The 137,761-nt window shown below is 45.4% G+C and overlaps 2 protein-coding genes across 10 annotated transcripts; one reads left to right on the top strand and one right to left on the bottom strand.

The window, feature by feature from the left end:
* Window positions 1-25,294: 25,294 nt before the first annotated feature.
* Window positions 25,295-99,322, bottom strand: WDR7 (WD repeat domain 7). Of its 5 annotated transcripts, none has more exons than XM_068424412.1 (28): window positions 99,135-99,322; window positions 93,181-93,352; window positions 91,937-92,043; window positions 89,887-89,965; window positions 89,157-89,331; window positions 88,487-88,563; window positions 87,172-87,291; window positions 86,833-86,978; window positions 85,694-85,796; window positions 84,488-84,629; window positions 83,940-84,188; window positions 82,640-82,860; window positions 81,915-82,110; window positions 81,433-81,647; window positions 78,196-78,965; window positions 77,574-77,662; window positions 75,409-75,498; window positions 74,211-74,329; window positions 72,869-72,992; window positions 68,120-68,233; window positions 55,222-55,443; window positions 48,666-48,852; window positions 42,974-43,091; window positions 42,115-42,264; window positions 41,664-41,746; window positions 40,199-40,298; window positions 28,141-28,245; window positions 25,295-26,465 (listed from the first exon to the last, which is right to left on the bottom strand). In XM_068424412.1, exons 2-28 carry the CDS (start codon window positions 93,337-93,339, stop codon window positions 26,262-26,264), a joined length of 4,464 nt encoding a protein of 1,487 aa, XP_068280513.1. In that variant the 5' UTR covers window positions 93,340-93,352; window positions 99,135-99,322; the 3' UTR covers window positions 25,295-26,261. The 5 variants fall into 5 exon arrangements, with proteins under 5 accessions (XP_068280513.1, XP_068280515.1, XP_068280514.1 ...); XM_068424414.1 differs by having other exon boundaries at window positions 84,500-84,629; XM_068424413.1 differs by lacking the exon at window positions 99,135-99,322 and adding an exon at window positions 97,935-98,007.
* Window positions 99,323-101,526: 2,204 nt separating this feature from the next.
* Window positions 101,527-115,431, top strand: TXNL1 (thioredoxin like 1). 5 transcript variants are annotated; one of them, XM_068424467.1, is made up of 10 exons: window positions 102,392-102,411; window positions 102,525-102,548; window positions 102,674-102,770; window positions 103,859-104,032; window positions 106,285-106,407; window positions 106,782-106,851; window positions 107,476-107,648; window positions 109,612-109,716; window positions 113,455-113,495; window positions 115,175-115,431. In XM_068424467.1, exons 1-10 carry the CDS (start codon window positions 102,407-102,409, stop codon window positions 115,176-115,178), a joined length of 816 nt encoding a protein of 271 aa, XP_068280568.1. In that variant the 5' UTR covers window positions 102,392-102,406; the 3' UTR covers window positions 115,179-115,431. The 5 variants fall into 5 exon arrangements, 4 of the variants coding, with proteins under 4 accessions (XP_068280569.1, XP_068280565.1, XP_068280566.1 ...); XR_011050235.1 differs by lacking the exons at window positions 102,392-102,411; window positions 102,525-102,548; window positions 113,455-113,495 and adding exons at window positions 101,565-101,765; window positions 111,416-111,469; XM_068424464.1 differs by lacking the exons at window positions 102,392-102,411; window positions 102,525-102,548 and adding an exon at window positions 101,565-101,765.
* Window positions 115,432-137,761: the final 22,330 nt, after the last annotated feature.

Here is a 137,761-nt window from a genome sequence, read left to right as displayed (position 1 = left end):
TGGGGTGGTTCTTTGGCCTTCGGTGGGAGTTCAGCCTCTGTACGGTCCATGTCCCTTTCCTGTGGGATACTTGTGGCTTTGGTGGAGAGGGAAAAGGATGGAAATGTAGGAAATAACACTGCTCTGATACAGGAGATGAGAGGTTTTTTACATGACTCTTTCCATGGTTTCTGTTGCCGTCCACCCAGAACATGGTGTCCCCAGCTTCAGCATGTCCACCCAGGCGTCCCAGGACATACCTTTAAACCCCAGAGTAAGAGCGTACAGCCCTCGTGTACCCCTCTCCACTTGCCTGGCACTCCTCAGGCAGAGCTTTGGTGCTGGGAGAGGGGTGTGTTGGCAACAGCAGCCCAGCGGGACGAGCAGCAGTGTCACCGCTGCTGGGGACAGCTCAGCCAGAAGAGCGCGGAGCTGGAGGAAGGAGCTCGATGGCACACCAGCCCCGGCTTGGACACGGTCTGCCCTCTGATCCTGCCCAATCTCTCTGTGCAAATGAGCTCCGAGAGGTGCTCTGGTGAGAAATGTTTGAAGCCCTGCCGTGTGCCGCCACCGCTCTCCTGCTGACCCTGCTGCGAGCCCCGGCCCCGCGGCGCCGTCCCCGGAGCCTGCGCACGCCAACAAGTTGCAGTGGAAACAAAGGCAGTTCTTGCTTCAGATGCTTCAGAGATAGCAATATGTCAGGAGCCCCTGGAGAGGCCGAAAATAAATGAATCAGTGCTAGAAAGTGAAGGATATCATCCGCGCTGAATGGTGAGAAGGAGTCCTGAGCAGCATCTCCATCGATTTTCCTGTAATTGACACAGGAGCTGGGCTCGCCGGAGGCTGCGGGCGAGAGGGGCGGGAGCCCAGGTGCAGCGCTCCCTGCCCCGCAGCCCAGGCACGTTCCTCCTCCGCTCCGCGGCCTGTCTGCGGCGTGAAGCTGTGAAAGAGGCGGTGGGGTGGTGAGCCAGCATCTCCGCTGTTCACGGGGGGTTTTGTAAGCTGTGCTGGAGCCAAGGGGCAGGGAAGGACGTGTCCCGGCATCTTCCCACTACCCCTGCAGCAGCCATGAGAGCCACGGCGGGCCAGTTATGCCGAGTCCTTGGTGGGGGATAAATACCTGTCCGTTTGCTAGGAACCACACCAATGTCACACAGCAGGGGACCTGTAGGAATTGCTGTTCAGGTTTGAGGGTCTCCGAGGAGGAAGGTGCCTTCTGTATGAAACCTCTCTGCCCCCAGCACAGGCGGTGGGACAGACCCTGCTCCTGGGTGCTCGATGGACACCCTGGGAGGGCATTTCTGAAAGATGTCACCACCGGCCCGGAGCGACTCGCAGAAAGGGGCGAGCACTCTTTCCAGAGGCTCTGACATGAGGAGGCGCTGGGTTTCCCCGCAGATGATGCACGCCCGGGTGCAGCATTCCTCCAGACCTCTTACAAGTAATGAAAAAATCAAATCTGCTGCAGGAGAACACAATTCTCCCATGACTTCCCTCCCGGCTCCTGCGGGAGGAGAGCAGCCCGCAGGGCTGGCACTGCCGGCACAGCACTGTGGCTCCTGGTGGCAATGAGGGATGGAGCCACAACCAGTGCCGTGCTGCGGGCAGCAGGGCTTTAGGGACACAACCTCCAGCAGATGCCCCTGATGGGACTTTTACCCGTGCTAGGGAACAAATGTGTCTGAAACAGGGACAAGTGTTCAACCAGCCGGCGCAGAGGAGATGCAGCTACACCGCATAAAAATCACTGGGCGCATCGATTCGCTTTCAAGCCCGACCGAGGAAGCACCCGTTGAGTCGTCTCTGTGCTTAGGAGAGGTTCCCACTTGCTGACTTATTCATGGATATGGGACGTGGTCTTTTTAATTCTACAGTAAAGTTGTGCTTTGAAGATTTGCCCCCACTGAAATCAGCCTTTTCTGGGCTATCCTTGTGGTTTCCCTCCCTCTTTGAAGCTGGTGTTTAGGGTCTCCAAGCACAAGGAGGGTCTTGGTCTGACAGACTGCACCCAAAATAGTTTTAAAGTCTCTTTAAAACCAGGTGCTTGTCAGCCTGCTGGTGTGTGAAGATCTATGAATTTATTACCAGAAGCATTACCCTCCTCAGCCGCGTTTCGCAGCCACGGCTGCTGGTTTGCAGCTTCTCTGCTCGTACCGAGAGCACGTTCCCTGGGGAAGGCGGCGAGGAGCGAGGCACCTGCGGCTCCATCACCCTGCCGAGCTAACAACCCTCTCCCCACATCTGATAGACGTTGCAGCAGCCAACAGAGGCAGGAGCCAGCTGCAAACAGGGCAGCACGGGATGGCACCGCGGTGGGACCCCAGCCGTACCCAGGTGGGACCCAGGTGGGACACAGCAGGACCCCAGTGGGACCCCAGCAGGACCCTGGCCGCCTCAGCACGCAGCCCCCGCGCTTTCCCTGAGTCACTCTCCCGAGCGAAGGCCCCGAGGTTCCTGCTGATGCAGCGCCGGGGCAGCTAAATGCTTTGTTGAACGCCTGCCCGAGTGTGCCTAAGTGCTTTCAGCCTGGGTGCCTGCTGAATTGGGTTTCCTGGGGCAATTATTTTGAACATAAGTACCCAAAGGCTGCTCGAGTCCTTGTCTAAGTGCTTAAGTTATTTTGTTTTAAAAATCTGGCACTGCAGCCTTATACCTGTGGTCAGACCAGTCCCAGATATGTATTTATTTTAATTATATTTGCAAAAACGCTTGCTGGACATAAAGGGCACGTATCTCTCTCTGACTTTACAACGTACAGGATTTTCTTTCAGTGTTTGAGCCCTCGCTGCCCATCCCCACCCCAACCCACGTGTTGCTCGTGTCCCACTGGGACCGTGCAGGAATTCAGCCCCGTGTCTCAACAGGAAACAACATCAAAACCCAGGAATAATCCTGGTGTGCCAGCGGGGAGGGAGCGGTGAGCGTGCAGCTACCTCCGCTCGCTGCTGCTGTAGGGGCAAGCCAAGGGTTGGTTAAGCGGGGCTTTGCGAGGCTGGCACGTGAGAGTTGGGCAGCAGGGACAGCCCTGTGATGGGGCACCTCGTTAAACCACCAGGAATTTACTAACGGCTTCAGGATTTAAGCTAGTCATCTCTCCTAATAGCTTACTATGTTTTAAAAAGGTCCCTCAAGCTGCTTTGTGGCGCCGCATTAGATGTTTCCCATGCTAATTATGGCAGCTCCCTCCCAAAGCGAACTGGGAAGATCCCAGAGGGAAGAGTGCGACTGGTCCCACACCAGAAGCTCCTCTCTGGAGTGGAGGAAGATGCAGCGAGCCCAGCCGTGCCCCTGGCCCTGCTCTGCTGCTCGCTGCAGGGATGCACGGGGCTGCGGGGATGCACGGGGATGCACAGCACTGCCTCTCACCCAAGCTGCTCCTCTGCCTCCTGGGGCAAACCCCCATGGGCTGGCACATGGCCGTGGCCCTCGGGGACGTGTCTGACCGTCCGTGCCAGCCTGACCTCACCGAGGACAAACACGCTGCCCTGGGAAATGCCAAGGGAAGGGCTAAAGCTGGGAAGAGGAAGGGAGCGGTTGGTGGTGTGCATGCAGCTGGGCTTCCTGCAGATTACTTGTATTTAGACCTAATCCTCTGCGTTGAAAAAAAAATCCCAAATCTCTTCATGTTTTTTTATGGAGTGATTATCACAGACTCTGGAATGATTGTGTCAAAATTAATCCTGGGGGATGAGGTCGGGTTTGGAGCTGCAGCGTGGTGCTGGCCAGGCATTTGAGTGGCTGGTAAACAGCCCTTGCCCAGTGCGAGGGAATTAAGGTCCAGCCGGGCTCCCCGGCTTATCTGATGCTTCAGCCAGGTGCCACAGAGAAATGGCTTCGCAGGGCGGGTCGGGGATGCCCTGTAGCCCCCCAGGCTTCTGAAGGGCTTTCCAGGGTCTCTGTGGAGGTTTCGATGGGGGCTACAGAGTGGGCAGGGGGCTTTGGCAGGGGAGAGCTCCGGTTCAAACTCCTCGGGGCTCCGGTTCAAAACGGTGCTTAAGCCCAGCGTGAGGAGCGCTCGCCGCCCCGCTGCCAAGCGTGATGGATCGGTGCCTGTTCCGAAGTGGGCCATGAATATTGCATGTGGATCCACTTACTGGAGCCTGCGCAGGCAGCACACGGGGCTGGGGGGGCTGCCAGCTGGCAGAGCCTTGGGCAGGGGGCTGGGGACCACCAGTGCGGTCCTGCCTGGAGCCGCGGCACAGCACAGGGATGGGGGGTGTTGGCGTGGGTGGGTGCCCAGCTCCAGGGGCCGGGGGTCCGACAGCTCCCACGGGCAGGCAGGGAGTGGGATAGGGGAGGGAGAAGTGACGGTGACCTCAAAGTCTCAAACTTCTCCAATCATTTTTAATCCCCCAAAGCAAAGGCACGAGGTCCAGCACCCGCCGGTGCGATGGCAGAGCCGCTGCCGGCTGCCCCAGAGGCAGGGTTTGGTCTGGGCATCCCGGCTCAGCTCGGTCCCCCTCCCCGGTGGTCCAGGGCAGCCGGAGGGGAACGAGGAAGATCTGAACCACACACCCTGAGCAGGGATTGGCAGTAATTTACTCAGTGGTATTTAGTCAGAAGTTGGAGATTAAGCCTCGGTTTAATTTTACACATTAATCAACAAGAGAGGGAACATTTTATTTTTATGTAGCCAGCCACCGCTCCTCTCCCATTTACACCGTGAGGCTCCACTGATTTCATTAGGATCCGCCAGGAAGAAACGAGAGCGGAACTTGGCCCCCTTAATTAAGACAACTGTTGCTAAAGGCGGAACGATGGAAAATAATTAACCCTGGACAAAAACACACGATGCCGAGAAGGAGAAATACATAATTTAGGAATCAGGAGGCCGTTATGCAATGGTAATTGCAGACAGCATGTCTGAACAGCACGACATACCATCACAAAGCCGCTGAAGAAGGGCAACGTTGCTCTTGATGTTGAACCAAGAGCCCCAAAGACGCATCTTGAGAGGAAATGGTCCAGCTGCCTTTGGGCAGGGAGCTCGTGTCTCCCCTCCTACATCTCTGCTGAGCAGGGACAAATGCGCTGCCTCCGCTGGCAGAGGCTCAGCCAATTTCATTAATTAAAGTTCTAATTGTGCTAAGGGAGCTTTGACCTCCTAGGAGGACCCTTGCCCTTCCTCGCAAAGAAAATTGGATTATTCCTCCTAGTGCTGATTGTCAGTGCCTTCTTTGCTGCTCAGATACTCTCTCTGCTTCCTAACCAAATGACTTAAAAAGGCCAAACGTGGAACCTCCAACAGCAATAACGAATACGCCTGTTCATTTAAATGAGCACAGTAACTTGATAGGCAAGTTCTGGAGAAGGCTATAAATGAATGCACACAGAAGGTCCACTTGTCTCTGATCACAGAATCAATCAGGTTGGAGGAGCCCTCTGGGCTCATCGAGTCCAACCATTGCCCTGACACCACCATGGCAACTAGACCATGGCACTGGATTTAAAAGCTCCTTCAGCGCTTCCTTTGTAACACAAAAGGAACCAGAGGAATGCCTTTGAGACTGGGATTGTTCCCAGGGATGGGGACAACAGCAAGGAGTAACTGGATGGTGTCAGGAGGAGGACATTACCATGGCTGCATGGCAGACAGGGCCAGGAGTGGCAACCGGCGCCAGCTCTGGGATTGGCGAGTGGCATCCCGCTGGGCAGGGATGAGGTGACCGTGGGGCTGAGCTGGGCGAGCTGGTGGCTCCGTTCTCCCTTCTGTGGGCTGTGTCAGGGCTGCACGAGGCTGGACGAGGCACGGCTGTGCCCAGCACCCAGCCCCTGCACCGAGCCCCCTCCCTGCACAGAGCTCCGCGGTCCCCGTCGGACCTTCCTCCCTCCTGCAGCATCCTTTTCTTAAACACTAAATCAAGGGATTATTCCTTAAATGACTGTAATTTTATTTTCTAGCCCCAGCTAATGAGCTCTTTGTGTAATGAATCATAAATTACTTAGAGCAAGATCTTTCTTTTACTTAGAATGGGTAAAAAATAGGCAGCGTCTCCAGCCCGCGCCCACACCGCGCTGGATCGTTCCAGCTGAAGCTCAGATATGTGCGAGCTCTAATTTTGCAGATAAACAGCTTCTATTTCATTAAATGAGCTCTGCACAGAATGTTTGTCTTAGTTATTTCCAGAAAATTAATTCATAGAGCTTAATCTGTTTAGCATCTGATTAATGGGCTTTTTAATCACCCATAATAATGATAATAAAAGGCTTAAAGTAATAACGGAGGAAAAGGTGTGTATTTGTCTTTGTGTCCTGACAGCCATCAGTGCCGCACGATAACTCAAGATATTTGGCATTGTTTCTTCTAGATCTATTGATCAGATGAATAAAGCAGACCTTGTTTGCATCTGATTCATTTAGCCACTTTTGTAAAAGTCCCTGTGACCAGGAGAGGGGGTTTTGAAGGGTTTCATTCTCCTCGAGCCGAGATACACCCGTACCGGTCCCTCCTGTGACACGAATACCATTGAGCCCACGTCTCCACTAATTAAACACCTGCTGCATGACACCAAAAGTCATATTTGTTGTCAGATATGGCACAGGGCACAGTAGCGTTGGTGGTGGTCTGTGCTGTGTCACAGAATCACAGAATCACTGAGATTGGAAGAGCCCTCAGGGATCATCGAGCCCAACCATTGCCCTGACACCACCATGGCAACTAGACCAGGGCACTAAGTGCCATGTCCAGGCTTTTCTTAAACCCCTCCAGAGATGGGGACTCCACCACCTCCCTGGGCAGCCCCTTCCAATGTCTGATGTGTCACCAGTGTTGGTGGTGATCCCCAGCAGCGGTGGTCCCAGCTGCTCCCACGGATGGCTGCCTGGGCAGGCCATCGCCTCTTTGACTCTGCAGACCCAGAGCTCCTTTGTGGGGGCCTGCTGGGGCACGGGGAGCCCCGGTGGGACCGTGCCCCTGGGTCCCCGCGGCTCCTGCTGAGCAGAGGGACGAGCTCTCCCTCGCAGGGCCGTTATAAATCCCCAGCTTAGCAGGTCCCGAGCTGATTGCCTTTCCTCACGGCGCCTCTCTGCAAATGAGGCTTTTCACAGATGATGGATAGAGCTGCTCCTCCACAGCATAAATCCTCCCCAGCCCGAAGGACGGCCACAACCCTGCCACCAGCACCGTGCCACAGCTGCCAGCACTGTGCCACGGCCGCCAGCACCGTGCCACAGCCACCAGCACCGTGCCACGGCCACCATCACCATGCCACAGCCACCAGCACCGTGCCACAGCTGCCAGCACTGTGCCACGGCCGCCAGCACTGTGCCACAGCTGCCAGCACCGTGCCACGGCTGCCAGCACCGTGCCACGGCCACCAGCACAGTGCCACAGCCACCAGAACCATGCCACAGCCACCAGCACTGTGCCACAGCCACCAGAACCATGGCAGAGCCACCAGCACCATGCTACAGCCACCAGCACAGTGCCACAGCCACCAGCACAGTGCCACAGCTGCCAGCACCGTGCCACAGCTGCCAGCACCATGCCACAGCCACCAGAACCATGGCAGAGCCACCAGCACCATGGCAGAGCCACCAGCACCATGCCACAGCCACCAGCACCATGCCACAGCCACCAGCACCGTGCCACAGCCACCAGCACCGTGCCACAACCGCCAGCACCGTGCCACGGCTGCTAGCACCGTGCCACGGCCACCAGCACCGTGCCACGGTCACCAGCACAGTGCCACAGCCACCAGAACCATGCCACCGCCACCAGCACTGTGCCACAGCCACCAGCACCGTGCCAGAATCCCCTCCCTCGCCCTGCTGGCCACGCTGCTGGGGATGCAGCCCAGGACACGGGTGGCTTTCTGTGCTGCCAGCGCACGTTGCCGGCTCATGGTGAGCTTCTCGCCACCCATCACCCCAAATCCTTCTCCTCAGGGCTGCTCTCGATCCCCTCTCTGCCCAGCCTGGGTTTGTGCTCGGGATCACCCGTTGTTTGCAAAGGCAGACAAACACCTATGAAATAATCTCCATGTCTGAAGGTGAGCTGGTCCTGAGCCCGCATTCCTGCCGAGGCCGGAGCCACAGCCCGGCGCTCGTTGCTCCGCTCCCAGATGAACAGTAAGTCTCTGCAACAGTACTTACAGCCTGTAATAATATTACTGCTCGGGCTGCTACATGGTCCCTCAGTCATTTTTTCAATTAAAAAAGAACCAATGCTCTATTAACCTTTTGCCTGCTACTCCATCCTTCACACCGCCGCCGGCCCAAGATTGCCAGCCGTGTATTAAAAAAGGCATATATTACTGTAAACCATCTCCGAGCCTGCTGTCATTAGAAAGATGAAGCATCATTTTTTCATTTAAAAATATGAGACAGTTTATCAAATTCCCAACCTCTGAACTCGCCGTGAAACCTCTTTGTTAGCCAAGAGGCGGGAGGGGGCCGGTGCAAAGCCTGCCCTGCCTGCCCCTTCCCAACAGCCCTTCCCTGCTCCTCCGTGCCTCGGTGGCTTTAATTCGCTGACCATTTGATGAGGGTTTTATGGGGCAGTTTGGCACGCAGACCCTGGCGAGGGTGCCGCTGTCCCCTGGGGAGGGGGTGATCTCTCTCCGCTCTCCGAGATCACTCTGCTCTACAGAAGAGAGACCCTGTTGCCATCAATAGACTCCCCACGCTCTCCCACTGTCCACTGGCCATTATTTTAGTGGTTTTATTTTGCGTATGATCCCAGCTGCATCAGTATAAACACTCCAGGTGTTTCTGGGTTTAGTCGTGGTAGCAGTGATTGGGGTGGTTTGGGGTTTTTTTAAAGCTCTAACCCTCTCCCTGGCAAGGTACAGGTCCTCCATCTAGGGAGAAGGAGGTAACAGAAGACAGAGAGGGAGGGATGCGCTCCCCGAGCTTCATCCTGACTCACCGTGGTTCCTCGTTTCTGGAAGCACCAGCCAGCCCCGGCTCCATCTTCTGCAGTCAGGGCATCTTTCACTCTCTCCTTGACCAGCTCTACATGTCAGGCTCTTTTAGCTGTTTTTTGCACGGGGTATTTTTGGCTTGCAAGTGATATTTACGGGTATTTTCTGTTCCCTCCCCAATTTCTCAACATCCTTTTGAGATGTAAGGACCACAACAGGCTGTAGCACTGCACTATCTGTCTACGAGCGCCTCACGCTGAGACAGGAGCAGCTCACCTCCTTCTCCCCCACTGTGTTCACATTTAGCCAGGGCTTCCATTAGCCCATTTTCCCACAGCAGCTTTCTGGTATCACGTTCCATTTGAGGATAAACACCCAAAAGCCAGACGTTTTTCAGAGCCGTTGCTCCCCGGAGTGGTCTCCTCTGTGGCACTCTCCTGTTCCCGTCCTTTGCAGGAGGCGATGTGGGTCCGGGTGACCCTGCCGACAGCCCACTGTGGCTTCATCCTGCCAGTCCTGCCCGTCCTGCCTGCGATGGGCAGGAGCGACCGGGACCACAGAGCCCCGGGGCCGTGCCAGGCACCCCGCACGCCTGCTGCTGGGGCACTTCGTACGTGTTTAATGGCTTATTTCCATCTTCACGTCTTATTGTTTCCCTCCCAGCTCCCCAGCTCTCCCCCTGCTCTTCCTCTTGCCGGTGGAGCAGGCTGGGAGCCGCTGGGTGGGCAGAGCCCTGCCCCTGTCCCCACGGTCACCGTCTCACCTGCTCACCTCTTTTCATTTCTCACCTCCTCCGTAACCATCACACGGCTCGTGGTGAAGATCGATGTGCCTGAAGGAAATTTTATTTACTTTTTCTCCTGCGCGGGGAGGCACTGTAGCCAATATCCCCGGCAGTAAATTTAATTCAGGCGCTTGTGAGGACTAACAGTGCTCCTGAGAGGAGTGGCTCACACTGCGAGTGCTTAAAGGGCTTCTTTTGACTCTCTCCATTTGGCAGCAGCTCGCGTCGTGGCATTTTACATCCCAGCGTGACACGGAGCGACAGCACACAGAACCCTTAATAAAAGAAAGAACACGTGCAGGAGCTGGCAGCAGTTCAGCCCTCTCTGTCACCTGCCAGTCCCCTTTGCCTCTCCTCAAAGCCAGGCCCTCTCCCAGCTCTGGCAATCCCTTCTTCCCTGTGCCCCGCTGCCCCGGCCTCGTGGAGGGGTTTGGCTGGGGAGTGCAGCCCACGTCGGTGGCCGTGGTACCCAGGGATGCCCAGCTCTCCCCAGGTCGGTGGCCGTGGTACCCAGGGATGCCCAGCTCTCCCCAGGTCGGTGGCCGTGGTACCCAGGGATGCTCAGCTCTCCCCAGGTCGGTGGCCATGGCACCCAGGGATGCCCAGCTCTCCCCAGGTCGGTGGCCGTGGTACCCAGGGATGCCCAGCTCTCCCCAGGTCGGTGGCCGTGGTACCCAGGGATGCCCAGCTCTCCCCAGGTCGGTGGCCGTGGTACCCAGGGATGCTCAGCTCTCCCCAGGTCGGTGGCCATGGCACCCAGGGATGCCCAGCTCTCCCCAGGTCGGTGGCCGTGGTACCCAGGGATGCCCAGCTCTCCCCAGGTCGGTGGCCGTGGTACCCAGGGATGCTCAGCTCTCCGCAGCCCACAGCCCGGGCACAGGCTCCGTTCCCTAGTTTCGGTCCTGTGCCCCATCTCCCTTGTCATCTCCTCCCTCCGAGAATTTACGTGGATTAGCAGGACCCTTCGTATTAGCTATAAACCACCGTGCCGCAGCTCGCCCTCCTCCCAGCCGCCTCTTCCAGCCCTGCTGCTGTCCCTCCTTGCACTTCTTCCCCCCTAGATTTATTATTCCACAGCGATTGTGTTGAATTGCATTTGAAATCAATTAGCACAGGTACTCAAAGATGAATGTTCGCGCTCTGAAAAAAGGTGATGAAAACATACCATTTAAATAGAAATCAATTTCCCTTTCATGTATTTCTTCCTCGCTGCTGCCCGAAATTAATAGTTTTTAGATATTTGTGCGCCAAGAGGAGACTCTCCCCTCGTCAAGCACCTCCCTCTCCTCCCCCTGCCTCCTCGGGTCGGTTTGCCGGGGCAGGAGCGGCTGTGGCTGCCTCCTCCCTCCTCATCCCTGGGTGACATCAGCCATTCCTCCCTGGGAAACTCTTTAACTCGAGCAATAATAAACGCAGCAACTGCAGCGCCTGAGCCCCAGGCAGCTGCGGGGCTTGCCGCTGCCCGGTGGGCTCCGTCTTTATCACAAATCTCAATGTACCAATTAGACTAATGAACAGAGAGCCGAGAAGGAGGAGAGGGATGAAGCTGTCGTCCCTCCGGCTCTCAGGGCAGCACTGACCTTCCCAGGCTGCAGCACCGAGCCCGCGGGAGCCTCCCCAGAGCCCACCGCTGTCTGGGCACCCCTGGAAGCGGGCTGCAGAGCTCCGGGGCTGGGCTCCCACCCCGGGGCTGGCTCTGATGGGAAGAGGGGCCACTCAGGGCATTTCTGTGCCCAAAGCTTTTGGCAAAAGCCAGGGAAAAACAAACCCCCCATGGAGGGGCTGTGCCGGCTCCAGCACCATCTCCCGCTCCTGCCTGGGCTCGGGGTCTCCGTGTGTCCCCCCCTTTCAATTGCTCCAGTAAGGGTCTTTCTAAACTGCTTGTCCACGGGAGGACCAACATTTTAATGCTGTAATAATCTCATTTATTATCCTCTTTAGCCTACAAAATCTAATCCCCAAATTTAAGCAAGCATCTGTCCTCTTCATTTACCACAGAGGCATCAAATCACTGTTCAGCCCCTCTGTTACGTCCTGATCCCTCCGGTCTCCTTCTCTATCAGTTACTATTAATCTCCTCCGACCCTTTTTGCTTCCCATCTGTGTTACAGCAGGAGTCCCGTGCTCAGGCTGGTGCAGGAGAAGCCCACAAACCCAGGGACTCCCCGGCTCTAATCCTGGCTGTGCCAACAAGGCACTTGGTGACGCTGAACGAGGCGGTCCCTTGACCTCGGTGTCACCCAGATGGAGCCAGCGTGGAAGCAGGACAGCAGGAGAGCTGAGATGCTGCTAGTGAAGCGCAGGGGGGATTTGGGGTAATTTTCTGGGGAATGTGAACACGATGGTCACAGAATCACAGAATCAATGAGGTTGGAAGAGCCCTCTGGGCTCATCGAGTCCAACCATTGCCCTGACACCACCATGGCAACTAGACCAGGGCGCTAAGTGCCATCTCCAGGCTTTTCTTAAACCCTCCAGAGACGGTGACTCCACCACCTCCCTGGGCAGCCCCTTCCAATGTCTGATGACCCTTGCTGAGAAGAAATGCTTCCTAATGTCCAACCTGAACTTCCCCTGGCCAAGCTTGAGGCTGTGTCCTCTTGGCCTCCATCCCTGTGCTGAGGCAGGGCTTGATGCATTTGTTTTCCCGTGACTGTAATCTCCTTTTTGATTTCCTAATTTTTCCTTCTCTCCTCTGTGTTATTTGTTATCATCTTCAGCTGAGCGCAGCCTGGCAGACTCAGAAATCAATTCAGCGCTGGAGTTTCAGCCTCGGAAGAGCTGTATGGGAAAGGCCTGCCACCTTCCCGGGATAGCTGGTGACAGAAGATAAATCACGGCAGATTTTTTGCCAACGTGCCATATTTCAAACTCACCATCAGTCCACTATCACCCTTCGGTTTCCCTCAGCACTGGGCGATCTCCTTCCAGCTCCGTGTGATTTATGTCCCCAGGTACCGACACCAATTGTACATTTCTAATCCTCTCTCGTATAATTTCTCTTCGCTGCATTTCCTTAATTACCCTCTTTCTGACCTTTCTTTTCCTTCCTTACTCCTCCTTCCAGCTTGCCCTTGGGCTTCCTTGCCCTCCATTGACTCCTTCTCAATGGAGAAGGTGGGTGGGCTGGAGGAGCCGGGCCCTGGGCTGGGAGCGGGGCTGGCCGGCTCTGCCGGAGCGGCATGAGAGCTGGCGGGTTTGCTGCTGATGCTGTGAGGGGCCGGGCAAGGTCAAGGGCAGGGTCAAGGGCAAGGGCAGGGCAAGTCCCTGTGCTGTGAGTCCATCATCACGGAGATGGCCAGAGTTGCCTGAGACAATACAGAATCACAGAGTCAATGAGGTTGGAAGAGCCCTCTGGGCTCATCGAGTCCAACCATTGCCCTGACACCACCATGGCAACTAGACCAGGGCACTAAGTGCCATGGCCAGGCTTTTCTTAAACCCCTCCACAGATGGTGACTCCACCACCTCCCTGGGCAGCCCCTTCCAATGTCTAAAATACGCCTCTGTCCCCTTGCAGCTCTGCAGCCACCCCGGCTGGGCTGGGAGGGCTGAGGCAGGGGGAAAACACAACAGTTAACTTTAAGAAACCACTGGAACATCTTCTTCATAATTAATAAATGAAAAATGTTGCTGCAGCTAATCAATAAAGTTGTTAGAGGGAATTGATCGGAGGGGAACTCTTTTTGTGGGTACAATTTTTCACCTACCCAGAACAAAAGGCTCCCCGGGGTGCCATCCAAGAGACCGGCGCTTGGGAGCCTGACCCAAACAGCGGAAAAAATAGAAAGACAATTAATTAAAACCTGAGGGAGTGACATCCCCTGAGAGCCGTGGGAGGGGACGGACCCAGGTGGGGTGGCCTGTGCACCCTCCCGTGCCACCACCGAGCGCAGCAATGTCCCCAGAAGCCCAATGTCCCCAGAAGCTCCACGGTGGGATGGTTTCCTGACGAGAGCGCGCACGTTGCACGGTCTGTCCGTCCCAGCTTGTCCCCAGCCAACCTGGCTGCTGGGCAGGAAAAAACCCCTCGTGCACAGAGTTTATAGGGTGATAATGGGCATGGAGAAGCCTTGGGACTGACACTTGACATTCAAGTATTTGCCTTGGGACGTGTAATTTAAAGATCTAGTTAAGCTGTTGTGGCTTTAAAGTGGTTTGATTGGTTTTTTCCTCTTGGAAAAATTGTGTTTGGGTCATGACAAAACACAAACCTTTTTTGGGTCAGCATTTCAGTCCTCGTTTTTGTTCCTGCTGGAGGCAGCTGCTCCCACGCTGCAGAAGGCACCAGAATAGCTCCTTGTCACACACACTTTCCTCACTCCTGCTCACCAACCACCACCACAGGTCCTGAGCCTGGGGATGTGTAAGGGTACGCTGGGACACTCACAAGTACAACGCACAGGCTGTGCCTGAATGTTGGCAAGCCCAGGGCCTTCCTCATCCTTCCTAAGGATCCTTTCTTAGGACAAGAGGACACAGCCTCAAGCTTGGCCAGGGGAGGTTCAGGTTGGCCATTAGGAAGCATTTCTTCTCAGCAAGGGTCATTAGCCATTGGAAGGGGCTGCCCAGGGAGGTGGTGGAGTCCCCATCTCTGGAGGGGTTTAAGAAAAGCCTGGCCATGGCACTTAGTGCCCTGGTCTAGTTGCCATGGTGGTGTCAGGGCAATGGTTGGACTCGATGAGCCCAGAAGGCTCTTCCAACCTCATTGATTCTGTGATTCTGTGATTCATTTTTTGCGTGGTTTTAATTTTTCATTGTTTTCATATGTGGGAACAACGGGACACCGTGGACTCCCTCTGGCAGTGCTCACCCTGAGCGGCACCTCGGCAGCCCTCCCGCCAGCCTGGGGGGGATCAATGAACAATTAATTACCGTCATCAAGCAGGGACTCTGCTCGGGGAAGACAACACACTTATATTTATCAATTACTAATTAGTAGCTCTTGCCGGGCTGGCAGTTGTCTGTCAGCCGAGAGGCGAGCGGCGGCGGGGCTCGCGCAGGGTCACTTTCTTAGCGGTAATTAAGGATGGATAAACTTGTTTGGGAAAGGCTGGAAGCCTGAGCTGCTGCTGGAAGGTAGGAAAAAATCCGAACAATTAAGACTAGGATGTTCCAAAGAGCTTTCAGATGTCAGAGCCGCCGGCGTTCCGCTCGGGTTAAGTGCCTCGCTCCCACAAGAGCATGAAAACTCCAGCCCCAAATGAATTTTTCAGATGTGCATTGGCTCAGAAACAAGGTGGAACCTCTGCTTTCTCCTCCTGCCTCCCTTTCCCTGGGCTGCCGCCGTGGGCACATCCTCCTTGTGGGTCTCAGCGGGGTGTCCCTGTCCCTGAGGGTGACCCTGGCCCCTCCCTTGCTGGCAGCGGGCTACAAGGGTTTGGGAGGGATCTTATGGGACATGCCAAGCTGCTGCTGCCCAGGACTGGACCCGGCAGCCCGGGGGGCCCTGCCAGCCCCCTCCTTACCCCGTGACGACCCTTTCTGGCCGTGTTCTGTGGGGTGCCCGGAGCTGCTGCCTCCTCCCCACGCAGCCAGGACAGTAGCTTAGTGCTTGTAATTAACTCGATCAAGCAAAACTCCCATGAATCAATCACGGCTCGGCTAATAAATAAATCTTTGATCAATTACTACCTGCAAAATGCGTAGACAAGAGTCGGTATCTCTGATTTACCACCTTCCTTGTGCTGAATTGGGAGATCAAAGATTAATGCCAGGAGGGACCCCAGCGATCCGAACGCGATGCATTATTTAAAACTTCAGAGATAATAAAATTTTTGAGGCGACTGGCCCATTAGTTCAGCATTTGTATCGACATTCCTCCCACTGTATTAGGAGTTTGGTTAATGATTTTATATCCCCCCTCCTGTGACTCCCTACTCATTTTTCTTCATCCTTTTGCCATTGTTAATGGGGCTGTGGGATGCGTTCCCATGCTCTCGGGGCAGAGCACCCACCGCCCACCCCGGCTCTGCCCATGGGCACGCTTGTGGCTCGCTCTGGGCCCCTTGGGAGCTACTTCTGGGGCCACAATTCTTAATCTAACGACCAATTCCGGGAAGCCAGCCGTGCCGTAATGGGCTCCTGCCTCCCGGGACGTGCCGAGGCGGCTCTGCTCGCTCTGGCGCAGCGAGGCAGAGCAGTGGGGTCTGCCTCGGAGGAGGGAGGAGGCTGCCGGGCTTTCAGAGGCGGGGGAAGCCGGCCAGAGCTGCCTCCTGGGCTCATTAACTCGCTAATCACGGCGTGTTTGGTAAAGCCCAGAAAATTTCCTGGAAGTGGAGGGAGCACCCCAGGTTGGACATCAGGAAGCATTTCTTCTCAGCAAGGGTCATTAGCCATTGGAAGGGGCTGCCCAGGGAGGTGGTGGAGTCCCCATCTCTGCAGGGGTTTAAGAAAAGCCTGGCCATGGCACTTAGTGCCCTGGTCTAGTTGCCATGGTGGTGTCAGGGCAATGGTTGGTCTCGATGAGCCCAGAGGGCTCTGCCAACCTCATTGATTCTGTGACTCTGGGTCTGGTGGCACACGGGCATGGGGCTGGGGGTGGCATCGCCGGGTGGGAGGGCAGAAGAGAGGGCAGGAGCAGCCCACGCTGGTGATGTCCCCTTCCAACAAAGCAGTCCTGGCTCATATATTTTTCATCCCAGTTGAAGGTACAGTGTCAGCCGATGACCTTTGTCACACCCCAGTGCTTTCTGGGATGTAAATTAGGGGCTTTTTTTTTTCCCCCCATCTGGACAGATAAGGTGGACTCTTACTTGTACGTCTTGGAAGCAGATATTTATTGTAAGCCCGCTGCTCCTCTCAGCAGGTGGACAAAGATAATACTGTCACGATGTGCTCAGAAAATGCTTTGTAAAATTTGGTCGAGTATGCAGCGGGCTCCGGAGCCGATAACATCTGCCTCAGAGGGCCGTGCCGCTGCGAACGGGGCTTAGAAAAACAGCACCCACTGCTTCTCCCCGGGAGTATTGATTTTTGGTGTTGGAAAGGGTCAAATTCAAATCGCCGGCACAAAGAGCAGCCGCAGCTCCTCTGTTCACACAGAACAAAGTGGTGCGGCGGGGGAGGCAGAGCGGCGACGGCGGCCGCGCGCCAGCGTGACGTTCCCACGGGAGCGGCCAGCTGCTGCCCCGCGGGGACCCCACGGGGCTGGCGGCTCCTCGGGGGGACCCCAAACCGCCCCCGGAGCGGCCTGGAGGGGCACAGCTGGCTGCCAGGCGCAGGGGGATGTGCAGCCCCTGTGCCCCCGGCAAAGCCAGAGCCCTGGCCCGTGCCTCAGTTTCCCCAGCTGTTGGCCAGAGGGGACGCCACGAAGGGCTCTGAAGCCCTCCCGAGATGGGCTGGGGGAGAGCGGGTGTACCTCCCGCTGCAGGTGGAGGAGACCTGCCCCGGCTGCTGCTGCATCACGCCTGGGGCAGCCGGTGACGGTGGCATTTTATTGCCTGACGCGAGGAGCAAACGCCTTCCCCGTTCTGCACAGGTCCAGAAGAGCTGGAAGCGCCTGTGTCACCGCTGGAGATCCTGGGCAAGCTGCTCCCCAGCTGGGAGAGGGTGACAACCTGCAGAAAACAGCAGAGCAGTGTGGCATCCCCAGTGCCCCGGGTATGCCCCGGTCCCGAGGGGCTGGGCTGGGTGAGACACGGGGACAGCCATGCCCGCGGGGCAGGAGGCAGCTCTCGCCATCCCTGGTCCCAGTGGGACGGGGCCAGTTTCACTGAGCCATGCCCACCCTGCCCGTGCCTGCCCTGCCTGCCCAGACACCATGGGCACTCCTTCCCCTGGGCACCCCTTCCCCTGGGCACCCCTTCCCATGGCTGGGCTCGGGGCCGGGCGCTCCCGCGCAGCCGGAGCCGTCGGTGCGGCGCAGCGAGGGGACGAGGACCAGGCTGCAGGTCCTGGAGCACTTCCAGCGTAACGTCAGCCGTGGAAATTCACCCTCCAAGTTCCCGTCCCACAGGAACGCCTCGAAAAGGTTTCCTGGACGCAGCCTGACGGGAAGCAATATCCTCCACAGCAGAAAATAAAACGCAGAAGCGGCACGTGCGAGGGCTAATGTTCAAAGTAAAGAATTTTACCCAAAGAGCATGTGGCAGATCCAAATCCCCTTCATCCAAACGTCATTATTTATTAATATTCACATTGTACATACTGTTGATTTGCAAGACACGATCGATCGCTATCTCTCATAAAGCACAGAAAAAGGGAACCTGCTACGCGGGGTTAGGCTGGAAAATGGAGGAGAAACAGCAACGCGGGGCCTGGAAACGGGAAGAGATATTTCAGATTTTATGGACAAAAAGAAATCTGAACAATGGCTGGCGTGTTGTAGGAATTAAACAGAATAAGGACGTGTCCTCAGGCCCTTCAGCAAAGCCCACGCCGCTCTCCCCGGTCCGTGCCCGGAGCACGGCGAGATGATGCTCTTTGTGGTTACACGCAGGAGGGAGCTGGCATCTTTTAAGGGGAAAAAATAAATGTCTTTCCCACTCAATTAAATGTAACTTAAGGCACTAGAACCGAAAATGGGCTTGGGGATGGTGGGAGGGCAAGCGCTCGGTAACCAAATGGTGACGGGAGCCCATTGGCGCGCGGAGAGGGGTGATTATTTAGCACATTGATGGAATTTATCCTGCGAGTAATTAACACGCATTACTCAAACCCCACGTTTTCCTGAAGCGAACTGCTTCACATGGTATGTCCAAGTGCCACACGGAGCGGCTGGCAGCACGGGCAGGGAGCTGGAGGGGAACGGCGGCGGCGAGGAGGAGGGGTGCGAGGGCGAGGACGCGCCGAGAAGGGAGATCGTTCAACGTCACGAAGCAAAACCCACGCAGGTCACCCCAAATCCCCCACGCTGCCGCAGCGGCTGCGAGGAGGGGATTTGAGCCGTTTAAAATCCACCTCCCCGCTCATTATTATGCAGAGCAATTTTTCATTCGTCGTGAATCCACGGCAGCGTTTTAATGCGCGAAGCTCCCGACTCTGCTTCTCTTCCCCTGAAGAAAAATAGCTTAATTTCTCCGGTTTGATAGATTTTCCTGATCCTTCAAAAGGTAGAAAAAGACTCTTGAAAATCGGTCGTTGAACTATCCACAGGCATTTTATAATGGCCGTAAATAGGTCTATACTGAATAGCTCTCCAGGCATCAACTTGAATGGTGTCCTTGACACCGTTATTATTATCCCCACTGAAAAAAAAAAGAAAAGAAAAAGGAAAAAGAAAGTCTGGGAGCCTCTCCACACCACAGTCCGTGTGTCTGCATCGTGAGAAGGCTGGAAATGCTCAATCCCCCTCGCCGTGTACATGCCCCCGGAGATGGGCGATCCGTGCCATTCCTCACTTCCCAGAGTTGTCATAAATTTCATGGAATTTCATGCACAAAAAAAAATCAATGCCCGTCAGAAATTTTGCAAACTCTGGAGCAAATGAAGAATAAGGAGGAGAAGTTTGGGATAATATATTTTCTGCCTCTTGCCCCTTTGTCCACGTAACTCCCCAGTTAGCTTCTGTCAGAGGATGGATTTTTATAACTTCTCGTGCTATTGTGTCACGTTGCTTTTTGCTGATGGACAGCTACTGAACCTCAGCTTTGGGGTGGTTATTCATAGAATCACAGACTGGTTTGGGTTGGAAGGGACTTTAAAGCCCATCCAGTTCCACCCCCCTGCCACGGGCAGGGACACCTTCCACCAGACCAGGTTGCTCCAAGCCCCATCCAACCTGCCCTTGAACACTGCCAGGGAGGGGGCAGCCACAGCTTCTCTGGGCAACCTGGGCCAGGCTCTCACCACCCTCACAGCAAAGAATTTCTTCCTCAGATCTCATCTCAATCTCCCCTCTTTCAGTTATTCTTCAGGACAACCATTTTATAGCGTTACAATTCATCGCCACGTTCAGCAGCCGTGAGAGGTTTTCAGCTGTAAACCCCATGTTGGCCCTCCACCCCAGCATCTTCAACCTTCTCCCCTAGACCCGTCATTTTAACCTTAGATCCTGTGGGATTAAGTCTTATGTCAGGAGAGACCTTGTGGGAAAGCTTGAGGTTAATCAGGAAGAGCTATTTTCTCAGAATAAAGAAGGTGCTTTCATTTCTTGAAAGCCACTCTGCTTTTTCCAGCCCACTCAGAAGGCAAAAATAGCACGCCCTAAAAATGTCACCGTGCGCATATAGATTGCTCTGTATGGAAAATGAGCACAGCCATCACCTACTTCTCTCCCAGAGCCCTTCCCAGGCTCGTCCTCCAGAGCGAGGGGACCCAGGACCCCCCTGGCCAGGAAAGGCAGAAGAAATTAGCTGCAACCCTGGGCTTTGCAGTACGAGCCTGCGGCAGTGCCTCGGGGGTCAGGGATGGTGGCTGCAGCTCCCGTGTCCCCACGCTGGGCGATGCTCAGCTCAGCTGGGCAGTGACACTGTCGCTGTCACCCATCCTCTCCCACGCTTCCCGCTGACCGAGTAAGGAATCACAGACTCACAGACTGGTTTGGGTTGGGAGGAACCTTAAAGCCCATCTAGTTCCAGCCCCTCTGCCACGGGCAGGGACACCTTCGACCAGCCCAGGTTGCTCCAAGCCCCATCCAACCTGGCCTTGAACACTGCCAGGGAGGGGGCAGCCACAGCTTCTCTGGGCAACCTGGGCCAGGCTCTCACCACCCTCACAGCCAAGAATTTCTTCCTGATATCCCATCTAAATCTGTTAGAAACTTACTGCTGGTTGTCCTTTTCTCTCTCCAAATTTGGGCCCAGATTTTGCAGCTGCCTATTTTAAATACGACTGAGAACTGAGTTTTCAGCTGTGTCAATCCCCTGCCCTGCTGGGAAACCTAATATCCCAAAATAAAAAAAAAATCTATATTTACTGCCCTAAGCACATCCAGCAGTTACATAATTCACATCTATTAGCTAAGTACAGTAATGAGTGCGCTGCGTTTTTAAACCATCAGTTAATTGTCTCCCTCCTCCCTGGCAGCACAGAAGAACAGGCAGAAAAGGCACAAAACGAATCCCACAAAACCACATCTGACAGGTTTAAAAATCTATTTTCCTACGAGGAAATATGGGGAGGACGGGTGATTAATGAAAGACTATGAAGAAAAGGTTTTATCCAGCAGATTAATTTCGACGTGTGTTTAAATCCTTAGTGGAGTTGGCCAAGATGCTCGGAGGCTCCCGGGGCTGAGCGGGCGCTGCCCTGCCCGGCTCCAGAGGGAACCCCGAAGGGGAGCCCAGAAATGGGGTGGGGAGATAAAAACCATCTTGCCAAAACACTGGATTTCTTTGCGAGGGCTGGGCAGGAGCCCCAGGAACGTGAGCAGTGAGGGCTGTTGGGGTCGGGGTGGTGATGCTGGCTGGGGAGGGTGCGGGTGTTCAGGGACTGCCGTCCCCGCTGCCAGCCCTGGCCCCTCACAGCGTGCTGCTGCAGGGGCACTTCTGAGCTGTTTGGACAGAATTTGAGGGAATTCTTAATTTTAAGCACGGTATTGATTTGCCTGGAAAATCAAGGAAGCATAACTAGCAAAATTTTAATTGTTTGAGAGTCAGCCCCTGTTCTGAATAATGCTGACAGTGTTTTACAAAAAAAGAGGAATGTTTTTTAACATCTGCATGTGTTTTCCCTGCAGAGCCAAACAACGAGGGCAGGAGAATGCATCTGACACACACGGAGGGCAATCATTTAAAGCTTTCATGTTTAGGGAGCAATTAATTATTGAGCAGTGTCCTGCCCACATCCCTGCCCTGGATCCCGGGATGCACACAGCCCTTCGGGCAGGGCTGGTCCAGCGGGCACGTGGGAGGCGAGAGGCATCCCAGCAGGGATGGGGGTGCGAGGGGAGGGAGCGGGGGGCACCTCCATCTCACCTCTCTCCCCGCCGAGACGAGAGGGGGTTTATTTCTGGAAGCAATTTAATGGTTTGCTGATAACTTTGATTGGTTTCGTGTCAGGTTGGCTTTTAATCTCTGCTCTGGTCCGCTTCGCTCTTTAAATAAGCCATTACAGGATGCTGTTCCAGCCTCCTTCCAAACCCCCCGAGGCTGGCCTTCCCGTCCCAGCCAGCCCTGAGCATCCCACCTCCTCCTCATCCCTGAACATCCCACCTCCTCCTCAGCCCCGAGCATCCCACCTCCTCCTCAGCCCTGAGCATCCCACCTCCTCCTCAGCCCCGAGCATCCCACCTCCTGCCCAGCCCTGAGCATCCCACCTCCTCCCCAGCCCTGAGCATCCCACCTCCTCCCCAGCCCTGAGCATCCCACCTCCTCCCCAGCCCTGAGCATCCCACCTCCTCCCCAGCCCTGAGCATCCCACCTCCTCCCCAGCCCTGAGCATCCCACCTCCTCCCCAGCCCTGAGCATCCCACCTCCTCCCCAGCCCTGAGCATCCCACCTCCTCCTCAGCCCTGAGCATCCCACCTCCTCCCCAGCCCTGAGCATCCCACCTCCTCCTCAGCCCTGAGCATCCCACCTCCTCCCCAGCCCTGAGCATCCCACCTCCTCCCCAGCCCTGAGCATCCCACCTCCTCCTCAGCCCTGAGCATCCCACCTCCTCCCCAGCCCTGAGCATCCCACCTCCTCCCCAGCCCTGAGCATCCCACCTCCTCCCCAGCCCTGAGCATCCCACCTCCTCCTCAGCCCTGAGCATCCCACCTCCTCCCCAGCCCTGAGCATCCCACCTCCTCCTCAGCCCTGAGCATCCCACCTCCTCCCCAGCCCTGAGCATCCCACCTCCTCCCCAGCCCTGAGCATCCCACCTCCTCCTCAGCCCTGAGCATCCCACCTCCTGCCCAGCCCTGAGCATCCCACCACCTCCCCAGCCCCAAGAACATGTGCCCAAGCAGCGAGGGGCCCGAGGCACCCCCTGATGTCAGAAAGGTGTTTTTTTTACAAAATCAAACATAAACTTGCCACATGTGCAGACTCCACCACCATTTTTATGGTAAAACCCTGTTTTCTTTTACTGTATTGTAAATTTGGAGTAGCTCTAGTTTAAAGTCAGTTACTTCAGTAAATAAACATCTAACTCTCCCCCCTCCTCATTTTAAGCTACTCCAGCCCTTTGCAAGTAGGTTTCCAATTTACAAAAATCAATTAAAATCCTATATTCTAAATGTAAAAACCACCAACGATCTTCCCAGAGATGTCGCTCAGCCTTCGTTTTTAAAAACAAAAATCAACATTCCAAAAGCTATGCTGCTGCAGCAGAAAGTTTCACCTTTTAATTTTTCATACCGGATTAATTTTTAATTTTCAGACATCAGAGAGAGAGGGAAGTTCCCCAGGAGCCCTCCTCTTCAAAGAGCACTCCAGGAGCTATTGCCATCAAGTGCCAATTTATCACACCCAAGGCTCGGATGCAGATTTTCACTGATTTTTTTTTTTGTTGTTCACACACAAGTATCATCGCTGGGAAAGTTTTGGTGTTTGCTGAAAGGGGGCACAGCCACTCCACCCCTAATGATGTCCCCACCAGGCCCCGGTGCTGCACCTCCTCCGGCTGCGACGTGGAACGTGGCCGATTCCACCCCTGCCTCTCTTACCTTTGGCCGCCAGCTCCTCGCTGCTGCCATCAACATCCCCATCGGTCCTCCACGCTCCCACCCGGGCTGTGGTATCACGTCCTCCCTCCTCCCTCCTCCTCCCCAGGTCATGCAAGACGCCACTTGGTTTATGCCACACTTCAGGGCAAGCCAAGGAGGATGACCTCCTCCACGCCCAGCGTTGAGCCAAGGAGGATGACCTCCTCCATGCCCAGCCTTAAGCCAAGGAGGAGACCTCCTCCACGCCCAGCGTTGAGCCAAGGAGGATGACCTCCTCCATGCCCAGCGTTGAGCCAAGGAGGATGACCTCCTCCACGCCCAGCCTTAAGCCAAGGAGGATGACCTCCTCCACGCCCAGCCTTAAGCCAAGGAGGATGACCTCCTCCACGCCCAGCCTTAAGCCAAGGAGGATGACCTCCTCCACGCCCAGCGCTGAGCCAAGGAGGATGACCTCCTCCATGCCCAGCGTTGAGCCAAGGAGGATGACCTCCTCCACGCCCAGCGTTGAGCCAAGGAGGATGACCTCCTCCACGCCCAGCGTTGAGCCAAGGAGGATGACCTCCTCCACGCCCAGCGTTAAGCCAAGGAGGATGACCTCCTCCACGCCCAGCGTTGAGCCAAGGAGGATGACCTCCTCCACGCCCAGCGTTGAGCCAAGGAGGATGACCTCCTCCACGCCCAGCGTTGAGCCAAGGAGGATGACCTCCTCCACGCCCAGCGTTGAGCCAAGGAGGATGACCTCCTCCACGCCCGGCGTTGAGCCAAGGAGGATGACCTCCTCCATGCCCAGCGTTAAGCCAAGGAGGATGACCTCCTCCATGCCCAGCGTTGAGCTAAGGAGCAGATGAAGGGCTGTAGTGCTTTGACCATTTCATGCAGTACCTGAGCACACAGCCAGATATTTAATTATCAAAAACCGATGCTGCACAAATGAAGAAAAATACTCCTCTTTGTGCATCAAAATGCAATCACGCCAAATCAAAACCAATTAACGTCCCTGAATGCAGATACATGGCAGGAAACAGGCACGCACTTTTCAGGGGTAAATGGCTTGAGGTATAATCTCGGCTTTAGTATATTTTCATTTCTATTAAACGAGGAGACGGCAGCGAGCACCGAGCTCCCCGCGTTTGACCGTCTCTACACACAAATCAAACAGTTTGTGTTTTGTGAAGTAAACAGCAAAACCAGCGCATCCCATTTTTGAAATTCTTCTGGCTTTTCTTTGTGACCTTTGGTATTTGTACGTATCGATGCTCTCTCTAAACCATTGCACAAAACCACCTTGAAGTGTCAAGCTTTAAAAATGAGTCTTCTTTTCTCTTTCTCCTGTGCAGCCTGGATTATCTTGGCCTTGTCAAAACACATTCTCTAGTTAGAGGGTGGAAATATTTCCCTCCTGGCTCCCAAGTATTGATTTTTCAGGGCTCAGCTCTGCCTGTCAGCCGAGGTGAGAGCTGGCCCGGCGCTGCGGGGCTGTGCCTCGGGCACCGCGCACCCTGCCCACCCTGAGAGGTAACGCTGGGGCCACTGATGCCTCAACACATCCAGGCACCCCGAAAACTGAGGATTCACACAATTCCTGGGGTTTTTTTTTGCTCTGAAGGCTGGTAGGGGATGTCTGACCCTGCCCAGCTCACTGGCCCCATGCCGTGCTGGCTCACCCCAATCCCTATGCAAGCCACGTGGCACTGGGGCTTCCTCTGCAGGCAACCGCAGCTGGCATTAAAAAATAATGGATATTGTCATTAAAAAATAATGGATATTGCAGGTTCCAACCCAAACCCAACGTGGTGTTAAATACCCCGCACGCCACCCCAGGAAAAACCTCCCTTTCCATTTACTTGAATTATATTCTTTGGGGGAATGCAAACCAGAAGAGCATCACCCAGCACACGTCGGTGTTGGGGAGTTTCTGGAAGACAAACATTCCCTTGTTGGCTTGGGTACGTTGGTTTGGGAGGGAGAAGGTGCTTAGTGCCCTGGTCTAGTTGCCATGGTGGTGTCAGGGCAATGGTTGGACTCGATGAGCCCAGAGGGCTCTTCCAACCTCCCTGATTCTGTGAAGGACTCCAGTAAATCAGCAGCAGGAAATCATTTACACACCATGAGGCTGACGCCACGAAACCAACACTCTCCAGTACAACTCCGTTTTATTTCACGAGCATATTTACACCAGGAAGTTCAACACACACAGAGGACGGGGAGCAGATTCATCACAAAGCTGTGGGAGGGGCAGACACCAGAGCCCCTCGCCAGGCGTGGGGTTAAACATTCCTAATGGTCTTGATTTCTTGCCTTTTACATTATTTTTAAACAGCAAACAGATATGTAGCTTCTGGACTGGAACTCTCACTTTCACACACAGTGTACTACACAGACCACCTAAAAGAAATAATGCTTTTGATATTTAGAAGACATTTTAAAAATTAATTTATTCCTTTTTGGGGGAGGGAAGATTCTCTAAGTACCATTTTTGTTACGTAAAGACAGCCTTAGTCCTGGAAGCTTTTCAGACCCAAATGGCAAAGGAAAACCTATACAAGCATATACATCAACATGTTTAAATAAAATAGTATTTTATAGATTTTTTTTTTCTTTACTGTGAGCATAAAGCAGCATACTTTGACACTATTAAATATTCCACAAAATTAGATATGTAAGAAGAGGGAAACACAGTCACAGCAAAAAACACCTTTATATATAAATACTCCTTTTTTCAAGTTTGCTATTCCACCTTAACGAGGTTGTGGGGTTTTTTTATTTACAAGTGGACTATTATTCGTTCTTCCAGACTACAGCAAACAGTGCCTGGGCAGAGCAGCACTTCCAGTTCTCCGGAAAACTGAGACTTTGTAGGAGGGAACATCCCCTGGATGAGAACACGGGCCACCCACCCCCGAGACAAGGAGCCCCTCGTGAAGAAACCCGGCGCCTCGCTCCCAGCCGCGTCACCCGCCATCATTCAGTGGTCACGAGGAGAAAGTGCATGTAAACACGAGCCTTTTTGGTAAACATTGAGATTCTGTGCCAGTCTCCAAAGGGAAAACGTGTTTAATGAGGGCTGCGGCGTGAACGGGCATCCAGCGCCGGGGGGTTTAGCCTAGACCATGAAGCGATGCTCCTTGCCGTCGTGGGCCATGAGGATGACGTTGCGGTTGGAGGTCCAGATGAGCCGGGCCAGCCGGAGGGCGTTGTGGGAGCCCGGCGAGGCCGGCTGGACGGGGGGCACCTGGTAGGTCTTGATGCAGCGGAGCTGGGGAGCGGAGTTCAGCATGCCAATGCTCCCCAGGAGGGAGGTGTTCATCTGCGGAGACACCCGCGGGTGACAACCCCGCCTGCGCCTGCGGGGAGGGTCACCCCGTCCAACGTACCCACACCTCCTCCTTCAACACCCCTGCGACCAGCAGCTGTCTCAAACCAGGCTTAATTAAAATGTTGTTAGAGTTGGGCCAAACAATGACATTTGGTGGCAGGGGAGCTGAGCGTTTAGGAGGTCTGGATGGTGGAATGGGCACGGTATGCAACGAAGAGCTGGTGGACTCAGTGGGCATATCCTACTGCACTCCTTGGGGGAGTTTATAATAAGATTATATTTATGCTAGAATATTATCGAAATTGTAAAAACCCTCGAGCTGAAGATAGGCAAAGAGCAGCTGCCATGATACCCAACAGCCAGAGCGTTGGTCTTGTGGGCAGATGAAGAGCTCCGTTGAGCCACGCTCTCCCAAAGCAGGCCTGGCACTGCTGATGCGGCTTGTCCAGCTCCACGTTTTCCAAAGGAGATCCACCGACCCAACCCCCCGAGCCACACAAACCCTGCGCTCCCCGAGACGCTGCTTTGCTCTCAAAACCTCCCCAGCCACGTGCACCTCAACCGGAGGGTTGTCCCCGAGACGTGCCCCGTGAAACCCCGGCAACCCCGGGGCGTTTAGGGCGCGGTATTGCTGACGCCACGTCCTGAATTCTGATAGCACCAAGCCCAAGCCATTACTTTCTGCCGGTGTCAGAGGGTGTAAATCACGGCATCTCTAGCAGGGAGCAGGCAAGCGCCGCTGACATTTTCACAATTTAAATCATCTTGAGTAATAACCCTTTTAAGATGACTAATGCTACTGATTTTCCTGCATTAATAATAGTGCCAAAGAGAACACAGAAGGGAAAAATCACTAGTGCACGAGGTCACATTTTAAAACTAAATGTGTAGGCACATTTAACTCTTTATGTAAAAGCCACTTGAGCACGAACACTTGCACACCCAGAACAGCGTGGCAGATCTCAATTTAAAACTCCTGCCTGACTTTTTTACCAATTCTAACAGGTCTGGCCTGATTGGTTTCCAGATTTTCCCTGAGCACTTAAATTGAATAAACGTAACTGATGGATGAAGATTCTTGCAGCTCTCATTTACTGTTTCAGAAAGCACACAATACAGTGATGGAGAATAATTTAGTCATTTTTTTATGGCACCTGTAGAACTCCTGAATGACACAGGGAACTGGGGAAGTGTGATAAAGAGCATAACTGGTACTTCTGGGCATTCCCAGTTCTGCTTTATAGTCTGATTACTCAATGATTTTGATAGTGCCCATTGCTTGATCAGAGCGGCTGCTTCCAAATAACACATTTTTAAGTCTAAAGGGGGGTTGGAAGTAGATGGGCTTTAAGGTCCCTTCCAACCCAAACCATTCTATGATTCTATGAAAATGCCTTGTGTTACCAGGACACCACTGCTCACACTGCTGTGATGAGCCTGAAGGGACGGCGAGGGACGAGCTGCGCAGCGGAGAGGTGCTGGGGCCCGGGGGAGCAAGGCTCAGTCCCACAGCCGAGGGACAGAACCCCATGCTGAGGTTTGAGCTCCTGCCCTGACCTCTGGGACCCTCCTGTTGTCAGCATTTCCTTCTGTATTACACCATCACCGAGGGATGTTAGAAGCAAGTCCCAAACGTGAGCTCAGACAGATGGGGACGCATCCTTACCTGCCAGAAGGAGAGGTGGCTGTCGGAGTTGGAGTACGTGGCGAGGTACCGGCCGTCGGGGGCAAACGCCACCGCAGTTATCGGTCCTTTGTGGCCATGGATAGTCTGGGCAAGAGGGGGAGAGAACAGGAACGTAGAACATTCACTACCCGTCACCACCATGGTGCTGACCACACTTTCAAGCAAACACAAACGCACGTGTACGTGAACTTCTAGAAACCTGTTTTGGAAAGTTGAGGGGGACCAGATACCCCTGAGGAGCAAAGCACGGCTCTTCTGCAGAGCTCGGCTCCCCTCGGTCGGGGAGGACAGGAGGTGGCACTGCTGCTGTGTCACACACGGGGACTTGTGCTCAGCACAGAGAACACGGCACTTCAATGCCTCCAGACAGCCCTGAAAGCCCAATGCTTACCATGACAGTCTCTTTTGAGTGTTCTAATAGCTGCTTAGCCAATAAAACGGAATTAAATCATCACATGAACGCATTCCCTGCCAAACCCAGTTTTTAAACCAAAGTAATTTGTCAGGTATATGAACATAAACGTGTCTTTAATGTGAATTTTCAAAAAAATCTCATACTTTGCTCCCTAAAGGAGGGTGTACATGGGCTGTCTGGGAGCCTGCAGCTGGCTAGGCGGGGGGCAGGAAGGGTGAGGAGCACAAACCCACCCTGCTCCAAGGGCTCCGGCAGCAGCACGAGGCCGTTGGAAGGCTGGGAGAGGGGCCTCCAGCACCCGCTTCCCACCCCAGGGACATCATAACATGGTGCACTGCATCTGAGTTAGCCTTATCTATCAAGAACCCATTAATATATTCATTTCTTATCATGTAAAAGGTGAGTGAGCTCCAACAGCACCCCAAACCTCTCTCTCTAATGTAATCACCGCAGCTTAGGATGGAAGTTTGAAAGGGCAATTAATTAGACGATCCGATGTTTAGACCCATCAAACTCTCCAGCACTTAACAAGCAAGTAATACTTGTCAATAAAATATGTTTTGGTAATACAAAGGTAGGAAATCAATAGTACCAGCACACTTGTTGCTCTTTTTACTACTGAAAATGTGGTCCAATAAGTCCAACCCTTAAGGGAATTAATCTGCTTTGTTATTTAAAGGAAGTGCTGCTCTAATTGATGCTAATCCTTCCAAGCCAAGATTTATTCTTTAGTGCACTATCTAAACGCTTTATGCTCATCTTGCCTTTCCGAGGCCAACGAGGAAGTGTAACAAAACCAAAGTGTTGCTGCTCCTCCGAAATACTCTGCTTGCACCCATACGTTTGGTGCTCAGCGCCGTGCTGCGGTGCTGAGCGGAGCGCACGCCCAACGCTCGCTCTTTGGGACTGCCTTCAAGGTCCTACGTGAAGTTTTTCAGCTCTGAAGCAGCGATGTTGGAAACTATGCAAAAATCTGCGTGATGCTGGTTTGGAAAGAGGCTTAATTCCGAGCCGGCGGGACGCAGCGCAGCTGCTCGCAGCTCCCCTCTGCCCAAGCAATTGTTTTTTAATGGGAGGATGCTCCTGGGAGACTATTTGACTTCTGCACCTGCCACCGCCGTCGCCCTGTAACACATGATATACTGAAGCTATGACAACCTAATTCTAACTCCAATAGTTGGTAAACTCCATATTGAACCGCAATATTCTGTTAAAGGTGACATAAAAAATAAACACTGTAGCACGGCAGCACTTTTATTTTCATAAATATACTGAAATGCATGCTTCAAATTGATAGAGTAACTTCTGTACTTCTAGAGAGACATACTAATATTTTACCACCTTTATTATTAGGTATTTATATCCCCAGTCTCTAGGGATAGCTTAACTAAAGCAAAACAAAAAATTCACTTACTGGGAAAGACGTACAACAGCAGAGGTTTGCCACAGCTACACAATACCCTTAGAATGATGCGCCTGCTTTAGCACGGAGCGGTATGAAACTCCTTAGTTACAGGAATACTAACAACTGCAGTAAAAATCTCAGGACTGTACTGAGGAAAAAAAGAGTATATTTGCATCTTTAAATTAATTTTCTTCCCGTCCTTCAAGTGGCTTCTCCATAATACCAAGATAAAGGCAAAGCGCATGTATTACATTTTTTAACTTAATAAGAGATATAACTTAATTTTTAACCTTCGAGTAATACAATTTTGCACCAGCCATTACAATTACTCAGTATTCAAATGTGCACGAGCCGGCAGGCGGGCTGTCAGTCAGTGTGTGCCTCTCATTTGTTAGGGGGTCCTCCCGCTGCCAGCCCCTCGTTACAATCTGCTTTTACTTCCTGGGCAAACGACAACGAGAAAATGAGGCAGCTTCTTTCTCGCCCGAACTTAATCCAGAAAAAACGAGCTGACAGCTGCAGCCACCCAAGTGTTATGGGATGGTTTGAAACCGGCTCCAACGCACAGAATCAACGAGGTTGGAAGAGCCCTCTGGGCTCATCGAGTCCAACCATTGCCCTGACACCACCATGGCAACTAGACCAGGGCACTAAGTGCCATGGCCAGGCTTTTCTTAAACCCCTCCAGAGATGGGGACTCCACCACCTCCCTGGGCAGCCCCTTCCAATGGCTAATGACCCTTGCTGAGAAGAAATGCTTCCTGATGTCCAACCTGAACCTCCCCTGGCCAAGCTTGAGGCTGTGTCCTCTTGTCCTAGCGCTGGTTGCCTGGGAGAAGAGGCCGACTCCCACTGCGCTACAACCTCCCTTCAGGAGATTGTCATCACCTCCTCCTTCAGGAGATCGTCATCTCCTCGACAATTACCACTTTAAAAGAGGTTTCAACAACTCATAGGCTACACCTTATGGTTTAACTTCTAGGAAAAGAATTTAAAGTATGAATTCTGAGTACGATTAGGATATTCTTACCAAGGAAAATGGAAGAAGAACGTGCTTAATATTTTCTCCAGGTTTTTTAATAGTATTTTGCAAGTAAAAGAATGACTTTAAATCCCTACTCAAAGGGGTATAATAATAATTACAAGCAGTTTGTGTAAAAAAAAAAAACCAACAACTACAGATAGGAATGTAGACAAGAGTTCAGACCAGACAAACACCAGGTCTCTGGATTTGCACACACGCACTGCTGGGAAGCCCTGGGAAGCTTCAGCTCTTGAACCCGGCTACAGGGTTCAGGCGTGATTAGTGACTTTAAGAAATGAGAATAAAAATAAGTATTATTAAAACAGATTTCAGGAGCAGATAGGATAGGAGATGTTATTTTCACAGCAAACACCTAAGTTTGATACAACTCTTACAGTGAATTGTGCTGAAACATCTGAGTTCCCAGAACAGAGCTACGGGATTTTTGGCACAGCAAGAAGCGCTCATCCTCAAACAGTTCTGTTAAGATGCAGCTCTGCCCTTTCAACTCCAGCTTTACTCACCCAAGTTTTAAAGAAAACTAGTTGGAACAATGTCACAGTCCTATTTGGAGCACGGGAGGATTTTTAACCTTTGACTTCAGAGCCTTCAGTGCACTTGCAAAACACACAACCCCATAATTCCCAAGTGACTTGAAAGAAAAGCGTTCAGCAACTGCAAGGGAGTAGGAAAAGCCAGAGAGATCAGTGCTCCCCGCCAGCACGGGGGGTTTGGGGACTCAATTATCCTCTGGAAGTGCCTCCTGCCCTGCGGACTCTGGGAAAGCAGCTCCGCCGTCACTTCTGAAGCAGCTTCTGGTCAGCACCGGCCCTATTATTTAGCAGTTCCTGGGCAAACTGGCACCTGCTGCAGAACTCAAGATTAACCTGCAAGATTATCAAAGCAAGCGAAAACTTGGAGGTCAGAGCCCTCAATTTTAAAATTTTTGGAGAACATTTTCTTACAAGTCTAAATTTTAGGAAAATCCATTCATGATAATAGTAATAACAGCTGGCAGCGGAGCTGACTGACAATTTATCTGGCTAAACACTGCCAAACTTGCATGGGGCAATCTAGGGATTCTCTTTAATTAAAACAGCACTTCTGAGAAATGATTCTCTCCTCTGAAAGTTGTAAGAGCAATGTAAATAAAATCCTAATTCCCCTTCCCAGCTGGATGCTTCCCTGGACAGCTCCAGAAAACTGCTTCAGCAGCGCCTGAAGAAAAGAGCTTTTTATAGAGGGGAAAAAGAAGAGTCGAGGCTACTTTTTGTGTAGGAAATAGTGTCTGAATAGGAAGTAACAGCTAAATTAGATAATTCTAGATACATGGAAACTTAATTTTCTTTACAGACCTCAGTATAAATCTATCTACCTACTTTTCTGTTGCTGCTCCTAGGGATGCTACTGACTCAGTGCTGTAATAAATCTGTAACTCAGCGGGGGGTTCGTGGCCTCCGAGGCTGGTCAGTAAGTTTAATACCTTTTTCCAGTCTATTTGACTTTTGTATACTGAATTGTACCACTTCAAAAAGGAAAAAAACCCTTACTGGAAGGGATTACACTGCCGGATCTCCACCTTGGAAGCTGACAGCTGAGGCATAATAAGAGTTAAGTGGAAAGCCACAGCTGGATCAATTTTTTATTCCATTTTTACTAACTTTGATTATTCAAGAGCACACTCCTGAGTTAATGCAGAGGAGTCGGCGTGCTGTAAAGTCACACCTTGCCCAAATCCCCACCAGCCTCCTGTGTAGAAGCGTATCAGCAGTTTACTCTCAAACTACGCTGCTGAGTAACCCCCAGTCTAACCGACTGGGCGTAATTACACACTGGTTTTTAAGAGACATTTGAGAAAGTTGGAAAAAAGCGTCTGTTTTGTTATTGCATCCCTAATTTGATAGGTACAACCATTTCTTGTTCCAGTAAAAATGAATACAATCCCTCACCTGTATTATTGGGCACGTTTAGGAACATCAGCTCAGGGTAAAGCTACCGCAGCCTAACGGCCTCCCTTCCCTTCCCGCTGCCAGAGAGAAAAGGATTTTGGCCTGGGAAATTAAAAGGTTCTACTCAGTAATTATCTTTTATCTGCAATTTGAGGATGTGTGTTTCTACTAACAAGTTTTCCTGCCTCATCTGAACCTGTCAGTGCGGCAGTGCCAATAAATGCCCTTACAGGCTCAGGTTGCAGGATAGCATCTTTCTTTTTCTGCCTTTAAAACGCCGTATCAGAGAACCGTGGCTTTTATTCAGCAATCAAACAACTACAGCAAGCCATCCGACATCAGCAACTACTCATTCCAAATGTAAGATGCAATCATTATTTGCCTTACATAAGGATAAAAATTTGCAAAGGCATCGAGGTACTGCAATAAAATAACACTCTGCACAATTCAGCGGCTGCTCTGCCTGCCAACGCTCTGATCTTCATCCTGCAGGGAGCCAAATCGAGTACCCCGCACCAGACAGTATTGATTCCAGCCCATGGTTAAAAGCATCTTTTGCTTTGAAATAACCCGAACCCAAACTCAGGCTGCTCTTTGATCTGCCACTGCAAACGACTGAGGTTTTGTCCGCATCCCCTGCCCGTTCCTCCCGCGGAGGCACTCGAGGTGGTGCAGCCCCAGCTGGTGTCCAGAGCCTGGGAACCCCTCGGTGTCCACGTAGCGGTGCCAGTGACAGCGGTGACATTGGCCTCAGCAGGTTTCTTTACAGGAGACGAAGTTTTCATAAATTACACAAAAATATACAGCCATATACACAACCCTAAACCATCTATGGCTCAACACTGGTGAGGAGTTTCTGCTTTCAGAGGGAACTCTCCACGCTACCAAGACCGGAGCCACCAGCCAAGAGGAACACACGGACAGGCACGCAGGGTGAAGACAACAGCCAAAACCCCCCTAACACACGAGAACAGCACTGGAGGTACACTGATATTTTCCCATAATATTACACCCCTCTGTGGTAGATACCAACACACCCTAAATGATGTTTACCTGCACGATGAGGGAAAGCCCCCAAAGAAAGGATGGAGGTGAGCTGCGATGGGGCACGTTTATCCTTAGATAATCGCTCCCCCCGAGGATTAGCCACACACAGATGAACCCTGTGCCACTCGGGGTGTCATCAGCTCGTGATAACCCCGCTCCCTGCCATCTCCTGTTGCTTAATTAGAGGTTGCAGAGGTTATAATAGGACTAAAAGAACTTGGGTGAACAGAACTTGCAATGAGCGATACGTTAATCAATGCAAAACCGGGGGCTGCAACAAAGGCGTAGATGGGAGACCACAAGCTTGCATCACGTTTAAATTAATGAGCTAAGACTTGAGGAGAATGGAGAAATTAGACATACAATAGGCTTTATTTTCCCTTGACAAATTGCTCTCAAGTAGCATTTTGCCTAATTCAAATGCCATGTATAAGCACTAAAAAAAAAAAGGATTTTAGGACACTGGCTCACCTGAAATAAATTCCCAAGCGCATCCCAAGCAGAAGACACAACATCTCCAGGGTGTCTCAGCAGAAGCACGCTAAGCTACGTACACGTTCGAGAAATTTCATGACTGCAAAATGACAAACTGTGCTTCTCAGCCCAAGGGTTGTATTTTTGGTTGCTGAAGCAGTGTGTTCAGCGCTGCGGTGAGAGGTTTAAGGGCACGGCTGCTGCTCTGTTTTGTAAACAAAGGCCACGTTTGCAGATGGAGCGGCCACAGATCTGCTGCACTCCGAACTGTTTTCCAATTCACTGTGAAACATCAATTATCTTTATCAAATAACACTATCTCATCTCAGTCCATTATCAAGATGGAGTCTCCTTTTCGCCGGCCTGCAGCCCTATCTGTATATCAAGGCTGGCCGCAGTGCCAGCGTGAGTGAAAGGCTGTGAAATAATCAATAATCATCATCAAATTGTGGTCGACAGGTTGTGAGGATGGAAGTTTTTGATGAAACCTCAACCTTTCTTCGTGCAGCTGATAAAGCTTAACCTTTGCGATACCTGATCACTCTGACTCGGTTAAAGGCAGCTCTGCACACACACAGAAGCTCTGCCTGCTCCCAACCCCGCTGGAATCGCTCTCCCGAAGGGGATTGTGCCTTCGTGCCATCACACACCCCGCAGGCAGCGGGACACAGAACCACTGCAAACCCATGCCGGGGATTTTTATACACACCCCCTTGTCTTCTGAGAAGAGAGAACCACGCTCAGTCCTAAGCTGTACAAGGGCACCCTAAAAAGGGCAACCTGTGCAGAACAACGGACAGGAACATGACAAAAACTGCCAGCCAGGGTTTGTCTGCTCAAATGGAGGCAGCTTGCTGTTATCTAGGATAAAAGCAGGATGAGATCACACCGATGAAGGGAAAAAGAGCTCAAAAACATACCTGCATTAGGCTAATCAGAGCAGCCTTTCTGTTCAAGCTGTTATTCTTATTCAGCCCCTTTCTTATGATAATTTCTTTTCAAAACAGAATTAAGGCACAGAATAAGACTCTATAAACATTTTGTCCCGGCTTTTCATTTTTGAGCATAGCATGAGCAATCTGCAAGCTGAATCCAGCCTCCCTGTGAAGAGTGGAGGGGTGATTCAGCTCTGCATTTTCCCTTGTAGCTATCCACCAGTTCCTCTAGAAACAGAAATGTGAGGAAATCTCTCAAACGCCACGTGAACCAGCAGAGTGGGGATTTCAAGAGAACGTACATCTCTACTTCTCTGGGCTGCGAGTGTTTAGGTAGAGGTGGGAACAGAAAGGGCAGCAGAGAGACCACATGGAAGCACAGGGTTACAGCTGTGTTTATATTGCCTACCTTAAACCAAACCACCCAACCAAACCCCACCGCTTGACCAGCCTTCTCAGCATTCACGACAAGTGAGAAAATTTCAGATCAAGATGAGATGATCTCCTGAAGATACCCACTGCCCAGTGATGCTGGATTTAAGCGCCCTGCCCCACGCAGGAGGTCAGACCTGAGGGCAGAGATCCCTTCTCTTCTTCCCCCACCCAGGAGCTGCCACTCACCAGCTCCTTCCATTTACAATTTGGCTTTCCTGAGCGAGACATCACTCGTGATGAATACGCACTGAACTGCTGAACGCCGCTCTGGAGACCGCCGGTGTCACTCTGATGGATGTGGCACCAGGCACTACTGAAAAAATAAAAAATCTGCTCTTACAGGGACCCCGGGTCCTCCCTGGGTGTGGAGGGGGCTCAGCATCTGCTGGGCTGGGAATCCTCCTGCAGAGCCTTCACCTGCCATCAGCTGGCTCTGCACGCCGTGGGTTTGAAGGATTTAAAAATATTCCGGTCACAAACCCGCAGCGACAGAAAACTAAATGGATTCAACAGCAAATATTGTATGGAAATATACCAAAGTTTAGCTAGAATTTAAATAATACTAATTTAAACTTGAGGTTGGACATTAGGAAGGATTTCTCCTCAGCAAGGGTCATTAGCCATTGGAAGGGGCTGCCCAGGGAGGTGGTGGAGTCACCATCTCTGGAGGGGTTTAAGAAAAGCCTGGACATGGCACTTAGTGCCCTGGTCTAGTTGCCATGGTGGTGTCAGGGCAATGGTTGGACTCGATGAGCTCTTCCAGCCTCATTGATTCTGTGTGTAACAGAGTTCTTAGTGCAGTTTAATGCTAGAAAATTGCTTGGAACAGCTCTATTTATGGAAAAAAACAAAGAAATCCCCCCATAGCGGCAGTTTATAGTAACAATCTAAAACATGGTGTAAAACAATGTTAGTGCAGAAGATGAAATTGTTGTAAAACATTCCTCCAAGATATGGCTATTTAATAGTAAATTGTAATGTAAAGAATTTGAGAAAAGGGGGTAACTTTAGCTAAAACAAAGCAGGCAAACTGTTTAATATTTCTATTTGTCATAATTATTTTAGACCTTATCGTCAAAGTATTTAAAATTTTAAATCAATCTCGATAGACCATCACAACCCTAAACTGCTCCACCACCTCACCCCCGTATAAAAAATGCTCCCCGGGCAGGCGGTGGCTGCTCCCCGGAGCCGGGCAGCCATGAGATAGTGTGTTTTATTATGAGCGTCATGGAGACGGTGTGAAAAATCAAGAGCCAGAGGCAGCGAGCGGCAGCGGGTCAATACTGTGCACCGAGATGTTGTGCAGATAATCAACAGCGCGGCCCCGGGTTCTCTCCGCGCTGCAAACAGCTGAAGGGCAAATCAATATCGCCCTGGGAAGGACACTGCCCTGCTCCGCGCCCCGCGCCGCTGCTCCGGCAGGAGAGCGCCCCAAAGACCCCGGGAACGCCGGCTTGGCTCGTGGGTAACGCTGGGTGTTGGGAACAGCGAGTAACATTTAATAAATAATTTAATAGAAGAGTGAAAAGGAGAAAAAAAACTAATCTCTAGGTTAAATCACAGTGAAAATTAGGTAAAAATACACATTTTTTTATGTGCACAAAAAAATACACATTTGGAATTCTCACGATGTAATACAAAAGGGCTGCGATTTTCATTCGCATTTAGTGTTTTAAAAAGAAACTAAAATCCAAAAAACCCTGAAATAAGATATTTGCTTGAAAGTAAGCCCAGGGAGGTGGTGGAGTCCCCATCTCTGGAGATGTTTAAGACTGGACATGGCACTTAGTGCCATGGTCTAGTTGCCATGGTGGTGTCAGGGCAACGGTTGGACTCGATGAGCCCAGAGGGCTCTTCCAACCTCATTGATTCTGTGTGAAATGTAGAACAGTTTAAAAACTTTAAATATTATATTTAATAAACTATCTTTTCCAAATATTACTCGCATGTTACTAGGCCCAGCTGTACCCCAGCAATAATGCAAACCAAAAGCAACCTACTGAAACGCAGATAAGCTTTGAGGCAACGTTTTACTGGCAGTATTAATAATTGACACCTTGTGAAATAAGTGATACTAATATTGTAAATGTTACTGGAAAAAACCTCTCCTATATGAATGTTGATTTATTATTTGTTAAAAAAGGTGATCCTCGACATCCATCATTCTATTAATCATTAGAGGTAATTTCGCAGGCAGTACGTACAGCACCTTCCTTGAAAACAAAATAAAAACGTGCTGGAAGGAAAAAAAACATACAAAATGGTTTTGTTTCCCATTGTTGCCTCCCTTTTTTCTTCAAGCAGATCGTACAACTCCTGCAGCACAGGACACAAATGAGTATTTTGCCTAAGGAGGATTAAGAAAAGTGGAGAGTAGGTTACAGAGGAGGAGTTTTGAGGGCTCCACCAGCACAAACGTGACGCCTGCTGCAGCAGAACGAGCCGTCGTGGCCCGAGGAGGTCCCACCTGCACCACCCACAGCTTACTGCAACCCCTTCTGCTTATCTCAGCGTTACTCTCAATTAACGGATATCCTTAACGATGAGTATAAAAGGGGAAAGCTGTTCCCCCTTTTCTTAGCCAATAAATAATTCTGATGCCTGATTAAAATCAGCTTACGCGTGAGTTGTGATGGGTCCTAATTCACGCTCCATTTAAACATACCAAGGCAATTAAAATATTTTTATAAACTTTTGGAAAGGCTTTAACTTTTGTAAAAAAGTAAATTTAAAATTTGAGCTTTTTTTTTTTCCAATTTCAAAACTTTTTCACCTACACCCTCCTGAAGTTATTTCACGTCTTCTGAGCAGCCCGAAATGTGCAGCTGTGAGAAGTAACTTAAAAGATCAGATCTGGACTAAGAGACCTGTATCCAATAGATGGCGTTGCCCCCTAATAATCATATGGAGGGCACTCACCGAATTTTCCTCTCATGAATAATAATAAAATCTGCAAAAGATCCTGTCCTAATTATCCTGAAAGTCCCTTCAGTGACACCCACATCCATGATCTCTGTGGAAGCTTATTACGGAAGTGAGAACACAAGTGTGTGAGTATCCACCAACACATCAAATTAACAGAGAATAATTAAACAGAATCTATTTGAAAAGAACCGAAGGAAAAAGTAAAGGAGAGAAATGTTGTGGGGAAAAAGTCGTGCCAAGACACGCAGGCTCCTCACAGAGAAGGAAACGCCTCAGGAAGAGGGATGCCCGCAGCCCTGCGGCACGGGGTCCTCTGGGCCAGGACTAGGAGGCAGCACACGTGCTCGGTGACGGCGGGTACATCACTATGCAGCAGTTCTTGTGGACCTGTTTTATAGTTAAATTAATAAATCATGACCCAAATGACTTCAGCTAGATAGTGCAGTCCACATTTCCTATTTGCCTGCATTATACAGCTATTTATAAAATAAATCTGGCCATCTTGGCTTCCACAGGACGGCTGTCTAAACAAAAAATGCTGGAACATACAAGGCTGTCAGCTACTGGATTTGGAAAATAGACCCCAGAGTTTCAGAAGAGACAATGAACCAGCCACGTTACCCAAGCGTGTGGTTCTGCCAGCAAAGTACTGAGTGATGCTGCAGATCTAGCAGGAAGAAATCTATATTGCCTTCTCTGCAATGCACATTTTGGAAGGGCTGAGGACAACAGCTTTTAGAAACAACAAAAAAACTGTATTTACACACAAAGAAAAAGGCAGATTCAAAATACAGATTTTTACCCAGCTTTACATGAAGACTATTGAAGCCCAGTAAGAAATAATAGCTGATCACATAGCACAAGGAATAAAGATGATAACCAATGAACTTTTCTGAAAAGATAAGGCAAATACTTTGTCATTTAAACATTTTTAATTCCAAGCGCTCATTTCAACATTATCCTTAAGTTTATCCTCTTCTAGGTCACAGGTGAGAAAATATGTATCTTATTTAACATCAGAATATTGTAAATACCTCAAGTATAAGCATCATGGCATTTTGTAGAGAGGAGTTTTAGGAAAGAAAACCCAAACCTCAGTGGATTTTCTCTGTGACTTCTATAGTAGATAAGTATGCTGCTAGAAACCCTAACTTTTAAAACTCAGATTTTCCATTTATTTCAGAGCAGGGGTATCACCTAACTTTAGGCTTTCATTATTAACCCATCTGTGGCACCCATTCAGTGCCAGCGAACGAAGACAGCAGGGCTCTATATATTTTGATTCCTTCATTAAACTATTGATCCCCTCAGCGTTATCCATAACGTTCCAGCAGCTCAGCACGTCACCCGATGCAGAGCTCGCTGCTCTTCCCTTCCAATAACTTCCCCACGTTATGGGGAGGTAAGTCACAGGGATTTATTTACCTGACATTTCCCAGTCCGGATGTCGTAGAGGGCCACTGAACCATGGCGAGCGCCCACTGCTATTCGGTGACTCCGCTCGTAATAGCTGACCATGTAGAACCTGAATTGAATATGGAAAGTAGTAACAGGTGAGATCTCACCTGCCTGCATGATGTTAAAATTAATTTGCAATGCCAGTGGGTAATTAAGTAGTCCGTAACGTTCAGGCATCACTTTGAATTCAAACAATTGCAAAATTCAAGGAATTTCTACACCTCAAAATCCTTATTTTAATGCAAATCTTTGGGAATATCACTGTGCCTCTCCTCTAAAAGGCAGAGCAGACCTGGGAAAACTGCCGAGTGCGTTTTCAATTCAATTTTAATTTTACTGTTAGATTTCACTATAACAAAGTCTGCCAGAGATTTCGAGGATCAGCCTATCAAAAGACGTTGCTGACCATAGTTATGGCTTCCAACAACAGATCTTACAATGATCCACCTCCTTGTTCTCCAGGATTCCCAGAGTGCCATAGCAAGTGCTCTCCTACAGGTAGGAGACACTCGTTTCTACAGGGCAGGGTGGCAGCCAGGCAGAAAAACAGCATGAAAGAGGGTGTTACAGGGGACTATTTTTAAGGCTATTTTATATAACCAGCAAACTCAGGATTTATGCATAAACTTATGAAAAAAACCACACACTGCTTGCTCATTACAGGTAAAATGGACTACAACAGAAATTTCTCTATATAAGGTGGCCCTGCCCATAGCAGGGGGGTTGGAACTAGATGGTCTTTAAGGTCCTTCCCAACCCAAACCGTTCTGTGATTCTATGATTCTATGAAATTCAGAAATATTTCATATTCATTGCATCGTACTTCAACACTTGTTTTATTTTGCTAAGAAAGGGGTTTACGTAGAGCACTGGCATCTTAAAAGAATTAACACCAGGATTATGCCCAAGTGCTTCCCCTTGGCATCCCTCCAGGGAGCCAACCGTTTGCTAAAGTCTGATGGAAACTTCCACCGGGCTGAACGATCACATCGGTGGGGTGCTGTATCATTTTTACAATGCCTGTAACTATGGAGAATAGGAAATATTGCTAGTAATTGAACAGAATTTTAAGATAATGTATCACTCTAAAAATACAACAGGAACAGGGAGGTTTTTGCACTAATTCCCACTTACCCTGGCATTTATATTTTAAGGTAAGCCTTTTAAAGTATCAGGAAGAAGGAAGATTACCTCCATCAGTATCCTACCTGTCAACAGGATAATTGTTCTTTTCTTGAAACTGTTCAATATTTTAATAGCTTATTAAATTAAAATGTAATGGTCGACAGATGATTATTATAATTTACTGGTTGTACCAGTTTAATAGTATAACTGGGATATTTATCATAGTCTAAAGACACTGTAAGTGTTTCCATTTTATAAATCCCATTTTACCGTTTGAAAGCACCATTTTTTTGGAGGAAGAGCTCACCTGCAGATGGCTGGAAAGCATTCCTGAAGACCCTTTTTCTTAACTAAAGATCCTTCCAGGCAATACATGATGATGTCCATAACCTTGGAAACAAAAAGTTAAAATCATCTGACCTACTGTATTTTATGTTTCATAACAAAAGTTCCAACAGGCAAAAATAAAGAATTTGTGTGCCTGACTGCATCTTTGATATCTAACCTTAAAATACAATTGGGATAAACCGAACAAGAACTGTCTTGCATGTGATAGAGTTTACAACAGCAATGGTGCTGGCAACTGGAGTACCTGTCAACAGTCATAAACCAATAAGCTACTGGTAAACATCAGATATTTGAGCTCTGTGAGTAGGTTTACGGTCCACGCAGAAAGAAACTCTACGGTTCAACTCCAAGCCAACACATTGCTCGCTGTTGCATCAACCCCCCGAGCAGATACGGCAGACCAGCCTCACCTCCACAAGAAGGTCCACGACGTCGGTAGGCATCTTCTCAATCAGAATCTCAATGACTCTCAAGATCTCTCCTTTAGCCCGGGCAAGAGTGGTGGTGTGAATGTTCTGCTGAGACTGCGTGTTCGCTGCCAGGGCAGTGTGTCTGTGCACCTACCGAAGAGCAGGGTTACAGGGGGAGACCTGGGCTCTCAGTATCCTCCATCTGTGCTGTTACACACACGTGTTACATTGAGTAAGCCTGTACTGTGCAGAATGCTTTGCTTTGAGACCTATGGGTTACTCCTCCCTCTGCCGTTACTCATCAGTAGAGCCACTAATGGTTATCCTTGACACAGTTTTTAAACAAGGGCTTACCTGCTTTAGGTAATTCTTAATCTCATAAAGCTAAAGGTCAAGATGAGGAAATGCCTGGGTCTTGATTACATTATTTCCACATACTTGTACATCTTCAGGTATTAGATGGCTGCTTTGTAACAGGCTTTTTTTGGCTGGCCTCTGATGACCATGCCCAGCCTACGCTAACCTCACAGCAGCGTCCCTTCCTCCTCACCCTCCAAACCCCACGGCTACGTCTCCACTCCGTTTTAATTCATACTTCATGGGGTCATGTCTGCGTTGCCTAAAGCAAGCAGGATTTCACACGTTGCTGTTGGAAGTTTATATAACTGGGATACAACAAATGAAGCCCCACACGACTCATCGGACCCCGTTAAATATCGCTCCTGCCATAAATTATGGGTGATTTGGATATCTGCAGGAATACAAATGCTGTGCTTGCTTTTTGGGAGGAAGGGAGGGGTATTTGATTCTCTCTGTTCCCAAGCCTGAAGCCTCAAGGCTTGGAGGACACCCCACTCACCTCCTTGGCGATGGTGGTGATGAAGGCGGGTGGTCTGGCGGTGGCGATGAGGGAGAGAGCGTGCCGCGCCGAGCGGGCAGAGTCGGCGGCTGGGCTCAGGGGCAGCCCCATTGTGATGCTAAACAGGCACCAGACAAAGAGGGGAGAAAGAAAAGGAGCATTAGAAATATAGAGTGAAAAGATTAGAAACAGCTTATAATGTCAGTTCAAGGTCAACGGGAGCACTCCAACAGTTCGAATATAATGGACTCCCAACAATGAGCAGTGATTAGGAGTCAGGGTGTTCTATCATCAAATACAAAATCGAATAATTAACCATGAAGATTGAAAACAGTATGTGCATCTGTCCAAAGTGTTAAAAAGGCCTTGTTAACAAATTATCTGTATGTGCTGAATACGTATCACCCAACGGAGGGCGAGGCGAACGGAGAACGTCTTCCCAAGACTTTATGGTTTATTCTTTTACAACAGGCTGAAAAATACCCTGTTCATAGTAATTCTCCTTAATTCAGCTAAGCACTGGTAATAGGAGAGTAAAACAAGCAGCTTCTTGAAGAACTAAAACCACCAAATCTCTTCAGTTCAATTTACTGCATGACTCAGTTGCAGCAGCACGATGAGATGACAGACAGCCCATACCTTATGCTAATTACTGAAATTATTCAGATGCTCTTGAGAATTTTCTAACACTGAGGTTTTACTGCAATTCTTTGAATAACAGTAAGGGATTAAGTGGCATCATACACAATGCTTTTATTTGCTGTGACAAGATGAATGCGAGAAACAGTAAGGTAATAACAAGTCCCGAGGGAACATTTCACCAAGGGTTGGGGAAAGAGCGATGGGAGAACAGGGAAGAACACGCTCCAGTATGGAACTGGGCTGTCAGAGAAGGGGAGGGAACACCTGGGAACCAGCGTGTGTTGGGATTAACCTGAAACGTTCAACCTGGCCCACAAAGGAGACTTTCTTGGACACAACCACTGCAGCAAGGAAAGAGGATCCTCAAGACTTCTTTAAAAGCTGCCAGCAACCTCTACGGCAGGCAAGCCGCAGAAAATAAAAGCAGAGTCATGGAGAAGAGTATAATAATTCACATATATCCCTTTAGCATCTCTGTGTGCTTCCAAATTGGTAAAAACTGGTTTCTCAGGGTCAACAAAGTTCATTCTGCTCTGAAAACAAGGAGTAGGACTCAACCTGCTCTGAAAATAAGAGGGAAAAGAGAAACTGAAAGAACCCAAAAGATGTGGAAATCACGACACACATCTCTTGTATTCCAGGCACACCAAACCCCCACAAGCAATACGATGTCAGTGTTGCCATCACGTCATGGCACAAAGCCCACGTGAAGTCCAAACCCACAGGACCCCAAATGGCAAGCAAAAGCATCGGTTCACATGTTCAAACTCCAAAAGTATTTGGGTTAGTCTGTCCATTCACATTTGAGAGCTTCTCATCTTTGGGCTAAACCTGAAGAATCACGTATCTTTGACAGAAGTTATTCTGATGTTTCCTTCAGACTTTACAATGACATTATTTGGAAGTGAGACGAGAGGAAATCGACATTTTCAGAACCAGGATGGAGAGCACAAAAGGTATTTTTTTTTCCCCCAACACTTCAACAAGAGGCCACACGTGAAAATGTGAGTAAGAGAAAGTAAGTGTGACACGGCACTTCCTCAGACGCACTGAACATCTCCTCTCGGGCACTATCTGAAGGGGTTCCTCCTCCCCTGTGCTCTTCTACTGAATTTTTTGGTGAAGAGTAATAGAAGTTTACAAACCCAACTAGCTTATTGCAAAGTCTGTTTATGCTCTTGTAGAGGATTTAGGTAGCGTGTGTTAACTGAACAGTTACTTCACTGATTTCTTTAATTTACAGAGAGGTGTCTATGGAGGACAACACTATCTCTTTTTTTTTTTTTAAAGTGTCTAACAAGGCTCTGCGTTTCTGGCAGCAGCACTTTTCCTTACAGGGTGCCTGGTAAAGCGTGCATTTTCCTGCAGAGCAACAGGCTTGTTGTCAGTTCAGCAGTGGCAGTATGTGGGCAGAGATTAACCCCCTCCAGGGCTGGGCCAGCTGCTCCGCACGATGGACAGGCACAGCGCCCCGAAACCCACAACAAAGCCAGGGCAGATGCACACCTAACGTACATGGGGGACGCTGGCTTTCACAGCCAGGCTTCTGTTCTTGTGCTGAGGAGTTGTAGGACTTGTGTCCGCCCAGCATGTGCTGTCCCTCTTGCCCTCATCCTGCCCACTGCCCTGCAAGCAGGCATTTGGGGAGTCATTTCTGTACCCAACACACACAAAAGGGGTGCAGCCTGTGCTCTAACGCATGCCTGTAACACCAGGGACTACGTTCTACCTGTAAATGACAGCAAAAATATTTGGATTTATCACTGTCTTTATTTGTGCTGTTGATTTGAGCCTCTCGGCTCATTTCTAGGAGGCTGATTCTCAGGGGCTCGTGTGCTGCATCATCAGGGAATTATGCACTCTCCTTTCCCAACTCCATCACCAACTTCCTCCATGCCAGTGGATCTGAACTTCTTGAGCTTTTGGGGATCCAATATGCTATTTGAATAATGTTTTCAATGAAATATAGACTATTTTAATAGATAATTTGTTTATATGTTTAGCATAAGTTATCACAACTTCAGAGCAATGTTTATGTGCTTTACTACCTAGAAAAAAATAAGGACAATGCATTTAAAAAGCTGATTCTTAAAACAAGTGGGAAAGAACAAGCTACCTGGGAAGAGCTGTAGGTCACACCTAGGAAAAAGGTAAATGGAAAAGGTTTCGATGGCGACGACCAGAAAATGTAGCAATCAGATCTCTCTGTTTCTTGACTTCCATATATATCCCACAGTTCCAGAGAGAATCCATAAGAACATAGAAGTATAGTAAAGTTTTCCACTAAACACAATCAAAACTAAAGAGATTTGGCCTAATTATTTTAGTACACACTTATATATAAAAAGATATGGATCGATTAGAATGCAATTTGCTAATTTTGGTATATTATATCATCATCTATATCAAACTGTAGCCTGTAATTCAAAGAGCAAAAATAACAAGACAGCAATGAGCCCTACCATCATCATGCCAAGAAATCAAAGCCTAAGAAATGCTAGAAAAATTAGTCTTAGTCCTCACGAGTGAGCAGTTTTATTCAGCATAGCAGGCTAGCACGGTGTAATCTTTGGGGACTAGGGTGAACTGGGAGAGTGGAGGAGTTATAAATACCAGAGTTTTGGATAGCAGCTCAGATATTTAATTCAGAAGGGAAAAAAGAAAAAGACTGCTATTTTTTTTTTGGTCAATAAATGTGATATTTTTTTTTTTTTTTGAAAAGCAGAAGCTTGACATAAAAGCTCTTTCATGAAATGTTCCTACCATCAGGGAGAGAAGCCAGGCAGCTGTGCACTGTTATTGTGTACACGGTAAATCAGGCACAAAGAGGGGCAGCTCAGCAGGGCACCGGGAGGGTAAGATGCACACTTAACCCCCTGCACACGTTGTTGCTCCGTTCCTTTCCATCTTCGGCTGCCTGCAGTCGGCACTGTAGCTGTCATGAATGTAACAGGCCATTTTCAATCTAAATCTTGTTATGGATTAATAAGCAAACACTTTCTCGCTTATTATGCAATTTATCATGATGAAAATTGCATGGGGCTCCTCAAGGCTCCATGCTGATACGTTCATTTATTCAGTGCTCGTGGACAGAGAGCCATACTAATCTTTATGACAGCTAAGGATGTAATCACAAGATGAAAATGACTTTCTGGAGAGCGGTGCTCACCGGGCTCCTGTAAGCCCACATTTACATACAATGGGGCTTGGGAGACTCTCGGGCAAGGCAAAGCGTTTTGGCTTCTTGTGTCACACTACAAGAAATAATTGAAGTTCAGACAAATAACAATGTTCACCCAGTTTCTACATATCTCTCCATTAACGCCCCCAGCACTCACCCATTCTTTAAATCTTGCTGACATTAAAGCTGCTCTATAAAATCATGTCGTAAAATGTGTCGTAGTATAACGTCAAAGGAAGTCAGAAAGCTTTACAGATGGCTGATAAAATGCACACATGGCATTAACACAACCCCCGTCACTTCCTTATGGCATGTGGCATTTAAAATGTGTGTGTGTTTATAAACAAACACTTGTAAAGAGGTTTGTAAAGTGAAAGTCATTCACAACAGAGCTGCTTTCAGAACTGTAACACTTGAAACTGAGTGCTAAGGTTGAACGATACGGGTGTGTAAAGTGCTCATGGCATGAAATGCTACTGCTACAAGCAATTCTTGACCAAAATAGAACTAAAAATATAAGTGCATAGTTTAAACACTTGACAATAATGCTTATAATTAAGGTATTTGTAATCATAAGGATATGATTTCCTCCTCCTTCAATGCAAACCTCTCCCATGCGCTGCAGGATATACCCAGAAAGCTTGACAGACATTAGCAATGCCACCAAACAAAGTGTTACCTGATGAAAAGCAAACATCTGCATTTCATGGAAAGAAACACAGGAAAATTAACGCCTAAATAATCAATTATGATGACCTTGGCAATTTCAGACACTAGATTTTTTTACCCCCCCCCAAAGGAAAAACCTTGCAAAGAAAATATTACAGACCAGTCAGCTGTCTTCCTTTAGCAATGAAATTGTTTCCCCATTCTCCTTTTACATGTTTAAGTGGTTTGCTTTTTTAAATAAAAACTGAATACAGAAAAAATTGTTCAGATAGAGATTTAGAATAAATTTCAGACGGGATGATCAATTTTACAACCACCAATAATAAAAATAAGGACTATATTGCAGAACTCTTTCCCGTGCAAATAGTCCTGTTGTTATTAATCCCACTAACGGTGTGGGCAAAGACTGCTCATGTGAGAATCAGATCACCAAATTCATGGATACTCAACAAAAATGCTGCTCACATCCTGCAAAGTTGCACACATTAAAAAAAACCCTAAACACAAGAATCCCATCGTCTTAACACAAAATGTGTTAAGAAAAAAGACAAGAAGCTGCCTTTATTACACAAGTCATCTTAATGACTGCACTGATGCACTTAGCTATAATTATTTGATTTAGCTGTAATTATCCAATGGCATGATTATGAAATTTGCCCCGCCCCAATTACAAATACCCAATTGAAAGAAGATTTCATTTCAAAGAGGTTAGAGCAGAGGTGCAGGACAGCAGACCATATAAATCTTGATTGAGGACACTTTAATAAGTTGTTCTCTGACCCTAGAGACAGGCTGTGGTCTAGTGAGCTTATGATTTCTTAGCAATCCTTAACTCTCCAAGTTACCTTGATGCTATTAATAGTGATGCTCTTGGTAAAATAACCACCATTTCCAACGCATACTCCCCAAAACCATTCACATCCTGATGGGATGGGCTCGGGAAACCATGGGAAAAACCCAAACCCGTGTGTTCACACTCACCAGTAGAAAATATCTTCTGAAAATACTATTCTTACCTAGACTAAAGCAGACTTGAAAGGGTGAGTTTGATGGTAGAGGTTCAAAAGCAGGAGCTACTCCTTGTCCCACCTTCTTGCCAAGCACCACAGCGGTCAGGGTTTGAACCAACCGCTGCCAAACCCCGACGCACAGGTTGGAAGTGACACGAGGGGTTTGTAAGTGAACAAACGCGATACCTACTTAGCCAGCTGCTTCTCGGCGTCGGCGCAGAGCTCCAGGAGGCCCATGAGCACGGCGGAGACGTCCATGTAGGGCTCCCAGACGGTGAAGCCGCGGCCGATGAGGTCGATGGCGGTCCTGCGGATGGTGCTGTGCGCGGGCAGCTTGGGGCTGGGCGGCTGCAGCAGCAGGAACGTCAGCGCCTTGCCTGCCGTGGGGAGCGGGAGAGAGGGGATGGTGAGAAGAGAGCTGGGGAATTATCTCGCCTTATTGCTTTTCCAAATACTTGCTGTTGAGAAACACGTAATAAGGAAGTCCTTTGAAGGACTCAGCACTTCGTGGTTAAGGGCAGTTAGAGATGTGAGCTCAAACTTCTCATGCAGGTGTGGGAACTGAATTTTGGGTCATTTCTGTTACATTTGAGTGTCCTGGCCATTCTCAAAAGAGAGAATCTGCCATCAGAGTAAGCGGTAACCCACCCACGGCATCGCCTCCCTTCCCCAGGGCTGCACGCCCAGCTCGCACGTTTCACTAGGATTACTTCCCAGCACTGGTGTCCATCCTCATTAACTCACTCTCCCTCCTCCCCACATGCCTTTTTCTTCTTTTAGAGAGAAATATAGCTTAAGGGCAGTGAGGGAGAGAGAGAGAGAAATTATGTCCCAAACAACACCTGAATTTTGATCCAGGTTCTGTGTATTGAGGAGACATGATTAATAATTTCATTTAATAGACTATTTTATCAAAATAATTACATAGATATAAATGTGTGGGAGGGCTAAAACAAGCAATGCTCCCAGATAAAGATAATTTATCATTCTCTCTACATAATTATTTGTTACTACTTAATAATTATCACAATAGCAAGCTAAATGAGCAAGGTAACCTATTGATTTTAACAGGTTTTTCTTTAGTTTTCAGCACTGTCCTCTATGAATTGCTCGTTTGTTTTTAAATAAACTATCTGTCATCTTTAGCACTCAGAAAAGCCAACGGACACGCTTTCCTAGTCCTTTCACACTAACCTCTCACATCTGTGTAACCTAAGAACTGAAAGTTTCTCCTTGACGCACATAGCAGGCCATGAAGCTCTAATTGGTGTGAATTTTACATCCCAAATACAAGAACCTGGTTAAAAATCGTGACTACTCAACCAGCACTACACTGAAATATGCCCACCTCTTTCACAGGAACCCTCCTAGCATTGCTCCTGCTGACACCTACCTTGTGTACATCGAGCTGAGGAAAGAGATGAACTCAACAAAAGTCATTCTGCTGCCCGTTTCTCAGCCTGGACATCTTTGTTTAAGCTTTGACTTGGCTTAAATGAACGAATTAATATTGACAAAAACATCAACTAAGCTAATGAGTTGTTAGTTAAGGCAATAAACATGTCACATTAGAGTCAGCGCAGTAAAGAGGTAATTAGCCCTGGAAAAGCTCTGCTGATTGGGGCTGCGGAGATCCTTTGCTCTTAACCTTTGAGTCCATCACGCAGAGCGGGACGATCCCCGGGACCCCGGGCAGGTCCCTGCTCACGCCTGGCGCTGAACTGGCATCTCTTAACGAACCTGCACTGCCAACAAACAGCAAGAGAAGACCTAGGAGCAGAAGTCTGAGCCAACGTGGTGACGTGACAGAACTGATCCTACCAAACCAGAACGCAACTCGTGACTGCGCCTCAGCGTGCTGAAATGAGACATGAATACTGAAGCTGATCAGTCATTTCCAACGCATACAGCCCCTGGATTTCTCGAGTGTCTCCCCTTGCTGGATCTCACGAGCTTTAACCATATGGGTCAGCATCGCTATCCCCATTTTGCCGAGAGATTTAAAAAAATTAAATAATTTGCTCAGGAAAATCAATAGCCCAGGCATGAACGAGGCACTGATAACTCTGATTCCCTTTCTCCTAATTTGCCACGAGATCAAGTTCCGACTAAATAAAAATGATGGACTCCAGGAATGTGATTTAACTTGCAGCTTTTTCTGATTTTATGTAAAAAAGTGAAGAGTCACAGCTCTGATGTTTCCAGTCTGCCCTCTCTCCCTGTGTCTGCGGGCACAGGGGTTTTCTACAAGAAATTAAGCCAAACTGCCACCCTTTCTGGATGATTTTTTCCTGATTTGACAAATACCCGTGTGAAATGCCAAGAGAAAGAGAGAAATATATGGATTTTTAACCCAGCTATGCAAATTTATCCCTTAATCCCTTCCTACTTCTAGTGCAGTGAGTTCTTACTACATACCTTCTCTCATCTTTCAGACAGAGGATATTTTTAGGCTTAAATTAACTAGTCATATTATTATTATTGTTTCTGCAGCACATACACAACTGGGTGCTTTATCGGACAGTTAAGATCACATTTTTTAACAAAATAAGAAAAAAATTAGTCTTTGCCTCATATCTGATCAGAAAAAGTGTCCTCATCCACTTTGAAGACTTAGACACATCAGAAATGTTATTTAATCTCAAGGGGAACATTTCCTCCGTGTTAATTATCCACGTGAATTCTGGAAATTTGACAGAGGTGTAACTGGCCAGAACAACTACTCCGAGACGCAGTAAATCCCAGCATTTCTATTAAACAGTGTAATATATTGCTTTTTACAGCAAAGAACACTCCTACGTGGGGCCAGACGAACGCTGCCCCTAAGTTGTTCTAAAATCCTGTAAGATTTTGCATAACTCATTAGAAAGGGAGACAAAGGAGAAAGTGTTTAATAGCTGGTTTCCCAGTCTTCTCAGTCTAACTCTGGCCCAGTTAAACCCACCTAACAATGCCATTTTTCTTCCTCTCAAAAATCTGCAGTGGGGGAATCAAATGTGAAAGCAAGATCAATTCTGTTCCAAGACAGTAAATGAGGTTTAGATCAGACTTGTTTCAATTTATGGAGAGAACCCAGCGATGCTGGCTTCAATGCATTCTTCCTCTAACTACGAAATTACATTACAGAAAGAGTAAACTATCATTATTTTAATCCAAAATTTGTTTATAATCTAGCAGGAAGGAGAAAGCCAATATGACTCGGGTCATAACTGTGCATTAAACTTTGTATTTTCATTCCTGCTAATTGCATAATTGCATTAAACCACACTATTTATTTTAATCTAAATTACATAATGTTTTCTAAATAAAGCTATTTCCATAAAAATGATCATCATTTCATGGGAAGCAGCTGGTTTTTCCATCACAGCACTGACCAAACTATACGTGAATCTCAGTTTTCTCCAGTTACACGTAATTGTAACAAACTTTCTTAAGGAGTTCAGACAACCCATGACCTACACAACAGTAGAAGATGCACAATATCAACCAAGTCAGCACAACAACTCGTAGGAGTCAGGGCTCACGACTCAGCCCTCTCCATAGCACACAAACATACCCACACCACCAACGACGTGGATTGCTTCCCTGGCAGCAGCTGGGTCTGGCAGACACCTTGAAATTGCCCTCCTAGACGATGTGCCATCGTCTTTACACTGCAGAGGACACAAGGACGAGCTGAAGGACTGACTGAAGGAGTTGGGTCGGAGAAGAGACGGCTCAGGGGGACCTCACGAGTGTTCCCATACTTAAAGGGCAGCTACAAAGAGGACTCCTCTTCAACAAGGAGCCACATGGAGAAGATAAGCAGCAACAGAGCTTAAATTAGGAATTACACCCCCCACAAACGCTGCGAGGTTGTCAGCAGTGTTACGTATCTCACCTCAGCTCGAGGAGGGGCTGTGAAGAGCAATGGGAACGGCACCGTCATGGGACTGGACCTGACCCCAAAGGGCTGATCCCTGTGCAACACGAGGCACTCGGTCGTGCAAGGCACATTTCAGAGTTAGGGGCTGAAATGAGATGTGTGTTTGGTGCTGAGCCTTCCTTATAGTCCAAACAGAAGAGATTTTAGTTCGCTGAGATACAACCCACTACAATAGCCAGCATGTAAATATGCAAACCCAAAATCTCTGATTAAAAATACATAACTGAAATCACTCATCTTCTCTAGGATCTGGGGAAAAAGGTAAATTTAATTTTCAAGATTTTGTTGCTAAAGCCAAAAAAACAGATTTAAATTAGGGCATAATATCTACCACGAAGACTGACTGTTTTCTGCCATACAGATTGTTTTTTCTAAAAATTACCCCTAAGGCTAAGATATAGATTTTCATAAACCACCTTTTTTTCATTTTTTTCCCCCTTCAGGGACAAAATTCTGCTCAAGACACTGATCTAATCACACCAACTCAGGAAAAGGAGCACACTTTGGAGTTACTAGTGTGAATTTCACAGCATGCTGACAAACATACGGATCCAAATAAGGAGAATAGTGGCACGAACCACGGGATCCACGCAAATCTGAGGAGCATAACTGATATAAAAATACACCAACAAAACGGCACGCACTGCTAGCAGGCTCGCTGCGAACAGTAAACCCAGGTATCTGCTTTAATCACACCGCTGTGGTTGTGGGTTTGGTCTTGTTTAAATTAAGTTCCTGAGGCAGTTTGCCTAATGTGCCCTGAAAGGCTGCAGTTCAGGTGCTCAGCTGATTTATTGCTGTGTAAGTGACGAGCCCCAGCGCTCGCTCGGCTGTATTAATTGCTGCTGCCAGCTCAGCCCACGGCCTCTGCGGGAGGTGTGGACAGTTAGGGGGAGCGAGCTCCTCCTCGCAGGGGGTGTCTCCTTGTCTGGAGTGGAGGTTGGAATAGTCACAACGCAGAACTGATGGATCAAAAGACAGGAGAAGAGGTTACAAGGTAGTTGATGAAGCAAAAACTCATGTGCTCACTAAGAGCCTTGAGTTCATCCCCTGTTAAATTCTATTTTCAGATGAAATACATTTGGGATACTATACAGAAGTATATCAGTATAACACAAAAAAGCAAAAACCCAAAACTGAGGAAAACAACAACATGTGCACTATCTCACAGAATCAATGAGGTTGGCAGAGCCCTCTGGGCTCATCGAGTCCAACCATTGCCCTGACACCACCATGGCAACTAGACCAGGGCACTAAGTGCCATGTTCAGGCTTTTCCTAAACCCCTCCAGAGATGGGGACTCCACCACCTCCCTGGGCAGCCCCTTCCAATGGCTAATGACCCTTGCTGAGAAGAAATGCTTCCTAATGGCCAACCTGAACCTCCCCTGGCCAAGCTTGAGGCTGTGTCAGGCACATATGACACTGACTGAGTTAAAGGGCAAAACACTTATCATTAATAACTATATTGATGGTAGATGCTTTGAAAAATACACTGCATTACCAACAGAATCAAGTATTTTCATATTCAGGACAGACCAGTCATTTGGATTTATCAGCCGATTAACTCTATAAACACAGCATTAGCTACAGTTTAAGCGTGGTGCGGTGCATCTGTAATGAGAAATTCTTTGGGTGGCATTTTATAATTAAATATCTCATGACCTATTTGTAAGGTCAACAGAGATTAATGCAGGATGTCAGGCAAGGTCACCATGTGGATTTCTAGAGAATTCCACCCTCTCAAAAAGGCATGATCACAATTATTATTTTCACACCATCGCTTATGTCCTACAGCCAGCTTTCACAAGACCAGGCTACATCTTACCAACTCCATCTGCTCTGAAGGGCCACAAATATTGTGTGTGTCACTGGAAGACAAAGAAGTAACTGTATGTATTTTACTACGGCGTCTGGAAGTTATAACAGGACACATATCAAAGAAAAAAGGCAAGTCTGAGCATGTACTGTTCAAATGTCAGTCTGGGACATCACTCTAACACCCTCCTGCTTCACGGCTGTCCAAAAAACCTGCTCCAGGTGAGATGTGGCACAGATGGGTATGGTGGAAATGCCTCAAAATAAAGCTCTTCCTAACACCACACCTGCTGTCAGAGGGACTGGCATGGCCAAGATTACGAGCTAATTAATCTGAGAGGAAGAGGAGTTCACCTTGCTGAAATTTCCAAAGCCTCCCCCAGTTTTCCTCACCTTAGAGTACAGCTTAATACTCCAGGCCTACCAAATACAAATCCAAAAGACATGTAATACTTCTAAAACTCTTAAGCAAATCATTATCCCCGAAGCTCATTAGTGTTCTCTGCTCCCTCGGGGAATTACTCCTGAACTTCCCCTCTCAGGCTTCCCAAGCTCCTCCACACACACAAACGTGCCCAGATCTGAAGAAACGAACACTCTTGTCATGACCAAATTTTCCAATTCAACTTCCTCCACTACCGAGTGCTGCCAAGGAAGACTAGTCAATAGAAGAGGCAGGACTAGCACTGACAGTCTCTACTAGCCCGAGGAATGTTTTCAGGATTAAAAAAAAGAGAACAAATTACATAAATGCAGTCTTGAATGCAAGCATTTGGGTTTAACTGGAGGGTAAAGGACGTCAGGATTTCAGCAGAAGCACCGCACTGTTCTCCCCCATGGGGGACTTCTTGGCAACCTCTTACTGTATGTTCAAAGTTTCTAATCTTTATCAAAGGATGTTTTAAATGAACCGGTTTGTACTGAAATGTGAACACCCCCCCCTTCCTGCCTACCCCCTGCCCCAAGCACCAGAGCAAGGGAAGACAGTGCCCTGCCTTACTCACACGTATGCCTCGCCAAGGAATAATTCGATCCACCGCTGGTCAACCCAAACCCCTCGGGAATTTGACTGGAACTCCGCGGCCGAGTGAGAAGCTTTGGAGGTTCGATTTCAGCCCCGAATTCTGCCCCGATCACCCCCAGCAGGACGATGGCCGTGGCTTGCTTCCGTCTCTCTTCATAGGACGTCGATATCTTTTTCATTTGGGGGAGACCAGACAGACAACCTGAAATGAGAAGTACGAATATGAGAAAAATCAAAAGCAGTGATTGTTCTTAATACTCCAAACAACATCATGTTTCCCAGAGAAAATAGAAGAGGTTTCTGTAACTTAAATCACGTCTTCAGGACTGTTAGTGCCCTTACCAGGATTTCTGGCTGCTGCAGGTGACTCCATTCTACTCCTCAAAGCCTACAACGCACGATAAAAGTCTAAATACCACCTATTGCAATGGCTGTCTCCAATGACACCCACCCTTCAAAAACTGTCGAGATCTCACAGAAAAATAAGAGCCACCAGAAAACTATCTATCTAATTTCATAGTTGTATTTGTTCAGTTGATAAAAGATCTGTGGAATCCTGTGTTTGTCTGCTTTTTGTGAACGGTGATTTTTGGTTTGCTGCTTGTTAATGTTAAATTTGCATCACAAGTTGGTGTTTTTTGGGGGTTTTTTTGGTGGTGTTTTTTTTTTTTTTTTTTTAAAAGATGGGTTTTTAGGAGAACTTATTTGTATTACATAAAAGCATGTTTTTGTTTTAGCATCCATCATCACATTCAGATTCTTACTCAATTTCCACATAAGGGTACATGCTATTAAACCAAACTAGTATTTTTGTGCACTAAGATGTTACATATGGTATTTTAACAAACACTAATACTAATTCACACCGTACTATGAAACACCTTATAGTATATCCTACAAAAATACCAAGCTCTTAATCCTCCTTACAGCACACCACGGTTAAAGCTTTGCCGAGAAGTCAGAAGGTACCACCTGGCCCTGAGTGAGACTGATGGGGCTTGTGGATTAACGAGGGGTGAATTAGCGAGCTGTACTCTCTGCTAATGACATTCACGGGGCTCGAGAGGAAATGGTACCTACGAGAAAGCCAACCAAATTTGAGAACCTGTGTTAGACCCTCCTTGTTCAGGCAGCCACGCTGCGGCCGTGACAGCGATGTGCCGGCCAAAAGGAGAGAAAAACAATGGAGAGCTGAGGGGAGGAAAAAATAGAAAGGAAAAAAAATCAATAGCAACTGCCTTCAGAGGAAGAAGGATGAAAGTGGGCTGTAACAAAGCAAGAAACGTAACAGTTTTAATCGTTTCGCAATCGCTCACCCCGCTCCCACCATCTGCAGACCCCGTGTCTCAGTAATATCTGCGTACGGTCCCCCGGCACATCACCCCGCACTGCAGCCCCCCTGCCCCGGCACCCGAGGGCCACAAGAGCTGGCAGCCAGTGGGGGCACGGTCCCGGCCCCCTTTGGGGGTGCCCCAGCCCAAGGGCATCGCTGCGGGTGACTGATGGGCTCCCGCCCCGCGGCCACCGCCTGCCCAGGTGCTCAGACAGCGCCCGGCGTGACACCTCCGATCAAGATGAATTGGCACCAAGTCCTGATCCAAGATTGTTTTATACCGTTTAATTTCGTGTCTTCCCCTGCTTGGCTGAGCACAGCTCTGGTTATGGATTTCCATGCTGAGGCGGCGCAGCCGGCGCGGGGAGCGGCCGCGGAGCAGATGCTGGAGCAGGGGACCGCGGGATGCTGATCAATAGGCGAGGCGCTGACCCCGCCGCGCCGCCCGCGCCGGCCACAGCTCCCGGGGAAGAAAGGAAGAGCGAACACATGTGCTGCTTCCAGGAGGAAATTAAACCCCTCCGTGCTGCGCTCCCCCCACCGCCGTCCATCTGATCACCGCAAGATGAGGTTAACCCTTCGGCCCAGCGCCGAGGACGGGCTGCGGAGCGTCCTCCGGGTTCTGGGCCCGCTTCAACAGAGCTCGCACACTTCAACCCTAAACGCCCCACTCGTGGCATCCACATCTCGACCCGCAGCTCAGCTAACTCCTACTGCCGACCCCACGGCCCCGGGGACAACTCTTTGTTAACCGAACACATCCCAACCCGAACGGGGGGGGAAGTATTCAGAGTGTTTCATCAGCGATCCGGCCTATGATAGATGGTCTTTACCCAGTGCTGCAGCACAGGATCTTCTACTTCAAAATAAAAACCCAAAAAACTAAAAAAAAACCCTCAAACCAACAAAATCCCAGCTCTCCCCACAGCAACATCCCTCCCCAAAACCTCTTGATGAGAGGGGAAAACAATCCTTAAATATTTTTGCCTTTTTTTTTTCCAGTTACTAGCAGAAACACACAATTAATTGTAATGATTTCCTACAAATAAACTGACAGCCATTTGGGAGATTTTAAAATGAAATAATGTCTATAAAAGCAGTCCTTTCCCCAGTTTCATTTGTCTCATGAAAATTTGGTATTTTCTCACAGCGACGTGCCTCCATTTAATCATGCTAAAGGGTGACACGGAGATCCATTTTCTTGACAGGACGGTTGATCACCCTATCACAGGGAGAAAATTAATAGCCTCAAATAGCTCTATGTGGAAAACAGAAGCTACGCTGGGGAAAGGACAAAAACCTTCTACAGTTTAGTTGTAAAAATAACACACTTCCAGATGCACAGGCCAGAAGAGAAACCGATCGTGTCCATGCATTTACCCAGGGTTTTCTTTAGATAAAACAACCATATTAAATATTTCAAATTATCTCAGTTTTTGAGAATTAAACATCCCCAACTGTTCATAGGAGACAGCTTTACAGACAGCATGAAGCATATTTATGAAGTGTTTAAAAGACAGGTAAAATATTTCTGAAGTTTAAATTGTTTAAAAGGCTGGGAGATATTGATTGCTTCATTTAACAAGCAGTCAGAGAGTGCAGCCACGAGGTCAGGATAAATTTAACAGTTTGAAGCACTTTACTAAATAACTCTAAAGATCCTGTTAATTGGCTTTGCCCAGTTCTTGGGTAAAATTAATTTTATCCTAGCTTACCATAAAAGGATTAAAAGACAAATTAAGTTCTCCAGGTTTAACTGGAATAGGGATCAATGGATTTGAATTAAGGCTGAAGGTTTTATGAGGGATGGACTGCTACCAGACCCTTTACACCTGCTATTAGGCGCACACCGACGGTACTCCCGTGTTGTACCAGGTATTAGGGGCTCACAGAATTAGGTGCCTGGCCCGTTTCTTACTCCCAAACACACTGTCTGAACCTGCGGGGGTTTGAGCCCAGAAGTGTGGCCCCAGCAGCCCCAGTCCCCCAAAAAACACCCAGCCCAGCTCCATCAGCCACCAGTCACAACGCAACACAATTAACTACGTGGCTGTCATTATGTCCAATCATTTAAATGTAAGTGCAGCTACCGAGATTTAGTCACAACATTTAATGGGCATAAAATTCTTGGGACCTAAAAAAGAAAAAAAAAAAAATTTCCTTAAAGTTTTTTGCTACGTATGAAAGATATTTATCCTTTAATTATTCAGGCTTCTTAAGCCAGTCACAGCCATGCTACGGGTTTGCCTACGTTTCTAGTGTTTAATACTATATACAGAAGCGTAATTACAGTAATTTCAGCACCTCCTGGAAGCTTACAAAGCCAGAGAGTTCGCAATAAATCAGGACAGAAAAATATTACAAAGAAATAACAGTAACAAAACGACCACAAGAAAATGCAGGAAGACAGGAACCAATCTATTTTATCTAACCTTATAAAAACTGTGGTTACTCATTACTAACCTCACATTATTAAAAGTACTTTGATTGCTCCGAAGCGTGGCCATTCCTACATACAGAGCTCCCTCCACTGGCACAGCAGAGAAGGGTCCTCGGGAGCCCCGCACGGAGAGGGGCGAGTTTGGAATAATAATAAGAACTAATTAAGAAAATTAAGCACCTTCCCATCATGGCAACAACAGCAACAAAAGCCAAAACTCACACATTCCTCGAGTTGTGACACCCACCTCTTATAAACCAGAGAAATTCCAGTGTCTCCACTACATTTATGAGGTTTACATGCCTGCAGACTGAAAGCTCACGTATTTTGTGAAACATTTAAAGCAAATATTTCCCACCTTGGCTGCCACCATGACCACTGACGTCAGCTGAGCACACCACCAAAATCTGGCCGTACAGTGGTTAAAGAGACCATCTGTAACTCTGAAACCTCCTATTTATCTTCTGGGGTTATTCAGCTTTTTTTACCATTTTCATTTCTGCTGCATTTCACATTGGGCTGTTCCAGGAAGCACACGAGAGGGAGAATCAAACACAGATTTCAAACAGTACCTCGCTCGTTAAGACATAACACATTTTGTAATCGATCTTTTTACTATTCCTATAATTGACGAGAACTATAAAAGATTAAAACCAAACTACACTGCAGCATTACCCATATATAGTTGAAATGCACGCTGTGTGAATAAAATTTACTCAAGAAGAGAAGTGCAGGCATTTTAGTGTCATAAAAATTAGTATTTTAAAATTAAATCTCTGTTTTATGAAGATATCTGCCAAAAACCTATCAAACAGGGAAGGGAGCCACATAAAAAACCAATACATTTTATGAAAAATTCCTGCACATTTCTGTTATTCTCACTGATACACACATTTTAACAAGAGGTATGTATGTGTAGGTAGTGAAAGACGACTTGATAAAATGACTTGAAAATAAATTTAGGTAAGGATGAGCAGAACTGCTCTGGAATAAAAACAAGAGCTGGTTTTAAAACCTCTCGTGGTGAATAATAATATTTCTTAGGTAAGTATAGAAGATTATTGTGAGAAAAGACTGTTGCAGCACCAAAGGATTTACACAAATTGAAAAGTCCGTCTTCGTTACGTCTTTCACTCAAGACCCTCTCTGAAATCAAAGGGTCTGACCCCAGCCCTGTGGAGGCCAGACCCCGCAGGTGAACCCCCCACAGCTCATCCTCACGGCGCACCACGAAACACGCGCTACTCAAAAATAGGAATATATTTGTTAATTAAACCCAGCAGTTCTCAGGATAACGAATCCTGTCAGGACTCCGTTAGCCCACATGCAAAGCACTACACAGTAGCTACTGGCAGCCTTAAGGGTTAAGACACTGATCTTCTGCATAGGTGGTGCTATTTTAAGCCAACAGCGTGTTTAAATCCACCCCAACGCAATCAATACAGCACTGCTCTACTCAAGGTGAGGCCAAATAAACCTGTCGGAAGCGCTGAGAAATAGGCTTTGCAGTACACCCTGAGTGCTAAGTGCCTTCCAGCCCTGAGATGTGGCATTAAATAATCATTAGCCATCACTCATCCTTCCTGAAAAGCTCAACGCCTGAACTTGTTGGTATCCACCAGGCACCAGTACAGCTCACCGCTCCTTCGGGGTGGTGGCACTGCTCTGGAACAACGTCCTGCCCTGGCACAGCTGGCAAACACCGTGCTCACACCCTCCTGCCTGCCAACCTATTTCACACACCAAGCACGCCCTGAAAACGACAGATGAGCGTTTAATCATTGGGCTTTATCTTCCAACAAGGCAAAGGACAAACGTGTAGGACGGCTCTATTTGTGTTTACTCCGGATTTACCAACACCCTTCCACGCCTTGGCACAGCCCAGCAGCACTGCCTGCACCCCAGGCTGCTTCACACATCCAGATCAAAGCTGGTGATAGGTGACACATATTATTACTTTCATACAGTTATAGACTCTTATCTGGCCTCACTGCAACTTTTCTTTGCAGTAGGAAACGTTGAACTGAGTGACAATTATTGCTCTATAATGAGGCTGTATGAAACTAGCAGCCAACTGATTTCATCTACATCACTGCAAACACTGAAGCTGCTGCTGTCAGCCCCTGTCTGTGAAGTGCTGATAAAAACCCAACACATTTAATAGTTACTGAATACCTGAAGCATGTAAAGCAACAATTCCATTTTGGAATACACAGGCACAGAGGCTCACCTGTTTTCACAATAAATGCTCCTTTTTTCACCAACGTTTTGTGAACTGCGCTGAAAACCTCTGCTCATTTTCAAAACACAAGCAAGCAAATCAGCCCTTCCCTTCAGCATGGGTTTTCCCCAACAAGCTCGACTCAGCAACCATCATCTTCGGCTAATTTAATTCTGGTGGAAGCCATATAGCCCAAAGTATTTAATAACTTGAGAATAAATCTTACCACAGTGACCTTTTTTCAATCCACATCTGAAACCCAGAGACATCAGTTATGTAAGGATTAATTATCCCCCAACCTTGCTGCTTCAATTTTTAGATGCAGTTTTGTGCTGTAATTTCCAGTATTTCTCTTCATTACTGTCTACATAAGTGAGTCATAAATAAAAGCATTTTAAATGATTGTACCTTTTCAAAATTTTGATTATAATCACTTTAATGTCACTTCTAATACGGGGAGTTTTGCCGCATTAATTCAGTGCTTTAAAAGCAGCCAGAACGTGCCTGATACTCCCCCGTGTGAACGGCAGAGAATCCATTTTGTCTTGGACGACTTCCCTGCGCTCAGCTCGGCGAGGAAGCAGCATCCTCACCCATTTTGTGCTCCCGGAGCTGCAGCACGGTGAAATATTCCCTCATAAATGGAACGGCCCTGCAGAAAATTCCAGCACGCTGCAAGCGATCGAAGGGGGCTGCAAACAGCACTGACTCCACGGAGAAAGGCACATCCTCGGCAGAAAATCAGAGGGAGGGATGTCTTACAGCTTTGTAAATGTGTGACAACTCCGAGCATTTCACTAACTCCACCATTAAATGATACACAATTTGTAATGCCATCGGGGAAACCAAGCACTACAGAGTGTGTTGGTTAATAAACAACTGCGTTATTAACATCTGTATTAGAACTAACTAGTCTGCACATAACTAAACCCAGATAAATGTAAGCAGAAGGGTTTTTTCAACAGCATTTCATAAGCTGTTAATAAGAGACAATTAAAGAAATTTATTGTCGAGTTCCAGAGATAAAATCGGTACAAATCTGGACTTCATTCTGAAGTATGATTATTGTTTTATTGAAAGGAACGTACAACTATTTTACATCACAGGTGTTTTGAAACCAAATTGCAACTTTTGATGCTTTACAAAAGATGCTGTTCCTATTGGAAATCAATAGGAAGGCAGGAGGAATTAGACAGCTCTGATTTGCCAAGGAATCAATAAGAAATAGAGCAATATCAGAACGCACATTCTCTAACTTTTACATATTAAAATTCAACATGCCTGTGAACACAACGTCACTAATTTACAGAAAACACGTGAGGTGTCACTATATTTTTCTGACATATCTATCATAATGTGTCTGACAGTTTAAGGTATTTTGCTTTTAAGATCTTTCTGATTGACACATTAAAATACTTTCCCGCTGCTTAAAGACATTATTTAATTTGAAATGATTGAATACATCCTTAAGAACACTCTAACGCAAAAATCCCTGCAAGTATTTCTTTGCAGGCACCTCCTACGATGCATCATGACAAAGATGCCTACAGATGGAAAGGATTTCCATGGAGACTGTAACATGTTTTAATATTTATTTGTTGCTTGTTTAGCAATACAGAGTCTTTAGACCCCGGGCAGGGAGGGACCCGGCGCTGCCTTTCAGCACACACGGCTGATGGAGGGCTCCAGCGCTGAATACAGAACACACTCTATTTGGCTTTCAGTCAATTAAGCTTTAAGCTGTCAGCAAACAAGACTTTTAAGTTAATTTTGAATCACCACAAATCAAGTTGAAGGTTGGGAAAGGGCACGCTCACACGCCGGCATGAAAAAAGGCAGTTTAATTGCCTCTGAATAGCTATTATATGCTGCAATTGGCCTATTGAATCTTAGATGATCTATTTATTTATCAAAGTGCAAAGACTGGTAAAAGAATCAAGTGTATGAACTTCAATCATCTTCCCTCTTGTGTAAGCAGGTAAAATTAAAGGTTTTGCATAGAAAAAGTACTACTGCAATGACAATCTTTTAACACAGTTCTATAGGTTTACATTATATTTTATTTTTTCACAGTTACAGCTGTCCAAACTACAGCTGAAGTGTGAGAACAAGCAATTTTCAATACAATAAGGTATACAACACTTGCCTGGTCACCAATTTCTGCTCAGCAGGTTATTGTGCTACTAGGTGCTCGTAGCTAGTGCTGGGATTTCAACGCTGAGAAATATTTTCTGCTTTTTTAAGCCCAGCATAGACTCAGTGCTGAGACAACACCTGACATTTTTGAGAAGGAAAATAGGTCAGAGGAGGTGATAAGGCATTAAAGTCACAACGCAGCACACAGAGCAAATGTGTTTTAAACTGATGAAGTGGGAGCCTCTGAAGGGATCACCCCAAGAAATGTAGTCTACGTCTTGTCAGGGTTACAGAGAGTGTTCAGATGACACATGAAATGCTTATGGACCCAGGGGTGAGGAGACCACTGGATCCATGGAGACCTTATGCCTTCCTTCATGAATCAAAGCAGACCCTAAGGCACCAGCAGGTTACCTCTGAGTTATAAGAGATGTTCTGTACGCAGACAGTAAACTCTGCCCATGTTTGGTTCTTTTAATAAGCTATATGTAATTATAAATAAAATTGTGGCTTGACATTTTAAACCTCATTTAACATCTATGTCATTTTCCACCAGTGAGTCCAAAACTGTAAATTAAAAAAGCGCAGAGGTTTCAGGTCTTTGCTTTCCATCACTGCCTCAGGAATTAGTAAAAGCTCAGGGCAATAGCGTTTAGATATTTAAGTAATAAACACAGCAATTTCAGAATTGTTATTACTGCTGTTGATGCAGTAAATTCATATTCTGCAGTGAACTCCCTGGATAACAGGTGGAAAACAGCTCACTTGTTGCACAAAACAGAAGACAGTGATCTCAAACTACAGAGGTCCAGTAAACTTTAACCTTCCCCAATTTCAGAAGCTGCTTCCAACACTAAAGGAAATCTTAAAGAAGCTGTACATGATATTTACCAATATATTGGTCATCAAGTAAATGATTCATGTAATAATAACGAACTGTTTAGATGCTCTTGTGCCTCAGCCACCAAAGAAAATGCTGTACTGAGATTTAAGTGTATTCCTGCCGCATGCTTTAACATCACTACTCTATTATTTGAATCAAAAAAGAAAAACTAAGTATGAAATGGATGAAGTTTTTTGTTGCAATGCTCACCAAACAAGAAATGAAACAGAAATAAAAGAAAAAACAAAGACATGAGGACTCAAAACCCCCCACATTTTAACATCTTGCTTTTATAACCTGTGCCTATTTAACATTCCGCTTCCACACCTGAAGAGATTATTCTTAATAATTTTCTTTTGGCTGTAACAATCTTTCAGAAGTCACTGACTGAGTTAAGCAAAACATCACACTGAAGCGTTTCTCTAATGTCACTGAGAGAAGATGAGCAGCCAGAGGAACAGAGTTAGGGTATAAATGTTTTCCTAGATGAAGAGAACCAACTTTTCCCAAGTTAATACGACTTTCACAGTAACCGTGGCCCAAAGAGACTGCGTGGCACTGGGAGCTGACATCTGCCACCAACACAACAGAAGAATTTCAGACCAGAGTCCCAGACCGACTCTCAAAGTACTGACATATAACGCACACAACGATGCCGACTTCCCACTTTCACACACAAACCCACCCCGCCTGCAAATATGCCTGTCATGTAATACACTGATTGCACTGAAATACGTGATAGATGAAGTGAATATTTTAAAATCTGAAAAGTTATTTGCTCCTGTGATACAAGTCATGGCCTCTAAATTAGTAATACATCGGGACAGAGAGAATGCTGAACTTAATTAACGCACCAAAGCACCCACCCACTCGACACGGGAGCTCTGCCAGGAGTTTTTATTCAAGTTTGCCAGCTTTTTCAGGACAGACCCCACTGCCGGGCACACGGGGCTCGGCACAGCCCACAGCTCTGCGGCTCCTCTGCTCCACGCTTCTCTGTTAATTAGAAGCCACCCCCCCAGCCCCCAAACCAACCTGTTCTCCTGAATGAGTTCTTCCCTAATGAACACACGTAGCACCCTCCCAACGCTGACAGATGCCACTCAGACAGATGTCGAGCCCATAACCCCCTCACAGAGCCCAGAGCTCTTAATGGCCTTCACCGGGCGACATCTGCTTGACTGGCAGATGCCCACAGCTTTTCTAATACATGCAGCTTTGTTGAAAAACCCCATGTTTGTACATGAATTAAAAAAAGGAATAGAATTTTACCCATAATGTTCTGCTTTTCCTTGTAGACAGCTAATTACAGATTGTAGGAACCTACATTCTCAATTAACTTGGTATACAATCATCTACAGACACATTTCTCAAGGAGCTTCAGAATTCCTGTTAGTACACAGGAAAACTCCATTAAAAATTAACTTTTACACGTTAAATAACCTGTGCCTGTGAATTCACATTCCATTTTTAACAGAAAAGACTAAGTGACAGAGATGAGTCAGGGTATATTTTCTCTATTTTCTTAATTAGCATCTGAAAAGGATGAAGTTTGCTTTAGATGATAAAACCTCACTTTTCAGGTGCTTTACACAATAGTCACGGCATGATATGGTAAATGGTTTTCCAATGAGTGATTAAATACAAATTAAAAGCTTCTTTGATCTCTCCATGGTGGGCTTTGCAGATACGAAAATGGATGTGACAGGGTTTGGGGAAGGTGCTCAGGTTCAGCCTAACCCCCTTAAAAGAAACCCAGCAGGAACTTTGTCCAGCGACTGGCTCTTTTGGCACCCTCTTTGTGCTGAACAGTGGGCCACTGCCGTGTTTGCTGGGGATGGCAGATGGTTTTGTTTGTTGTGTACCTCCATTCCAACCCATATTTTCCATGAAAGTCTGGCTGGGAACGGGAGGGATGCAATGGGCAACGGCACCTGTCGCTCCAAAGAAGTCCAGCTCCAGCAGTAAGAAAGAGAAATCAAAGTAGATCAAGAAGCTCAAGATATTAAATAAGAAAAAAAAAAGCAGAGTATATGACTTAACAATTGACTGTCCACAACTTTCAGTTCAGTTTGGTGAAATATTTTCTTCTGTTACAGTGTTAGAGTTAAAAATTGTGATACTCCACGGGAAAAATACTGCATCAGCGAGGAACTAAATGAAAACTACTTCAAATAGATTTTACCCAAATCAGAAAGTGGGTAAAATAAGAAGTACTCAAAAGAGGGGGAAATGCTGCAAGTGAAAATTGTCTGCAAATATATTCCATGTACTGCTGCCCTCCAACAGCAGCGGTGGCGCGGCGAGATGCAAGATGAACCACAAGAAACACAATCCCTGCCCTCACACTGTCGGATCTTTAATACAGACCCATATTGTCATTGATTAAAGAGTTATTTTTAAGTTTAGAGTATGGGTCAGTCTAGCAATATTTCTTGCTTCTGACTTTGCCAGTTAAAGGATAACCATTGCTTAACGCTACTCATTATGCACAAAAGTAGATTTGTGACTATTGAAAGAAGAGATTTAAAATATTAGATTTTCAAGCTGATGAACATTTATCAGCAGCATTCCCAGATTTTATTTTCCATATAAACTTTTTACATGCACTACTATAACTACTATAACTCTCTCACATCAGAAGTGTTTGTACAATACACAAATCACACCTAAGTCTGCTTGACTGAGACTCCTTTTGGTTACGCAGCTAAACAAAGAGCATTTCTAAAGCATCTACTTATTGCCTTAACCTCCTACAAGGTATTTTCACACAGATCTTTCTCTGTGTGAGGGATCACCACGGGAGGACATTTTACTTTCATATAGCTATTAAAAACTATTTTAAAAAAGCATAAAAAAGCATTAAAAAAAATGCATAAAAAAATCATCATGATGAACTGCAAAATTTTGACCACTGATGTTATGCCCAACTATGAAAAAATGCTGTTGTCCACACATGAATTATTTAAGCAAAACATTTGCTCTACTTTTAGTTATCCAGAAAAGCCTTTCAGGCATTAAAGACAGCAATACATACTACTGCTACATCAGATACCATTCTTGCATGTATTCTCAGGGCGTTTGTAGACCCAATTTTCTAAATAACTCCTGTGTGTGTTTTCCAACCCTGAAGAGGCACTGTAGTGTATTACTGAAGTATTTTCCAGAAAGAGGCTTCGGTGCTTTTCAGCCAGCTAAGCTAAAATGCTTTAATCTCTGCAAGGACTGATGTGAAAGTGATCCCTTTAAAAAATTATTTGGATAAATGAAAGCATTCAGTGAATCTCAATTGGAACTGAAAAAAATCCTGTTGACCACTGCACACCAGCATCACTTTGTGCAGTCAATCAATAAATATTAGCCTTAATAGGACCACTAGAGAAAGAAGCTGCATTGTATTTTTAAGATAAGGTTAAGTTTCAATTGTCTTAAAACTTCTTTTTTGTATTCTATCATCACAAAAGTAATCGCATTCAATTGTAGACTGAAATTTCATCTTTACTCAGGATACTTTTTTAAAGCTCAGCTGCTTTTATTAACAGAAACACTTTCTCTGTAAATAAAATTGTTACTACCATCAGACTCTAGCACAGATAGCTTTCTGAAAAGCTCAAAACTCAGTGTGGCACAGCAGTAAACCCATCTCAGGCACCCTCAACCAGAGACTTGACCCCAAACTAGATCTGTCATACTAACCATCTTCAAGTCAATAGAAATACATAGTTTTCTTTTAGACTTTCACAAGTCTAAAAGACAAAAGATAATTGCTTATAATTAAATGTATATTTTTATATGGTATTTTTGTTCCATCTCCTCTGCACAGTACCCAGTATGTCAGAAAATGACTTATTATATTAATGCTCACCTGCTGTGATGTCATCATCAACCAGATCATGCTCCTCTTCCTGGACTTTTGCTTCTGTTCCCAGTGAATCCGGGCTCGCAGTACCGGTCTGAATGGCTTCCGTGGTTACTCCAGCTGAAAGACACCCAAACACCCACAAAAAGTCAGAGATTTTTAGATCAATAAAACAAAAATAATTACCTTTTGATATTCTAAATCACACAACATTACTCTGAAACACAGACAAAGCAAACAGCACCTATTTTCTGGTTTTCCTTCATACTATATGCGGATTTTTCCCAAACCCATCCTTTAAAAAATATTTTCCACACTGTTAATCTCTTTTGTATTTTCTTCTTTCTCTGCCATCTTCTAGCATCATTAAATATATTAGATACACATATTACACACTAACAGCTTCCTTAGCCACAAAACAGAGTTCCAGAACTTCTGTCTCCTCTCAATACTTATCTCTCTCACCAGTAAGGAAATAAGTGCCTCTGCATGAGTCCATTCTAAGCACAGTGTATAAAAAAATTGAGAAAAGTTTATTACAATTTTATACAATTAAAATAAAAATATAAGGAAAAAAAAAACAACTATTCAGTCAGAATGATTAAACATTCCTCCCAAAACACTGAATGGATTAAGCCAAAAGGGGAGAAAAATAGCCATCACGCAAATATGTAATTATCATAAACTATCATTTCCTCTCAATGAAAACCCAGCAAGAAGGAACATGTGTTCCTGGACACAAGTGTTCTCTGCATAATTCACCAAAAATGTCATAGAAACACGTTTTAGAAGTGAAAAGATCAGACAACCCTGAATGTATTAGAAATAAGCCAGTGGCATATTAGAAAATATTGGAGAATTAAGATATACTGTATTAGAAACTTATGCCATTATTACCATTTACTATTTACTGCAGCATCCTAAACTCATTACTCATTTAATACATTAAAACGTTGCAGCACAAAATTATTTGCCTTACTACTTTGTGCCCTTTGAAGTCAAACCTTGCACGAGTAAGATGATCAACCACGTGTATGAATAGCAAAGTCTTTGGGGTCCAACCAAACTATCTTTAATGAAAGCTCCCATTTAAATCGATAGAAGTTTAATTAAGTTTTACTCAATTAATCTGGCTTTAAATACAACTTCCTAACAGAAATACAAGTCTATCATAAATATTTTCACAAAAACTGACAACAGCATATTCGTTATTACAGATTTTTCATATTTATTTTGCTTTCAGTGATAACATGGGTTATTATTTGAAGTAGTTTAATGATAAAGGAATTTAAGTAGATAGCCTTAAATTGTGTAACCTCTTGCTGCCACATTTAAGATTTAACTGAAAAAGGAACAGTAATTTGACACAACCATTTACCTGGATGAACTGGATGTTAGCGATATGGGAAGCAGAAGTGCTGCAGGTAATTTCTGGGCAGCCCGTGCTCTGTGCAGCGCCCAAGCAGCCCTGCCCGCAGCCCTGCCCACCAGCCTCCCATTAATTCCCCCCACCCCGCTCCATCGATCCGGGCAGCTCCCAGCCGCTCCATCCGCATCCACACACACAAAGGCCGGGCCGAGATAACCTCTTGCTTCCCGTTACAGCCAGAGGAGCCATTTTTGTGTCTGCAGTAACACCACAGATTTAAAACATCGCTGTCCTTGGCAGACCCACCGCCCAGAGCTTGCAGGTGTCCCACCGTACAGATGCCTTCACCAGTTTAATAACCAAAGTAAAATAAATAAAGAAATAAAATAGAAACATAATATTCAGCAAAGAAATCCCTTTAAAAAGAGGTTTTAATTTGCAGAATCCATTTTAACACTGCAGATAGCCCTTACTCTTAAAAACAAGCAGGCTGAAAAAGGCAATAGTGTTTTTCACTTTTTAACTTCCCCTGAAAACACGTCCCCGTGAACGCCCCACGGACTACGCAGCGTTTCAGAGGCCATGGTGTGCTGTGCAAACGAGCAGCAGACAAGGCCACGGCAAATATTTACAGTCGCGTGACACAGTCTGAGCAGATACAAGATGAAGCTCTGAAAGCGTAACTGTTTTCCTCCCTGGGGGGGCCTGAAACATACCACCACCTGCCCCGGCCCTCGCAGGTTTAATTCATAGCGTCACTTACACAGGCATTCCCCTTTGACGCGGGGTCAACAAGGCGACACGCCAATTTTGGGTTTGAAGGGCCAAAGAAAACAAAGATTTATTGTTCCCCCTACGAGGCGTCACGAAATGAAGCCTCATGTGTCCGAACGCCTGAAGTTTGCATCGCGTGCTGCAGGAGCTGTGCAGGCAGCTGGGAGCTGTGAGGGGCCCGTTCCAGGTGGTCCCCACACCAGCAGACCCACAGAGGAGGAAAAAAACCTGCTTGGCTTTCTCCCTGTTCCCCCCCCTCCATCTCCAGGGGGACAATCATCTCTCTCGCATCAGTTAAGAGATTATTAAAAGATAACCCCGCACAAGTTTGCCCGTCTTTCAAGTCTCCTGCAGGCATCTCGTCAGGACGCTGGGGACACGCCAGTCGCTTGATCTGCACAAGGAAGGTCAGCTCCCAAAATTATTATTGGAGCCGAGCACCGAATACACAATTGGGGAAAGATTTCACCTCTGTTTGCTAGTGCCACGCGCTTGATTCATTCAAGAGCCAATGACGTGCGTATGACAAAGTATCTCACATCAGCAGCAAGCTTCTAGTAGCAATTACCACTTGTTTTAATTAAAAAACCCTGTTAATGTGCAAGAGCAGCACTGTTTCTACGTCATGCCTATAAGAACTATTGCAGAGCAATAACACATGCTGGAGGATGAAGGAATCAAAGAAGTATTTCTTTGTCTTTCATATTCCTCCTCCTTACCTTTCTATATAAAACTATACTTTTCAGAAGCCCATTGCATCCCTTTTGGCCATCCTAAATAATTCTTATCCCCTTCAATTCCTCCCCAGACCTCTAAAAAATAAGCAATTTTTTTAATCATTTCTAACAATGTAACTAATATGTATGCTTTACTCTTTATCCACAACAGTAACATTTGTAGCTCCTTATTTTGTTTCTCCTTCCTGATATCGTAATTATTCTTCAGCATCAGCATCTTTGTAGACGTTCATACAGACAACAACGCTATTAAATGCCTTCTCAGCCCTGTCATTCAGAACCACAAACTCTGTAGCCTTAATTCACATAGTTTTCAACAGTCAATATAAAAAAATAATTCCAATTTGCTAGTCATGACCTGTCTGAAAGGTTTTCAGTATCAGAGCTTTCACAATATTGAACATTTACATTCAAGTCTTTCAGCCATGCTCAGCTGATTTCTCTCTCTGTTTTCTTCCTGTGTTTTAAAACTTTCTTGTTCTGATAGATAAGCACCTCCTTAGTGTTAAAACAAACGCTGTGCTTTGATTTGCTCATGACTAACATAAAGCCAAAATACATTAAAAAGAAGTTCCTTTTTTTGGAAACAGTCAGCTGGCTAAAGCAGGCCCTGCAGAGTGGTTTAGAGACACTTCATAATTACGTCCATAACCTTGCACCCAACAAGGTCATTCCGTATCACTCCAGAGAAAAGAAATTAGTAATCATCAACAGTTGCTATAGCAGCTACTCCAGAGAGTAAAGGGCAGCTATAGCTGTATACTACAAACAGAGTATAACTGACCTCAGAAGATCAACTAAAAATACATCCTAATATTCATCAATATGAACCAAGGCTCTTTGGCACGTATATACAACACACTTCCACTTACTATTCACGGCTTGGCTGCACATCCAACTGTGCAACCACATCCCCGGACTAAGGCAAATGCTACATGGCTGAAGGCTGTAATTAACACCAGCTTAGTCCTACCAACAAATTCTCAACATCACTTTAAAGGACTGTGCTCCATGTAATTTATGCATTCAATTTAGATTTAATAAGATTATTACACATCTCTCAAAAATCAATTGGTATTTAATGGAGATCTTTCTCTGAATAGAAACTACTTTCTCCAGTGGAAGAAGAATCTCATTTTAAGAAAGATGAACACCTACAACTTAAAAGCAAATATTCTCAGTTATGAAAACAGAGATTTTTACTGGTTTATTATAAAGAGCAGATGCGTTTGGACATCATACTATAAAGGCAAGTTCCTAGATGGATAATTGAATGGAGTATCTTATGATGCTGACAGATCTTCCTAGAAGATATTCTTAGAGCCTGTACAACCTCTGCTTTAATAGCAATGAATAAAATAGCTATTTTGGAGAAAAAATCCAACAGATTAAATAGTTGTCAGCAGCTATTCAATTTATTTGGAGAAGGAATATTATATTGCATATCACTGAGTGTTACTGCAAGATACATACACACGATTACAGCCAGAAGCCTACTATTTTGGTAAACGTGTTTGTGTGTAGTTCCAGTTACACAAAAAACCATCTGCTCTGGATAATATTAAATTCTGTTAACACCTTCTCTGCCCATGAGCCAACGGTTCCAAACAAGGATCAGAATGTAAATAATTCAGAAATGTAAGCAATTTTCACAGGCTGCAGACAAAGTATTTAAAAGAAATTCCCTATATCATTCTTTCTGCAAGGAGAACATTTTAATGGACAGCATTTTATCAAAAGGGACCAGCTTATATCCCTTTATCACAACTTCTATAATCGAATTATACATTCTTTGAAAAAATGTCAGTGTTTCCCCACTAGTACCTTGTGATTTTATCAGCCCTTTTCTTAGCAGGTTTCTTCCCTGAAACTTACGTGATATAACGCTGTCCATGTACTGGGGTAAATAAGGAGCCCACGCATCAATGGTTTCTTTCCGACCTGCCTGCTCGATCCTTCTCAGTTCTGCTAGCAGCAAGGCCTGGGCAGCTTCTCTTACCTGTAAAGCCAACAGGGACATCACACAAACTCAAATATCAAATATTTACCCGTATGCTTTCAGTATAACTTAGCAAGAACAAAAAGAAAACAACTTCTACAGAAAACTAAACAAAGCTTTTAGCAGACCTTCATTTTTCCCCACCCATTTCCACCTTGAACACAGCAGGAAAATAACCATGAATAGGACATGCCCCAGCTACAACTCTCAACAGGACACAGCAAAGATGTGCAGCCCCAGGAGAAAACCACAGCATTTCCAAAGCTGGGTCCAGAAGTCCAAATGTGCAATGAACAAAGTAGAGGAAAATATACATAAAAAAGGTTTCCCAAAGTTTAAAATAAAAAAAATCTGGGTTTTTACACCACCAACTACAAAACATCATCTTGTACTATGTGTCCCCCATTAGTATCACTTGTTCCACCTCAAGAGTTCGTAAATACACACATTTTGGTCTAAAACATTTAATGCACCAGGGAGTTAAGTGATATGATCAAGGTAAAATAAATTGTGGACAAACAGAATATAAATACGTTACCCTGACACCTAAGGATATCAGTAACTGGACTTCTGTAGCTTACAAGTTTTAATGAGTTTCAAAGTAATTACCCTCTCAGGAAACCCTCTGGCAGTATATCCTATCTAGCACAAGAATAAGCAATCAGGTAGCAAAAAACATTCCCACTGAAGTTACAGGACCGCTGAGGACCTACAGTCTACAAACCCCAGCTCTGTCACTCCTTCCCCACTTGGAAAGCTGCACAGTCAACACATTTTTTGCCACGACAGCACAGGTGTAGCGTTAAGGCCCACTGGTCATTTATCAAACAGCTGGGTGACAAACCATTTGCTGGCAACTGTATAACGGCTCCAAAAAATAAAGCAACTCAGCAGTCTCTTGAAAAATATAGGGTAGGGTTTTTAATCCTAGTAAGGTTCTTAATGGAATTATGGAAGATTTTAATCCAATAATTTTGTTAAAAAAAATGTGCAGCATCCAGATTGTAAAAATATATATATATATATTTAGACATGATCTCTTTTTCAACATTTTGACAGGTTAACTGGAAAACTAACTCACTGAATCTGAAATAAAGACTGCAGGAACTTGTGTCAGAAAAGAATTGTAATTTTTTTATATTATGGGGAAATGTGATCAGTAAAAGACAACACAAACCCCCCAAATCCTAGCAGTACAAAAATCACTACTGAAATCACCTCCAAGCATCGATCCTGCCACCTGCGAGCCAGCATCTCCAGCAGAGGAGGTCGGAATTTATCCAGTCCCAGCAGGTCGGGGAGCATCACACAGTGCATGGCAGCCAGCTGGCTCCACCCTGTTAAAACAATCACAACAGGAAGATAAACATCAGAAACCCTGAAGCAATTTTAAGGTCAAAATGCTATCAAGTAAGTTTACATTGCCACTGGCCTGGTATGCAGTAGGTCTTCAGGAGAAGGTGGGGGAAAGAGGGAAAGGAAAAAACAAAACCAGACCCAATTTTGCAGCAGAACAACAGAATTGTTCCTTCTGCTGTGGGAACCTGGGGCTCACCCCGTCTTTACTGGTGCCAGCTGACCCCCAGGCAGGCTGCACTGTACGTGTGCTGGTCAGATCTCAAACACATGCAAGGGTCAAATGAGACATCAGCAGAAGACTGCCTCAGATCAGTGCTGATTAAACACAAACTTCCCTCTTCCTCCCCATCCTCTCTCCAAGACTTCAGTATCTAGTTGCAGCCTTAAGAATATACTCAACATACATCCTAAATACAAAAAAAAGTCCCTATAAGCATTATGGCCCATTTTTTCCAAAAGCATAAACCATAATTCTGAGTTCAAGATTTAGATGCCCTGTTCAAGCCATAATCAGCATTACTTATCACGGTATTTAACGACCTACATGCAAGTGTGATATAATTCAATTACAGAAAACTTAGCATATGAATTACCACTAGGAAGAGATCACATAGACTCTTCTGTCCCATTTTAAAAGGTATGCAAATATGTACAAGCAAATGTCTCTCTGCTATCCTTATTTTTCCATCTAAATCTTATTTCAACACACACTTCAGGTGCACTCATACTACAAGCCTGCAATATTGTGTAGGTAAAACCAGTAAACATAAGCATATCAAGCTCAAACAACATAGCTTGTAAAACCCACACAAGATCTGAAATATCCTCTTTGATACACTCATTGAGAACTGAATTTACAGTCAGCCCCAGACACACGAACTGGACCTGCTCACCCTCCACCAGCATTCATGGCAAAGTACTCAAAAACAACCCTCATTGCCTCTTTTTTGCAAAGAAAAATTCCTACATAGATCAAATTAAAGTCGTGTCATAACAATGATAAGGGACATTAGTTGAAAGTAAAAGACAAATAGATAGAAAAGTGAGGAGAGAATACCTTCATTGACTAAGAAACAGGTATGTAAAGTAGGAGCAGTGTCAGAGCCAGAGTGACCAGCTTCAGTGCTAGAAGAAACAGCAGGAGCGACTTGCAGAGGAAAGAAGAAGAAATAAAGAGAAAAAAAATAGGAAAGTGAGGAGAGCAGCTTCTGAAAAACAGATTAGTATCACTGAAGAATGAAAAACAAAACTGGAGGAAACTGTGGTAATATTAAACTTAAAAAAAATCCTAGGTTTTACAGAAGTGCAATGCCAGTGAGAGGAAGACATGCAACTGCAGAGAAACACAGAAACTTGCATCTTTTGAAGAGACAGAAGTACCCATAAATAAAACAATTACAAATGTATCTATAGATACCTAGATTTGGTTTGATAGCATGGGTGACTACAAATTTTAACAGGAGTTTTGCTGCTTCTTGTGCTTTTCCTGTATTGAGATAGCTGTGGAATTTGCACTGCTCCTTAAAACCCCTAGAAATAACCCCTTTTACACCTGGGCTGCCCCATCTGTCCCTCTAAAATGTCACAGGAGGTATTATGGCATACACATGCTACACCCTGAGGTCAACGGGGAGATTCAGAGGTCACTGTCTGACACTTCCTGCCTATACAGAAATTACCATATGTCATGCACAAGCATCTGCAAATTAATCCCCCTCTTTTATCCCATTGCAGAACAACAATGGGCTCAAGCTCCCGAACCGATTAAGCATTGTCTTCTCAATGGTCTGTTTGCTTTTCAGGCAGGGAACTTCTTTTGTCACTGGGGGACATCTGCATCAGAACTATTTTTCCACACTTCCCACACAGATGCATCACGCCAATGACTGGCGTAAATCACTTCACGACAGCCAAACCTAGTTCCACTAGATGTATAAAAAAGCTATTATTTTACAAAAAGATTGATTGTAAAAACACAAACCCACCCCACACTGAACACAGAATTTGATTTTTATCAATTATTTCTCAAGAAGTTATACATATTTCCCCTGGGTAACTGAAGTATGCCTATCACCAAAATTAGCAAAGATATTTCAAAGGAAAATTACATAGTTGTCACTTGGGAAAGACAAACCAGAATGGAACTATATCTAAAAACAAAACACACAGACCCCCTCTGTGACAAATATGTTTTTTTCTTACATTGAATTTGCTATATAGACACCACCTCTGAGATATCCTGACCTTTCAAATAATTACCTTTCAAAGAGGAAAATTAACTGGCTGTAAAAAAACCTCAAAACCCCAAAAAAGCCCCACATGTTGAGACAAGAGCCCCGATTTTTTATATTTCTGCTTTTTGTTCTTGTCTGCTACTTCTCTATTTATGTAGCACCCTTGATCGTGCAAAAAGCTTGACACATACCACTCCCGAAGCTGATTTTCCCTTTTCAACCAAAGATCACAGGAAATTAATATTTATATTTAGGAAAAGAATAAATACACACAAACGTTGCTGATGGGCAAGTTTCCTCCTCAGTTTCATCTCCCTTTTTTGCATGTGAGTGAAGAAAATCACATAGTTGATGTGAAAGTTACCTGCTGTGCTTACCAGCTCCCTAATGTAAGAGCAGTTCCACTGTTGAAAGATCTACAAAGTTTTAACACTTAAAAGTTAAAAATAAAAGATAATTGTAATTTTCAAAGGAAATTTCAAATAAATCCTGAAGGACATCTGCTTTATAGATTAGTTAAAAAAAAAAAATCAAACATATTATGGGAAAAAAAGAAAAACCTTTCCTCTTCTGCCCTACAGTGTAGGCACACAGCTGGGCTCATCCACAAAAATCCCAGAATTGTAAAAAGAACAACAATGTTTACACCCTTCCTCTTTGTTTTATCATACAGCAAACAAGTATGACAAAAGGTTACACACATACATTCTCTCAGCTCAAGTCAGAATTAGCTACATCATGGTAGTTTATACATTTCCTTCATTTTTGGCATTCAGAGTAGCAGCTCCTCTGCCCCATCAAACAGCAGCTCTAATTTAGAGAGCGAGCAGGAAGGTGCCTCCTTTTCCTCCTCCACCAGTGCCAGCAGGACTACTTTTCCCCCCATGTAGAAGCCAGCAATATTTTTATCACTTGATAGCAAGGTGATAACTTGAGTGTCAAGAGCTGAAATGACATATGAAATTGTTCCAAAGCAAGTGATTTTTACCTTGCTTAATTTGTCCTTGGGCTGCATGACTTGAAATTGAAGGGAGTGCCTTGGCTTTTGACATCTCAGGAGTGCCTGGCCTAGGTGGCCTAAACACAAAATACACATGAAGAGGGAGAAGGAGAATATGGAAAAGAAAAGAGATTATTTGCTAAAGATACTGTGACTAAAACTTTGAAAAGCAATCCTACACATTTTTCCTGTCAAACTGACTCTCTCATTTACAATTCCTAGGTAAGCTTATTTTTTGGTGATAAAAAGTTCATCTGTCTGTTATCATTTATTCAGAATTTGACCTACTCATTATAATAACTCTTTAAAAACAGTAAGCACTAAAAAGGACAAAAATGGCCTCTCAGACCTACCAGCACATATGTCAATATAAGTCCATGTTCTATCAATGTTGTAAGTTATGTAAGTCAACTCAAAGCAATATAGTTACCTTGGCATAAAAAATACCACATGCAAGAAAAGAAATACACTCAGTTCTGTCTAGTACCAAAGGTTTTCATAGCCATTTAATACACCAAACCCCACAGCAAAATGAAACAAAATAAAATGCTTTATTAAAATAGAGACTCTGAAAGAAAATATCCCAAGTTCAAGTGAATATTTACCGTACCTGGTGGGCCCTTTCTTCATGTGGTCTCCGATAAAAGTAGCATTGGTCATGCTCATCAGCGTGTTGGCCAGTGAGATGACAGAGAGGAGATGCTGAGTGGTGACGGCACGTGATACACCGTACGTCCCCTTCCCAAGTCCTTCTGTGATGGACATTTTCCTCCCCAACTCCACCCCATCATACGACGGTTTGCCTACAGGCTGGTTATAGCCAGGAAGCATCAGAGACATGTGGCCTCCTCTAGACAGGAGACCAAAAGACACTGAACAGTGTGGCTTAAGCATGCCAAGACGATCAAGGCAAAGCTCATCTAGAACAGAATTCAGGCCCCAGGCATGAAGACAGGACATAAAAAGCTTTGCTGTATCCATGGTTAGATTATATTCTAATAAAGTTAATGGTTTAGATTTGCTAGAGCGATATTCTGGGTCACTGTCTTCCCTTCTCTGTCTTATCGATTCTTCATCCTCATCTTCATCATCAAGAAGATGCTCTTTTATATTCTCTTTGATTGTTTCCTTGACCTGCTGGAAGAGGACGGCTGCTCGTTTACCAGTCAAAAAGGAGCCTCCTTTGTCGGAGCCGCCAGAGGCTTTCTGTAAATTCTCTGGAGAAATGAGGGCAGTGTTGGGTCTGGAGGCCTCCTCAGTCAGCAGCTGAATAATCAGGGCTTCTACGTCAAAGAAGAGCACATGTACATCTGGATCTGTTAAGTTAGTCTTTATAGCTTGAACCATCAGAGAGTTATGTGAATATTTAGGTAAATTCCCCTGAAAAAAAGAAAAAGGAAAATTTGAAATTTTAATTGGATTACTTTAACACTTCTCCCAAAGTTAATTCACAAATTAAGGACGCTGTGGATGACCAAAGTTTGAAAACTTACATAGGTATAAAATATGTTATGACAAACATTATGAAAACATCAGTGGAGAATTTTACAGCACTTCCCAATGTCAGGAATTTCAGACTTGTGATCAAACGTTACACCGCTAAAATACAGAAATTTCACTTGCAGAAGTTTATCAGATATAGAGCTCTGTAGATAACAGAAGTTCACATTTCTTTCATGAATTCTAAAAGATAATAGCTATACTCCAAGGAACAACAGCATTTCAATATTTTGTTATTAAACTTAAGACACATTAATATTTCCTATTTGGATATGGAAGTATAGCATCAATTTATGCCACTGGAAAATCAGCTACTAATAAATTCATGTAGATACACAATTAGTGTGTCACTTGTTCACTGCAGTGTAGAAATTAACAAGGCTTGCAGTTTTTATCTATACACTGTATATATATATTTACAATAGGTATGCATATATACGCACATACACTATAAATACATACAGATTACACAAATAACTAACATACACTCTATATATCATGCAAAAATTCGTACATTCTGTATATATACACTAACTGGTGATAGGTTTTTACCCCATTCTATATACATCCTGATATATTGCTTCCTTTGTCTGCTGACGTGAAGCACTGTGCACATCTTAAAGCCTTAGATACCCTGGGTCACAGGAGTGGTCACCACTGAAAATCTGCTGAGCCGTAAAATGACATTATTTCTACCAACATCCATTATCTTGCATTTTTCAACCCTTTTCATTCTCCTTCTGAACACTAACAAATGTATTTATCACTATGAATCACAGAAACAAATGTATATTCTATTTAACACCTTGTAATTGGAAAACAGGACATGCATATGTACCATTCATTTTCTCTCAAGGACTTTTTTTCCAGACAGTAAGCACTTCTAGTCCTACAACGACTTGGCTGCTTTAAGTTTTGCACAGATTTCATAGCATGTGTTTGAAAACTGCAGTCATTTTTATACATTCCTTTTCCATTATAGACCCCCAAAATGCTGTTGGCATGAAAGAATATAATATCCACCACATCACGTTTAATTATTGTTCCAGTGTACAAACCTGGCTTTGAAATAAGCGTATGATTTTAATTCTCAGGGTTCTCATTTACACAGACAAACAGCCAGGGACTAACGCTATCAGCACTACAGCAAGTAGCCAAACTCTGCTCTTTTTCCAGTGATCAACTCTGAGAATGAATAAACTATGCTTATTAAATAAATTTGTCATGAGAAACAAATAATGGATAATTGAAACCAGAACAGAGATAATCAAGTGTCAATAAACAGCTGCAAATTATGTTCTACAATGCACTGATTTAGTCAGGTATTCCTTATTTATTTAAAAATCCTAGTTATCTTCTCAGAATGTAATGTAGGTCACTTTTATTAATTGGTTTCTAGTAATGGTGACAATGGTAAAATTAAAAGCAACAATAAACCCAAAATATTGTAGCTGTTAATCATCACTGACCTCTGGTATAGAATACATTTTGCTGTGCTATGCATCCTGCCTTTGCAGGTAGTGATACCTTTGCTGGATGTGAGGAACCTGCACACAGCACATACCTTTACACAGCGTGTACAAGTGCAACACTCATACTTACGTACGTGAACGGTCACCCTGGCTGCAGCACACAAGTCTGAGCACACATACTTGTAGTAACACGATGGTGGTGTGCTGAGGAATGTTCTCTAAGTAACATTTATTTTCCAAACAGAATGTGACAGAAGGCAGCAAAACCAACACACAAACGCTAAAAGCCAAGCCAGCGGGCCACTGGGAGCAGAGCTCTGCTGCTCTCTCCTGGTCACAGCCCACACTGCCAGAACATCAGCACTCTGCCTTAGTGAAAACAAGAGCAAAAATACAAGCTCTTTTTGTTTGGACTCAGGTGACACTTTTGAATGGCATTGACAGACTAAACAAATTTAATACCTGTCTATTCTGACAGGGCTTTATTAGGAAAACAGTTACACCTAATGGTAGTGTACTGGAATCACCACTAAGAGCAAACATAAGCAGGACCCAAGCACAGCATCACTAAGGTTGGCCATGCTCTAATCCAACCCCCTGCTCAAGGCAGGATCCACCAGAGCAAGGTGCTCAGGGCAAGGAAGGCTGCTTACATCCTTCTCTAATATGAGACTCTAAGGATATTAAGTTACTTTGCCTCCATTTATATCTTGTGTACTTACATTTCAGTAATATTTTTTCCTGAGCTGTCACACAGCAACAACTACCAAAATAAAATCAAATCAAGCTCTAGCTCCACCTTTAGCAAGATCCACAGAAACATATAAAGCATGTTCACTATGGGGGGGGAAGACGGAAAAGACAGATCAACTTGCCTTGTCAGAGGCTTCGGAAGCAAGCAGGTTGGTGGCAAGAGTCTGGAGTTTCTGGTGCGCCACGTTTTTCAGGGCAGCCAGGCTGCGCCTAGTCATGGCCTGCTTCAGGTTGACAGCAGGGTGGCTCAGGGAGTCCACCGCCGCTGGGACGGCCTCATCGCAGGCGTTCAGGATTTCCACGGCCGTTATTCCCATCACACACCTGTCCAGCGCTCCTGCAAACATTTTAAAAGCATGAGTTTGAGCAGAAACGATTCAGAAAGTCCAAAATATCACAACAAAGGGCAAAAATATGTAGTATTTAACAAAAGCTTACATAATCTACATATTTTGGGAATATGTGGAGTGCTAAACTTCCAAATATCAATGTGCAAAAAAAACGTTAACTCTTCTCTCAGATACAACTTCTACAGAACTATACCCAAATACATACTTTTACACTTTAAAAACTGTTTAATCAATGTCTTTGAACTCATCCTTACCAGTATCCATTTGCCAGACGTACACAGAGCCATCCGAACATCCCACCACCAGGTAGTCATCGGAAGGCCTCCACTTTATTACTTGAATAGGGAAGAGGTGACGGGATGCCAGCATGATGCATTTTTTCTCCCGCAGACTCAGAAGACCTACTGAGTGATCACTGGCAACAGAGCAAATACAGTGCTGGACTCTTGCCTAATAAATGAAAAAAAGAAAAAAGAAATCTTAATCATAATGCAGAGTTTGCAATTAATAATCTCTTATTCACTAGACAAAGCGTGGTGATCAACAACCTATTTTGCAAACAAAAACCAGGCACATAAGTCTATGGCTAAACTCCCTGAGGACACTAGAAACAGTATTCACTTGCAGAGATTTCCTTGAATCCAACCTCCTGCATATCATAAAGGGCTAACAGGCATTAGAACCTGTTTTGTTGAGGGGAAAAAAAAAAACCAACTCAAGTTTTCAAGTAAATCAATGTCATTTTGTTCATTAAATTCTACCTACTCATCCAAGGTGCCAAAGACATAAAACAGTACGTGGACAAAACCAAGATTAACAGAATTAAACTCTTTTTAAGTGTCTGCAAGAGTTATACATCGGGTCAAGGCTGCATCTACAGTATTTCCTATTACATTCACATTCTTAAGGCTGATTTGAGGAGCTGCACCATTTATGGGAAGCGTGAGGCAGGTTATCAGACATATGATGTAAAACTTACACTACAGTTTTCTGGGGGAACTAGAAGCTGTGTAATTTCTCCACCATGTACACAGAAGATATGTTTCATCTCTCCAGAAAATATATCCCATATGATGACTGAGAAATCCACACCACCTGAGATCAAATACCTTTGATCATAACGAGAAGAAACCTGATGGGGATACAGTAAACATGTGATTTTGTTTCGATGGCCTCGGAGTGTCCGGTGAGGTGGCCAACCTGAGAAGTTACATAAAGGGTGAAAGGGGGAAAGGAAAAGAAAAAAGAGAAAGATTATAATTCAATAGAACAGTCAACATTCTGTGTGATTCTGTGTCTTCTGTTCACTGAGATCAAATACACTAGTTAAAAGGTTAGAATAAGAATGATTTAACTATTGCAAAAGAGGCTTAGAAAAATTGTCTTTTTAGATGGCAAATGTGACAAAATGAGCCCAATAAATGAAATACCAGAATCAAGTATTCTATGCAACACCTGCAGGATACATTTGTCCTCTGTGATTACGCTTCCTAGCAAGCCCAGCAAACCTTATGTGGAACACACACAGGCACTTCTGTATTTTTATGAGGGTAAGAACCACCAGCACTTATTTGTGGAATAAAGTATCAACTTTGAGGCAATCTAACTTCATATCAAGAAAAAAACCCATTTTTTATAAAGTTACAGAAAGTAAATCAGTTATATAAAGGAAACAGCACAACCAACAGCCTGGTATGTAACTGACAAGCTCATACCTAGATTCAGAGAAAAATATTTACATCTCTTCTTCATTTATCAGCACTTGTAAAAATCAAAACCTAAATATTTGTTCTGCAACTACAATCACAAAAGCATTAAAACCGACATTATCTGGAACCAAAACACACAACAGCAGGCCTGTATAACACTCAACTAACCACACAATACACACAGAGGAATTCCCTTTTAGATGTGTTATTTTCCCAAGATCTTCACAGGCACATGGACAGCCCAGCTGAACCCAGTGCCCAGAACAACTCTGGAAGAGAGACAGGAGATGTCCTTTGCCATATCTTTGCTGCTGCACCTCAAAACCCCAATATTGAAGGCTTTCCAGTGAGAGGACCACCCTCAAATTGGTGCAAGCTGGCCACAGTTAGTTTATTACTTAGGTTTCTTATTACATAATAGAACAGCAGGATTGTTAAGAGAATGGTTATATGACTTCTAACTGTAAAACGATTTACTGCTCACTTTGTGACACTATTTCTTACATCAGTACACCTCGTGACAGGCTCACACTTAACCCAACCATGCTTTTCAAAGGCTTATTTGCCTACCTCTCCTGAGCATGTGCTCTCCTTGCAGCAGCTGGACTATAGCCGTCTGTGTGGCTGGCACAATAACAATGCTTCCATCTTCACGACCGCAAACTAAACGCCCGTGTGCTGGGATGTACACGCTGGCTGTAACTTTAAGTGGTTCATTGATGTTTGGTATTAAGCTTAGTTGGTCTATAATCCCGGCGGGGCGAGGAGTCAGTTTATCAAAAGCTTCCTGGAGGGATACTGAAGTTGTCGTTTGCAGTCCTGTTTAAAAAGAAAAAAAGAGGAAGGGGTGAGGCAGTGACCATAGCCAGTACTTGGAAAAAAGCAGTTAAAGCTTAATACCTGAAAAATATTCACAGTAAATTCAGATTTTGATCACACATGAAAAAATTAAGTTACTATAACTCTTACAAGAAGCTAACAATTAAAAAAAAAAAACCCAAAACCAACTTCATGGATTTGTAGGAAAAGCAGTAGTGCTTTACCCAGCAAGCAAACACATAAAATAGAGATATCCATTAAAAGACTTGGCAATTAACAAGCCTGTTGATGAGATATACCTTTTGCACTACCTTGCTGTTCAAGAGTATCAGGCACACTCCAAATACACAGTCTCCCCGAAGAGTCTCCCTGGATTAACAGCTTATAGGAAAATTCCCTACGTCCATAGAAGAACCGAGTAACTGGAGGACATATGAGTAGCTGTGAAAAAAAAATAAGATAACAACTTCAGAACATTTGCAAACCATGTCCTAACCTCAAAATTTACTTTCCCCACATAATCCACTGTACCTTTTAAAAGCAGGATAAAAACTAGCTACTTTTATGCTTTGTCTTTCTTATAGGAGAATAAATACATAATAGGAGAATAAATACAGGAGAATAAATACAGCAACACAAATCAGAAGAAATTGTGGTTAGGTACAAAACAAGTCACTGGTTTAAGGGAGAGGAAAAAAGATTTTTACATATATTTGGGTTTGTTCTACATATATTCATATTTAGAATATTTTATATGTGTGTATTCTAAAATTAACATTCTAACTGCAATGGTGAGCTGAAAATACGCTACTCAGTAACGAACATGATCCACAACAGAAGCAAGAAAGTTTTAATGTTGACTGACAACATAAAGAAAAAATCAAATACATAAATGTTTCAATGTCCAAATTTAGCAACAGATTAAATGGTTAAGATAAAGGATTCCTACAACGGTCTTGTAATAACAGCATTTGTAAATCAGACAGTTACTTACACCCAGTAACACAGGTATGAGTACTAGACCCTTCATACAGCTGTCAGGTATTAGTTTACAGCAGACACAGCTCACAGTACAGTATAAAAGTGAAGTACAGCTCGAAGAGGACTTTGGCCTGCAAAATTGCATTTTCTTTACTTTGCAAGGATTTTAGCTTTCAAATTCAAAGCTGTGATTCTAAAAGCTCTTGCTCATTGACTGCCTAATCACCATGCACATCACAACTTGACTTCTAATTCTCCAGACATGGATGAATGATAAACTGTTAGTATACAGGAACTGAAGAGTCACTTGTCCAGAGACTAATCTCTGCATTTATTTGAAATCCAACAAGAACCAAACCAAAACAGCAGGAAAACTGCATCCGTTACCCTACTGTCCACTCTCTCTAGGAAAAGAAGAAATCCTAAAGGTCTACTTTGAAAAACTGGTCATGATGTATGCATGTTTCAACTCTCTAAAAGAGAAATGCAGACCATAAAAGAAACCCCAAAGAAATATATTTTACCTGTTTATCTGCTCTGTCCAACACACTGTACAATAAAGGTGGAATTAAATTTTCTACTGCTTTCCCCACATCTCTGCGAAATGAATCACTAGCTGGTAGGCAGCTGGGTTTGAGAACAAAGAGAAAGGAATAAAGTTCCTTATTACTAGAGAGTGATTCCTACATCACTAGCTAACTAAATACTACTAAGCCAACACAACCCCCAAGCCCTTAAACATCACATTTTTCAATTGTTAATACAGATTATAGCAGATCATTACTCATTTTAATGTACAGGGCACGCTTTGCCAATTAAGAACTGCTCCAAATGTGTCCAGCTCAGTTCCCCCACACATTCAGAAGGAAAAAAGAATGATGAAGCCTGGCTTTAGGTCTGCTTTGGACTTCACATTTGGCCTCAGACTCAGCACCAAGACACACCAAACCCAAGGATTTCTCCAACAGATCACCAGACAGATCTGCTCGTATCCCTGTGCTCCCATTACATAACAAGGTGAGAAAGATCCCACCTAATTTATGTGAGAATATTCAAGGATCTCCAAAATAAAAGTGTATCTATACCCAGAACAAAGAGACATTTGCATGTCATGAAGATGTCAGAAGAGTTTATTTTACTCTCGTCATTCTACATTTATTTAACCTCTTTGATACCTAATTTTAAATTAATTTTATATTTTCACATTTACGTGCACAAACTCAGCTGTTCACGCCTTTCCTTAACGGGCTGAAAGAACACTCTGTTACAATACAATCATCATTTACATTCTACCCCATACAGCAAGATCTTATTTCATCCTTATTTGGACCTGGTTAAGGAAATATTTAAATTATATTTTAATTTATGACACTTATTCAACAGCAAAATGCACCTCTGCCCATCACGCAGCTCCACTAAGTGAGAAAGAGTAATATCAGAAAATAGTGAAGCAATCTTGATTGAGGCAACCTAAATTACTGAGCATTGCTTCAACATGATAGATCCAGGGGACGCACACTTCAAAATATGCTCATGGAATACTAGTTTCTGCAACATCCATATGGTTTTGTAACAAAATAAAAGCCAAAGATATTCAATATTTCTTCAAAGTTGCTCATGTTTTTATCTCAAAAAATAAATGGAGTATTTCATTGTTGACTACCTGGCTGGTAATTTATATATGAAACTTTGCCCATCTTCTGTCCATACAATCACTTTATCAGCTGACACAAAGTCACCACCAGTCCAGGTCTGATCGTTTTCACTAGGGACTGAACATAAGAGGGAATAATCTCCAGCATCAAAAACCTGAAAAGAAACACAAGAGTCTGCCCTCATTAACTAATTACACATTTAAATGCCCAGACAGCAGCTAATTTCAGTTTCAATATAGCCATATTAAAAGAACTTTGAGCATCTTGATCTAGAAGTCTTACTGGTAATTTAATTAAATCAGCTTCTAGAACAGAAAGCAGGCAGGTGTTCAGCTCGCTGGCCTTACCCTCCAGTATCTGGAGCACACGACCAGCAACGACCGCTGGGTAAACGCACAGAAAGAAATGCTCTGACAGTTCTGACAGTAAATGGGTTTTGACTCCTCTTCAAATACTGGGGTTGCATCCTAAGAAAACAAACAAAACCAACAATAACTGCATTTTATTTAGCTATAAATCTGAAGTTAAATAGACCCATATTATCCTCTGTAATAACATCATCTTCAAAGGCATTTCTTCGTGGTTTTACATTTGCTCAAGTCATGAGCTTGTCAGTATTTCTGTAAATTTTAACTGAAATCACAGAATCAGTCAGGTTGGAAGAGACGTCTGGGATCATCGAGCCCAACCTTTGACCTGACACCACCATGTCAGCTAGACCACGGCACTGACGTTTTATTTTGATGCTCCTATGGGTATATCATGTTGAATACCAACGTTCTTGTGACAAAGAGTCAAGGCTGCAGACTGTCACAAGTACAAGAGTAGCAAATGTGCAGAAAAGCAGAACTGGAGAAGGGATAGGTGAGAAATTGGCTTGTACAGACAGACATAAGTGACACCAACAGGCAGTTATCACTTTTACTAGCCATAATCAGGTACAAATACAGACCAGCACGTCAGCAGAGCCGGAGAGCTGAACTGCTGAATACACAAGCCTCTTCCCTTCCTCATGTCCACTAGCATGATCACATCTCAAAGTTTCAGCTGCAGACTGACCCTTGGCCAAAAGTTAAGCTTCAGTCACTGCTGACCACGATTTTGAGATTCAATCTAGCACTACTGAACAGCTTATTATCTTAAAAAAAGTGGAGTATTGTGATAAAGTCAGTTCTATAATGCCACCATGATATTGAGAGACACACACTCCCTGTGCAGCACAGGGCAAGTTTGGAAAGTTAAACATTACTGGAACAATCTTTGTTCCAAAGGGAATTTAGTAACTCAGAACTCCTGGAAAATGTAGTACAAGATGACTTAAAAGAATAGGACTTTTAAAGCAGGTAAAAATTAAAAGCAAAAATTTTGTGTATTAACAAGAATATTTGTATATTAACACAAATCATTACATGGTACAAATAAAAGATTCGTAGAAATTGGAGATTATCCTATGCTTAATTTTGAAATAAATTCTAATCTTTCTCATGTTTGACTCAGAGGAGTTCTGCTAGTAACTTGAAGAATTAGCAAAGCAAAATTAAGGAAGCTGATTTTCAAATGGCAAAAGGGAGAAAAACATAGTATCATTAGGCAGCTGGAAGAACAGGCAACAGCATTAATGGAAGCTCTCCCTTCACAACAGGTGGTGAAGGCTTCGTTTACCTGCATGCGACTAACTTCAGAGGTTATTATCCACACTTTCAGGATGCCAGTCACTGAAACTGCTACAACAGTATCCTCTGGGAAAAAACAAACATTAGACTGGTAAGTACAAGGGCATCCTCATTTTGTTGCACACTCTTGCATATCCGAGTACAAAAATATACTGAGAGTACCTCAAAGTTTACCAAAACATTCCTGAAGTGCTTGCTTCAAAACCAAATGTTTATCTGCAAATCAGATGTGTGGACAGGTATCCCTTCAAACCACGTCAATTAATTCACCACCAAACACAACCCTACTCGCACACCTCTCCACTAAACCGACATCACTTTTAGAAGTTCCTCCCTCTACAGTCTTCAGGTTTTTAAATCCTATTGTGTACTTTAATCAGCACATTCCTCAAACATTTCCTACAATAATAGCTTTGAAAATGTTATGACAGTGCTTTTTATAAAGCTACTGATCATAAGAAATACTCATGGTACATATATATCTTGTCAAAAATTACAGTGTATAGCTTGCCAAATGATCTCCATGGATACTACACATCAGTAATGCAGATGACATTAACATCTAGCGTCCTTGCAGCCCTTTCTCCAGCCTTGGGCCAGTTTCCAGTGTTTCTCTTACAGGGAGGCAAAGCCATAATAAAAGCAACAAAAATAATTACCTTGTGTTCTAGCAGATCGAATGATAGTCATGGAGCTGATCCAGTCAGGAGATATCTTTGATAATAAAGAATAAAGAACTTCAAGGCTGGTAGCATCCAGAACAAGAATTTCTGGATAATGTCCATGGCATAATAGTCTCCCTTCATGCTGAGTCCCAACTGTAAACTGATAGAACTAAATGGATAGTAACAAAATACAGGAATTATACTCCAAGCGAGACACTGACTACTTCATTTTTAATCAAAACCATGGTTTCACAAACATATTCTAATGCCTATACATTTAAGAATTACTACTCTGCACTGAGGAGGGGAGCTTTTTGCAGAACCCCTCTTTCTCCTGTTACCTTCCCACGGCAATCCCTACCCCATACACCCAGCTCCCACAGTTGACAGAAGCCTGCCTCAGCCTTCCCCGCTAAGATCATCCTCATGCTCCCACCTCCCCTGGCAGTACTCCTGCAAAAATGTTCTCCTTTTCCTCCCTTCTTTCCAGCCTCTCTCATTAATTATGACACATTTTTTTCAAATGCTGAAGCACAGCACATATTTCCAGCTCTAGGGCATCTGATGACACAGCATAAACTATTTATGAGATACTTCAGCATGCATATAATGCCTCTATTAAGCTTAAAAAGAAACAGAACAGCCTTGCTGTGATAACTGATCTATAGTTATCCAGGCACTGCTATACAGAACAGGACCTCTGAAACACACACAAAGTACTAACCTGTATGCCAGTATGTGTACAGGCCAGTTTAGTAAACTCTATGCATCTCCCATCATTCACATCCCACAGACACATCTCCCTACAATACAGAAGGCAGATTAAAACGACACGGAAAATATTTCAGTCTTCCAAGAGTTTAAAAACCATTTACATTGGGAGAACCATTTGCTAGTGACTACATGAATGGTGTTTAGATAAAGGAAACTCAAAATCAGCTTGAATTTTCAGTCCTATCTGAATCTACAGAACCTGTTCCTCCCTATAAAGGTAAGGGGAAACAAGTGAAATGCCAAGGTGCATCACAATCAATATTAAGTAAACACGAGTACATAACTGAGAATTTCTCACTTCTCTCACAAATGTTTCAAGTCATTACACACTTCTGCTGCACCTCCTAAGTCACCCAAAGATTAGCTTGCCTTCTCCATGTTTGTGGGGAAGAAAAGAGCACTACAGAAGGCAGAACTGTCTCAGACGGCAGAGAACACTGGTGTGAAGAGGCTGTGAAGAGGTGGAAGCATCACCTGGACTCTTCAGCACTTCCAAAACCAAACTGAAAGCACTGAACAACAAATAAGTAGTACCAGGAGAGACTTTTCTGACTTGCCTTATGAGCAAAGATTACAGTTACCTCTATGAATTCATTCTAATTAGCAGCCATTCCCCCTATTTACAGTATTTAAAATTAACTTTTAAAATCTGATATTAAAATTTAATCAGAACAGAATCCGTCAGCTGCTTCTCACCTTTCCCCCCCCCTTTACATCAGATATCTAATTTCACAATGAAAATATATTTTGGTTCTAGATCCAAAGGAAAATATTACTTAGTACTAAAATGAGTACAAAGTGAGAATTTTAAGTTTTGACACATTCTACTCTCAACTTCCATGTTAATGTTCCAACATTAAAATGTTATTCAGTCATATTGTTCCCCACCTTTGCCAGATAAAACACTTTATTTAATTTGGATACATAACAGACCTATACCTTCCCAGCTACATTTATGTAGGCAGAGGTTAAGAAATTGCTTCCTCAGCCAGAGTTGATCAAATCAGCCTTAGGCTGGACAGTAAAAGCCTTTTAAAACCAAAGCAAATAAACAAACCAACTCCAGACTCACAAACTTCTTTTTCCTTTTCTAAGCTTGTTTTGCACACCAGAAAAGTCTGTCATTCAAACAATAAGTTCTGTACATGAATGAAAAAGCAACCCTCCAGAACAGAGCGATGCCCTGGGAAGGAATACCTTTGCAAATACTTTCTGGTCACATATTTTGCCTAAAGAAAAGACAATGGAGTTGGAAACGTTGGGCTCACGGCCAACTCTGATAAGCTGCTGTCTGGCCTGGAGGAGCTCTTCAGAAAGCACTGGAAGCTGTCTCAGCAGTGGCTCCGTCTCTGCAAGACTGTTTGAGCTGGGCCCTCTTCCCTGTCCTGCCTGAGCTGTGCTGCCAGCCTGGACACACCGACCTGGGCCTCAGCTCCCACGAGCCACTAATGCCCAGGGCCACCTGGGGAAGTGCTCTGCCTAGCAGGAGGGGAGCTGAATTCAGACAGCAAAACCAGCACGACACCGCAGCAGAACAAGCTGAAAGTGCTCTCCCAGTAGAGGATAGCTGGTTACTAAAGATCCTGTACTCAGCCTGAGAGAGGATGGGAAAGAGAAGAGGTGGGAGGAATAAACGTGCAAGTTACGAATGACAAAACTAGTTGGCCCCAAAGCTTTGACTTGTAATTTATCAAATCTTACATCTTTTCAATAAATTAGCCCAAAATGTGAGTGTACAAAGTATATTTTATTTAAAATTTACAAAGTATGACTTTTTAAATTTAAACTACCTGACTGCAATCCTCATTACTGTCAACCCCACGAGAAATCCTTCCCCCTTTCCCCTCCCAAACAGTCACTTTGATTAGTAAATAAAACCTCTTCTGTGGAAAAGTCCCATTATTTGGAATACCTATAGACATTAGATTAAGTAAAAAAAAAAATACTCAATTTCCATTATTTAACAGCTCTGCATACTAATAAACCCTCAGGAAACTCACCCGCTTTCTGATGCGCTCACTATATACTGCTTCTCACTGGACGCAGAGGCCTTTGACAAACAAGTGATTGAGGCTGTATGACCAAACAACAGAGCTCTGGGATTAATCTAGAACGAGGGAAATAAAATGTGAAGTAATAGTAACATAAACACTATTACTTAACCAGAAGATACACATTCCAGATTTCTATTTTAGGTGTTTTATATATATATACATGTTAATAGATACACACACATTTAATTAGCATAGCAGCAGACATAACCTTGAAAGAGTTTGCACAGAATGCTGCTACAGTATGTGAAAAAAAAGGTTTCTACCTAATACTGCAAGGCAAATTTGTGAAAAAAATGCATTTTGCATCAAACTCATGGCAGCAATAATTTTAAATCACAGGCTGAATTTGGTGCAGCTTCAATGAAAAAACTACTGCAACAATAGTTCCCCCCCAATCAAGCATAGTTCACAACCCTACACATTCATAAATAAGTTTATATAAAGCCCATGCATGGATTAAAGATAAAAAGGAAACTGCCCTTTATTTGTGCTTTCTAGAAAGAACTAGTCGCTTTCTTCTTTTCTTTCTTTTTAAATATACCAGACATAAGCATAATTTATGGGGGTAATTCACAGACATTGAGATTTTTAGGTATTCAGTATAAACTTTTCCTGAAGCACGCTGCCTTTTTTCTTTTCCCCCTGATTGTTTTGCCACCCTATTGCAAGAATTTAAAACTCTTTGTACCAAGGTAAACTACGAAATTATATTCAAAAGACATTTGCAAATTTCAACTCTAGGGCAGCCACTGGCATAAAGTAATTAATCATCAACTTTTCTCTCTGCTACTAGCCTTTTTTCTTTCGGTTTTCCTGGGAAAAAGGGTTGAATAAAATAACCTTAAAAAGTTGTCTAAGTTGTGTGATCTGTTTTCACAACACAGTATTAAGCAGCTAAACTGGAAAGTAACAACTAGTTTAGAGCAGCTCCAGAAAAGAGGAAGTGATTACTTTAAAAAAAATATTGCAGGAGCAATATTGCAGGAGCCCTAATCTGACATGTTCACCACAGGAAGCACGTAGTGTCAATCCAGGCCTCGTGAGAGGGAGGAAGAAAGGACAAGTGAACAGGGCACAGAAATAGCTGAAGGCCTGAATGGATACTGTAATAGTGAAGAATAAAATCACACTGATAACAATACACACTTTAATCACACAGAAAATTAAGGTTCTAGAGCCTGTAGTCTTACCTCTAGCTCTAAGGAAAGGTCCCACAGACATATCTGTCCGTCGTGGCACCCAGTGACGACCATCGACGCGTCCTCCATGAGCAGCAGGGTGGATATGCAGTGCGTGGGGGCTTTCCGGCCCCACAGGACGATGGGCAGCACCAGGCTGTTTCCTGCCATCTTGCTTTCACGCCTGTCAATTTAATCAAGATAAATATTATGGCTCAGCAGGTACGCCACTCGATCACCATGATTTGCCATATGAACTAGATTCTGGCCACTACCCAACACTATCTTTATAGAAACATTTAGTATCTTATAAATATATTGACACAAACAACATGGAGAAATTTTTATCTGCCACAAGGCCAAAATTTTCTTGGTGACTGGGAAATAGAGAACAAACGACGTGTTTGAATTGCAACTTCAGAGAGAAGGAAAGCATCACAGAAACTGAAGTGGTAGCAATAAAACCCAGGAGGATTAGCACAAGATTTAAACACCAAAACAAACCACTGTTGCTGTTAACAACACTCTGAGCTTGCCAACCACTTCAGTGTTTTTACAAGGTAGGAGCCTGGAATCTGAGTTTGCTCAGACTGAGCTGGTCAGTGTATTGCCAGCTCTCCAGCTGGGCAAGGGCCGATGCCAGTAGCAGCTCTGGGGAAGGACTGCCTGCTGCCCTGCCAGGGAACACGAGAAAGCCCACCCGTGGGAAAAGCAAGCTGTAAATATAAGACTTTCTTACTTTCCAGGTAACAGACTTGAGCTCATGCTTGTTTTGGGTATACTCTGCATTTAACACACACACACATGCTGGAATTTAAGTTATATTCCTATCGTACCAACGGTGCGTTTATAAGACATTTGAGATCCACTCCAGTTACTGGTACTCTCTCAAACAACTGAAAAATGGTATGCATAACTATCAAGCAGAGAAAATATGTCAAGAATGATTGACATTTTCTTATCAGTCTCTTATTCTGGATTCAAACAAAGTTGTAGCAGTTACTCTACGGTAAAAGTTTGAGTTGTGGGAAGTTATTGCTTGGAGCATTTTGTGACAAAGGAGTGGGCAAAATGGTTGTGCTAAATAAATTGTTAAAATGCTCCTTATGTACTATCTCGTAGAGGTTTATGTTCTGAACTCACCATGGCCCAAACCAGAGCAGAATTTCTGGTTCAGAGGAGTATAAACACACCAAACACAGGCAGGATTCACTCAAATATTTGTTAAAAATGCATATTCTCCTGTCTTTCTAGAGATACATACATACATCAGACAACAGCGATGGCTAGAAGGGGCTAACGAGGAAACGAGTTATGCTGACCCACTGCCCAGCTACTGCCAAACCCCACGCCACTAAACAACCCCGCTTGCCCTTGTTTTTGGAGGCAGCACAAGCACGAGCTTCAGATTTCCGTGGAAGCTGTGGGAATTTAATTCAATAATCCCCAGTTCCACTGAAAACTATCACGCAAGGCTCCGTGTCTTCCCCCTTGAGGCGAAGTCAGATTTGACAGAAGCAGGGGCAGTTACAGAGATCTTGCCTGCACCAACCACGAACTCGGCTTTTGACCTTACCTTACCCTGCCCGTTCCCACTGGGGACTCCCACACTTAAACAAGTGCTTTCTGCATCAAAAATACCTTCCATTTCAAAACATTGTTTTTAACTATATTTCTAACCTAAATGATTCTGTGATTCTATGGAGTTCAATGTAAATTAATGTAATCTCTCACCTATATAAAAATTACAATGCAATTTCTTCTAGAAAATATTTATTAATTTTGACAAATGCTGCCTATACTCCTAGAGCAAACAACCTCTGCAGCCAGAGAAATCGAACATGATAATGTACATGGAAAAATGGGGGAAGGGAAGGCAGCGAGCGCAGAATAATGCATAGCTAAGTATTACAAACTGCAAAACAGCTTACAGGGCCATAACAAGCCTCAAGCTTTGGAAAAGTGAGACATGCAGTATGGTTTTTCACAAAATCCATACCATCAAACCAGGAATATCACTTACTACTAAGTGCCATTTTATGCCAACTCATTTCTTGCATCCAATCGGACCACCTTTATTAACAACTCTTTATTTTATTAAGCGTTATTTAATGAACAAGTATAAATAAAGACCAAGACTCAAACATTTAATCTACTGCAACATACTACAAGCTACCCTGGAATTAGTAGTTGTAAAACATGCTTGTAAATGTAGTGTTAGTTGTTACGCAATGGTAGATCAATTGTTCTGTCTCTACCATCACCATACAGAACTGTAAAATAATTTAAAAAATTCAAAGAATACAGTGACCTTAAAGAGCTACGATTCTAAAAATATTTCATTTATAGTGAAATAATTGTAAAAATATAGTGAAAAACAAAGCGTCTAGATGAAATACCAAAAAATGCAATAAAAAATCATCAAAACAAACAAAACTACCCATTTAACTCTTACCACCTACTTGTAGTGAAATACCAGAACATACAAGTAACCTAATGCATTTTATACTTCCATGCAGGAAAATGTGAGAGAAAGCACTGAAAACACTAACAGCAAAACACTTCCTAAAGGCCTACAGATATTCACATTTCAAAGCTTTTATCCAAGAGAATATTTCATACCAACCATTAGGAGAGAGAGCAAAAAGACACACTACCTCTTTCCTTCTAGTTTTTTATTACGGTACCGCAATGCCTTCAATAAAAACTTCATTTTCAGAATGTACCACAAGATCATTTTAACAGCTGAAGAATTCAGTCTACAAAGAACAGCCCTTCTCTACCACTGGCAAACACCGAATACATCCCCTGCAAAAAACACCACTCACTCGTGGTCTGTGAACAATCAATATGTTTTTTTACATCAATGATGACAAACTACAGGAGCAAATAAACACTGCACCATTGACAAATGGTCAAAAAGCATGCAGTGCATCATTAAAAATGAAATACCACATTTTAGTTCTTTATATCTCTCCAGAACAAGCTATTTTTGCAGAAAAGGGAACTGGAACTTGGAACTGGAAAATGCATCGTCCAAATGTAATCCAGTTAGTTATATACACATACATCTCAGTTATGTTCTTTGTATTTAAAGAGAGGGGGATTCTTTAGATTAGCAGATGATCCAAAAAAAAATAAAATAATACGCTAATCTGGTAGAATAGTCAAGTGGCTCTTTCAACTGCACTGCTTAAGGCTGGTATTTAGGCAAGTTTCATAATCTGGGATAAATTTTTATTTAAGAAATCAGTTTAATAGCTTTACTTAAGTACAACATATTAAATACTGAACCAAAGACTCACACAAGCATCTTTGTCAAATCTTAGTCCGCTAAACACTAACTAGCACTTTCAGGACTAGTAAGCTATGGTAAACTACTCACAGCTAACTTAGTGAACCAAACTACAATCAGTAAATGTAATAGTAACTTCAAACCAAAGTCCCAAGGTACAAGGCAGATGCATAGAAAATTTAAAAACTAACAGCAGCTTGTTGTTCAGTATCATCAGGGGAATGACCAGGTAGGAAAGAACTTCTTCAGGGAAAGAAGTAACAAGGTAAGTAAATCTACTTTTCTCTTAATAGAGCACAGCAAAACCAAGAGCAGCTCTTACCAAACACCTCTATTTCAATTAAAGCACATGCATATAACGAATTAATCTTAGGATACGTGCGGACACTAGAAGAGGCTGCTGAAGTAACACATCTATGAATGACTGTTCCTTTATCCCACATGCCTTCGGGACGTAACAGCTCCAAAACGAACCACTAAAGGCTGCCAAACGAACATCTGCTTTTAAATAAATGTGTGCCTACGTTCAAACAAATCAACCCAGAAAGGTTAAGAATAAATCATTCCTTTCCCTATCAATGTTTACCACGTTAATGTCATTTTTCTGTATTTTCAGCAGAATTTAAACGATGTTATTATTCAGAATTGCCACCAATGAGTAGAGAGATGGCTGCCACCCATGACATCAGGACAAACCTTCTAAGTGGATTGCATATTTTCAAGTGAATAGCAATTTTTATGCCTAATATTTTTCATGCACACAGAATCTTTCATTCAAAAAGACATTAGTTAAGCATTGTAACACCCCTCCTAAAACCATTTACATAAACACAGGCTCATTTCTGTTACATCATGGCTTCCATTTGAATAACCCAATGTGTTTTATAAAAATCTGGTTATTTTAAATTTAATTACACATTACCTTTTCCACTTAATACTTCAGGATGGAGAAAAGGGATTAATGAGGTAAGGAGAAGAAAATTCAGTACTTTACCCAGAGTTGCAGAAATCTTTCACTACAAGAACCCACACATTTAGACAATCACACCTTTCTTTAAATAGATGGCAAATAAATAAACAATTCTGTTATTGAACACAAAGGGTCAGTAAAGTTTGCTACACCAACTGAGAAGCCTGAGAAAGCTTTTAAAAAGGTAATATTTTTAGCTCAAAAAAAATATTTACAAATATAACAGGGATGAGAAGGTGATTTCAATCCAGGTAATAATGACTAACAAACCAGACTGTCCTTCTCATTATGCTGATCAAGGATTAAAAAATTAATGGCACCTGGCCTTCTTTTATCCCCATGTACTTTGTTGATTCAAAACAACACCTCAAGTCATCATTGCTTTTCCCCTAAATCAGGAGCTTCTCCATAACATAGTACAGCCAGCACCTCTATGTCCCCCAAAGTCAATTTATTTGTAACAGCTATCTCCAAACTGCAGTGCTACATCATACAACATACCTGTATTTCAAGCACCCCAAGAGACAATACTTGTTACAGGACTCTGTCTTGAATTGGCCATTATATACTAGAGTAATCTAAATAAAAAATTATAAACATTACTGTCAAACCTTCCCAATACACTCAAAATAAAACCAACAAACTTGTGTTCCAAAACACAAAAGTAACTAGTTAAGACACAAGCTCTTCCTTCATCTTTAGGTGGCAATAACAACAGTAACAAACCAATGAAAGATTATTGCCTGCCCCTTGCCCCAGCTGAGTGACTGACTACAGAAGTCGGATTTAAAAGTATTTAACAATGTGAAGGTAAGATTAGTTATCCCCCCCCAAAAAACACCACTCTTTGTATACGTAGAAGGTTACAAAACAAGAAAGAAGAGGAAATAACAATTTGGGACTCTATGTCCTTCATTATAGTTAATAGATACCTTTGAAAGGCCTTTGCAGGTTTTTCTGGCGCTTAATTCAATGACACATTAACATATATTTTTCCCATTTAAAACTGTCACGATCACATGAAGGACAGTTATCCACCGCAGCTGCAAAGTGAGCTCTAAACCATATCCCTAGTTGCCAGTGATACCATGGCTGTCACGGAAAAGGGAAATAGATCACAGACAGGCCACAACGCCATGGAAATTGGGCATGAAAAGAAACTCAAGCTCCTACAAAGGATTATTTCCATATGAAGAGTCACCCCTTAGATAAGTTGCCGCTAACAGCGAAAGAGCTCTCCATCCCATTAATAACCGGTTGCTTATTACTGACCCCCACGATACATCCACAGCACAAGACAGCGCCAGCCCAGCCGTGCACAGGCCGGGGGGGCTTTCGGGGTTGAAACTTGTTGAAAGCACAAGCCGAAGCCCCCTTTTACCCGCCCCCGCGGCGGGGGCACGCCGGGCCCGGCCCTGCGGCGAGGCCCACCTCCGCCCCCGCTCCCGCCGCACCGCCCCAGCGGGCGGGGGCCGGCAGCCCGCCACCTGCTGCCGCCCCCGGGGCCCCCCCGCCGGGACGCCGGCTGCCATCGCCCCCTCCCACACAACATGGCGGCCCGCCCCGCCGCACGGGGGGGCCCGAGGGCCGCCGCCAGCCCGCCGGAGGCCGGCGGCGAGCCCCGCCGGGCGCCTCCGCCCGCCCGCCCGCGGGGGAGGGTGCTCTCTGCCCGGAGGCTGCCGGCAGCCGGCGGGCACTCACCTGTCCCCCCCCGGAGGGTCCCCGGGCGCCGCGCCCCGGCCCGCGCCCGGTGCGGCGACCAGCTGACACCGCCGGCTGCCGTGACTCCTACCGCCACTGTCGCAAAGCCCCCGGCCGGCGTGACTGACGGCAGGCAGCGGCAGCCGGCGTCGCCATGGAAATCGGCGCGGAACGGCGGCGGCTGCGTGAGGGCAGCGCGTGCCGGCGGGGGCTGCCTGCTGCGCTGAGGGCGGCGCGAGCCCCGGCCCCGCCCCGCGGCTGCGGGGAGCGCGGCCCCGGCGTGAGGGGGGAGCTGTGAGGGGGGACACATGGCGCGGTTGTTGGCGGGCTCCGTAAGTGACAGCAGCCGTGAGGCAGCACCGGGGGAGCACGGGCAAAGTGCTGCTCTCTGCCGCCGGCTCGAGGTGAAACCGTGCAAAAGCATGTGCGGGGCGTGCAGAGCCTGCCGGTAAGTTGTCAGTAATGACATTGCAAAACGGGGGAGAGAAAGTACTAGGTTTAATTTTTATTTTTACTTAGTTTATCCTGGAACGTGGTTAATAAAAACATTTCACGAATCCCTCTTTATTTTTCCCCCTTACTGCTTCTGAGCATTTATGCCTCCTAACTTTTTCAGTTATCACACTCGCTTTGTAAAAAAATAGGAAACTGAAAAAGAAAAAAGGGCAATTTCTGTCTGCAAAAGAGACGGATTATCCCCATAATGTCACAAAAAATAGGCAATGACAAAACTGGGATAATTTTTAAGTTGGCGCATTTTGAGGGAATTCCTACCATACACGTTTTCCAACTTTTAGGTGAAATAAAGCAGAGTCTTGGAGATAGCAACCTACACAAGCTGGATTTGTTCTCTGCGCCTTGTCAAGGGACCGTGCTAAGAAGGTCTGCTAGGCTATTGACTTTATTTCTTTATTTTCTTTGCAACTGAAACAACATTTTTACTGTTAGCTTTTTGTATGTGTGAATAATTGGTTTTAGTTACCTACAAACCACCAAAGGAGCCGATTTTAATGGCAGTTCAGTGGTGGTTTATCTTTTTCCTATCGGCCATTTAACTGTGTGCTTCAATACATCACAGCTGTTTAGGACAGAAAGGGAAAATTATTTCTGCAGTTGAAACTAGAGAGAACATTTTCTCTTGGCCAGAAGTAATTAAAATAGTGAAATGAGTTCCCAGCTTGCTTTACTGTATGTTGGCACATAACACGTTACCTATATGGGGACTTGGTACCGGATACGTTCCATATCGCCAGTTCCCTAAAGACAAAGCAACTCCAAATTTTTATTGCTGTTGAATTAGTAAGCAATTTCAGTTCAACTGCGGAATATAAAAGTATGGATAAACGCTGCTACTATGTTGGTATGTTTTTGATGATAAAAGTAATGCTGAGATACATCAATAGATCTGTATAGAGATATGCAAATTACATACAGCCACGTGACTCCTGGCAAGGGAGTATGGATGCCCTGTAATCCAAGAACAGATGCCTGTCTCTAACAGCAGCCTATTTAGCATGTGAATTACTTTCAGCTGGGAGAATGGAGGTTCTCCAGTTGTCCTTATAATAATAAATTCCTGAAGCCAATGCTGGGCAATGTCATGTGGCATTATACAGGAGTGGATATTTTTTCTTGCTCTCATGTTTAGAGAGATTGTTTTAAACTAGCTGCTATAAGAGGCTTGAGGATGTTTTTTGAGTGACAGAAAGTATTTTCTTAAAATACGGTGCTAATAAAAATGTTTAACATTTTCATTTTGTTACTTTGGACGTTAATTATGCTGTTTTATCTGTGTCGCTAATGTAAGCTTTAATGAGAAGGCTCAGGGAGACCATCTTTACTGAAGGGAACTTCTTTACCTTGAGGGTGGTCAAAGACTGGGGCAGGTTTCCCAGAGAGGTCTCCAGATCTCGGTCCCTTGAGGTGCTCGGACCCGGCTCGGCACGCCTGCAGCAGCCAGGGCAGGAGCCGGCCTCCCAGCTGCAGCAGTTCCTCAGTTCTCTGTTGCTGTAGTATGAAACACATGCTAGTGAGCTTCAGACAACGCCTGCCGGGGAGTTGGGATGGGGTATTTTGACAACCAAGTGCATTTCTTTGCTGATTTTGTACACCTGGTACTAGCAGTCTCAAAGGCAGCTTCAGCAGCTAGCGTTGGTCAGAGTGCTGCTCCGCTTGTCCTCAAAAATCACAGCGGAGCATTAAGACCTACTTTTCTCTGTTTTAATTAACTCGCTGCCCTCTCCCAAAATGGCGGCGGCTTCACCCCTCACTCGCTGCCCTCTCCCAAAATGGCGGCGGCTTCCCGCCCTCACTCGCTGCCCTCTCCCAAAATGGCGGCGGCCGGACGCGGCGCGCTCCCCCGCCCCGCCCTCAAGATGTCCGCGGCGGGCCCGGCCTGGGAGCGGCGTGGCGGCCGCGCCTGCGCCCTGAGCCGAGCGGTGCATGCCGGGCTCCCGCTCCCCGCCGTGACGCTGCATATAGCGAGGCCGGTGCTCGCCGCCGCCGCTACCGCGGGCCCCTCCGCCCCGTGAGGATGGTGGGCGTGAAGGTGATTGCGAACGACACCGAGTTCCAGCCGGAGCTCAGCGCTGCCGGTTCCCGCTTGGCCGTGGTCAAGTTCACCATGCGGGGGTGAGTGAGGGCGGGATGCGGGCTCGCGGTTCCCTTCACGGCGGGCAGGGGCGACGCGGGGAGCGCCCCGGGGCGGCGACCGCCGCCCCGGGGCGCTCCCCGCGTCGCCCCTGCCCCTAGGCCCTCACCGCGGCCTGAGGGAGAGCGGGAGCTAGGCCTCCCCGGCGCCGAGAGGAACCTCTTGAGGGAGGTTTTTGCTATTTTTATTTATTTTTGAGGCGAGGTTTTAAACTTAGAGAAGTGCAATTAGCTGCTGTCATTCTGCAGGCACTGAGGAGACCAGGCACTACGCTGGCTGAAAATCTGGCTGCAGGTCCGAAGGCTGCTGTTAATGTAGGCAGAGGCACTGTAACTGGTTACAGTTGTAGCTAAGTGAGATTTAACACAGTAAGAATTTTCTGGTTCCTGCTAGAAGTTTGATACGTTATTACTGTTAAATATTTCAAGTTGTATGTAGAGATCTTCCTGTAGATACTGTTTTTTCACAGGAGGTAACATGGAGGTAAGTAGTTTTCTCTGAAGAGTGTTTTTTGCTGTTTCAGGAAAAGCAGGCAACTCTTTGCCCTCCCTTTTGTCACTTTAGGTAGCAGGACTGTGGCTTGCGGTGAAGATGCTGGAGCTAAACACATTAGCTGGAAAATATGAAGTTAGTATAAATTAATAGGTGAAGTTAATCATGTGGCATTGAAAGTGTCTGAGGAAGTGGGAATTAACACTTCATGATGTGTTTCTAAATGTCATTCTTAATTGTATCACTAGGATTGCTCACCATCTGTCAGCCAGGTAGGAAGGTTATTTTTACGTGTACTGAGGATATCAGTAAGAACATGAATTTGCTAATTCTGTTTGGGGCAGACGTTTTCTTAAAAGAAGACGGAGTTGACTTAAACTACGTTTTGTTTTCACAGATGCGGCCCTTGTTTGAGGATAGCCCCAGCTTTCAATGCTCTGAGTAACAAATATCCCCAGGCAACTTTTTTGGAAGTAGATGTACATCAGTGCCAGGTTGGTATTCAAAACCATATTTTCAGTTGTAAGAGAAAGAGCAGGAAATGTAGCAAATGAGAAACTTGAAGAAAAACTACAAAGAGTAGTATCCTGTGGCTGTTGACACATTTGGTGAATCACAAATAGCCATGCTGTGAAATTCCCCAAAATTAGGATACGCACAAAGATGTGAACAACCAACACTTTTATTTTGAAAAGCATTTTTGCAGTTGCCACTGTGACATCCTTCATTTAAGCGGCGTGCAGACAGTTTAACAGTTCCTGCTGTGTGTACTGTTTAGATAACACTGTTAAACGTAGAAGTTAGCACCAAGAAGAATTAAAGAGAGTAAGTCTTTCCAAACAAATACTGGCATAATTATGGATTAAAATGAAAAATGTAATAAACTGATACGATTAGTGGGACTAGGCTCCTCTCAAGTACTACTCGACTGTTTTTAACAGACAACAGTGTTGCAGATGAGCTATTGATTGACTTAAGGGTTGTTAGCAAAAATTAACAATGGCACGTTGAAAGGAAATGTCTTGAATTATACAACAAATTATAATGGAGAGAGAGGAATATAAAAGTGGTAAGATTTGCAAAAGGCACTAAATTATGGAAAGCTTTGGAAAAACTACTGTGGGTGCATAGTGGATATGAATACAGGTAGAAGTCAAATGGAATTCACCTGGCTGCAGTTCCTGGGTGTGCATGAATGTAGCTTGAGGGGGAGAAGGAATGCATGTGCAAAGAAAGCTTGTGAAATAAGTGTTAAATTAAACCATCCTCCACTTTTGAGAGCGAGTGAGTAATATGATTTTTATGGTGTACCAACAAATTACTGACAGTGTGAAGTTCATTCAAAGAATGCCCAAATCTGTAAAGGTTTAGGAGGATCTGAAGAATTTAAGTGAATTTTAAATTGTTTGTCTGAGTTAAAGCTGTTTATAAAATAACAAATATTGTTGGCGATGTGTGAGGTGATGTAGCTTGATTAATATGTAGTGTGTGCATTCTTAGCTAGGTGAAACAAGCTAATGTTTCTGTCTGGTGTTGGTAATACTCTGTTAGGTAACACTTGTAACTAATTTATGTGTTCCAGGGAACAGCTGCTACCAATAATATATCAGCAACACCAACATTTCTGTTTTTCCGAAACAAAGTGCGAATTGACCAATATCAAGGAGCAGATGCTGTAGGTTTAGAAGAAAAAATTAAACAGCACCTGGAGAATGATCCTGGAAACAGTGAAGATACAGATATCCCAAAAGGATATGTATGCATCTCTTAAGATAATTTTTCCTAATGTTTGCATAACTTGAATGTTTTAAAAAAATCTGTGTCTTAATGTGTATCATTTTGCTTCTGTAGGGGTGCTGCATATCACTCTAGTAATCACTGATCAGGTGTTTGTAGATAAAGTAAACTGAGTAAATAACTTGTAACTTTTTAGTAATTTGTAAAAAAGAAAAGTGAACATTCCTAAATATATGTTCTCAAACTGAATGGCTTTTAAACCTTGCATCAAGATCTTGTAACTAAAGCTTGATTTTAGCTTTTTTTTGAAGAATTTAAAAATTAGTGTTCATGAACAGATTATTTCTTTTTTATCATTGTATGATTTGCCCGTGTCTTCTAAGTAAATTAAAACTCTGTAGGGATACTTGAATTTTTGCCCAACGTTTCAGGAAGGGAGCGATCTGCTTAGAAAAACCGGTGCTCTCAGGAAGTGACTTTCACCATGTTCTGTGTGTTTTCGTGTTACCTCGAGGCAGTTGTGTGTGCAAATCAGAAGCCTGTCTGACAGATGTACCAGCACACACGTGTAAATGTGAACTCGAATGTGACAGAACACTTTCCTAGAGCTGTCGTCCTAGGTGGTGTTCTCCAAGCAATCCTTGGTGTAATGTTACTCCTTAAATGAGATTGTTTATACTTGTGGTAGAACAACACAGTTCTGTGGTGTATTACATTTCACCTAAGCCCTACGTCACAGTTCAGTGCTTAGCTCGTTGCTGCAGTGTGCATGTTACTTGGCATTAGCAAATCTAGTACGTTAAACTCAGCTGGGATGAGTTTCTGTGGAACCCAAGATCATGTTGTTAAATGCAAAAGCAGGTTTTTTGGAGGTTACATATTTTAAATTCATAGCTAGTCATGTCCTATCAGGCAAATGTAAGTGGGGTGCAAATCCAGCTGAATATTTCTCATTTAAATAAACTGCAAGGGCACAGGTCACTTGGATTTCTAGCAGTGCAACTACTTGCTAACTGTTCCACAGCAAGTGTTACACTTCATATGTGAACGTTTACATTTATAGTTACTGTGAAATCCTCTGTGGAACTATGGGAATGTCAAAAGACAAAGGTTCAAGTTGCAAGAGCTAAGGGAAGCAGGCTGCAGGAACTGAGTTGTATTGTGCTCTGTCTCACAGCCTGGTTTTGGGTTCTGGTTGGACCATGAAGCTACAGCCTGAGCTGTAGTGTGCAGTAATTTTCAAGCTAGCATGTACTTTCTTTCAAGGGTGATATATTATTCTTTGGGACCTAATATATGCCTTTAAGAAGGGTTTTTTGGTTGTCATCCTAAAAGTTCCTTTAGCTTTTTATGTCTGGACTGTTCTATCACTGTACACTGATCTCGAATTTGTACTGTTATGGTGTGAGATGTTGATACTTGTCTTCAGGCCTTAAGATATGAAATACTTCGTTTTTATTATTGTGCTCCAGTTAGGACCTGGTTTACTTGAGTTGCAGGCAAAAAATTCTAGTTATCTGGAAATTGATAGAGATTATTCTGCCTCTGTGATGCTACCACCTCTGCTTTAATCTGAGAATGCATCTATGTTAAAGGTTTTAGCTGGATCCTTTACAAAAGAGCTGAGCAGTACAACAAACTAGTTCATGGTGAATACTGTAGCTTCTGGTTTCTGTTGTTCTGTGTTTTTACCAAAGTATACGGAGAAAGGAGTAGGAAAACGTTTCTTAAAGTTAACTTGTGTGCTGAAAAAGAAGTAAAATAAGAGTAGCTTTGCATATAAAGCCTGATAAGAGCTATAGTAGTGGCCTTTTAAGTTGTTCAGCAAATTAAAATTATTATATGCAAATTATTTTTGGGGAGACACATTTCTGTGTTTCTTTTTTTTTCTATCAAGTTGATCATAGCTCCAGTCTAATGTCCGTTTGTCTGGTTTGTGGTGTGACTTACAATGCTGTGTCTTGTTTGTCAAAAGTATGTCTGAAAATTCTCCTTGTGCCCAATTTTTTGTTCTCAGAATGGCAAATGTGTTCCAGGGGTGTGGGATTTTGAATGGAGGGGAAAAATGTTCAGTTATGAACAGGACACATCAGAGTACTATAGTATTTGTAGTTTTTGTAATGTTTTTTTGGTATAAACCCCTGAGATTTTCTGTGTGTCTTGTTATTTTAATCTACTGAATGAAGAATTTCATTCATTCTGGTGCTTACTAATCCCAGATGAGTTCATGGCGCACTTATCATGCACTCAGCAATGCTCTTTTCCTTTCAGATGGATTTAATGCCATTTATCAATAAAGCCGGCTGTGAATGTCTTAATGAGAGCGATGAGCATGGATTTGATAATTGTTTACGTAAAGACTCTACCTACTTGGAATCAGACTGTGATGAGCAGGTACAGTAGAGATTTTTAAGTGAGATGTTTTCAGTGATGGCCTGGTCCGCAAGAATTTTAAGAACATGTCTATTTTATGTTGTTATGGTAGTGTAAGAAAGAGTGGGATATGGCAGTAGGATGTAAATAAAATTAGCATACAAAGGTCCTCGTAGCATTTCCAGTTTCCCATCCCTTTGTGTGTGGAAGAAATTCCAAGTGGAGCAGCATCTGCTGATATTTTAAAGTGACAGACTAGTGCATGTGTGGAATGTAGTGAAGGTAAGTGCTTAATTTTATTTCAAAGCTCAGAATTATTTCTAGTTAATTATTGTGCTATGTTTGTTTTTAAGAGTGAAGAAAACAGTGTTTAATAGCAACTTTTTTCTCCACAGCTGCTTATTACTGTAGCTTTTAGTCAACCTGTCAAGCTTTATTCTATGAAACTTCAGGGGCCAGATAACGGTGAGTGAAGTGTATGTTTAAACATGTCTTTGAAACCAAAGCTTTGCCCATGTTTAGCTGTAATTTTCTAAAAATGACACTGTTGTCCCTGGAACCTTTTACAGCCTGAGAATCCCACAGCAGCTTGAGTAAATTTGTTGTAAATGAATTGCGTAACAAATATCTTATTCATTTTTCACTGACCTTGTGCATGGGTATTTGGTATGACACAAACAGAAGTATTTTCTATAGTTTGATATGCTGCAAAGAGAAACTTACATTTAATTCAACAATTAATGTGAGAGCTACTGAAAGGTTTACCTTGGTTTTCATGGCAACTCAGTTTACTTTATAAAATCACATAAAGTGTTCGGGTGTTGTATGACACAGCAAAACTATTACTTTTAGACTTTTTATTGGATTTTTTCTGTGGAATTCTGTCTGACATGTAGGCGAGTAGTGCAACTTTGGATGCCCTTCAATATCCAGGGTGGTGATGTAGGACTGGCAGATCAGATACTAGAGCTATAGAAGGTCATGCTTTCCTTGAGTGGTATCTAGAGGCTGTGATAAGAGAGAGCATCTCGAGCAGCATTTTGAAAATGTGTTTAAACGACAGAATACTGCTCCTATATTTTACCACAGGACAAGGTCCAAAGTACATAAAAATCTTTATCAACCTTCCTCGATCTATGGATTTTGAAGAAGCAGAAAGAAGTGAACCCACTCAAGCCCTGGAGCTGACACCAGATGATATTAAAGAAGATGGTATTATCCAGCTTCGCTACGTAAAGTTTCAGAATGTCAACAGTGTAACTGTAAGTAAAGTTCCTTTCTGAGGTCTGTGCAGGCTGAAACCTTCATGGGCTTTTAAAGCACTGGGCTTGTTTGTTGATTTTATTGCAAATGTTCTTGGTTTCTCTCTGCCAACTGCATGCTGTACGTTTATGCTAAAAGCATTTCAGGGGTTGAAGGTGAGACAAGGCCATGCACACGCGATGTCTCTTTTGACCTAGCATGAGGCAAAAGGTTCGCTTTCACCTCCTCATGAGCTAGTGTGCCGTTTAACACAACTTGCATTTTCACTAACATCCCCTCTTGAAAGGCATCTTGTCTTCATTTGAAGAGTTGAGGAGACAAGGAATCCAGTTTCTCAGCAATCTGATTGCAGAAGTGACAGATTTCTCTGAGTATCGAGTGAAGTACTTGCAGTGTCTTTAAACTCAGTACCTGCTCTCTGTGAGGGTTCTTAAATGTTGTAATCAAAGCACCTTTGTCTTTTAATGAGCTCTCTAATTCTCTTGCTGTAAGAGACTTTCCACGCCTTTGACTCTTAAATGCAGGTGCGGTTTTTCCTATTCCATTTTTAAAATACGGGTTCTAGTGCAATATGTGTGAGGACTAAGTGGATGCTGGAATTGCTTTATGCTTGGCATCATCCTCGTACTGCACAGCCCTGTTTCCTGCAGTATCGTGTTGAACTGCCTTTCCAATGTGACCCCTGAATGCTTTTCACAGCCTGAATTGTGTTTGCAAACGTATGGGCTTATAGTTGATTAAATTAAACTATATTTTAGTAGGCCAGCCACAGACATCACCAGCTTATCATGCGTAACAGGTAACTCCAAAACATTGACCCACCCTCGATCTTTTCATCGCACTTTCTTCTGTAAAAAGGCTTCTGGTAAATTTCTAAATTCCTAATGTTTCACTAGTAATTATTTTAAATGTAATGGGAGGTGAACCGAAATGACTCCTCCTCATGTCTGTTATTCCTATGGAGTTCCCTTTGCAACCAACTTTATCCTTCGCCAAGTGGAATGGAGATGGGTCACGTAGGCTTACATCCTACAAAGCTGTGCTGACAAGTACAAGTTATGTATTTGTTCTTTAATAAAATCCTGTGCCAGCTTTAGACAGGATGATGTGCAAACACCAGACAAGTGATAAGGTGATTAAATAGATGTTCTGCTTGTTTGCACTCTTGGCATGTGGGCACTGCAGTGGCACTCCCCTAGTTTCCTATCTAAACCTGGATTCTGCATTTAAGACCTCTTCAAAATGAGAGGGCCAGTCATCTTGTCCTCCACCTGGCTTTTCAGTGATGAGGTTCTACTCACTTATGTAGTCCTGTGGATAAAAATCTTCCATTTGGTTCCTAATGAACTGGAGGAGACACAGTTGTCATCAACACGAATTATACATGGCAGAAAAGCAGGAAAATCAGAAATACTTACTAAATATTTCCATGTCACTATTAGCAAATTGATACTTTGTATGTATCACTGTTAGGTTTGTTAGTTAATTTTTCTGCTTTTTTAAATTATTAATTCTATACCCTGTAGTTTCTAACCCATGTAATTAATCATATCACAGAATCAATCAGGTTGGAAGAGACCTCTGGGTCACATGGATAGTCTTAGGGGCTTCAGCAAGCATAGCTAAATTGATATTTAACTTAATTTCAAGTCAGATTCCAGTGAACAGTGAATTGTGGCTTCTTAGATCCTGTTTTTGCGTGCTAAGTATGGTCTCGGGTTGGAAGTGGAAGCTGGGAAGATCCAAGCTGTGTGGGATTTTTAACAAACTACCAGGAAAATAATAGCATTCTACGTAATCATTATTTAAAATAAGAGGACAGTAGCTTCTCTAAAGGTTAGAGGCCTTTATAATTGGAGAAAGTGTTAATTTGGTTAGTTCAAAAATCTTGAAAGATGTTTCTGTATGAATTCAGGGATGGACAGTTTACCTTAACTCTCGTGTTTGGGGTTTTTTCTTTAGTTGTTTGTCCAATCCAATCATGGTGATGAAGAGACGACAAGAATTACATACTTCACGTTTATTGGAACTCCAGTCCAAGCAACAAATATGAATGACTTCAAGCGAGTGAGTCCTCTTTCTTAAAAGCACTTTTGAATGTTTTAAACCTACTCAAAAATTGGTTGATGGAACAAATACTGGTTGTTACTACAATTCCACAACTCCAGGTAGTTTTGGCATCCAAAAGAAAATGTTCATCTTTATCTTACAGAGCTTTGGTCTTGCTTACAAGTTTTTGTTCATCAGTTGTGTAAAAATAACTACTAAGAATGTATATATGAAAACTTGAGGGACTGTCAAATTATATATGCTATAGACAACGTTTTTTTTCAACAGCTGTGAGATTTATGTCTTGATTTTGAAACGTGCTTTCTGATGGTGTTCAGGAAGTAGAGAAGCAGTTGTATATATAAATTAGACTCCTCGTGATTGACTTTATTGCTGCTTTGAAGGATTTTATTCACTGGGCAACATTAAGCTTGAGATCTGAAAAATATTTGGTCACAAGATGTCTGTTACATTGAGCATATCTGCTTTTTAAAGAGGAAATGAAGAAGCAAACTGGTTACAGTCTGGCTTAGACACACTAGTGCTGAACAATAAGGCACTCCACGTTCTTAATTTTTTTTTTGAGAATGTGAAATGGGTTTGAAAGGATTGAAACTTTAAAGCTACTTACAACTTTTTCAAACTGTAATGTCTTTTTAAAATAAACTGCTTTAAAACTTAGCCTTTGTAAAAGGGCAAATGCTGCTGTAACACCTGCCTCCAAACTACCATGTGGGTGACCAATAACGCTGAAAGCACCACAGAATTTATTATACAAATAACCTATAACTTCAGAAGGTTAAACACACTAATACTCACCAACGTGTCACATACTTGGAATTTTTAACGTCAAAACTTGATCTTAACTTCTACCTGTAAAACTTAATATCTTTGCAGTTAATAATGAAGTTAATAAATAGAAGTTTAACAGGTTTTGCTGCCTTTCAATGAAACGAAATAATTGAAATAGTTGTTCTAATGTACTAAAATTAACTGGATATCAATTTTAGACTTTCCTAATTATCCTAAAACTGGGAATAATGTTAATTGATTTACAGTCTGCTTGTTTTATATGGCTTTTTTTGTCAGTACTTATGGTATTAGGGCATCCCTGCAATGAGTTGTGCAATTACTACTTTACCATCGTTAATCTCTGGTACTTTCTGGTATTATTGTGAGGGGGATGGCACTCTGACTCAGTATCTTTGGGTATTTCAGCTGTCTAATGTAGTTAGAGGGGCTTTACAGATCTCTCAGTTCTAGATGCAGTGTGGATGCTTAGAAGCTGCTGTGTGGCCTGGTAAATATGCCAGTTAACAATCTTGGTTTCCTTAAAGTTAGCAGGTGAATGTCTTGGCACCATGAAGGAGTGTCTTGTGACACCCATTTAAATGGAAGGGGAGAGGCCACAGACCTACAAGACCATGTGCACACCAAACTGGTGTGTAGCATTATACTGCTAACGTCAGGAGGTCAAGGAACTGCCCAGAAGTGCCTTAGAGAGAGGAGCAGGCGTTACTGGGTTATGAAGTGGCTAATCCTGCCTCAATTCAGATACTCAACGACGCTATATATGTCCTATTCCTATTTTGCTTCCTAAACATGTAGTTTTAATATTAGGCTGTTAAAATATTTCATCAGAACAAATGGGATGTGTAGTCTGGCAGAGCTGCAGTGCTGCTCTTAGGAATTTTAACTTTTGTTTCCTCTCTTCCAGTGATCCTGTCAGCTATGAAACCTTAATATAGCGTTGGGCATTAATTATATTTAGGTTTGTAGATTAACTGGGAAACCTTATTTTTCTTTTCATCTCCCACATTACTCCTCACTGCTTTCATCTGTCTCACTCCCTCATCTCAGTCTGTCTCTACTGTTCATATTCCTCTTCTAATTATTATCAAAATAGTATTGCAGTATGATTAACAAGAAGGGGGAATGCTTTTTTTCCTTGAGTTTTTGAGGAGTGTTTGTAAGAATCTGTTAAATATCATATTTGAAGGGCTTGAATTAAGAAGTGGACATGAATGTGATTCCAGTCATGTTTCTGTGATTGATCACATCGCTGCTCAGTTGATTGTATGCATGTTCAAAGTGAAAAAAAAACCCCAAATATTGGTTTGAATGACTTCTGCTAAGGATCAGGCTAATGTGTTTTGCTTCCCAGTTGGGGTGGGATCTGAACGCATGCTTATTTACAGCAGCTTCCTGCTCAGCAGTTGGTTATTAAGGTGCATAACTGCAGCTCCCGTGTCCTTCAGACAGTCAAGGAAAACTATTTGCTTGTGTAGTGCTCTGCTAACACCAACAGGGCTGGTCACTTCTTGGTCAAGGAGTCAGTTCATGTGTTTAATGTAAATGAGGCAGTGTTTCCATTAATTATGCTATCAGACACAAAGCTAAAATGCATCTGCTCTGAAAAATAACAGAAGTACTAAGCAGGTGTAAAGTTAATCTTCGTTAGGGAAGTCTTTGGAGTGATAGAAAAGGGGGACAGGCAAGGTCTGACTTAAGGTGTAACTGGTCATGCAAACTACTGTAGTAGACTGCATTTGAGCTGTAGTAGATTGCCTTTGAATTTGCTTCTGATGCTCAAAGATGCTCAGTTGAACTACTTTGTTGGGCAGACAGCTAGAAGTATAGATTAAAGGTGCAAGGTTTTTTACTACTGATTGATAGTATTAGGTAGGTTAGAGTGAATCTTGTGGTGAACTTGTGTTTGGAAGAACATGCAACTGATATTAATGAATAGAACATCCTGCTGCTCAGTCTTGAGGTTGGGGCATAGATGAGTATCGACAGGTTGTAGGGTTTTTTTTTTGGTCCCCTCTTGAATGAAGTCTTTCTACTCAACTGCTTGTTTGCACTACGTGCTGCTGCTTTTTTTTCTTGTAACATTTTGTTTTCCAGCTTAACTCCCCATTTCTAAAGAACTAAAAAGGCAGCAGAAATTAAAAAGTAACAGTAAGATTGAAGTGGCCTTGCACTACTCCCTTGCTTCCTCTGCTCATCCAGCATCTCTTTCACCCTTTCCACAATCTCAGCACTGACGCAAGAGCCGCCTTCTCTGCACCTTCTCCCATCAGGAGCAGCCTTCTCTACCTTCTGACCCATCAACTCATCTTTCCCCTCCACTCCCTACTCCAAATCTTACCTTAAACACTTTTCTTTACCTCTCAGTCTTCCCAAATTTCTGTCCCACTGGTATCCTGACCTTGACATTTCCAAGGCATACCATACAGTACTCTTCCAAATTATTTTCTGTAACTCATTTTTCAGCCTGTATTGAACTTTGTGAAGCTGTTGGAGATGCAGCCTGTGCAATGCTCTACCAAGACTTGACTTTTTTTAATCTCAGTGGAGCTTAGTGTCCTCCTTTGTTGTGACCCTTCAGTAAGGAGTGGGCAGGCCAGCATGGGCTGCAAAGCACTACGCTTTATTGTCCCTCTAGTGGCACTGGGCACCTGCTCAGGGAAGACACAGTGAGGAGTTGGGGAGTGTTTGTACATATGTGGCCTGAGTAGGGATCTCTGACAGCATCTAACTGATTTTACTTGCTCGACCTCTTTGTACATGTGGCAGTTTTTTCTATAGAAGGAAGGAAAATGGATCTACTTCTGAGAAAAAATAATGACAATTGTTTAGTTTAAGTTTAAATGGCCCGTTTGCTTTTGGGAAGGTGGAGTGGGATGGTCCGAAAAGGGGTTTCTTTGAGCTGTGATGACAAAATATCCGTATCAGTGTGATTGATTTTCACAGATAATACACATGGGCGAGTTGTCCATTTCTGCCTCAGACTGGTATAGCAATGTTTTTCATTGATGTTCCACACTTGCTAACATCTAATCTTTAATCTTTTAATTCTGATTTTTTTTTTTTTTCTTAATCTGTGTGTGAACACAGTTTGGTGCTTTGGAAACACGGAAAGAATAAATATTGCTTCTTGACAAGTTTAACTATTTTTTTTTAACTTGATTAATTGGATCTTAATGCAATTGATTGGGCTTCTGATTTTTTTCTTCTTTCCTCATGTTGTCAGATTGGAATTTTCCTGCCCTTAAGTGTTAGGTTGAATTTACAGCTTGGTAAATGCTCCTGGTCCAGGGTTCCTTGGAGGTGAAAATGGTCGTGAAAAGTACTTTTCATCAGTAGATCTCAGCTACCTTGTGACCGTGATAGCTCAGTTAACTGAGAGCAGCTGGACAGTGAAAAATTTTCCCTCTTGAAGTTTGACAAGAAATAAAAAAGGGGAAGGATCAGGAAAATGCTTCCAGTGGGTCCATGAGACTTCCACAGTTCAAGGCTGTGGGTGTTTTGGGTTTTGTTTTGTTTTTCCCCTAGTTCTTTATTTCACTGAGTGTATGAATCTGGTATATTGTCACTGAACTGCAGAGACAGTGAATACTGAACACATTTGCTCTAGGAGTCAATTGGTTAGAACACAAGAAAGGTTTTACTCCGTTTTCAGCATTATTACGAGCAGTAATGGGAGATTCTGTGCTCCGTTAGTGTCATCTTCAAATGTTCATGTGAATTCTGACTAGGCCTTGTCAGAGCCACAGTGCTGCTCTCTGGTTAGATGGAAATGAATGGGGAAGCAGTGCCTTGCCCACGGTCCCTCCTGCAATTTGAAGTCTTAAACTTTAAGGCTTATTTTCTTTTTATTTTGGTTTGCCTTATAAATGGGTATTTTTTCCAAGGGTCTGCAAAAGCACTAGAATTATGTCTGAATCTTTTCAGAAAGGCGACTAGAACGGCATCGCTTTCTGCTCTCAGGATTTTGTGCTCAATTATCTTAACGAAGGGCACTGGATACCCTTCTGCAGTGAACCACGCTAACTCTAAGCCTGCGTAGCAGTATGTAAGTCAGGCTTGCTGCTGGCTGGCAAATCGACTCAGAGTCTGGTGCCGGCGGTGATCTTTTCAGAACAGGGAAGCGCTAAGCTGGCTGATTCCAGGTGGAGTTTGCAGAATTGGAGATTGGAAGGAGACTTGGTAAGGAATAATGTTTTTACAAGGAATAACTGAAAATCAGGTGGCTTCCCCATTTCTTTGTAGGTTTGCACTGCAGTAGAAGGGATAGCAAGGATGCCAAGGGAGAGGAACAAACTCATATTTGAGCACCCAGTGGTTCTCTTCCCACTATAGTATTTTTATATAGTGTATTGAGGTTGAATGCTTGGTGTATAACATGTATTTTTAAGTGTGGTGTGTTCTGTTGCAGTTACTGCCTTCTAACCCTTCTCAAAAGGAGACTGATGCTTTGCTGTCTGTATTAGTACTAAAGATAAGGTTTGTGTGTCTTGCATCCCTCTTAACCGTTCAGAGGGAATCACAGCTTCTGCAAGTGCATTAGCATGCTTAAATGCATCAACTGAGTTGAAAATTCAGTTGCACTTGTTTATTTTGAGACTGACTTTAAAAAATACTTGGCAGGACTTCTTTGGTTAAACGTTATTTCTGTTTTTTCTCTTATCAGGTAGTTGGCAAAAAAGGAGAGAGCCACTAGGACGCAAAAGACACTGGAAGGCCTTATCGCAATCAGAGAGATCTCCACTTTTATCTACAACTCCTGGATAATTGCTTGACCGTAACCAGAGACTGTCAATCTCTTTCATTTAATGCCATTACCAATAAATCACTGCTTTTGTTGAGATGGAGTTTCCCTAGTGCGTTTCTGTTGTAATCCTCGTACATGTATTTGTAAATAAAATTCATTACTTTTGCCAAGTTTAACTTTGTTGTTCTTGTAACTGTGGCTCTTCCTTTGTTCTCTTTAAACTTCAGAGCTCGACTGGCTTATCTTTAGAGACAGAAGACATAATGTAGCTTGCATTTGTTCTGAGAGTTTAAAATGTCAAACGTAAGTGAAATGTAGATGTCCTTCGGAGGCCACCTAGAAGTAAAATCCGTGTTATGAGGCTGAGGGAACTTAGGATCGTTGTTGCCACAAAATATTGATACTTCTCAGGCAGGAGTAACTTCACCTGCTTGGGAAATGTCCATTGCCCTCCCCAGCTCAAAAAGCACAGGAGGAGGCAGCGTGGTTTAAGGTCCCACTCCACTGAGGTGCAGGTTTGTCACGAGCAGCGTGCTGATGGCAAGCTCTTGGGTGCTGAGGATTCCTGAGTCTTCTGGCTGGTGTTTGTGTTTTTAATGCTATTAGAAAATCTTGTTTCCCAGGCAGGCTCTAGCAAGCTGTGTGGTTATGGGGATTTAGATGTTTGTGCACCCCACTTGAGCAGAATTTCTTTATTTCTTTTATTGGGTGTTTTTCCCCTCTCTGGATCTTGATAAGGAAATATTTATTGCAAATATTAATTTTACATCTTAATTGGAATTCTTGTACTACTGTGGTAGATTTTCTTGGAAGTGTGCCCAAAGTAATTTTAATAACTGGGGCATTGATCAGCACCATATACATATAATAGTGTATAAACTCCCAGTAAAACTTGCTAAGTGTTTTAATTGGCATAATTAATTTCTTTGTAAAGTTAAATTTGTTGCATTTCTAATTACCATAAATCCCACGAAGGCTTAAATCCTGTCCTAATTGGCAGTCCTTCCTTGAACACAGTAGGGTGGTTCTCTTCTGGCGTGGCAGATTGGTGTGTTAATACTGAGGTAACTTTCTGTTGGCGTAGATATTTTCTCCAGACAAAACTGGGCATTGCCTAGGAAAACATTCTTGTGGAGAGGCACTATTTTGTTTTCCAGTGTATCCCTGCACACTCCAGTTGTACCATCTACCTGGATTATACTCAGTGGCGTGTGATGATGACTTGATTTCCTTCATCCTTCCTCAATGTTTTGCTTCCGTGGGGGTGTGAGGCATGTAACACTGTATATAGAATAGAAATAGTTTTTAAATATGAGGGCAATATGAATAACTTTATAATTTTGTACGCTAATTACCTTTTGGGTTATTGTTAACTGCCTCATCCAAAGTATTGCTTACCTCATAATATTTATACCTGAGAGGTTTGATAACCTGGTGATTCTCACCTTTGTAAAAGATTACTCCAACTGCTGTTATGAGACTCTCCTGTGACTTCCTTGGTTGCATGGTGAGTACCTTCTGTAATGAGACTATGCACGTAGATCAAAATAAATATTTGGAGGGAAGTGTCACATGTTTCACTTGATGGAAAATGGGGTAGAATTATGCACGAGGAGCTAAAAGTCACGAAACTGAAGTTAGGATGCAATACTGTCTGTGGAGTGGCATTACCCTTCCGTGGTGTCCCCAGGTGCCCATGGATCTTGCAGGAGGAGTGTTTGTGGTGCAGCTGCTTGGCCTGTGGTCTTTGAGTTCTGCTTTTCATGGGAAAAGTCACGCTGAGAACTTCACTGTGGTGAGTGACGTTTGTTGCTAGTCCAAGCTACAGCTGACTGACACTGTCCTTAGGTTAAATCATTTCCCTGCTCAGTTTGTGCCTTTTTCTGTATCCTCAGGCTGGCGTTCGGTTGGGATAGGAGGGAGAAACAAGCTGTGGTGGTCAGAAGGCTTCCTGAGGTAAGTGGCACGTGTGTGCAAAATTATCTATGTGATTTCATGCATAAGCAAGGTCTGACCAGCTTTGACAGCAGCCTTCTCCCCTTGTCCCCCTCTGTCAGCCCACCCGTGTGGCTTTGTTTCTAGCAAAACAGTGGAAATCTGTGGGTGCACAGCAAATGTCCTAGTTCAGATGGCCAGAGAGCAAACACAGCGCTGGGGAAGCTGTTTATTTTCATGTTTATAGTCCTCAATGTTTTATTTCTGATAGAGTTTGAGGTATTAGCAGACTAACCTCTAAATATCGTTTGGCTTTTAAGTTAGTGGAGAAGGTATAGGAGCTTGGCTCGGGGGCAAGTGTCCTGGACTAGTTAAATCCTGGGTAGGGGGAAGTATGTGGAAGGAACTTGTGTAGCTGCTTTTGTGGACATGGTGCTTGTTTAGGTACAGTAATCAAAGCACTTTGTTGGTACAAGGAATGTCAGAAGTAATAAAATGAGAGAAAACTTCTAATGTCCAAAGAACATTAACAACTTAACCTGTGGCAAACTCCACTTCTGAAAAAGTTACCCTTTTTTTTTTCCTTTAACAGCCAGTTTATAACTGGATTTAGAAGAGTATTTTTGAGATATGCCAATAAAATACCTCGGTACTGCCTCTGATATCAGCACTTTGCATAGTGCAAAGCTCACTTGTGTTAGGGAAAGTGGGTATTAATCACTGAATTTAATTTAACTGTACCCCTGCCTCTTGATTATCTTCTGATAGTCTTCAGACTTTGTTTTGTTTTCGGTTTTGGGTTTGTTTTTGCATCTGAGGTTAAAGGTTTAAGCGCTGAGCGGGGCCCCGCGGGGCGCTCCCGCCGCCCCCAGCAGGTGGCGCTGCCGGCCCGGCTGCAGCGTGGGGCTGGGGGGGGTCCGCTGGGCAGGGGGAAGGTGTTTGGGAGCAGAAGGAAGGGGCAAACCAAATGTACAGCAGTTAAAAATTTAGGGTGAAAGCCAGAAGAACCTGGTTATATGCAGATGAATAACTTCAAGGAGAAGTTTACCTAGCAACCCCCCAGCTTTGGCAGAGGATACAGGTTAGCTGCAGGGCCGGGGGGACCCCAAAGCTGTTACCTCTGTGGTACCACGTTCCCCTGCTTCTGTATGTGAGGCAGAAGCTGAAAACGCTCTCGGTGGAGAGGGACAGTTACAGAAGCAGTGGGACGGGTGGTACCAGAGGACGACGTGTGACTTGGCTAGCTCCACGTGAAGATCTGTTTGCACATATAATATGAAGAAACAGCAGAGCATTGCAAGGAAATAGGTGATTAATTTCAGTTAATTACACTACCTTAAAATATACAATCTGAATCTTGTGTGTTCTGAAATTTTGAGTGTGAACTTTGCTGTACTGTTTGCCTCTGGTGTTGTGTTTTGCACTGGTTTGTTGTTTCCTTTCTCCACCACCTCCTGTGGCTGGATGTGAATGCTTTAAAAAAACAACAAAAACAAAAACAAAACGAAAAACAAAACAAAAAAACAAAACAAAAGCCTCAATCCCATCCCATAAAGTGCCTGCACGTGGGCAATGCTGCTGGGGTCGTTATGAGAAACAAACCTCTGAAACAAGTGCTCTGCTCCACACCTCGCACTGTGCCGCTGACCGAAGCCCACTGCCAATCGTTGGTGTGCTGGTGTTTGCAGAGAGATTTTTCTTGCTGATGGTCTTACTGGAAATATTAATCTTGTATTCTTATGCCAGGGTCTGAAACTGGTGATCTGCCAGGTGTTTGCCAGAATGATTTTTCCCTGATAAAACGTGTTCTGTCTTTTGTCATTAATTTTGAGTGCTGCAGAATGTAAAGGGCCAGAGAAAAATAACCTGAATTCAGTAGCAGAGGGTTTTGGCCGTGTTTAATTTAGTAGAAACCTGACTTTTAATCCCACAGAAGCTATCACAATTAATCCTTCCTGTGGTGTCCACTTGTACAGCTTAAGAAACTTGCCCCGAAGTTCAGCAGGTGCCTGCAGCCCTCGGATGGAAACGCGGGTGGAAGTCGGGAGCCGTCGCTGCTGTTACCCATCAGGTACACCTCAGTGACAATGGGGTTATCATAGGGCTTCATCATTGCTTAATTAGGACATGATTAACTTCAGGGTATTATTTGCAATGGATGTGGGTGCATGCATGTGTATATTGATACAAAAGCGAGCGAGTACACAACTAGCTCCACAAAAACTCCCTCAGTCAAGAAATTACGCCATTTAAGATTGAATTTGTAAAACTTGGTCTAGACAATACACAATTATAGAAGATGCACAGTACAGGAGTTTTAAAATGTCGAACATAATCCTACATTGGATGCTAATGGTGCTGAGGAATCTGCAGCTGTCTGTGTTGGATGGGAGTAGAACCAGTCCTCGGAGAGTGGGAAATGGCAGGAACTGCCTCTAACTATTGTAACCGACGAGATTATCCCATTAATCACGTTTGTCTCCGGGAGTACCTTAGTTCTAACTCGAAGTGTTGTTTTTCCCTCGGTGCATCACATGCAAAAAAGCCTCTAATTGAAACCAACGCAGAGACAAAACCAAAGTGCTCGTAAGTGTGTGCTGAGCTCTGGTGCTAATGGGAGCGGGATGGATGGCGCACAGGCAGCGAGCCGACGGCGTCGCCAGCGTCCCTCCACACCTGTGAAATGTTCTTCTGCCTTCTGAAAACTGCCAGTGTTCTCAGTGTGCAGAGGAGGCTGCCACTGCTGTTCTGATGGAAAGGGTCCCTGTTTAGGGGGGGAGATGGCAGAGATGCCTTCTTCAGGGCCTGCCTTCTGTGCAGGGGTGAGAACAGTGGGAGACGCAGGTAAATCTACGGAGGTCTTCAAAAATACAGTGCTGTGAGAGCCAGGATTGCTGTTGGTGAATGAACGGTGATAGCCCTGACCCTATTACCTCCATATTTCCTTTCAGCCCTGCCGTAGCAGCTACATTTGATCCTGGAAATTTCCTCTCTGTTCGGAGATGTGAGAAGGAGAGGAAATGCTATGTGCCCAGTTAAATGTTAACTTGGATGATTTTGCATGTCTGTGGTGTTTTCAATTAATTCACCCAAATTTCAGAGGTGTCTGAACTCTGTGTCTCTATTAGGCACTCTAACATATTCTCCAAATGTTTTTGCTAATTCAGATCTGTAACTGCCAGAGTGAATCTACACTTAGATGGATTATCCAAAACCTGGCTGCTGCTGCAGGACCTCTGCTGAGAAGTGGAGGGGAGGAAATAACTTCCTTTCTATTCCTGTATCTGCACACATAGCCCTGAAGAGCAGCTCTCTCCGCTGATCCCCTCCAGCCTGCCTGTTGTCTTTTGTTTCGCAGGCTGCCTCTCTGGTTTGAACAGACCCCCGCGAGACTGACAGCTTAATCCTGGCGAGCTCCTCCGAAGGGCGACTGCTGCGCAGCCGGCAGCTCCCGCTCACCGGGCTCCGTGGCAGCAGGAGCGCTCTGGTACGTAGCTTGGTACCGCTGACGGGGTGGGGAAGGTCCTCCCAGGTTCACAGCAACGCCTGCGTGGCTCCAATGCTGAATGTCGGTGTGTCAGGGATGCTGCTGGGGTCGGTGGTGGGATTGCATCAGAGAGAGGAAAGTTATTCCTTGCCTTGGCCGAGCAGGAAAACTCTCTGTTGCAGTATTGCTGCTCCCAGCGTTCAAAAATTGAGTTAGAGGTACTCCCTGGAAAGCAACAGGTTGATAATAATAGGTAACAGTTAAAACCCACGTGCTCTGTTGTATCTGGCCCTGTCGCCAAGGTGGAACAAGCTTCTATTTCTAGATGTTTTCTCTTTGGGCTGTGAGCAGGTGTTAAAGGTGATGATGTGGGGAGCTGGGGCTGTAAAGGGCCACCAAACTCTAGACTCTCTGCAGCTGCGAGCGGCTAACGCTGCGCTCGTGTGCCTCCTGCAGCGTGGCTCATGGCCACTGCTGCTGCCACCTGCGAAGGTGCCGTTATAAAACCAGACACACAGAGGCTGTGCTGATGCACTCGGGCAGCTGCTCCTGCAGAACCTTCACCCTTCTGTCCGTGGTCAGGGCACTCCTAACTCAGCCTCTGCAGCTCCCGTCCTAATCCACTTTTACCACACTCATAGGTGCTTCAGCAAAGTACATATTTCTTTAGAAAACTCATAAGCACCCCAAAAACTGAAGATTAATTCCATAGGCTGCAGCTTTCCCTGCTCCCCACGAGCTGCCTGCATCCTCCACCAATGCCCCCACAGTTTTGTTACGGGCTTTCTCTGCCTGCAGCTCCTCTCATGCCCAAGCTCGCAGAAGAAAAGCAAACTGCCCTTCCCGTCAGTCCCAGCGCTGCTGGCTGTGGAGCAAACAGGGCTTGGCAGATGTCAGCTTTTCTTTCCTCAAAATTAGCACAATGAAAATTAATTTGGTATATACGTGTGAGTTTGCAAAGAGCAGCGTGTTCTAGGTCTAAAAGGGGGGGGTGTGTGTATATACACCCATACTTATATAAATGTTGTATGTCTTTTATCTTGGGGTGTGAATGTGTCTTGTCTTATTTTTCCCTCTTTCCTCTAAGTTTTCTGTGTCCGTGGTTCTAGAAGTATTGTGTGAAAAGGGTGGTGCAGAAGCTTGCTGTAGGGCATGGAGTAATGCTCACGTCCCTGCAGAGCCAGCAGCAGTTGGTACTGTGCTGGTGAGCTCCTGGTCACCCCGGCTTTAGCCTCAGTGCCAATACACACAGGTACAGGGGCACTTCACAGAATAACGGGGTCAGTTTTGCGTTCTTCATAGAAACCCCTTTTTTATCTCTTGCTCAAGACCATGGGCCTAAAGGGAAGCCCTGACTGTGGCTGCTTTGCAGCCCCTCCTTGGCCAAATCCCAGGGTCTCACTGCATTAGAAGGCCTCCTTACTCGGAGGGCTCTGGAGGGATCTGGTGGGGTCCAGAAGCAGGCCAAGACAAGAGGCCTTGGTCACCTCTGTGATGCAGTTACAAAACCTGCCCTGCTTCCCTTGTGCTTGCTGTTCAGCAGAGGCCTGGTGGGTTTGATCTTCAGGTAGAAGGACCTGCTGGATTCATCCCGTAGACGTTGCCTGAGCTGCCTGGGTTGGTAGGTCTGGAATGGACGGGGCCAATAGATGGATCATCTCTTTGTTTCTTGACAGTCCAGAGTAGGCTGCCTGCAGTAACCCGGTTTTGGCAGCAGGAGTGTGGATTCCCTCAGCAGAGGAGAGAGTCATGGTCTTGGCTTGCTCTGCTGAGTGTTACCATATTTCTTCCAACTTCCATTTCCTCTGGGCTGAGTTTCAGCTCAGCTTTCTTCCTCCAGATGCTCGTATCTCACAGACATCTCATTCCTTGTGATGCACCTCGTTGAACCAGATGAGAAGATGGTGTGTGTTCAAACACCCATGTCAACTTGGTGCCATTGGAGGTTTAGTCCCAGCTCTTGAGAAAGAGGAGGAGCAGGGGATTGCAGCGCTTCACACGTCTCTGGACAGTAAAAATCACCTTCTGTTCCCTGCAGTCTGTCAAGAGGGATGTGAACTGATAGTGTACCATCCCCTTAGCTGTGTCTTGTGGGGGAATAAGTAACATGCATGGGTCAGGTCCTCTTTAGCTCCGAGAACTGCCTGTCCTCAGCTCAGACGGATCCGCAGCGTTGGTCACGCCAATGGCTAACGTTTGCTCTTCTGGACGTTAATTTCATAAAATTAATCTAACACATCTTGAGGGAAATTAGCGCGTGCAGATGCTATCATTTATCACAATTATTTTAAAAGCCCTAATCTAGCACTTCATCAGGTTCTTCACATCCACTTGCACGTCAGGCGCTGCAGGAGGGGGGCTGTGCCCACGGAGCCTTTCGAGGAGGGGCGGCTGGGGGGCACGGGGGCAGCGGGGCTCGGCCCCCCTTCCACCCCCCCCCTCTTTTCAAGGTACTGCTCTTCCCTCTCCCGGTGCTATACGAGGGCCTTCGGTGCAGCTCTCTCCAGGGATTTCTTTAAGACCTGGGCAGGGAACTGGTCCTGGTCCCACCGCGGTTTTTTAGGCTCCAACAACACCGTTAGCCCAAATCAGGGCAAAAACTGCCTGAATTTCCCATGAATCAACAAACTGAAGGAAGAAACATTGAAAGCTATCAAAATGTGTAGCACTTAATTTGAATTTTGACTTTTAGGGGAAAAAAAGTGTTTATACTGAAATATGTCTTAAAAAGCTGTTGGTTTGAAAGAGCTGAAATAATCAGTTTTCCCTGAAAGGCACAAAGCAGCTGAGAGCTCCCAGTGACTCCTCATGCTCGCAGAGATTTCCCTCTAGGTAGAGACCTCATGATAACGAGCTGTGGGGCTGAATGGTTAAAACAATCATCCCCAAGAAATTCCCAGAGCTTTTTTTCAACAAATCAGAGCAATTAAAGCTGGCAGAAATCATTTGAATAATTTTTCATTGGGAAATATACTTTTGAAACTGAAGTGGTTTACGGGAACGTTTCACTTCTCATGAAATGTTCAGCGAAAAAAAGTTGCTAGTATGTTTTTTTTATTTAAACAAAAATCAGGAAAGATTTCAAAACCAACTGTTGTTGCTTCTTTAGGTTTCTGTCCAAGGGAGTGCTAAGCGTGGACGTGGAGCTGACCCGTGGTCCCGTTCCCCTTGGTGGGGCTCCGTACCCGGTAAGCGCTGTCCCGTGCCAGGGAGCGAGCAGATGGAGCTTTGTATGATAACTCCAACATCAGACTCCTTAGCCGAAGTCACTGCTTACAACTTTTGCCTTTAAGGCTTTCTAATAATTATGTGTTTAACTAATCAACACTCCAGAACTTCCAGATGCAACAGATACAGGTTCTGTGAATGATTTCCCTATATGCATCTTAATTTTCTAGCAGCAGCTTTAATTGATGGGATTCCACACGGAATAGCAGGGCTAACGATGAGCAAATGTGTTTTTAAAGTTGTGCCGGATGCAAACGCTGGTGTGTGGTGAAAGGGGTGAAAACAGATGACTTGGGAGCATCAAAGCTGCTGCCTCTGGTCCGTGGGTGCTCCCACAGGGCCCTGGATTTCCAGAGGGGCAGGTGTCAGCGTGGAGGAGCTGCCGAGGGAACCTACTGCCTGATCCTCAGAGCGAGGAAATGGGAGCGTGCCGAGTGCTGCCAGCTCTGCTGACCTTGCCTCGGGAAACCCCTCTTCCTCCTCGAGCCCCTTTTTCTTGGAAATCCTCAGCAGTAGATTTTCACTCATGAATCCCAAAATCATCAAAACAAATGCTCTGGACCCGTTTGAGCTGTGTTGGTTTGCAGATGAGTATCTGTGCGTTAAAGTACCAGCCTAGCGCTCGGATGCGGTTTGTTTCCAAGCAGGAATTCTTGAGGAGGTTTATCTTTGAAATACCCCGTACTGACCTGTGTCACAGATCATGAAGCTGGTGTTTCCTTACAGAGCTGGTCGCTGGAGAAACTTGGGTCTGGGTGAGCAGGAGCTGTGTTGGTTTGACTCCAGTAAAGCAGTCGTGTGTAACTAATACTGTGTTATTAACACTGGGGGCAATTTTCAACTTTCAGCGTCTTGACAAAATAAAAATTGCTCGGTGACTTTTTCTAACCTTTGCAACATGTATTTTACTCACCAAGACCACCGCCTCTGCGCTCTCAGGCAGGGAAACTGATTATAAGTACACAGTTCCCTGGGAAAATGCCTTTTTTTTTTGTTTTTCTGAAGTGCACGTTCAGGAAATATTAATTTATTCATTCTCACATTTTTAATGTTTTGCTGTTTCGTGGTTTATATCTTGGTAAGTCCTGTGTGGTGATGTAGGTATCGAGGTAAGCGCAGGCACGCGATGATCATTGAGCAGATCACCAAAACACACACACAGGCCTTGTGTCCTGCACAAAGTGAGCTTTAAATACCCAAACCCGTGCACAATCACCCCAGTGATGAGTTGTCCAGCCCCCCTCTCCTCCCTGGCCCACCTTGCACGCTGGGCTCGTAAGAGCAGTTTGCACTTAGGTGCCAAATGCATGAGAACAGAAGTCTGACGACTCTGGGCTGCTTCTGGAGCCAGAAAAGGCCAATAAACGGAAGCAACACGGTCCCACTGATGGACAAGCCTCAAGCTTGGCCAGGGGAGGTTCAGGTTGGACATGAGGAAGCATTTCTTCTCAGCAAGGGTCATTAGCCATTGGAAGGGGCTGCCCAGGGAGGTGGTGGAGTCCTCATCTCTGGAGGGGTTTAAGAAAAGCCTGGCCATGGCACTTAGTGCCCTGGTCTAGTTGCCATGGTGGTGTCAGGGCCATGGTTGGACTCGATGAGCCCAGAGGGCTCTTCCAACCTCATTGATTCTGTGTGCACATGCCCACGCTTTGGATCAGCTGGATGTGCTGCACACACATATGCAGGTTGCTTAAAAATTTATTTGATCTAAGAATTACTTTTTTTTTTTTCCTCTGACAAGTGCTCCTGGCTCTGGTTTTCAGTGGTGGAAAAAGCCAGCTCTAGCCCTGGAGAGCTGGAAGAGTGAGACATCTCCGGCGTGCTCCAGAACGGGAAGAAATCGAGACATCACTTTAGGGCCGTGCATCATTCCCTGAAAATAAGCCTGCATATTTTACATGAGGATTGCATAATTACTTTGTGCCTCTGCACAAGGCTTTTCTTTTGCATCTTAATAGCAGGAGTTTTTAATAGACACCTTAAAGGCTCCGTTATCTTCTCTCAGGTACATCCACGTAGCTTGTTTCGAAACCCCTTTGCAATATTCCCTTAAGGCAGCGGGGCAAAGGTGGGGGGACAAAATGGAGTTTTGGGGGAAAATCCTTCTCTTGGCAATTGATGTCACTGACTTTGTCCCCCCAATCTGAGTAACTTAACACTGAAGAAACAACATTTGAGGGGGTGTGTGTTTCTGAATCTCTCTTTATCCCATTTTAATGTTGATGGGAGAGGAGAGAGAAACGTTGATGGCATTTTTGTGAAACTCCAGCGTTTATGGCTGTGTGAAATTAAAGCTTTTATACACTTATAAAGAAGCTCCGAAGGGAACAAATATGTTTTTCCTGCTGCAGTCTGCTTACAGCCCATAACAAATCCGATTGCACAGCTCAATATTTCATGTAAAACAATATACTCTACCTTTGTAATTTTCCTGTACAAAATTGTGTTTTATATGAATTCGTGTTGCATTATTTTCCGATTCCAGCTAAATTAGAACTAGATAGATATAAATGATATACATTACATTTATTATACATAATCTGGGTAAATATGAACTAATTCATCTACCATACCTCAGCTTTCATATAACTTATCTCGCTGGCGTTTTTGCTTTTATATGAAGTCTTATAGTTGAAGGATTATTTGACTATTTGTAACTATTGGAGTGTTAATTGAATGGCATTTCTACATATGAATTAATATTACTTTCTGATAAGTGTGGAAAGCAGAGGGAAAGGGAAGTAGGGCAGGTTTGAAGCAATTTTTAGATTTATTTTAGGCAGCTGGATGCCGTGGGCTGTGCTGGGCCCGTGTGGTGGATGGCGGTGGAGGTGCGGGAGGATCTGAATCCTCGTGCTTTCCTCAGCCACCGAGACCCCACCACGTTCTGCCAGTGGGATCCCCGGGGATTGTCATCTCTGTCACACGGAAATTGGCCTTTTGGTGTAATTTTCCTCCAGTAATTAGTCTCTCTGTGATTTTTAGGCTTTGTGTCATGTTGTGAAGGCAACGTGCTCGACAGCGTACCTGCCGGGGAAAAGATCGTCGGTGGTGGGTAAGGAAAAGTCATTTTTTATGAAAGACATGGGAAAAATTGCATGTGAAACTGCTAAACAGTGGGGGCACAGTGACTTTTGGTGACAGGCAGGGCTCTGAGCCAGTCTGCGTGTGACCAGCTACACTGTCCTGCCTTTTCCTCGGCCTTTGGGCTTTAACACCCGGTCCTGGGTGCGAGGGGGATAGCTACAGGGGGAGACGTTTTGCTGTGTGAACCTCCTGTAGCTGCACCAGGCACGGGGGGAAAAGGGGCAGCTGGAAACCAGAGACAGCAGAAAAGTGCTGCATGGATGAGGGCCTCGCTGCTTTAAAGGGTGTTGAGGGGTGGGGATATGTTAATTGACTTCTGTGCAAATAATTGCACAGAGCATTGCGTTGGGTCTTAACATTGTCAGTGAGGTAGGAACATCTGGGATATTTTTTTAATACTGAGCCAACCTCATCAGAAAATGGTCATTTGCAGGGAGCAGGGTGCTCCGGCGGCTGCGGGGAAGGGGATGAGGCAGGCCCTCGCCGGAGCTGCTGCGCCGGGAAATCACCTCGGAGCGTCGCATCCATCACGCCCAAATTGTTCAGCACCCTCCAGGACAGCGGGAGCAGCATCTGCTCCTCCCCGCCAGCGCCGCGATGATGGACGGCCGAGGACGCAGCTCCCTCCTCCTCCTCCCTCCTCGCTCTCTGGGAGCCAAGGTGAGACTGAGTTGATGGAAAAAATGGCCCCGGTGCGGGGAGGGCAGCGGAGCGGGGCGGTGGGTGCAGACCCTGCCTCGCCCCAGAGAGAGCTGCTGCGAGTCGCGGCTTGGTGCAACGCCAAGGTCCAGGTTGGACATGAGGAAGCATTTCTTCTCAGCAAGGGTCATTAGCCATTGGAAGGGGCTGCCCAGGGAGGTGGTGGAGTCACCATCTCTGGAGGGGTTTAAGAACAGCCTGGACATGGCACGGGGGTGAGCACCCACATGGCTGCGCTTGCCACCCGGGTGATGCTGGCATCGTACCTGCAAGGGGATCAGATAAATGGCTGCAGGGAGGGCTTCTGGGGTCAGAAACAGCACGAGCGGGCCAGGTGAGACCCCCTCACCTGGGTGGTTTCCTTGTGCTGAGCAGGGAGGCGGTGGCAGTGGCATTGGTGGTGGCAGTGGCATTGGTGGTAGTGATGCGGGGCCACAGCTGCCCTGTGCAAGCCGCATCTCTCCCGAGCACGCCTGGGCACACGCTGGCAGGGCTGCACTTGGGTCTCTGCCCACGCTGGGTGCGACTCAACTGTCCCAGTCTTGAAACCTGCCCTGTGGCTCCTTGAAGCCCCTACCCCTGCCCGGGGCTGGCTGGTGCCCGTGCTGGGGGAACGCCAGCCTGCCCGCGCTCCCCATCGCTAAGCAACGGCGGGTGAAGCATACCCCAGTTTGTGCCGCTCCCAGCTGGCGCCTCCCACCATGTTCTCTCCCATGTGCGGATGAAAAGCCCGTGTTCTATCTTTGGGTGCCAGTGCACGTTGTGGCCGTGGTCGGGAGGACGGGCAGATCAACAGGCACGGGGGCAACGCCTGACGTTAGGACCCGCGGTGACTGCCCGTACCGAGATGCCGCGTCTCGGGGCTGGGTGCTGCCAAGCAAAGTCCAAAAAGTTATTTTCTTTTCTGTTTCTTTTTTTTCACATCAGAACTCCAAGCTGATCAAAGAAACAAACACTTTTAATGAAACATATGCAAGATCCTTAGAAGGAGAAGATTCACAATGCATCTGCTGCGGGACCAGAAGGCTTATCAAAAGTGTGAAGGAGGAGGAGAAAAATTACCAGCTTATGATGCCAGGGAAGATTGCAGAGATATTAAGCAGAAGGAACGTAAACACGGATAGCTGGTGACTGCTGGCCGTGCACCGAGAGCCGCCGTGCGGGGTCGGCCGGACGATGCTCGTGCCTCCCCGTGCCCCCACGTACAGACTCCTGCCCTTGCTGTGCATCAAACTCCGTTTTCCCTCCTGGCATCACTCCGCAGGCGGGGGGACGAGCCGAGGGGATGCGGCAGGTCCCAGCTGCCAGGTCAGTTTTGCCCGAGGTCACCAGCCACCAAAGCCCCACCAGCATCTGCCGAGGCAGCCGGGAGGCAGGTTTAATGTATGCTCCTGACCTTTCCCAGCGCTCTTCTAAGCTCTGCACCTGCAAGGCTGCTTGGCCACCCAGGAGGGATGAGTGTCCTTGCTTTGCGCTGGGCAGAAGATGAAGCCCCCACCTCCCCGGCTGGAGAAGCAGCAGCCTCTGAAACACGTGGTGTGGGCATCATCTCCTTCTGAAACCTTGGGAAGATGCTCCCTTGCCTATTGTGGACACAGCCACCAACAGGAACAGAGTAGAAATTTCAGCTGGGAGGGACCTGTAATGATCATCATCCAACCGCCTGAGCCCTTCGGGGCTGACCAGAAGTCACAGCACGTTGTTAAGGGCATTGTCCAAAGCCCTCTCAAACACTGACAGGCACGGGGCACCTCCCCAGGAAGCCTGTGCCAGGGTTTGGCCACCCTCTCGGTAAAGAAATGCTTCCTCATGTCCAGGCTGGAAGGCTCAAGCCTTCAAGGAAGGTTGCCATGCTGCTGTCCATGGCCACCAGCCACGGAAACGAAAATAAATGAAGGCGTGCAAAGAAAATTCTTCCCAAACACCCCTGCTCAAGTGGGGTTTTTTCTGTGACTGTTCTTAAAAAAAGCATCTGGCAAGGCTCTCTGCAAATTCATTTTAGCTAAATGCAAGCAAACAACAGCTCTCATAAGCATAGCAGCATATTCCTGAACAGTCCCGGCTACAGCCCTTGAAGATAAGGTGAGGAAAAAGTTCTTTAATCTTACTTGGGGAATGTACACGATCACCAGGAAGGGGATGTTAAGATAAAGTAACAAGGAGTAGAAGTGCATGTAAAGCCCTGCTAGCACAGATGTCGCCTTCTCTGCCCCTCCTTGTGTGTGCTCGGATGTGGGGATGGACCCCAGGGCTCGGCCTGGTGTAAAGGCAAATCATAAAACATCCCCCAGAAACAACTGCCCTTTTCCAGCCTCGTGCTCTCCTGCTGGTGAAACGCCCGTGGTTTTTGCTTGTCCCGGGGTTTGCTGAGGGAGGACGCGCACCACACCCGGCTGAGGTGCTCCTCCTTTCAGACCATTCTGCTCTACGGATTCGCAGTAGCAGGAGCTTGTGTTTAGTGTTTCAGTATGTGTCAATAAATTCCCACCTCAGTGGCCAGCAGGAGTGTTCAGGGTTCCTTTTTTACAGCATTTGCTGGATGCAACAAATGTCTCAAATTACAGCAGGACTTTCCATGCACGTACCCTCGGTCTTAAACCGCCTCGTTGGCGTGTACCAGGTGAATGGATTTTGCTGTTGCAAAGTTGGCCTTTGGAAATGAAATTCAAAAACTCATGAAAAGAGCCGCTGGGCGTAGAAATCACTCGATGGTTTCTCAGCAGGGCCTCTGACACCGGCGGTCTCAGCCCCACGGGGAGCCCCTGCGCCAGGACCCCCGCGCTGGCAGCGCACGAAGGGATGCTCAAGGCTCAGCAAAGCCCTGGATGGGGAGGTGGCCAGCGGCAGGATACAGCTGTAAAGGTACAATTTATCGAGGGTGGCAGTTGTGCTTTCCAAAGGTCACGTTGCACTGTCTAAATTGGCTTCGTGGAGTTGGTACAAGGGAAGATAAGAGCAGAGCCATCAGGGCTAAGAGTTTCCCAGAGTTGTTTGATATTCCTCAGCTGTAGTTTCTAAGTCATGGCGTCTTTGCAAACGTTTCACCACGCACCTGCGTATCGCGACGGCTGTTGCAGGCCTCGGTCGCGCGGTGCCTTCCCCGAGCCGCTGATAATCCCGTCGGGTTACTCGGGAGGAGCCGGTGTTTTTGTGCAGAGCTCAGGCAGCAGCAGGTGATGAGTATTCCCATCTCAGCAGACTTCTAATGCAAGCTCATACAGAGAAATATTACACATTAGCCTCCTTTAGAGGAAGCTCATTAAAGTAGGAGTGTTTGCACTCCCACTGCTCGATGAAGACGTTGCATTTTTCAAATCTGATTCCTAAACCAATTAGTTTTCCATCCTATAAATGCCGTTCGTTACACACTGCGCATTGTACGGCCGGGTTGTCGTTTCTTTAATGGGAAATCGTTATTTGAGCTGAGATGTTTGCTCTGGTGAGTCAAGTTGGTTCCCGTTGTGTAAAGTAAAAACGTAGCTGTCGTTTCCCTGCCGCTTCTTGCTGCCGTGCTTTTGGGATGCTGAACCATCCGGAAGGTCACAGAATCCCAGAATCACTCAGGTTGGAAGAGCCCTCTGGGCTCATCGAGTCCAGCCATTGCCCTGACACCACCATGGCAACTAGACCATGGCACTAAGTGCCATGGCCAGGCTTTTCTTAAACCCCTCCAGAATGGGGACTCCACCACCTCCCTGGGCAGCCCCTTCCAATGGCTAATGACCCTTGCTGAGAAGAAATGCTTCCTGAGATGCTCAGCCCTGGATCCGATGGGATCCCCTTTGCATAGCTGCTCATCCCACCCGTGAGCTTTCACTTTGTCTGCGATCAATCAAAGTTTAACGCTACTGGAAAATGTGTGTGTGGGGGGGTAAATAATACATTTTTCCCGTGCGTTTCAACCCTGTCTTTAAAGTATTGAGCTGGCATAAAATCCCCTTCCTTTTTAGCCGGATGCATTGCAAGAAGCTGGAGACATTTCTAAGACGTACACGAGGAATCTGTTAAATTACATTTGCATTAAATTAACTTGGGTGGTCCACGCGTTATCGAACATCTAAAGGACCAGAGAAAATGTATAGCTTAAGAGATGTATCAGCACATCCAGCGTAGACCTGTTTAGTTGACACTAATGTTTTCTTTTATGTGGACTCCTTCGTTCTTGCTCGTGGTGAGGCTCTCCAGCCCCCCGAGCCATCTCGATGGGTGGCTCTGGGTGTTTGGCAGCGTGTGTGGGGTGCCGGCTGCTCTCCACGGTGGTTACCAGAGGTCGTGACTAAGAGCCACCAGCCACGGCTAACGCCAGCGCTGCCTTTGGGAAAGAACAATGGAAAATTCTCCTCATTCCTGCAGCAAGTCAGAGCTGTTGCCACATGATTGCTCATTAGCAGTAAACAATAATTCTCGTTATGTTTGTCCAGCTTTGTGAAAAGTCAGTGCCTGATAGACTAAATCACTGAATTGAAGACAGGGAGCCAAATTTAGCTTTCATTTACTGCCCTCAGGAGAGATGACCAGAATGTCATTAATAAAGCAAACAGCAGTAGGTGGCTTATGAGTAAAAGACATTAATTCCTGAAAGCAGGACACACATGGCATCGTGTGCGTTGGCCAATAGTTTAAAAATAATTACGTCCGAGTTGTTTATACAAACGTGGCTGGGTTTGGGTTTGTCTGAACTGATCAGATCTCTTGAGAACCGATCTCCATTCTGATTTCTGTGCGGTCTGACGGTTCCCTGACCTATATCTCCTGCTCACAGCGTGCATGGGCAGTGACAGTCGCCTGGCTGCACGTGCTTGGGGCAGGATGGGGCTTAGACACGGGTGTGCTTTTGTTGGCAGTGGTGGTGTGAGGTGGACATGGCAGTGATGGAGGGGCTGGAGGCTCACTGCTGCCTGTACCCCCCGGGCATGCCCCTGCTTCGGGGCTCGGTCGCTTCATGAGGCTTCGGCACGTGGCAGGGCTGGGTCATGGCCAGCTCGCTGCGGTGGAGGAGTACGTTCCTATCAGAAGAATGTAAAATGGTTATAATGTTCATGCTTTGTTTCGAGCTGGCGGCCAACTCCTGCATTTTGAACAAGTCCAGGCATTGAGAACCCCTACAGAAAGCCCTCCTTGCTGTGGCAGGTGTCCTGGATGAGTATGAGGCTCAGAGGTGACCTTAGTGCAGTCTCCAACTACCTGAAGGGAGGGTGTAGCGCAGTGGGAGTCGGCCTCTTCTCCCAGGCAACCAGCGACAGGACAAGAGGACACAGCCTCAAGCTTGGCCAGGGGAGGGTCAGGTTGGCCATGAGGAAGCATTTCTTCTCAGCAAGGGTCATTAGCCATTGGAAGGGGCTGCCCAGGGAGGTGGTGGAGTCCCCATCTGTGGAGGGGTTTAAGAAAAGCCTGGCCATGGCACTTAGTGCCGTGGTCTAGTTGCCATGGTGGTGTCAGGGCAACGGTTGGACTCGATGAGCCCAGAGGGCTCTTCCAACCTCATTGATTCTGTGTAAACAACGGTGCTGGCAGCTTAACCGTCCTCAGCAGCCACCGAGTAGATTTCTTGAGCAAGTCAAGAGCAGAGATACCAGTTGCATTATTATCTTCTTATTTATTAACTCCTGAATACAAAATTAACTCGCACAACGTGTTCATTTGCCATCAGTAGCGCTCTTTGGGCATCAGGCTTTGTCTCCTCCCGTGCCATCTGAAGCAGGGAGCCAAACCGAGGATGACGGCAGGCTCCACGCGCCGAGTTAGGAAAGTCATTTTTCATTTCAGGAGAAGTCCTCCCCAGTAATGGAAACGCTGAAGGTTATTGCAGTAATAAATGGGTCGGCAGCACGGTTTCTGTAGGTAACCAATGTACTTCCTTGTGCAGCACTGCTTAATTCCTTGTAACTCCCGCGCTCAGCAGCCGCGCGCCGGCCCCCGCGCGGCTCCGCGGAAAGCCTGCAGGACCGGGGGCTCGTGTGGCTCGGTTCTTGTTGTCCAAACAGCTGTTCGCCATCGTCCTCCCTGCAGGTATCTGGTTGGGGATTAGTAATGCTTCGCGTGCTCGTACATCACAAGGAGTGGATGTGTAATTACATTAAACATGCTTCATCTCCTCGCGCTCACTTATCCCCGATCGCTGATATCGGCTCAACTCTGTGAGTTTTCTTTGTAGACTCTTATTTTTTAGTGTGATGTGCCAGGCCAGCAAGGCTCCGCTGGGGTGGCTCTGGGTGGTGTATCCAGGAACAGGGAACATCACACATTTGCCTGGTAGAGCACTGTGCCTCCTGTCCCCTCATCTGAGCGGCACATGAGATGCTTTGAAAGCCAAGGCAGAGGAATGCACGGTCCTGCGTGGTGCAGGAACGGACAAAATCTTACAGGTTCTCCCCTCCCCTACCAGCCAACTCACGTGCAGCTCTGCTACTTCTCTGCTTAACAGCATCTGAGGGAGCTGGGGTTGTTCAGCCTGGAGAAGAGGAGGCTCAGAGGTGACCTTAGTGCAGTCTACAACTACCTGAAGGGAGGTTGTAGCGCAGTGGGAGTCAGCCTCTGCTCCCAGGCAACCAGCGATAGGACAAGAGGACACAGCCTCAAGCTTGGCCAGGGGAGGTTCAGGTTGGCCATTAGGAAGCATTTCTTCTCAGCAAGGGTCATTAGACACTGGAAGGGGCTGCCCAGGGAGGTGGTGGAGTCCCCATCTCTGGAGGGGTTTAAGAAAAGGCTGGAGATGGCACTTAGTGCCCTGGTCTAGTTGCCATGGTGGTGTCAGGGCAATGGTTGGACTCGATGAGCCCAGAGGGCTCTTCCACCCTCATTGATTCTGTGATCTCCATTTTTAATTCAAAGGTCTGAGTGCTGGAGACAAGTGAGACAGCAGAAACAAGTAAACCTTTGCAAGATGGGAGAGTTAATACCTCTTTTTTCGATAATAGTCTGTATTATTCTATATTCAATATTCTACTGTCCAAACCTGGACATGGTTCCTGCAGGACAGTGCCACGAGCAGTCCCTCTGGCTTTTGAGGTGCTGCCTTGTGTCAGCAATGCCTGTCCTGGCACCACATGCTTGAAGGTAAAGGCTTCTGAAATGACTGGTGTTGTCCTGGATGAGAAGCAGCTCCCGTGTGGCTCCAGCCCTGCCGAGGCTCCTTGGCCAGCCCCTGGAGGCCCAGGCTTGGTGCCCAGTGGCTTATCTCCTAACGACAGTGTCTGCAGCAGCTTCTGCATCGCTCCTCAGCTGCACTTTCCTCCTTAAACTTACCAGGTTAAAAAGAAACGAGGTTCTGCACCTTAAAACTTCCCCCAACATCCTGTAAAGGGTGGGCACCCTCCCAGCCCGCTGGCAGAAGTATTTTTCCAGCCTCCCCCAGTTTCTTGCAGCGTATCTGCAGCGAGCACACACATCTGCAGCGCTCTGGCAAAGGAAACGCGAGTCACACTTAGATGCCCAATGCATTTTTCATTTTCCTTGGGGGTCTAATCAGAAAAATCTATGATTGGAATAGATGAAGACAGTCACTCCAGTCTTTATTGCAGGAAAAAAAAATAAAGAGAATAAAATATTAAAAGGGAAAGACAAGAGGCATGAAAACTTTAAATGAGAACCTCATGCCCCTGGAGCCATGCACATCTCTGCGTGTTTTGGTCCCCCTGTAGCTGCACAGCAAAAGCCATAAAGATTTAGTGTGCTCCCAAACCCGACCCCCTCTTCGCACTCGGCTTTCATCACTGACTCTCCTTGATTAAATCACGGGTATTTTCGTTTATCTCAGTTCGATGCATTTTGCCTTACCTTTGCTTACTGCCCTTTTTTAGGTGTTAATTCCCTGGATACCACGTGTGACTGCTGTGGCTTCAAGGCAGGAGAGGTCAGAGGCGGTGACACGAGGCTGGGAGCCGTGAGATGCCCGAGCACCCTAGGCTGGCAGCACCCCAGGCACCCCAGCACCTCAGGCACCGTGCCCAGCCCTGGCAGCTCCTCTCTCCCGAAGGATGCCCACCCTGGCAGCTCCGCTCTCCCGAAGGATGCCCACCCTGGCAGCTCCGCTCTCCCGAAGGATGCCCACCCTGGCAGCTCCTCTCTCCCGAAGGATGCCCGCCCTGGCAGCTCCTCTCTCCCGAAGGATGCCCGCCCTGGCAGCTCCTCTCTCCCGAAGGATGCCCACCCTGGCAGCTCCTCTCTCCCAAGCTGCAGAGCTGGAGGGAAGTTCACGGCTGAGCCCTGACTAACACGGCTTAAGGGACTTACAGGCCTCGAATCTCCCCTCGGGTGGCAGATTAGAGCGTGTTTCTCCTCCAAATTCACCCCAGAAGCAGCGAACTTCTTTAATCTCGTTCGGGGCCTTGTTATCCCCTTTTCCGAGACTCATCCCGTGGAGGAGACGCTTCGCAGCGATCCCCAGTGTGGAGGTGACGCCCCGGTAAGCAATAGCTGCGACTTTTTATCAATGACTATTTTATTGTGACTGTTAGGCGTGCCCTGAGCCCAGCAGCTGTAACAGATAAGCTGACCTCTGTCTGCGGCGGGGTTGCGTGGGTAGGCGGGCAGACCTCTGCGGGACTCGAGACCTGCTGTGGTGGAAACGATTCGAGGTCACACACCAATCTGCTCGTGGTGGTCCGAATTCCTTGTGCAGTTTTACAACATCAGGGCACTGCAGCAGTTAGTCCTGAGTTTCAGAAAAGGCTGAAAATCCGCGCTGGGCGAGTGCAGCCTGCCGTCCTTAAAGACGAGCAAGCATCCATATGAAATTCTCACTCTTCTTAAGCATCATCTTCTGAGCACAGAAATGCTTGTTGCACTGATCTCCCCCCTTTGGCGGTCCTGAGTGGCAGTGGGAAGCGGCTCTGGTGCATTCAAGGTGCATTTAAGCGAGTGCCGGGGCGGCAAGGCGGCAGCACCGGCGTGGCTCTGCCTCCAACACCAGGGAGGGAAAGGGCTGGACATCATGAAACTGAGCATTAACACACTTAAGCTAGAAAGAAATGGCAATTTTTGAACTGTGATCCGTCTGTAACGTTCAGATAATGAAGCGGCAGTTTTTCTCCTCTAGCCTTTAAATGCAGGTCACACCTCAGAGCTCGGAGAGAAGTTACGTGGTGCTGCTGGGCGGCTGGCTGCAGCCTGTGGTAGGAGGACACTTTCTCACCTTCAGGTATGTGATATTATTATTTTTCCAAGTGATCTGGCACTTCCTATGGATAATGGACGACTCAGACAGCTAATTCCCTGTTCTTTCTTTTTTTCATTTTTTTTTTCTCAAGGAAGAACAGAGAAAAGTGGGGAAGAAAGGAGAGATGTAATAAGACACACTTTCATGCCGTTGTACTTAAAGAATCCCAGAACAACGTCTCTTCATCCTCTGCAAAGCCACGGAGCGTTTCAAGCGGACGGGGATATCATGGTTCGTACCTCTCCCATTGATCTCTAATTCTACCATTATCCCATAAAAAAATACCAGTAGGGATAAACCCGACAACGAGCTGTGCCACAGACAACCTTCGAACGGATGGCTTGGCGAGCGCGAGGGGGAAATTGAAGCACTTAAAGCTCTCATCAGATGTTCTGAAAATTATTTCAGCTGCTAAAAATGCTAAACAAATTTTGATTTCAAATGATACGTTCCAAAATCTTCGCCTTTGATAATTGCTTTTTTTTTTTTTAAACCATCTGTCATACATTTCACTCCAGGCTCAGAGGGCCAATGCCCCCCTCCCCTGAGCGCTGAGGGGTGAGTGGCAGCCCCCCAGGTGCGGGGTCGGGACCCAGCCCTCGCCCCAGCCTCCCGCTAATGCATTTCTTCTCAGCAAGGGTCACTAGACACTGGAAGGGGCTGCCCAGGGAGGTGGTGGAGTCCCCATCTGTGGAGGGGTTTAAGAAAAGCCTGGACATGGCACTTAGTGCCCTGGTCTAGTTGCCATGGTGGTGTCAGGACAATGGTTGGACTCGATGAGCCCAGAGGGCTCTTCCAACCTGGTTGATTCTGTGATCTAGGTTGAGATTTAAAGCCTGCCCCCAACCTTTCACAGCACATTGAGGCTACATCCTCGGCCCTGAAACTATTTTCACTTACTGGTGATCTCAGT

The sequence above is a fragment of the Nyctibius grandis genome, assembly GCF_013368605.1.
Source record: "Nyctibius grandis isolate bNycGra1 chromosome W unlocalized genomic scaffold, bNycGra1.pri SUPER_W_unloc_2, whole genome shotgun sequence".
NCBI classification, from domain to species: domain Eukaryota; kingdom Metazoa; phylum Chordata; class Aves; order Nyctibiiformes; family Nyctibiidae; genus Nyctibius; species Nyctibius grandis.
The sequence above is the reverse complement of the archived record's forward strand: the minus strand, read 5'-3'. Positions and strand labels throughout refer to the sequence as shown.

Excerpts from the sequence above, each read along its gene's own strand:
- WDR7 (XM_068424412.1), bottom strand. The coding sequence starts at position 93,339 with ATGGCAGGAAACAGCCTGGTGCTGCCCATCGTCCTGTGGGGCCGGAAA. Across the intron at positions 78,966-81,432 it reads CTTCCGAAGCCTCTGACAAG|GGGAATTTACCTAAATATTC; the intron begins GCAAGTTGATCT and ends TCTTTTTTTCAG. Across the intron at positions 41,747-42,114 it reads TCGTGGACCTTCTTGTGGAG|GTTATGGACATCATCATGTA; the intron begins GTGAGGCTGGTC and ends TTTGTTTCCAAG.
- TXNL1 (XM_068424468.1), top strand. The coding sequence starts at position 101,668 with ATGGTGGGCGTGAAGGTGATTGCGAACGACACCGAGTTCCAGCCGGAG. Across the intron at positions 106,408-106,781 it reads AATCAGACTGTGATGAGCAG|CTGCTTATTACTGTAGCTTT; the intron begins GTACAGTAGAGA and ends TTTTCTCCACAG. Across the intron at positions 107,649-109,611 it reads AGAATGTCAACAGTGTAACT|TTGTTTGTCCAATCCAATCA; the intron begins GTAAGTAAAGTT and ends TTTTTTCTTTAG.